General features: G+C 41.9%; 2 protein-coding genes across 2 annotated transcripts; both read left to right on the top strand.

The window, feature by feature from the left end:
- The first annotated feature begins 9,064 nt into the window (after positions 1-9,064).
- On the top strand, positions 9,065-21,169 carry FUNDC1 (FUN14 domain containing 1). The gene is made up of 5 exons (XM_041399944.1): positions 9,065-9,170; positions 10,815-10,971; positions 12,793-12,868; positions 18,921-19,049; positions 20,558-21,169. Exons 1-5 carry the CDS (start codon positions 9,140-9,142, stop codon positions 20,633-20,635), a joined length of 471 nt encoding a protein of 156 aa, XP_041255878.1. The 5' UTR covers positions 9,065-9,139; the 3' UTR covers positions 20,636-21,169.
- A 22,646-nt stretch (positions 21,170-43,815) lies between these two features.
- On the top strand, positions 43,816-99,895 carry EFHC2 (EF-hand domain containing 2). Its single transcript, XM_041399952.1, has 15 exons — positions 43,816-43,857; positions 51,875-52,060; positions 56,381-56,531; positions 62,943-63,166; positions 66,139-66,393; positions 67,955-68,065; positions 68,391-68,529; positions 76,876-77,041; positions 78,064-78,206; positions 82,294-82,490; positions 86,017-86,150; positions 90,349-90,546; positions 91,135-91,227; positions 98,068-98,173; positions 99,800-99,895. The coding sequence occupies exons 1-15, from the start codon at positions 43,816-43,818 to the stop codon at positions 99,893-99,895; spliced, it is 2,241 nt and encodes a 746-aa protein (XP_041255886.1).
- The last annotated feature ends 44,284 nt before the right edge of the window (positions 99,896-144,179 follow it).

Raw genomic sequence — 144,179 nt, 5'->3', positions numbered from 1 at the left:
CCAGCAGAAAATTCCCTCCAGTTTTGATCAGAGCCATGAAATGGACAGCCAAACCCCCCACTGGTTCTGCTGGGGCACAATAAATTTCACATCAAGACAGGGGCAGCCTTAAAGTTTTTGCGTACATTGAGATGTACATGAATAATTGGATACTTTTCCTTGCTCCGAGGGACTATGAACCATAAAGAACTTCAAGAAATATAAATTTCTTAGTATATTAAAAAGTTCAGACTGTGGAAAGAAGACATTTCTGAGAAACAGATTTTAGTCTTTGAAATAATTAGACTGAGCTGAGCAGATTTTTGGCATTATTTGTAAGCCAGTCATTGTTCAGCCTTTGTACTTAGAAGAGCAATTATGACTCCTTTGGAAACATCCTTAGTTGAACTCTTAAAATAATAAAAACACTCCCCCATAAGACCACATCAACATATGGTTTTCGTAATGACAGCACAAACAAATCACCCACTCATCAAACATTTAGGAAGAAGACAGGAACAAATAGAACAAACAAATTTTCTAAAGGTTACTTACTGGTCCTGATCAATCAGAAGGGAAAAAAAAAAAAGCTGAACTGAATGGAAAAATTGCCTATGGGATCTAGAATGCACATAAAATATGCAAAATATAAATAAGCAAAACCATAAAACAAACACTGCAAAACAAAGTTTATAGACAATGTGCTGTGAAGTTGTATTTCACAAATATTGAGCTGCTGATGCCCAGCTTTATCATTCCCTCACCAGTTTACTTTTTAACTTCAGTGATATGTCATGAGTAAGTAAGAAGAAATACGTCTACACTAGTGATCATTATCAGAACATCCTTCCTGGTTTCACCACCTTCCTGGTAACTCCAGGGTGAGGATCACAGAATTAGTGAGACTGGAAAAGATCTCTGAGATAATTGAGTCCAACCTTTGACCCATCACCACCTTGGCAGCCAGCCCAGAGCACTGAGTGCCACATCCAGTTGTTTCTTGAACACCTGCAGGGATGGTGACTCCACCACCTCCCTGGGCAGCCCGTTCCAACCCTTTCTGTGAAGAAATTCCTCCTGTTCCCCAATGTGCATCTCTGCTGCAGTTTCCTCTGAAGGGTGCTATGAATGGTGACCAATGAGTGCGAAGGATTTTGAGATTCATAGACCACTGTTCCTTTCTTGGAGCAGCTCTGTGGTCATGCTGATGAGTGAGCACCACCTTGGAGAGGCAGAGTCCCAAAGCACACCTGTTTTCACCTCTGGAGCTTAATGTTGACACAGAAAAGACCCTGGCAACAAAAGCATCCATGCTTTCTCATCATCAGGCAGCCCTAAAAGCATCCATGTCTTAAGAAATGGCAAAGCTGAGGTAAATGGACACAGAAAGGTTTTGAGCTGTGTCACTCCAGATCTTACCTCACACAACATATAGAAATGAACATGAACAAAAGGACTCCCCTTCTCCTTTGGATTGGGATGTCTGTCTCTCTGCTTCCTGCATCTTCTTATGCAGGTACTGGAGACTGTGTCTGAGAACTACTTTGGAGACTGTGTCTGAGAACTACTTCTCCACAACCTCCTCCCCTGCCAGGCAGCTGCAGGTCTGTCCTCCTTTACGTCCTGTGCAGCTCACATGTGGCTGAGCACTGGAAGCTGTCAGCAGTTGGCTGTCAGCAGCTGCCAGTGCAGCCTCCACACAACTCCCTGGAAACACCAGGCAAGCCCTGGTGTGCAATAAATAGGGAGCAAACAAGTTCCATGTTCAAAATGGGGCTTGCCATACAATCACAGAATGGTTTCGGTTTGGATCTTTAAGAGACCTTAAAGATCACCCAGTTGCAAAAAACTGACGTAAGCAAGGGCACCTTCCACTAGATCAAGTTGTTCCATCCTTCCTGGCTTGAACACCCCCAGGGATGGGGCATCCACAACTTCTCTGGGCCAGGGCATCACCAGCCTCAAAGTAAAGAATTTCTTCTGCACACGTAACCCAAATTTTGTCTCTTTCAATCTGAACCCATTACTCCTTGTCCTACCACTACAGTTTCTAATGTTCCATCTGACAAATACCCAGAAAGAGCCCTCAGTATGAAACAATTTAAAAAATGAACTTGAGGAGATTCCTCCAAGAAGTCACCCTGGCTGCACTTAGGTCTTTTGCTTTTGCTTGCCCTTTTCTGAGTGAATCTGTGGTTTGTGACTACAAGAACAGACTAGAGAACTCTATATGCTTGTTTAGATTCCAGCTGGACAGTGGACCAAGCAAATATCCTACACTTCTCCTCCTCCTCCTCTGAGGAATTCTGGATGAGACTTGGTGAGAACAGCATTCAAACACCAATGGCTAGACTGGAGCCACTGCTACCTCTCTGTCACTGCTGCTGCAGCCTGTGGGATTGGGCAGATGGTCAGTGCCAGGAGATGTACAGCACAAAAACTTCTGTGGATACAGCCTGTATGTCTTGCTCATTGAGTTAATGACAGGGAGACAAACTAGATTTCCTCCTCTAATCCCTTCCCATATCATTTTCAGGTTCAATCAGAGTCAGGATTGCTGCTTCTACCGACGTTTAACTCTGAACTGTGTCCCAAACAGCTTCAGTAGATGGCACAGCCTCTGTCTTGCTGTGTGCTGAAAGCTCTGCAGAGTAGGGCTTGGTCTTCTTTAGGAGGGCGCAGCTCTCACTCTGCAAAAATCATTATCAAGTCCTTGCAGAGACTGTAAGTCCTGAAGGTGGGCAGTGACAGTGAGTCATGGTGGGTACAATACTTCCACAGAAACAAATATTGGACAAAACCAGGAGGAAAAGATGAGTGTCTTTGAACAGTTCTATCGGGGGCAATGGCTGCTTTCAATTTTTGTCAAACTGCATTAGTATTTTATGAGAAATCCAGATTTGTGTATTTAAAATCTGGAAAAATTAGCAGTGCTACTGGAAACAATGCTATGATGCAGTTATTTCATTATTATTGAGTTTTGAAAGGTAACTGAATGAGAGTCTGATCCTTTGGGCAATCTTTCAAGACAAGCTTTGTTATAAAAAAATTATTTAAATTTTGTTTGGCATTGCCTCTGTAAAGTTAGGGAAAATCTTGGTGATGAATTACAGTTACTGCACACAAACACAATAAGGAATGCCTCTCTAGCTTGTCAGGCTGTCTCCCCAGTTGCCAGGGGCCTCAATCTTTGCAGGAGAATTACCCCTGGAAACAAATCCAGTTCCCCTGATCTCAGGGTCAGTAAAGCAAGCTGTTTCTTTGGCCAGAGAGATGTTATTTTGAGATCTCCATCTAGGAAGGGGATACAGCCGTGGGGAACGGGGCACTTGGAGGCAGCCCTGTACTCCGGGAGGCTCATGTTTGACTGTCTTGGCATGTTTTCAGTTGTCTGGGGAAATGTGTTTAGTTTTATTCCAGCCAAAACCAGGCAGCACGGAAGAAGAAGCTGTAGGAGGGCTCTTCATAAGCTTGAGGTGACCTGAGAGCAGCCAGGTGTTTCAGTGAAGGCTACCTGTGACTGGCACAGCAGCATCTGATCAAAGGTTTTCCTTGCCAGCAGTGATGACTCACAGTAATTATCCTTTCTCTTTGTGTACTGTCTAGTGTTTACTCACTACGGTTCTGTATTGCTTTTAGTTTCTTGCAAGAAAATGAAAAACATTATTACCATGTTTCCCTTCAGTTTAGGATTTTTAACCTTTTCTTGGTGCAGGGCCTCACAAACAGAAAAATCTGAAATTCATTGGGTTCTTCACCTCTTAGATGGTATTTCTGGAGAGTCTTCAACTATTTCAGTGTGGATTTTTACTAAATCTGCGCTGCCCAGTTATTACCGTTACCCTTAACTTTTTAAAAGCCGTGCAAAGAAGTTTCATTTTTCTTTTCATTGTTTATGTGCATTTATGCTACAGAAAATAGGAACATCTGTTAGCTATGGAAGTGGTGTGTATGACTGATTCATCATCACAGCTCCTCTAAAAAGTAATTCCTTACACTTGCTTGGCAAGACAGACTGCCAGACTATCAGTCTGTTCTCACTCTCTCCGTTGGTTTGTCCGAGTACTTGAGTGACAGTAGCAGGGAACTCCAGAATACCTACAGGATTTACCAAGGGAATTGGATATTTATCTCTAAAGGAGAACTTGAAATCAAAATATATCATTACATTCATGATCACAGCTAAAAGCTGTTCAAAGAGCTTCTCTAAAATAATGCAGTACTACAGTCAGTACACTTTTCTGAAATTTTATAATATGGACATACAGTAAACAAAAGGTTACCTCCAGATAATTAAAAATCTTTTATGTTTTACTTACAAGAAAATAGAAAATTAAGAACACAGACTTGGCAGAACGCTTTCATAAAAAAAAAAAAAAAAAGTCACTTTTCATGTGGAGGAAAGTTTTAAAAAATAATATAACAGCAGAGAGACATCTCTATCAGACTGAAGACAATCTTCCAGAGCCTTGCAAGACTTTCTAAGATTCCCCTCACTGCCCTTTATTTGCCTGGGCAATCAGACGAAGCCTCAAATTTAGCTGAACACTGCAGTTTTTATTAAGCATTTTGACTGTGCAAGATGACCCTTCCTGAGTCACTGCAGCCATCTCCTCCGGCATTCTGGTGCCACCGCTGAAGCCCTGGCTGCCTCCAGGGGAGATCCTAAAGGAATGATGAGCTCAGCTCCGCCCCAGGAGTGCTCTGCCCCAGGCTCTGCTCCCCGGCTCCCCTCCGGCCGTGATCCCAGGTTCTTCCACAGGCACGGCACACCGACCACCCCAAGGCGTGCATGGGATTCACACAATTGCAGCAGGTCACGGTCAGAGCTCCGTGCTGCAGCCCAAGCCTGGTAACTCATCACAGCTGAGATCGAAAGATTAATGGATAATCAGCTTGCATTATTAACAATACAGTAAACAAAATGAACAGGAAAGATCAATCCCCCCTTAACTTTTTATTTTTATTCCCTTACTTTTCCAGGCTAGGGTCATGGGAATGTGTCCTGCTGCAGCCTGACCTGACACTAACCATCAGTTTTGTTTAATAAGTAAAATGCAGGTGCTGTGGATCCAGTGCATGTTACCTGGGTGATGCATTTGGTTATTACCTGTTTAAACGCCTTCCACTGCCCACTGAACTTGGTTTTTCTTTTTGTATCAGTTGAATTCTTCATCAAGAGACAATTTAAACTCCTGTTAGTTAATGGAGACAACAGACGTATCTTTCTCTGCCCCTTTGTCCTCCACTCATACATAGATTGTGGTGGGAATTTATAACTTAAATTTCATTAGGATAAATTAATTAAGATTTATGGCTGGACTCAATCATGTTAAAGCTTTTTTCCAACTGAAACTATTCTGTGATTCTAAGATAAAGGAGGCTGTTATTGAGTTAGAGTACTACAAAACTGAAAAGCAGAATTTAATGATCTTCACAAACAAGAAAAAAAGTACTCATAATTAAATTTTTTAAGCCTCACAACAAACATTTTACAAAGAAAAGTGACAAAGGAAGATTGAAGCCAAGCAATACAAGCAAGTCATCCAAAATCTCACAGAGATGGCAGGAGACACAAGGGTGTGTATTTGTTAACATCATAATTACAGGGAGATTATCTTCATTTAACATCACAGAATCATGGAATATCCTGAGTTGGAAGGGACCCACAAGGATCATCAAAGTCCAGCTCCTGGCCCATCCGCAAGAATCCAACCATGTGCCTGAGAGCGTTGTTCAAACGCTTCTTGAGCTCTGTCAGGCTTGGAGCTGTGACCACAGCCCTGGGGAACCTATTCCAGTGCCCAGCCACCCTCTGGGGGAAAAATCTTTTCCTGACATCCAAACTAAAGCTCCCCTGACACAACTTCTTGGCATTCCCTTGGGTCCTGTCCCTGGTCACCACAGAGATCAGTGCCTGCCCCTGCACTGTTCTTTGTCAGGAAGTCATGGAACTTCCTACTGCATTGGCAGTTCAGGTTACTGCCCCACAACAGCCCTTGCCCAGGATCTTGATGGACTTAGAACCCAAATTCCTTCCCAGACATTTCTCTGCCATTTTCCAGCAAACTGAGCTTTGAATAACATCATGTCCACTCGGGTTTTTAAAAAGGAATCATCCATTCACTCCAATACCTTTATTGCCAGGTTATTCCAACTGCTTACTCAGTTAAACCTCTGGAGAACACAAGTTTCACTCACAAGTAAGGCCTAGTGGAGATGGCTGGGTGGAGATGGCTGGCAATGTGTGTTGCCTTTAGTTTTTATAATTAATCATGCAAGATGGTAAAAAATTAAAGGACGTGTGTCCCAGTTTGGAATTCTGATCAGCAGCACAAAGAAGCTGCTAGGATTAGAATCACACAGGCATTTGAAAACTGGGGGACTCTCTTCTGCTTTTTGGGGTTTTGGAGGTTTTTGGTTTCTTATTGTGGAGTTTTTTGTTATTTGTAAGGTATGTGTGTGCCATGTGTGTTCCCCTGCAAACTGTGACAGCAAATCTGCTTGTCACAGGTACAAGGACAGAGGGTGGCTGCACAGCCTGAACTTGTAGCCAGGGCTTATAGAGCAAAGAGAGCAATTTTCCTGTGCAGTCCTTCTGATGATACAGGAAAACATTTTGTTCCTGAAGAACCTTTAAGGGTGAAGCCAAAATGAGGCCCGAGTTTAAACTGTCTACCTTTCCTTGGAAAATCTGTCAGCCATGAATAGCTTGAAGGATGCATGCAGTGTGCATGAGATTTGAATGGGGTTGGGAATTTTATACATCACAATGGGACTGGTAAAAGCTCTCCCAGTTATTCTTGGTCTCTGGAGGAGCCACGCAGTTTGCTGTCTCTGCACAGGGTATGGATTTTGCTGGAAGCAAGAACAACCCTGATGGCATTTTCTAGGCAAGCATCGAGCCAACCCCCCAGGCAGTGCCTGCAGATCCGGGGCAGACACCAGGCTCATTCACAGCACCAGGAGCAGGCTGGGCTGAGCACCAGGGCTGGGAGTTCCTCTGCATCCTACACAACTGGAACCCACTGGGAAATGGCTTGCGTTGGGCAAGGGGTGCACCCTGACCCCAGAACAGAGATACCACAAGCCCAAAACCTGCCAAAAGGGCTTTCCCTGGGTCTTTCCTAAACCTGCCAAAAGGGCTTTCCCTGGGTCTTTCCTAAACTCCTTCCCTGCCACTTGCCACACCGTCCTGACCTGGCAAGAGGGGTGCAAAAGGAGACAAATAGGAGTCGCATGTAGAACACAATGCAGCTTCTAATGTTAATCTTTTAAAAGTGCTAATTATGTAAACCTCCCTGTTCCGAAAGGAAATTAATATAATTGTTTGTACAGACACGGGGAAAGTCATCTGAGAAGTGCTGCTATTTTTAACTGATCATAGTTAAAAATAGGGAAGCTAAATATTAAGAATTCGAGCTACAAAAGGTACAAAAATAGCCAGGCTCACACAACCTGAGCGAAACTTTCTGGTCACCTCTCTTACCTTACTGGCATCTGACTGGGAAAAGTCAATAAACACTTTGTTACTGATTGGGAAGTGAATACCAAACCCACCAATTTTATGCTTAAACAAGAAAACTCCCAAGATGCACAGTGTTTGTCAAAACAAATCATAAGAGACAAATCTGTGTTGTGATACAAGAACGTATCTGTTGAAAATCTTAGAGAAAGCAATATATTACTAGTTCTGTCTGGCATGATGTCACCTGCTTATCACAACGGGAAATGTTTGTAATAAAAATAATTTAATAAGCAAACAACCACTTCATACACTAATTTCAAGTTTTATATGCTAATTTCAGTTTCAGAGCAGACTAAAGCACCTTCTTGTGGAAGATACGTTTTCCCCTTTTTTGGTATGCCTGTAAAGGCTGGTGTAATTAAGGGGTTTAATTAAAATCCTAAATGCTTACTCCATAAAAATAGCCTTATGACATGGGGAAAAGTGGATTTTTTTCCATTATAATTGCCTGTCTTGTGTATTGGCAGTGTAAGAGTCCAATTGAGAAGCTGTAAACACTTTTAAATAATTTGTTTTCAATTTTATTATTTATAAATTATATTCATTGATGCTTTCTTCATTCACATTGTGATAATGCTCCTGAATGTGCACTTACTGTGTCAGCCACCTCTATGTTATGACTGCACACAACTAAAAATATAATAAAATACAATTATGTGGCTTTTAGCCCATCGAAACCCCACCAATGAATTGAAGGAAGGAGCACACTAGGGCTCAAATTTAATTTTTTCCAATGTTTCACAGCTCACATTGGCTTTAACCTTTGTACTTTGAGGGGCCTTGTGTTTGGTTTTTTCTGGTTATTAATTTTTATGGCGTTCATGGCACGCAGCTGCTGTCCAGCCATGCCTACTCTGTTCCTCATGCACAGCTGGAGATACTGGGAAGGTTTTGGGGATCCCATCACTGGGATCAACGAGCCCCTCACGGCACAGGCTTGAATATTGTGTCCGGTTTTGGACATCACAATACAAGAAACACATTGAACTATTGGAAAGAACCCAAAGGATGGCAACAAAGATGGTGAAGGGCCTTGAGGGGAAGCCGTGTGAGGAGAGGCTGAGGGCACTTGCTCTGTTCGGCCTGGAGGAGCCTGAGGGGAGACCTCACTGCAGTTACAGCTTCCTCGTGAGGGGAACAGGAGGGGCAGGCACTGATCTCTGCTCTGTGGGGACAGTGGCAGGACTTGGGGAAATGGCCTGGAGTTGTGTCAGGGGAGGTTTAGGTCGGGTATCAGGAAAAGGTTCCTCCCTCAGAGGGTGGCTGGGCACTGAACCGGCCCCCCAAGGCAGTGGTCACAGCACCAGCCTGGCAGAGCTCAAGAAGCGTTGGGATAACTCTCAGGCACATGGCTGGATTACTGCAGTGCCTGCGCACAGCAGACAGCGGGGTTCCATGACCCTTGCGGGTCCCTCCCAGCTCGGAATGCCCCACGCCCCCCAAAGGCGCCACACGCACCCCCCGCCCTCAGCTCCCCCATCAGGGACACCCCCGGGAAGGAGGTGGGGGGGAGGCGGGCGGCAGGCGCATGCGTGGAGCGGCCGCGAGGGGGCGGCACCGCGGCGGGGCGGGGCGCGAGCGGCCGCTGGGGGCGCCGCGGGGAGGCCGCTCGCCGCCTCTGCACCGGCCAACATGGCGGCGCGGCGGCCCCGCTCCGCCTCAGGTCAGTGCTGGCCCCTTCCTGACGGGAGCGGGGAGGAGGCGGCGCGGCGGGCGCCCTTCCTCCTCTCGGGGGCGGCGGGCAGCCCCCTCCCGCTGCCCGCGCTGCGTCCCGGGGGCGGGGAGGGATGGCCCGGGCTCTGCGCCTCCCCAGTCCGTTGCGTTTCCCTCCTCCACCGCGCGGCCCGGCGCATCGGCCCCGGCACCACCGGCATCACCCTGGCTGAATCTCCTTCCCGGGATTTAAGCACCGAAACCCCTTCTAGGCAGGCCCGCAGACAGAATGAGTGCTGGCCGAGCCCTCCCGGAGCGGAGGTGCCGGGGGGATGCGGGACGGGAGCCGGGAGCCTCCAGCCCCCATGGCCGCCGCATCTTCACCGTGCGGGGCTTTCCGGGCATCGCTGGGGCCTCGTCGTGCGGCGCCTTTCGGCACTGGCACAGTTCGATGTGCTTGGGGCATGTCCAGAACATCATTTGCCGCATGCAGGGTGTATTTTTCCATCAGTTGAAAACGCTCTGGCAGTGTTACTTGCCACAGAAAGTGTTATACTTGTGTACACGAGTTTTGGTTTAAATAATAATAATAATAATTGAGGGGCAGAATTAATGTAAGTGTTCATGACAGTGTTTTAATAATCTCCATCTAAAGAAGTTAAACATGTTGTCCTCAATACCTCAAAGAAAGAACATTCAATAACAACATTTTAAAATTATGGCTCTGACTGTTTATTATTTAGTACTCAAGAACATGTGGTAATAAAAAGAAATAATGCACACCTACATGTGTATTTCTTGCAGTCTTTGAAGTTTTTACCCATACTGGTAGTACAAATTAAAAAGCTGTCAAAATTCTAATAAAATTTTTATATCTACAGTCTTACTTTAATTCTAGGTCATAATTTAACTGCTCCTATTTTCTGGAATGTCCAACCAGTATTGCTGAATTTAGATTTGACCTTAAATATATTTAAACAAAGTGGACTTCAGTTCATGTGTGTATGTCCCAGAATGTGATCCACTTTTAAAATATGTTTCTTTAAAAATCTAGACCCATCTCTTTCCTTTGATGTCCAAGTATAGACGGTGTTGAGGATCTCTTAATTTGAAGTTGCAGGATGCCTGTTTTGAAAACATTGGCAGAATTGTCCTGTGAACATGGACCTTAATTGAAGTCCCAGCATCATCTGCTGTTGTGGAAAAGGAACAGAAGCCACAAATGCTGATGCCCAGTCCTCTGAGGAGAGCACTGGGCCATAAGTTCTTAATCTTTCCAAGTGTTGGTCTGTCCCTTTGGTATTTCTTTTTGTTGGGTTTGTTTGTTTGTGTTGAATGGGCTAACTGGTAGTTCCATCTGATGCTTCTTGGTTCCTGTACTTGAACAGGTGGAGGATTCTTGTTCACCTTTGTAGTGCCAGTCATGGATTTTATTCATTACACTGCTGCCTTCTACACCTCACCTTGGTGATGGCATAGAATCCCAAAATCCTTTGTTCTGGGAGCTGCTGGACCATAGGTAGCTTGCACACTACAGTTTACACCATTGCATTACCCAGTTAGTGCCCAGACTGGGTCTGGGCTTTTCACATAATCATTAGTGTACTCTACAACTGAGAAAATAACTTTTTTTTAATTGCTTTTTCTTTTCCAGACCACGACAGTGACGACGATTCCTACGAAGTGCTGGATTTAACAGAATATGCTCGGCGTCACCATTGGTGGAATCGTTTGTTTGGCAGGAATTCAGGACCAATTGTAGAAAAATACTCTGTAGCCACACAGATTGTGATGGGAGGTGTGACTGGCTGGTGAGGGAGCTTCCCTTTCCATCACTGACCTAGACCTTTTACTTGTTAGAAGATCCATTTCCAAGGGTATTTGAAGCAGATAAATACATGTTTAATGGGATTTCCTTTAGCATTAATCAAGATTATTCATGTGTGAACAATTTTAGCTTGTTGCTCTGACTCATCATTGTGAAGTGTTTTTTAATAGTGGTGAAACATCAGTTATCCAAGGGAACTCATGCTAGTTACTGTGGAAAGGATTTGGGAAAATGTCAGAGCTCTAAAGTGACAAGAAATAAATGGAAAATTACTGCATGTAGCTTTTATTTTGTATGGAAAAGTTGATTTCCTTACTAGTCTAGATTTAGAAACTTAGTTATATTATGGCTGAGACGTATTTTACAGGTAAAAGAAATGAAGGGAAGAAAAAAGGATGAAAAAATACACTTTTAATTAAGAGCCCCATTTCCTGGAGACTGTTTTTTCCTCTAAATTGAGCTGCAGCCATGTTGAGTGAATTCACAGTTTGCTCTGATGTTAACTGATACATAGCCTAGTTATGCTAGAATAATTCATGGTGAAAGCTAGACAGTAAAGATGAGAACTTAAACTGGAAAATGTGGTCACAGCCTGAGAAGCTGTGTCAAGATATTTATTTGTCAGAGGTATTTGAATGGTGTTTGTCTATTCCAGTACACAGAAAAACTGTAAATTCGTTGAAAAACACCATTATGTTAGCAAAGTGTGCTAACATAGAGAGGAATTATGCAAGAATTGGAAGATGAAATATACTAAAAATGAGATTGTTGTACCCAGGCTCAGTACAGCTTTGTGAAGTGGGTTTAGCTTTCAGTCAGAGTTTATAATTTGCTTCTGTAGCCTTAAAATTATTTTTAAAAGCTACATGTGTACACGTAAACTCAGAAGTTTCTAGGGAATAGTTCATCTGGCATCCATAAAAACTGGCTTATTGAATGATCTGGAAAATGCACATTTCAGTATCTGTAGATGCACATCTCTCTGGGTGCCTACTGATGTATATAAATAAGAATTCACTATTTATATGCAGGGGGAAAAATTCCCCTCTGTGTGTGGGCCAGTGTTTAGACACACTGGAATTGCCCAAGGAAGTTGTGGAGCCATCAGCCTTGGCAGCTCATGTGTGAGTCAGGGCTCTTGGCTTCGAGATTGGGTTGGGCTCTGCAGCAGCTTTGGGAAGGTGACTGGCCCAGGTGACCTCCAGAGGCCCCTTCCTGCCTTGTCATTGTTCTGTAGTGTCAATATCTGTGCTGTTCTCCGTTTGATGAGGGAGGGTTTGGAGACTGAGAACCAAGGTAATTTTCTGGTTGCCTTGGTCCATTAAAAATAGACTTAACAGCACGTCTCAGCAGAGTGGCCTCGCTGAGTTTAACTCTTGTGGTGGGGATGTGCTGCTTTTTACTGAGATCTTTCAGTTATGAGTTGTGTAGTTAGTGTAAATTATGGTATAATGTATTTACATTCCACTTGGGAACAGTTACAGTAGCACTGTTATGTAATTATGTTGTGCTTTATTAACATGCTACATTTAATAGCAGTAAGATCTAGAGATCTCAAGTTTACTTTAAAGGGGCCATCAGAAAGCCAGGAACAAGCAAACATTACATTATCTTGTTTTAGGCATTGTTAATTTAATATTGCTTGCATTAAATAGCCTTGATTTTAAAATTTTTAAATATGAAATTATTCATTTGCTTTTTAAATGAAATAATGGTAATAGTTGCAGTCAGGAATTGTGTAGTGTGGCATTGTTCAGCAGAAAACTTCATTAGACTGGGTTTTTTTCTGTTCTGTTCCCCTAAGGTGTGCGGGATTTTTGTTCCAGAAAGTCGGAAAGCTTGCAGCAACTGCAGTAGGTGGTGGCTTTCTTCTGCTTCAAGTATGTAGCATTTCATGCTTTATAAGTTGGCAAATGTTATTTACTAAACAATAGGAAAAACACAGCTGTTGGGTAACATTTAATTAGGAAGACTTCTTATCTACTTCATCTTTTTAGGTATATCAGTCAAAACCTTACATTTGAGCTGGATTATTGTGTACAAATGAACAAAAGAGACATTTCTAAGAATCAGTGGTAAATCAGAATCTACTCTGTCCTGTGAAATAGTTTGTTGTAAGACAAGAGAACTTGTGTGCAGAAGCTGAGGTACTGTGTGTGATTCAATGTTGCCAGATCAGAGGAACTGCCTGTAAACCTATGGTTAGGGAGAATTTAAAATGTGTTTGTTTTACATTGGTTTGAGAATTTTATCACAGCTTTAGGCTGCTCTGGCAGTTGCCTGGAAAGCTTGTTCTGGTCCCAGTATGAGCTGTGTTTTTCTGTTTTCTCCCCTTGCCATGTTTTATCTCTTGAATATCTAAAGCCTGGCTGAGTTTTGACAGCTTCATTGCATTCTTCTCTCTGCTGGCTTTTGGGTTCAGAAGTTTTTAATTATGTTATCAGGCATGATCATTTGCATTTTTCATCAGATACTGTGATTAGAGGAGGATATATTTCCAAAAAACCTTTAAATTAGATGAAACTTTAAGTGAAGGAGAATTTCACGTGTCCTTCTCTAAGATGCTAAGATTTTACTGACATTTTTCATGCCCTAGTACCTGTGAGCTTCTCATTTTTCCTCAGATTGTTCTAGGGGATATAGATTGGTGCCTACTTAGGCTCAATGATACACAATTTCTTGAGAGTAGAGGTTAAAGATAGATTTGTTCTTTCCATCATCACCCTGGAGGGTTTCTGAAAGGCATATCCTGCTTTTATTCTTTTGATTGTAGTGGCTGATCAGGAAGGGTGGGGTGGTAACTGCTGCTGTGTAATACATTGCAGTGTTGCTGTTGTGTGAAGTACACATATTTCCTTCATAATCATGGTCCCCACTGGTTTGGGGGCTAGTTTGGTTTTTTCCACTTCCCATGTTTTGTATGCCATTGGTCTTAATTCCATAAATGATAATTCTCTTATCAATATGACAGAAGAGCTGCCAGACAGAGGCACCCAGGGTGGAGGCAGCAGATTGCTGCAGGTACCTTCCTCAGTGCTCCTGACTGCAGGAAGCTGAAAAGTTAAAGCTGAGACCTGTAGACAAAGGAGAATGGAAATTGAATAAAACACATCACTTGTGCAGGATTTTTACTTGCTCAGCTTGAAGTTTGGGGAGCTTTCCTGTACGTGCAATAGATTTGCCATGTGGTTGAGTGTCTGATTTCTTGGTTGATGTCATTTACACTGAATCCAAAAAGGAATATTATCCAAGAGGAAATACGGGTTAAGTATTTTGATTGGATTGTCTGTATCTTAAGTGAGATCAGATTCTCTTGAAAGGAAATTAAGTAAATGCCTTGGTCTCTCTTTTAATTCAAAACATTTTGCATTTTAAGGCTGAGTCATAAATTCTATGGTGTAATTACATTTCTGTAGTCTTTAATTTTTTCATTTAAAGATCACACATCCTGATTCTATGAATATGTGTTCAGTGCTTCCCCTGAGTGGGCAGAAGAGTATTTCAGCACATTACTAGAAAGTTCCTTTTTATCTGTAAATTTCTCTGAAGTTGCAGATTTCATTTCAGCTGCTGATTGCAATATTGACATTATAATTACATGCTAGAACAAGAATAATAACTACAGAAGGCAAGATTCTTGGCTAAAGCCCATTCAGTGAAACATTTCAGTCTTAAAATTTAAAAAATACATTTTTTTCTTCAGTGGGTGATGACTTCATCTCAAGAAATACAGTAGGAAACTGAAAGCAATACATTCTTCAGTGTCAGTTTGTACAGGAAGCAAAAAAGATTTTTCATGATTTTGTAAGTGATTTAGAACTTCAGTCTTAATACAGATTATATGACAATCAGTTGGAGAAAAAGAATAAATATTATGTGATATTTGCATAGGTTTTCAAAATCATGATCTAGTATCACATCTTTGCAATGAATATTTCCACACCTTAATTTGATTCATTCTTATTTGATTATTAACTATGCTTTTTTTTTTGTGAAATAGATGTAGTTCTTCAAATATGCTGGTATAAGAGCAATATCCAGGCACTATATTAAGGAAAATACAGTGCATTTCTCATAACAAGTGGGGGATTTTCCTTGTGTAACTTCTCATTTATACAGCACAGTTTGGTAACATCCTGGAGTAGGGAGGTACGAACTCAAGTACTCTTGGTTCTACTGTAATGAATTGGTTAAACACAATTGTTCTTAATGAGCACCTAATAGCTCTTTATTTTTAAAATCCTATATCCTCAAGAGCATTTTCATTGTCTTTTGTTCTGCAGTGAGCATACAAATTACAGCTTTTTCTGTTCTGTGTTGTCTATTATTTAATAATGAAATTGGATTTTTATTCAGTTATTTGTGCTTTCACTAACACATTTTTCCTCAGCTCGTTAATATGCCATTGATGAATTAAACTGAATTCTTCATTAAATTATGTTCTAATTTAGGAAAGGTAAATATGTGAAAACAACACAAGAAACAGAATAAACTCTGAGATGTCCTTGGCTTTGTGTTGTACAGGGGTTTGTTGCTAGTGCACCACGATGATCAAGGAATCATAGCATGGGTTGGCTTGGAAGGGACCTTAAGGACCATGTAATTCCAACCCAGTGTGGCACCCCAGTGACATTCCCTGGGAGGCACCAACCTGCTTCTGGGGCTGGGGGCTTAGTGAGAAAGAGCTGGATTCAATTTTCTGTTGAATATCCCACTTGACAGTTGATGTGTGGACACTTAGAGGGAACATTCAATGGAACAGCCAAAGCAAATGGGAGCTGGGAATTGGCCTGATAAAGAAATGCCAAGTTTGTGGCAGGTTCTGCCATGGAGGGACAGAGCATCTGTGCCTCTGGAACCTGCTGTGCTGGCACGGGACAGGGGAGCTGTGCCTGCAGATGGTGGCTGAGGGTCCAACCCTGCAGTTCAGCTCTTACACATTGTGTCACTTCTCAGTCCCTCCTTGTCAGTGTGTGTTGAGCTTAGAGACTTGTCAGATCTGTTCTGGAAACTGGGGGTAGTTCCCTTCCAAAACAGCAGAAAACACCTCAAAGTACCTGTGGGTTCTGTACCCTGCAGCTGAGCTCACCTGTGCCTTGTGGCCTTGCTTGGGCTCTTTTGGTGTGAGACATTGTGCCTTGAGGAAATTAAAATTCTTTTGTCCCATCCTGTTGTACCGATTTTTTGCTCCAAAACATTTTTCTGCTCATTATTCCTGTTAGTGTTTCACAATAACAAAGTACCTGTGTGCCTCTCCAGTATCACCCCCAAAATGAGGTCTGCCCTTGAAGATCCTCAGGTTTCCTTCATTAATGTCAAGAAAGAGAACACATTTTTAGTGTTCCTGCACTGATGTATTTCTTCAATTGCCTTTTTGAAAAAATTCTGTTATTTTTTCAACACTTTTGGAAGGTCTTGAACAAATAATGAGCTATGAGATATACAGGTGATAAGTATATAATATATCTATTATTCCATTACCATTTATAGAGAGATTCCTGTATAACCCAAAATCCATCCCCATAAGTCTCTTTAATAATATGTGCAATTAATATGTATAAACCTATATGACTCCTTAAAATATCCAAGTATGGATATGATAATGGGATATTGTTATTTTACTTGGTTGTTGTACGGCCTGAGTTTAAAAAAATAGTAAATTTTGAGAATTTGTGTTTATGTAAATTTACTGTTATAAGCAAGTAGATTTTTATGATACATTGGAGTCTAAAGATTGAAGTCTGTTTTTTCAGCATTTGAGTTCAGGGGTATTATTTCTGCACTTATATATGAAATTATGTAATTAGTGGGGTTGCAGCCAAAGTAGATATGACACAGGTTCTGTCACTGCCAAAGTACAGGGGCTTTTTCTTCTCAGTTAAAAATTTTATATTCAAAACATTACCTTCTGTTGCTTATTTTATAAACACTCAATAAGTAGAATTTGGAATCTCTTATTTCAGGGCTGTAAAGTTCAGGGAGAAAAGATGTCTGGTTTTGATACAAGTGTAAGCTCTGCAGTAGTTACAAACAGATCTTAATTAAAAACTTCTGCCTCATCTTTGTGCTCTCTGGATAACTGAGCTAATTAAAGTTGTCTTAGTGAAATGTTTCTTCCAAGAGCCATTTGCATTTCACAAGCAAGCAGATACATTAGCATTTCTTACATTGTGTTGGACTGAGTGGATCAGTCACATTTAATTTACAGTTGTGTGAGTGAGAAGGCACCAATTCAGTGCTGGGGCCTTTTTGAAATTCTTGTGGTCATGTTAAATTCATAAAATAACAATTGCCACAATGTGCAGCTGTTTTTCTTTTCCTGGTATGGCATCCAGTGACTGGATGTGCAGCCAGTACAGTTCTCAAACAGGTTTCCTGCTTTCGTACTGTACAGCCCTTAATGAGCTGTCCCAGCCTGGCACGAGTGCCCATGTGAATAAATGGCTTTACAGTAGACAGGCAAAGTCAATTAATTTGTTATTAATTACATTTGGAGGCAAGAAGTAGAAGAGTTTAAAATATAGTAAGTTCATTTTGCATTTGTCCAGTGAATTGTTTTTTTTAATTATGCAAAGGTGGAAACTGAAGTTGACTTGCTTGCAGAGGTGATCTTCTAGAAGTTTTGTTCTGAATTCAGGCAAAATCTGTCTGACACTTGTTTAATTTTATTTTTTTTTCTGGATTATGAAATCCTCAGTTTGTGGTGAAATAGTGAATTCAGGCAAAATCTGTCTGACACTTGTTTAATTTTATTTTTTTTCTAGATTATGAAATCCTTAGTTTGTGGTGAAATACGTTGCTTAGTTACTGTAGCAGTTGTAGTATAAACTAGATGGTCTAATTTCAGTTATTTGGTAGAAAGATCCATGTGAAAGTCAAACTTCAGAGCCTGTAAGTGATGTGAAACTAAACATAATAAATTATGTATTTAGGCTAAACCTAATAAACTGTGTATTTAAATACCTGTTCCACAAAAGTTCATTATCTGTGACTTATGTTTACCAACTGGACAGTTTGCATAGAAGGCTGTTAGGTAGTTTGGGTGGATTTCCCACCCACATGTGACCTTGAGAAGTACCTGAGAAATCTCACACTTCAGAAAGTTTTTGGATAACAGTCATTTACATGTAAATTTAGTGATTTATATCCTAACAGTTAAAATAAGCAGTAATCCTTAATTTTGATTTTCTTCTCTTTTTTTTCCCCCAAATGATGAGTTGTTTAACTGTTTTCTAGAACATGCACCAATCAAATATTAGTAACAGAAATAAGGCAAAGGTTTGGGATGATCGTTAGGCAGGCTATGAAATTTGGAAGTTTGTGTGTAAATTGTATGAAGCAGTCTCCTCAAATGTATTCATTTTTCTGATTTTACAGAATTTGTGCTGTTCTCAGGCTGTGTTATTTTTCTACTTAATGATTTTGTTTTGTAAGAAGGGTGAGAATTCTCTTGTAATGAGTATTTTTTGTTGTTGTTGGACAGTTTAAATTATGTAGGATAAAATAAAGAGTTTTCAGTGTTTCTAATGATGATTTTGATTAGCCCTGGATACTCTGTCACAAATGAGAATTCTACAATTCTGAAAGAAACTGAGACAAAAGAGTTTCTTCATTGTTGTGATATGAATGTATTTTTCTTACAAATAAAGTTACAGTAAATGTTGCAGGAAAACCATTGCAAAGCTTTTATAACTAAAAAACAGAGAACTGGTAAAATTAACAAGAGTCTACTGAACTTTGCCATTGCTTGTTCTAATTTGAGCTGCTGTCACTGAGGAAAGGTTTGAAGCAGAGAACCTGCTGAAACTGGAAGAATGACTTTTCCTGTATCTGTAATAAGTAAAATAAAAACGATTTTATAGGCACCAAGACAATGTATTTTGACTCATGAAATGTGAATTGCAGCTGTACTAACTGCCTTTATTTCCCTAGATTGCTAGTCATAGTGGATATGTACAAGTTGACTGGAAGAGAGTTGAAAAAGATGTAAACAAAGCAAAAAAACAGTTAAAAAAGCGTGCAAATAAGGCAGCTCCTGAAATCAACACTCTCATTGAAGAGGTGAGTCTAAGGTGATAAACTCCTTTTTACCAGTCAGATTTTCTTACCTTGCACTGCAGGTGATAATGAGTTGAAAATGCTGATGCAAAACTGGAACACATCAAAAATAGTTTGCCTTTATAATTTATTTAAAGTTATCAGATTGTGCTGTCTTTTATTCGTTCAGCTTTCTGGCTTGGTCACTGTTAAAAATGACACACAAATTTGTTCTTGGCAGGTGATAAAGCCAGTAAGGTCATGACATGGTAAAAAGTTCAGGATGGTGTGGGTAAAACGTTAACTACAAAGACAAAACCCAAATCTTCTTAGACTGCTGATAATAAAATTACTTGTCTGGACAAGAATGACTTTTTTGGCAGAAAAGCTGTGGCTACTTGGTAACAGGAGTTGTGATTTTATCTTGCTTTTATACATTTTGGAGAATATCTGTCTGCACAATCTGCCAGTTGCCTACTATGTTGAGAAGAGGTAGCTGTGATACTGATCAGTGTCACGGGGGCTGTTTCACCCTGTCATTTGAAGACTTCCATTTAATCAATTTTGTGGTTGTTTGGGTTTTTTTAAAACCTGTTTTTACATATTTTTCACGTTCCATACCTGCAGTCTAAGTTTCATTCTGAATAACTGAGAATCCTGACTGTGAATTTGCTGCAGACAGCAGCCACACTGGTGTTCTGTAATGAAAGAGTTTTGACAACTCAGGTTTAGCCTGTATGGAGTTGCATATAGATTTGATAAAAAATTACTTTAAATTTTGATGTGAATATGAACTGTAAGTTCAAGATTGAGGGTTTTTTGCTGCTTCTGTACGTCAAATAGCTTAACCTCTCCTTCACCACTGCCCTGTAGAAATGGGTGGAATAGGATGGGGGTTTTGGTTTTCCTTTGGTTTCTTTTTTCCTCTCAGATTATATGACTTTCTTGTGTGTTAGTTGCCAATCTGAAGTGTTTGGACCAGAGGATTTATCAAATGGCACATTTGATAAAAGGTGTTACACTCTGTGCTGCTACTTCATCAAATACTCTACACCCATGTCATCATACATAAGTGGTTTTTTTTCTAGGATTAAGTTGTTAGGAAACTGGTTCATAATGGAGTGTATTTCATTTCCAATGATCTTCCAAAAAGCAGTATTTTTTCTTTTAAACAATTATCATGGGATTGCAATTGAAGTCATGGTGGTGCTTGTGCTTTTTTTGACAAGGTAGTTTGTAAAACATGTCTTATTTTAATCAAGAGTGGTATTGGCATGAAATTGAATTGCTGTAATAATTCCTCTGTATTTTGTCTTTTTCAAGTTTCACTGTATTTTAAAAATACTGTTAAAAACAGCTGGGAGTCAGTTTGCACTACATCGATGCCACCTATTTTTATATGGTTTTGCACAAATCGCTTCCCCCTGCATCCTTCTCCACAAGTTTGGTCTTCTTGTTTCCAGAAGCTGTGATAAGTATTAAATAATAACATCAGACACAATTAACTTCATGAGTATCATTTTTCTTCTCAGTCAACAGAATTTATCAAACAGAACATCGTGGTGTCCAGTGGCTTCGTTGGAGGCTTTTTGTTGGGGCTGGCGTCGTAAGGACCCGAATGTCTTTTCCAGATGGGATCCGTGTCGGCCAAGATCAGTTGTGATGCGCTATCTGCAAGCAGGGTGGGTCACTGGGCCTGCCAGAGCAAGACAAGAGGACAAGCTAGACAACTTGGGAGCTTTTACATTTCAGGCTTTTGCCTCTTGAAGCTTGGTAAAACTAGGATTTGCTGAAAAACTGTGCAGTGTGCTCATTATAGCGTTTCTGGGCAAAACTGGTTCATCCTCATCATGTCTCTTTTTATCTATGGCCTTTCAAGATCTAGCATTTTTTAAAATGTTGTTCTTGGAATATAGCTATGTAACCATACTATAAGAATGAAAGCTCCATTTCTATGTTTTCAGTTAAATACTATTTATTTAAAAAGTATTTTTCTTTATGCTGTAGTAGGTAGTATCAATGACTACATACTGTATATGATACTGTGTTTTCAGCCTCCTGGCTGTCCATCTTCTTTAGAAGTCACTGCAATAATCTGTAATACCTTTTTACAGAGTATTAAATAACAAAGAATCATGAGCTTATTAAAGGTGAAAATTAACTTTGGCCTTTGTGTACATAAAAAATGAAAGTCTCTCAATTTTAGCCTGCAGGGACCTGGTGCCAGTGTTTTCCCAGACGGGTTTTTAAGGTGGTTTTAGTGATTTGTTACCAAGTTATTTTAAAGGAGCTGATAATCCAAACAAACATTCAATGCATTTTGGTGCATTTCAAACTTAAACCTTTCAGAAATTCGTACCCAAGGAAGAGTTTGCTCTGCCCCAATTTCTCTGGTTTTACTGTAGCAGCAGATGAATGTGAACTGGAATCTCTCCCACCAGGTTGTTTTGGGTTGCTGTTGCCTTCTCAGAACAGCAGTAGTGGTTCAGTAGCGATGGATGGATGGATGGATGGATGGATGGATGGATGGATGGATGGATGGATGGATGGGTGTGAGCTTGGATGCACGGGACCTGGGATGTTGGACATACTATCCTTCTAAATATTTAGATTTGTGCATCCCTGGGCTCCAGAGGTTTGTATTACATGTTGACCTCGTGTTTGTGGTGTGCTTGTGGCCAAGGTGAGTAAGGTATGAAGCACGTCCTGCCTGCTTTAAGGGTTTCATCAAGCCTGGTTAAGACTGGAAAACAAATCTTAGCACACACACCCCCAAACCAAACCCAAGGTACATGAATGGCCATGGATCCTAAATATTTTGTTTTAAAGTGGCTATCTGGAGTTATATAAGCCCAGTTGCAGTTTATTGGAAACGGGAAGCTCAAGGAGGAGTGTGTCTGCTGGGTTGTCTGGGATTTACAGTAAAACAAAGAAAGATGAAAATGTTAAAATATGAAAGCCTTTGCTGTGGTGTTCAGCCCAAAGAATAAGGGGAAGGTCACCAACCAGTCAGCTTTTCTCTGCTGATGATGCTCATGGGTTTTTGGCACGTCCAAAGGATACTGAAGCCAACTGACATGAGTCATCCACCCTGACTGGAATGAACTGGGTGTACTGAAGGGCTTTGGGGATGTACTGACCACCTCAGTACCATGAGCCTGTAAATATGCATTTTTGGTGTACTTTGTGAAAGGATTTCAAAGGAGCATCCTTTAGTGAGCTTGTTAAAAAAGCTGCTCATGTGGCCAGGGAATTTGCTTCATTGTTAGAAGTAGAATTAAAACCCAAAAGTATTAGTGGGATGCATGACTGATTTCTACAGAGGAAAATTCTGCTGTTCTGTTGGCATCATCTGAGATTTTCAGTCAATGGATCAGGAATTGATTGAAATACATTTGAGGCTTCTATAATTTTATTTTTTGAGTTAGATTTCATTTTTTTAAGCCTTAAGAGATATATTGTTGTACATGTACAACTGTCTGAGGGACTAAAAAGGCAAGGAGAAATGGTGTTACTGAAAAGGTGAACACTGGTGATTTGTGCTGGGATTGGCTTCATGTCCTGGAAAGGAGAATGGAAAAGGAGAATGGCTGCTGGCACAGCAGGACTTGCTGATGCAGTTCCTTGGGCTGGTGAGGCAGAGGGGATGCTGCCAGCAGCTCCAGGTACAGCTGGCAGGGTGAAGTGGTGATGGAGTGGCAGCTGTGGTAAAGGACCAAGGTAAGTGCAGCCTTTCTTGCAAATACCTGAGATTTTTTAGTGTGCCAGCTCAGACCAGTCTCACCTATGTGAGGGAATGCTCTGTAAAGGTACAGTCAAAAAATGGATGTTGATGGGGTTGGGAATGGAATGTAACAGGAATATTGGGTTTCTGGGGGTAAAGCCTTCTCTGGGATGATTTCAGAGTTACTGTTGCCCTCTCTGACAAACAGCAATCCAGGCTAAGAAGATTCAGAGAAAGGCTGGTGAGGCTGTGGCATGGGTTGTCCAGAGAAGCTGTGTCTCCCCTGGATCCCTGGAAATGTCCAAGGCCAGGTTGGACAGGGCTTTGAGCAGCCTGGGAGAGTGGAAGTGTCCCTGCTTAAGGCAGGGGGGTTGGAACTGGATGATCTTTAAGGTCTCTTCCAGCCTAATTCATTCTATGGTTCCATGATTCTAAAGGAAAAACATGGAATAAAAATTTTTGAAGAGCGTTTTTTTGCGGGAGTGGAAATCAGTTTTAAAATGCTGATTAGAAATGCTTAAATTAATGAAAGGCTGACCCAGCATTTCTATGGGTTTTATTGTATAGCTGAAGAACTTAAAGGTGGAAAACAGATTTCCATAATGCCCAGTGGGTCTGTGGAATTAATTTCTGTTGTGTGCTACTGAGATCAAGGAAGAGCCCTTCATTCAGAGAAAGATGGGGCAACATTGCAAGAGTCTCAAAAAACATTTGAGAAAAAACATTTTCGGTTTTTCTGGCCATAGTTAAGATTGTTTGGTGCAGTTCATGATAAAATTCCAGCTGATCCTACCTTTTCCCTCTACAGGCCTGTGTAATTTTTTCCCCTCAAGAAGTTATTAGCAGCCACTTTTCAAAGTTGAATGTTAAGATAATGATTGAGGAAGGCGTGGCATATATCCCTCTAGTGAACAGCTTTTGAAAGCTTATTGAACAGTGTATTTGGGGAGAGATTGCTAATAAATCATCTATTTGTTTTCAGTTATCTTAATGGGATAATCTATTTCCTGAAATTATTTATTTTTAGTTAAAGAAGCATTGGGCAGTACATTTTAATTTAAGGTGAGATGCCAGCGTGATCTTATTACTGAATTTTAAGAGGCCAGAATTTGGCTAAAATTTTGAAGGCTGTTTCTGCTTCAGCAGCCAGACAGAAAATTAAAATGTTGTAGTTAAAAGATGGAGCTGTCTCCCAGATTCAAGTGCATTTGTCATGAGGGATTAAGAGGGGGAGAGGCAAACAGTAAAATGCAGGAGTCAGGACTCTAATTCAGTAATTCTGCCTGTGCAGACTCCATAAATTACAGTGAATTCAGTAATGTGAAAAAGCACCAGTAATACCTCCCCCTAACCTTTTAAAAATTGTTAGAAATCTCAAAGAATTACTTTAAAATCAAATTTTTATGGAATGCACCTCCCTGGGGTCTGTAGGTGATAGTGGAAAAAAATAATGTTCACCCAAACTAGAACAACACAACATTTTGGAAGGGAGATTGGGCACCTAAAAAAAAAACAACCAAGTTTTATTCACCCTAGGACTGAGCATGGGCTGGGTGGGTGGTGGAGGAGAACAAGAGTCAAATCTAGCAGGGGAAGGAGGTGCCATCCTCCCTTGTTGGATTGGAAGCAGGTTTGGTGCAGCATGGGGCAGCATACATCCCAGTACTGGGACATGTGGGAGAGCTGGTGTTATCTTGAGGCAGTTTGGGAAGTGAGTCAGCTGACATTCATCAGGACCTGTAAGACCAGAAGCCAATTTTAATGAAGATAATCATGGTGTGAGTGTGCACAAAACATCTGGTGCTGAACCCTTGGTTGCCTTTGGTCCCACATTGAAGCTGGGAGGCATCTAAATCTTGGAATGCTGCAGGACGTGGCACAGAGATGTAATATGGAATTTTGTGCTCACAGCCTGGGCTGGACACAGCACAGCAAACTCCAGCGCAACTGCTGCCAGGCTTGGACTAGGAAATCTTGCTGGACCTAGGCTGAGTCCAACTCATAGCTTGGGTAAACCAGTGCAGTGGTTCAAATTTGCATAGTTCGCGGGTTCTGCATTCAGAGGTTTTCTGCCTCACTCACCCTCTCCCCTTCTCACAGTTCCTTGAGCAGTCCGTGTTCCTGCCTCCCTGCTGTAGTTTTTCCTGCCTTCCGCTTTTTCCACAGCTCCCAGGAACAGAGCACCACATCATACACTGAGCTGTGAAAAAGAGGAAATGCAGTGCTTCAAAATGAGGAGAAGTTGGGAATAAATGCCACAAGTCAGCTCAGCTATGGGACTTCCCAACAGCTCAGCCTCTGGTTTAGCTCGGGGGAGCTGGTGGCCACATTCCATTACCTTTTCCTGGGAAACCTCTTCTTCCTAGATCAGTGCCCTTCCTTCCAAACCATGAGGTGTTTTGGCATGAGATAGCCTTGGTCTCTGCTGCTGACATTCCAGGGGTGTGGCTGTATCTCAGTGTTCATGGAGCACGGACAGGAACTTGGGTCTGGTCACCTCAAAGTTTCCTGAAGTCATTTGTGAACAGTTGAATGAGCTGCTTGAAGTGGGAATGCTCCAGTGGGAAGAAAGGAAAGCAGGTTACACCCAGGATATTTTGCTGCCCATTTGGTAGGATGCTTACCTGGGGACTGGAATATGTTGTTATACATTCAGTCCTTGATAAGGCCTTATTTATTTCACCATCAAACCACACAAATTCAAGTCCTCCTAATCTGTTAAAAAAACCATTTCTGCACATGTGGATTGTATATTAAAAAAAAACCAAACTTCATAGAGAATGTTAATTCACAAAGAGAATTGAGTATTGAACTATATGATTCCCATTTAATATAGATAATTTGAACTTTTGTCGCAACAAGAGGCACTCAAACACTTGCCATACATACTCATGGGACCTGGAGAATTAATGCCAATTTATCTATCATGATTTGTCATTGAACATCTTATTTTCTTGAAGTATTAATGATGAAGTAGAGGTTATTCTGTTTTCTTGTGTGCTTAACAGACATCAGACTCATACTGCAGCCAAATTTCAGATTTTTATTTACAGATATTTCAAATCCTCTCCAATGAGGCAATCAAATGGCTTGATAGACTACATGTTGCTGAGACAGAAGTCTAAGCCAAAATACATCTGAATTAATCTGTAAATGTAAGAAATCCCTACAGATGTGTGAAAAGAATGTTTGAAAAGCAAGAGTTGCCAAATATTATTTCAAAATCCACAAGGGCCAGTAAAGAGGAAGAAGGAAAATTAACAGCAATCAGGGAGTCTCTATCCTTAATGCTCTTATAATAATATATCATTGTTTAAAACATTGAGAAAATGCCTTTCTACAATATAATACTTTTTTTCTATTTATATGTAATATAAATATATCATATGACATATGAGATCTAGTTTTCAAACTTAAAAGCATAATTGCATGCTGGCTTCTTTAGGAGAGTTCTTTTGAGACTGCATGTGCAAGTACAGCCAGGCACGTGCTTCGGTGACTCACTGGTTTGTATGTGAAAGCCAAGGCAGAACAAACCAGGGAAGGGATGCACAGGTCTTTCCTCTTTTTATGTTTTTACAGGAATCTCTAGTTCAGCTTTGAGACCTTTGGGTAGTCTGCACAGAATCAGGAAACCAGGGAGTGCTCATGGTGGGAGAGTTAAGGGTAGGGCACAAGAAGAGGAATTTGTCTGTCAGAACGTGGGTGTCAAGCTGGGTGCCCTGCATCCTGCTCATGTCAATGTTCTGAGGCAAATCTGCCTTTCTGGAAATCACAGACTCACAGAATGGTTTGGAGTGGAGGGAATCTTAAAGATCATCTCATTCCATCCTCCTGCCCTGGGCAGGGACACCTTCCACCACACCAGGTTTCTCAGAGCTCCATCCAGCCTGGCCTTGGACACTTCTAGGGATGAGACATCCACAACTTTGGGCAACCTGTTCCAGGGCCTCACCACTTCCCTCACAGGGAAGAATCCTCCTAACCTCTGATCCAAACCTTCTCTTGGTCAGTTTGAAGCCATTCCCCCTTGTCCTGCCACTCCATGGCCTTCCCAACAGTCTCAGACTTTTCCATAGGCCTCCTTTAGGGGAAACCTCAATTAGATCACCCCAAAGCCTTCTCTTTTCCAAGCTGAGCAATCCCAACTTTTCCTTGGCCTTTTGAACTCCATAGGCAGAGGTTACAGGAGTAGCAGCTCTGCTGGGAAGGCCAGGGGGTTATGGTGGACCTGGAATTTGAAGGAACCCTGGAGTCACTGCATATGGCAGAAAATGCAGGCTGAGGTCCCTCAGGAGAGGCATGGTCAGTACTTATGGAAATTTGTTCCTGCCTGAGGCCCTGGGGGACCTCACCTGGAATACCATGACTGCTTTTGGACCCTCCAGTTCAAGGGAGGTGCTGAGAAAGAAGAAAGGATCCAGAGGAAAACACCTGGGCTGCTGAGGGGGTCTAAAGAATCAAGGTTACCCGGGAGCTGGGGAAGGGAAGGGAAGGGAAGGGAAGGGAAGGCTGGGGTTGAATCTGAGGCAGCTACAGCCACCTGAAGGGGAGGCACAAAGGTGATGGAGCCAAACCCTTCCCAACAAGGGGCAGCAGCCACAAGAGTTGTGGCTTGGGAAGATCACACTGGGCATTAGGAAAAGACCTTCCAGCAGGAGAGTGGTGCAGCAGTGGACAGCTCACCCAGGGAAGATGTGGGTGCTCCCTCCTCAGGAATTTACAGGATTTGGCTGAACAAAGCTGACCTGACACAGCCCTGGTTGCTGCCCAACCATGCTGCCATGAGCAGAGAACTCCAGTGCTTCCCTCCTGGGAACATCAGGTGTTTTTATCCCACTCGGCCCCTCCATCCTTCCCCTGGGTTTAGCCTTGTGCTCCTTCACATCTGAACATGCAGCAGAAATGCTTTCTGTGGCTGCTCTCTTCTTACTGTTCACACAGAGCAGGAAAAATAGATGCTGAGGGGGTGTGGCACTGCAATTAATTCCAGGTTTTCACTTAAAAAAAAAAAAAAAGAAAAAAGTAAATTTATTTATTTTCTCAGCATTGGAAAGGTTAGAGACCTGCCAGGTTATTTTTTGGTGGTATTAGTTTTGCTTTTAGAAAATTAAGATCCTGTGGTAGCTGACACACAGGAATTCATGTATGTGTGTGGTTTGCTTAGAGCTGTTGCAGCAAATTCTTAAATATGGAACAGCCAGAAAAAAAAGCATTTCTTTCTTTTATTTTTTTTTTTCAATAGGCACTCCTACACTAATTTAAAAATAGTAAACTGGGGCAAGGTAAGTATCACAGAGCCTGATGTGAAAAAAATACATTGATAGAAAATACAGAATAGAATATGTGATGAAGATTGACACTGTAAGTAAAAAAAAAAAAAAAAAAAAAAAAAAAAAAAAAAAAAAAAAAAAAAAAAAAAGGAGAGGGAAAACAACTGCGCAGAATAATGGAAGATGCAAAGTGATTAGGGAGCACCAAGAGACATGGGAATGGGAAGTTGGTGACAGATGAGGCTGATAAGGCAAAGGGCCTAAAGGAATTCCTCGCCCCAGTAATCACAAAGGGAGCAGAAGGCAATATCCCAGGAACTGGGATTTGTTTTCCTCAGGGAAGGAAGGAAAATGTCAAAAGGTTTTACTCTCGCACTGGAGTGGATAATAAGGCAATTAGTACTATTAAAAAGTTCTCAGAGCACCCAGACTGGAGTAATAAATCACATTCTGGGATTGTAAAGGGAGTGGGGGATGCTGGAAAGCTTTTGTGGTACACTTGTGATGACTTACTGGAATGGGAATTACTGAGGACTGGTGAGTGTTTAATGAAGTTTGGGCATTTACAGATCTCTAAGCTTGACTGCACTTGACTTCAGGAGAAACTAGACACTGGTGAGTCATGGCTGTGTAGATTTGTAAGTGGCAACATGAATATATTATTAAAAACACACCATTTTAACATATGTGCCATGGGAGAAGTATATAATACAAATTATTTGGAGTCTGCTGCACAAAAGATTTATGCAAATAATCTCTATTAATAGGATTTCTCAGTGCAAATCCTTTCTTGACAATAGGAGAAGAGCAATGGTATGCTTATGATTTACTTTTGCAAAGGGTTTCTGATGTTTCTACAATTTGAAATGGTGCTTTTCCCTACATTAGGGATATTAGAGAGGAAGTAACTGGTAACCTTTTGCAAAGCTCTGTAAATATGTGAACTATGCATTTTCTCATCCACAGGCTGAATAAGAAGGGAGAGGAATACAAATCCTTCATATGCTATACCTACCCACACCTTCTTTTGGTCTCCACACCTTTGGATTGCTTGATGCATTTTAGAAAGAAAACACAATTCCTTTATAATATGGTTTAACTGCTGCCAATAAAATTAAAATAAAATAAAATAAAAATAAAATAAAATAAAATAAAATAAAATAAAATAAAATAAAATAAAATAAAATAATGGGCAAACATCTCTGCTTGATGTTGTGGGCTGGTTGAGTCCTGTGTTGCCCAGAGGAGCAAGATCTTTTTAACCCATCCATCCCAGGGACTGGAGCTGTAGGGGCTGCCTGTGGTGGGGGTGGCAGGGCATGGTCTGAGAGCCCAGGCTCATCCTACTCCCAGCCTGGAGCAGCCTGAGGTGAAAAAGGGCTGAAGGAATGAGGGCAGGGAGGAGGAAGGTCAGAGGATGCAGAGGGTGTTTCATTTACCTTCTCCTACAGCTGCATTCAGTTCCTTCCTTGGGGAGCACTACAGAGATTCTGTTCAAGGGGAAAATAAGGAAATAAGGAAATGGGATGGAAAGATCTGAACCTTTTGAGTGGAGCAGCCTCTGCAGAATGCATTTGGATAAACCAGTCCCTCACCAGCTGGCAGGAGGAATCAGCTGCCAGAAGAAAGGGTGGAAAAGGTGCTTCCCAGAGTGCTTCCACAGTGCCCAGCACCAGCAGCACACCCCTGGCTGGGCTGGCCAGAGGAAACCAGAGAGGCAGGAGCTTTGGGAGCAACAGCCTGTGCAGAATAACCACCAGTGGGAAAATGAGAGCAGCGTTCAGGGGCACAAAGGCCACCCCATCTGCAGCAGCCCCCCTGCCCTGTGCCCTGACACTGCTCCTGCCTGAGGGGCTCCTCCTGCAGGGCTCGTGCAGGCCCAGCTCAGCAGGCGTCAGTGGGACACAACCATCCCTGCAGGGGGCTGACAGACCCTCACAGATCCTGCAATCCTCGTGTGGCTCCCCAGGCTGGGGGGCATGAGGTATACCCTACAGAGGTTTTGGAAATTGTCCAATAGTAAGGCTCAGGTGAAAGTGACCTATAGGCTTACAGAGAGATAAGCAGGGTCCGAAAGGCGGAAGAGAGGGGCTTCTAAGGCCCAGCCATCGTGACTCGGCATTTCCTAGCTCAGGCTCCTGACCGCCAAGGAGGCCTTGCAGGTCCTGGGTCTGCTACATGAGGGGACCAAAGTGCAGAGGCCACAGAGCTGCCAAGGGCAGGACACCTGGAGCTGGGACCCGGGGCAGATCCTGCCCTGCGGCCATCTGAGGAGGAGCTCAGCTCCCACCCAGCTCCCCATGGACGCCAGCTCATCCTCCAACACCCCCTCTGCTCTGCTCAGCACCTGCTGTGCCCGTTTGGTTGTTCAAGCTCATCTTTGGTTGCGTTTCAGCACTCAGGAAAATTAAAGGCATAGCTGAATCCAGCTGGAATTAACTTGCTGAGGGACGGAAAATCTGGTAGGGAGCCAGTGAGTGGCCATGTGTGTGTCCAAGCAGGCACCATCCGCTGGGGTTTGGGCTCAGTGACCCACCTGAGTCCTTGCTTCACCTCGAGGTGTCAAGGTTAATTCCTGCTTTTCCACACCATGGAACATGGGCAAGACACAGCCACACTCCCGGTGCTTTGCAGCAGCTTCTCTCCATGTGTGGGACAGAACCACCGAGGCTGGCAGGGACATCAGGAGCTCCAAGCAGATTTCCCTCAAGGGAAAACAGGCATCCCAAAAAAGCTGGTTATGCCTGTGCAGTGGGAGGTAACACCAAAAACATGACCTGATCATCCCTAATTTCTGACCAGTCCACGAACCGCCTCACCTTTTTTTCTGTTGTTGCATTTTAAAGGATTCAACATGTTTCCCTGCAGGTGTTTTCCCTCTTGAATTCTTGAGCTCTACCCCAAATTGTTCTCATCTTTCCCACCTCAGACTGTAACTGTACCTCTCTAATCTGTGCAGAGACTCTCTGGGGGCTTTTTCAGACCCTGACTCGAGGTTACACAGCTGTGCTGTGCCAAAGCTGGGCCTTGGGTGCTTGCCTTGAACACAGGCAGCTGAGCTCCCTGGGGAGGTTACAGAGACTGGAGTGCCTGTGTTATGGTGTGGGGATTTTGGGAATGACAACCAAGCCTGTGAAACCATTCTTTGCTCCTCAGGTCACACAGACGGGCACTGCCCTGATTCTTATTGACTGGGGGGTGACAAGGCAATGCCCACAAATGTTACCCATCATTTTTGCTGCTCCTCAGGAGCTACATGACATGCAAAACTGGTGTTTGCTGAGTGAAATTTGAGCACAGGTATTTCTTCAAATTGCCAAAAGTGGTACCATTCCTGTGCAACATGTATTATTCTCAGTTTTGGGGCTGGGTTTCTTGCAGCCTGCTCAGCACTGGGAGACACACACAGTCCTGTTTTCTCCTTGGTTCTTCCTTGATCCCCTTCAGGACAAAGAGCAGTGATGGACTTGATCTCCCCAGAGCCATTATCTAAACTGGAATGGTGGTGTGAGGCATCCACAGGTGTTGCATGGCTTTTCAAAGCCTGTCAGCCTTTCTCAGGGATGAGCAGCAGTGCAGACTGATTCTGGATGTCAGAGAGGGCTCCTCTTCCTTGAAAAACAGACTCCATTCTTCAGAGGAGGCAAAAGGTGTTTTGTGCAAGAAATTTCTTTCTGAAGAGAGGAGAAGACACACCCAGAGCCAGGCACACACAGCTGAAGTGGCAGCATCAGTCTCACCCCAATTAGAAAACCCTCCTGAGTATGTACCAGTTCCAAAATCAGTGTATTTTGGTTTTGTTGTTTATCTGCACTGCTTTTCCTAAATTCCAGCACCGTAAGAAGTAGGAAGTCTGTGGTGTTATTACTCAGATTACCTAGTGTAACTTTCCTTGGCTCAGCAATCAGTGATTTAGGCCACTGCAAGTTCAATAGGGGATCAGAGGCACCGTCAGTTAAAGCCTCCCAACATTTTTGTTGGAACAAAATTGCAAACCTTTGTATCACTAAAAGATTTTACAGATTGCACACAACACTGGTAAATAAGAGTATCAATTTCATGTCTGGCAGGTCACCTCCCAAATGACTAAACCTGTGCTGCAGAGGGATAGAGATGGTTTTCAAGTGGTCATTCCTGTCTCTTTCTTTTATGAAAACTGCCTATTTTGTGGCCAAGTGGCACAAAAGCAAAATAATTTGGAAGAGTTATTTTAAAGCTGAAATCGAGTTTTCAGAAAATCTGTCTCCCAGTCTTCCAGTAGGTACAAGGTTGTTATAAAGAGGATTATCATCACTTGCTCATCATGTCCATCAAAACAAGAACAAGAACAAATCAGATTTGAAGTAAAGAAGATTTAGGACAGCGAATACAGAAAACTTCCTAATGATGGGAATCATGCAGCACTGGAAGACATAACCCAGGAATGCCCTTATATACCCTTGACTAAAATCTGTATTGTTGCACAGAGGGATTTAAATCACTAAATCACAATGACATAAGAACCTTTATTTAATCCTGGCATCTGCTATATTTGTAACTGGAATGTTTTTTTCAGTCTTTTTTATTTTTATTTTTTTTAGATCCTGTATTGGTATGCCAATGAATTGTATAAAGCAATGAGTGGCATTCGCAGTATCTCACTGTGATCTAGAAAAGAGGTGGGGAAGCAACATTTCAAGGTGACACAAAGTTATGTAGGTTAGGCTGAGTCAACGGAGAGAAAAGAATTCCCAGAAGTTTTGTCCAGTGTGAGCATGAAGACAGTGGGACAAAGCTGTGTTGGTTCTCATCTATGGAAAATCATGTCCAGCAGATGGAGTGACCTGGAGCCCTCTGCACAGACAGCATAGTCAGGGAAAGGCTGGGAAATTCACCTGGAAGCTCAGTGTCAATCAGTGGTCAAATCACAAACAGGATGTTGGGGGATATTTGGAGTGGAACAGAAAACAGGTTCAATATTGTGACATTTCAGTGCCATGAAGGTTTAGTGAGTCCCCTGGAACAGTGGATCTGGTTCTGGTCAGCCTAATGCTCTGCAGAGACCTGCTCAGAAGGGCTGATTAACATAAGGAGCTTACTCAGATCTCTCTGCAGACAGGAACGGGCTCTGACTCTCTCCTAAGGGATATTTCAAGGATCTCAGGGTAGGTGACTGTTCTCCAGCACCCTTCAGAACAACCAGGGTTTCTCCCTTAAAACAGGGACAGCCCTTTCTCTCTGTCTCTGTCTCTGTCTCTGTCTCTGTCTCTGTCTCTGTCTCTGTCTCTACCAAGACACAGAAATGTAAGGAATATTCATGAAAATTGTGAGAGAAGTTGGGAAAAAAAACCCAGATGAAAAGTGAGGAAGCTGATTTACACAGGGAGCAATCAGAATTGTACAAGCTAAGAAAACCAAGACCTGGAACTTCTGAGTTTTTTAATAGTAAGACAGCAAAACCCCCCCAGTGACACAGAGGCAGGGGATGAGAAGAGAGGAAGGCTGCTCTGCACAATGAGGGGATGAAGTTTTACTGCCTTGACAGCCTTGCAGGATTAAAGAAAATATCATTCTCTCCTCAACTGCTGGGACAACCAGCAGCTGTGCTGGAAGGGCTGAAGCAGCCCCAGGGCTTGGGTTGCTGCACATCAGATCACGCCTTCACTTAATGTTGAAGCTGGACTCTCTCCTTTGCCCTTCTTTACCAACAAGCAGTTTAATCACTGGGTACCTCCTCACACAGATTCTGTTTTTCTTCCCACTGTGTCTGGCCCAGCTACCTCCAGAGACAAAATATCCCACCCTCTGGATATTCCTGTGATCTCCTCAGCCAGTGCTGAGTGAGAACACAGTTGCCAGCTGTACAGAAGGAAAAAGGGACACAGGGACAAGCCTGAATGTGCACCTTGGAGCAAATGACGAGCCAGATTGCCATGAGTGAAAGGCCATCCATCCCCTCACCTTTCCAGGCTCCTGCCAGGCCATAACTGCAGAGACACACCAAGATATCCTGGGTGAGAAACAATGCACACACTCATTTACAACATCCCACTGACCCTATTGTTTCTCATTCCGTGGCTTCACAATTCCCTGCCTCTTTTAACAGAAGCACTAGATTTGTCCCCTTCTAGTCTTCTTTTAAGAGGCACAAAGCTTTCTGAGCTTCTCAGCATCATCTGCTGATTTTAATTCTTCCCCTGTTTTCCCTTTTTGTTACTAAAAACTACCCTGAAAGTGCCTTATTGGTATAAGCAAAGAATAGGAAAAGTATTTTATTTTGTGCTTTAGACTTTCTGATTTTGTATCTGTATGCTCATGCTGAGCTTTTTTTTACATTCATTTTTAGATATTTGACCTAGTTTCTATGTTCTGTACTCTCCCTTCTTGCACTTGAGATCATAGAAGAGCTTGTGATTTCACAGATATCTCCTACTGCATTTCCTATCCTTTTTACACACTGGGATATTTTGTGATTCTGCTGCTACAGTATTTGCTTGTTTATTTATTTATTTACTTTTAATGAACCAGCAACTCATTCTGGAACTCCTTTCTTCTATGGATTTGATTCCCACAGGGATTTATCCTCTGTATTAAGTCTGCTGCCTTCAAGCCCTTTGCCTTGAGTTTGATGTTATCCTCCCCGCATTCCCTGAGGCTTACAAATCCTGTAACTCTCACTGGCATTGTCCTTCACTTTCACTTTCCCAGGTTATTCCTCTCCCGTGATAGGAACTCCAGGACTCCACCTGGGAAGCTGCTTTCTGTTCTGCTGCCTGGCAAAATGCTGGTGACATCCACCAAGGGCTGTGCCCTACTTTATCCTGTCCCTCAGAACTAGCAGGGTGGTTAAAGACCCCCTCAAAACAATTAGCTCTGTTTCTTTGTTGAGTTTTTGTTTTTTTTTTTAATGACTCTGTTATCTGCTCAAGAGTCTCCCCTCTCTGAATTCCTTAGTTAGGGGTAAGAGGCAGAATGCAATGGATGTGATTTTTACCGCATTATTTCCTGCTACCATTTCGAGATCAGGTTTATCATGCTCCACACTCTCTGTCTGAGAAGGGATGTGTGTGTCTGCTTTTTCCTCGCCAGTTCCTATTTCTCCAGTTCAGTTCACGGCTTTCTACTTCTCCCTGCTGCCCACAGCCTCATGCAGACCCTGCAGAGCATCGTGGTGGGAGGGGAGGGCAGAGCCCTGACCCTTCCCCTCTTTAGAGCTGCACAGAGCAGCGAGTGCCTCTTCACAAGCAAGACCTCTAAGGGAGATTACTTCATCCTTCCAAAAAGTCACATAAATTAGGCTGTAAAATTTTGCCCAAACCAGCAGCCATGACTTGACTATCAGGACCACTTTATTTCCTGTTTCTTTAATAGGCAGCTTTTCTTCTTGAACATAGACCGCTCAAAATTTGATGCTGAGATCACTCAGTTCAGTCTGATTCGATCTTGTCATCTTCACTATGAACTGTCCCTACAATTTGAAACAGAAACATCACAGCTACATTAAATACCAATAAAATTATGTGCAAATACAAAGATTAACTCATTCTAACTTGATTTTTCACAGCATGATCCAGTCCTCCTCATCCACATAAAAATTATTCAGCCGCAAAAGGCCCTTGAGCATAGCATGACATTTACAGCATCTCTGAGTGTTTCTTGTTTGTTTCTCATAAATTTCCTTTGGTAATAACTTAGTCACTGAGCAACATTCTACAGCACACACATACATTACATGATTATCTCATATTTTATACAACACACGTTAAAGTAATTAATTTTCCCTGGCAAATGTCATACCAGTTAGTTCATCGTTAGGAGCCAAATATTTGTGCAACCATTTGTTACAAATATATGCACAACCACAGAACACTTCAGCTCCCTGGTATTTATTAAGTGTAATTTAAAGGGACACTGTCGAGGCTGCTGCAGTCTTAACTTTCACTATAGTTTTAGCTCCAGTTGAAATTCTCTTAAATATTGAACCTCTACTCATTTATTTATTTGTGAGCTAACCTTGCTACAGCATTTTGCACACAAAAATAAATATGGTCTTGCTGTCGTGTGGAATGTGCTAGTGACCAGCAAATGTCTGGCATGGCAGAAGGGTTTCTTCTCTCTTCTTTATCCTTTCACTGACAGGATCTGGAGTTTGGCCCATCTGTCAGGTAGAAACATAGCAAAATAGGTACCTCGCTCATAAAAAGAACTGATATTAATCACAAGCTCAAAATGAACTCCAGGTGAAGACATTTCTTTCTGTGCTATCACAGGTTGCCTCCAAAGAGACAAAACCCCACCAGGACAGCAGCTCTGATTTCAGTGGACGGAAGCCAAGTTAGCCATGCAGCATCAAGATCAGTTGCCTTGAAAAATGTATTACAAGGGCATGAAACCACCTCTGATATATAGTGAAGTCTGCTTCTCCCATCCCTGAAATTAGGTCTTACCCATACTCCTCACACACTGATACAAAAGCAAGGCCCTTCAAAGTGCATTTAGAGAGAGGAAGAGAGCAGCAGTGGAGCTGTGCAGAGAGAAATTGTGCTCAGAGACTCGGCAGGCTGAGCCAGACGTCTCCATTCAAGCTAACAGCCCAATAAATCCTATTCCCTGCAGATCACTTATTCTTCAGCACGTTCAATCAACACGTTTGGAAAGGAGGACCTGACACTTTTCTCACTTATTTTGGCCTTCTATGAGAAAAGCAGCAGTGAAGAAAAGAAGCAGAACAAGTGGGAATGAGAAGGGCTAGGAGGAAGCACAAACCTAAGAAAGCAGGAAGGCAGGGCAAAGAAATATTGGAAAGAAATATTGAGAAGACATAGCAGAGGAAAGAAGAGATGAGAGTAACTGGAACAGTGCAGCACATTGGTGGGAGAGAGTTCTTTCAGGTTATTGTGCATTGCTGCTTTTTATTCAAGAAAGATGAACTCGGACTGTAGCAGGCAGAGAAAAAAGCAGAGCTGGGAGTTCAGGAGAAACATGAACTATCTCACAGGCAGCATGCCAAAAAGTCTGCTTCACTAAACTTGGCCAAAAGCTGAAGGGAGATGTGATTGCTATCTACCATTATGTAAGGAGAAGGCATTGGATGGCAAAAAAAAAAGATACGTTATTCAAAGGACAATGCCAAAACAAGGATCAAAAGGATCTGTTTCCCAAGAGTGCCCTTAGGGTGGAAGTTAGAATAAAGTCCTAATCAGCAAAGGAATTAGGTTTGGGGTAAACCTCAGTTCCTAACCCATTCATAATTGACTGATGTCAGGCACTCTTGGGAAGCTGGTATTGACCAAGGCTTTTGATCCACACAGATGACCCAGCTACCATTAAGACAGAGCTTGATTAAGAAATGATTTCTGGTGTAGTGCCTGCAATTGCCAATATCTTGATCTCTGTGACAGAGGGGATTACTGTCACTCCTGTTCTGCTATTATCCTGGCAGGCTTCACCAATTTTGAGACCATTTCTTGGAAACTCAAAATCCACTTGCTGCTTTGATAACTTACACTGCCTCAATTTTTTTTTTCTATGGACAATGAGGTATCATATCTGAAGGAGAATGGATGAATTCTCAAAGCAGCTTTGATCTGTCCTAGATCCTCAAAGCAGCCTGCAAGAATAGCTTGAAAGCTTTTTATTTAAAATAAGTGTCATTTCCTCCCCTCTCATTTTGATTGAAATAGATGATGAATGCAGGGCAAATTGTACTGTAAGCTTGATCGTGAAAGCAAGTATAATTCTAAACCAGCCTTGATCAATAGCAGTTTCTGTAAGTGACTGTAATCTATCTATCTATCTATCTATTTATTGCCATGGGAATTTTAAATATTGCTGGTGGGGGTTTTTTGTTGTTTTATCCATCAGCTGCCAAGATGAAGCTTGAAGATGGAGGATGGGAGAAGAGGGAGGAATTGATCAGTGATGCAGCCTCAGCTGATGGCGTATCCTCAAGGCAACTTGCAAGACTTGTGGAAATGCCGGCAGAATTTTCCTAGGCAGAAGGGAGCAGACTGGTAAGTCTGGCTGAACAGAGCCAGGGCTGGGGTTTCTTAGGGCTTGAAGTGCCTCCTTGGCTGGATGAGAGGTTTTCTTAATGGAGGGTCAGGCTACTGGCAAGTTACACCCCTGGTGGAAAGGAGGGAAGATGTATTAACACTTCTGCTGAGCCAAACCCCTCATTTTTGTCAGAAAAACAGCGTGAGAGGAAAGTCAGGAAATGTTTGACCTGCATAAGTTGAGTCACATTAACATCCCAAACAGGTCAGGAGTGAAGGAAGGAAAATAAATCCAGTCAGGAGGGTAATAGCTGCCTCCCTCCTTTATTGTCCCCATGAGAGCAGCTCCCCATTCGTTCTGCAGAGTGTGACAGGGGTCTGGGTGCTGCACTTGAGTGACAGCAGCACTTCCCTGACTTCCATGGGACTGTCTGGGCTGTGAGAGTCACTGTGCCTCCCTGCCTGGGGGCTTTGTGTTCCCAAGTGATTTGTCCTCACCCTAGAAGTGATGTTATCTGGAGGGAGGAAGGCTGCTTGGCTCTTGCAGAGGTGACACACAACTGGGAGGCCTCAGCTGCTCTTTGAAGTGTGGTTTCATTGCTGCCAAACTCCATGTTCATACTTCATTCCCATCACTGTTAGGTGTCTTACTTACAAGTTTTTCCAACTCTTCCCATTTAATACTGCATGCTGTATTAAATTACTGTATTAAATGCATGTCTATAGCTTAATTGAGAGAAGAAAAAAAAATCTGCATTCTGCTCTGAATTAAATTAGAGGCTTTTCTGTCAGGTTCATTTTACCAGTGTGCCTGCATCTCAAATCAGCCCACATAAGGAGGGTGAAGAGGAACTGAACAGCTACTCCCTGATGCAGATCTCACTGAATATATGCAGCGGGGGCAACTCAAAGGTATCTACCAGGCCCAGAATATTTCTCTTTTCCTGTACTTTCAGAAGTGTGGGGGACTTGGGGAAGCTGCCCCTCATAGTCTCCCTGACTTCCATGACACGGAAGTCAGGCTGATTGCAAATATCCCCTGAGAAGCTCACACCTTATGTAAAGGAGCTGGGTATCAGATGAGTAGGAACTTCAAAACACTTCAAACAGGAGCAGCAAAGTGGAACTTGCCCACTGAGCTTGTTCTGTGAGACAGAGCACTTCTTCCATCAAGTTTCCAGAGGCTGAGGAGTTTGTGGGATGGGGTGATGGGGTGGGGACACAAGGACAGGAAAACCAGCCTGTGCAGGGCTCCTCACACCCAGGCTGTGCCAGACAGCACCTGAGGGGGTACTGTGCCTGCATCCCTCATCCCTGCCCAATACCTCTGTCCCCAAAGGGCATGGCACACCTCACTGAGGGGCTCTTGTGCAAATGGAGCAGGCAGAACAGGCTGTATTGGAGCAATTGCCCATGGAAAGGTCACTCCAGCTAAGGAAACCTTCCAGTGAGACCCAAATGGCTGTAACTGTTTTCCTGGTCTTCTCTCCCCCATGGCATTACCAGGAAGAAAGGGTTCTAGGCCATGAGATGTGGAAATTCACCCTTTTCACTTTGCCTTCCTGGGGCAGGAGGCAGCAGCACCAAGTATCCCTGTGGTGCGTGGCCAGCACAGATCCATGGCCACAAAGGTGCTGGATTTTCCCTGTGTGGGTTGTCTGGAGCACTCCACAGCTGGGATATCAGCATTGTTTTCTGGCCATGGAAAACTATCTTCATGGGCTACATGTTCATTGACTGGTAAAAACAAAATGAATGAGGTAATAGGAGACACAGGAAAACAAAGAATGGGTATTTCTAGGGCTGTTCACTGAAGGTAGCAGCTGACCACAGTGCACCACAATGAACAGCCACACTGGGGCTTGCTCTGCTTCCCCCAGCACGAGCTGGCCACAGGCAGGGCTGTGTTTGATTCCCCCAGTCCAATCCCCTCCCCGACTTCTGCAATGCCTCTTACAGCATTCAATATTTTTCTAAGACAGGCCTAAGGAAAAGGGTATTAATATGCCGTAATTTTCCATTCTTAATTTCTGGCACCTAATTAAGTGTATGCCAAGGTTCAATTTTGGTTCAGGTTTTAGTGTGCTGTATGATGATCCAGGTAGGGTCATAATTCACTTTAAACTGGGAAGCCTGGGAACAATCTGATTTTGAGCAGCCCAGCCTGAACATGGCCTGTAAAACCAGTCCCAGGAAGAGGAGAAGTCACACATATGACAGAAGTAGAGACAGGTTTTCACAGACAAGCAACACTAAATTATGCTGATTTTAGTCTAACCTTCCTGGTTTCCTCTTATTTCTAAATTTTCTTGTTCTAAACTGACAGAACTTGGTCAGAACTGGCCTTCCACTCAGACAAATGGACTAAGTCTGGAGCCTGCAGCATTTGGTCAGAGTGAAAGCCAATATATATATATATATATTTTTTTTTTTTTAATCAAGCCTCTTTGGAAAGTTTTGAGTGCCTCACTTTACAATATGTACTCCCCTACTCATTTCAAGTTTGCCAGTAAAACTCAATCTCAACACAAAGAGACTATAATAGCTGTCTTTTTATCACAAAGACAGCATTTTCCATGTTTTCCCCAGCTTTAGCTTCCCTCCTGCTTTTTCTCTTCTTTGAACTGTACAACTAATGCAGTCCTGTGTACCACTATCATCTGCAGAGCAGTCAGAACACATGGTTAATTTACCACTGCCAACTGCTTACTGTTGTCATTAACAATCTTCATTTAATAAAAAGCTTTTATCAAAATTGGTTTTCCTGGAGTACTTTCATTTTTCCTAGAAAAGGCATTAAAATTAATTTGTTTTCACTCAGTTTGTACTACTGAGTGAATACAGCAAGGAACAAAAAAGATAAACATGTGAGAGAAACCCCAAAGAAAAGGTAATGTAGAAAGAAGCAATTGTGTTCTAAAGTAGATTATACTATTTTTTTTTTAATTTGAAAGAAAATAAAATTATTGAAGACTGGTAGAAAACATCAAATTGCAGTGGTGGTTTGGTGCACAAGGAAGATGCTCCCCTTCTCCACAGCCTCCTGTGGCTTCTTTACTGGGGGAGACAGTGCAGAAAGATTTGACCTGAGGGTTTAGGGACAATTGACAGGATTTTCTGCTGGAAATGCACCGGGCTCTACTGATACTCTGCATTTCACTGACCTTCCTCCAGCAGGGCTGCTGTTTCCTTTGCATGTTTTTTCACATGCAGCCTCTGCCCCTACTGCCTGAAACCTTGGAGCAACAGTTTATTATTGATATCAGACGGCATTTTAAGACATTTCAACCACCCTGTTATGCAATGAGCCACAAAAATTAACAGGAGATACCAGCTCCTTCCTTCCTTCCTTCCTTCCTTCCTTCCTTCCTTCCTCAACAAAAAAAAAAAACAAAAAACAAAACAAACCCCAAATAAAATATAATAATTTCCCCATAAATGACAGTTTTGGAAATCTGAACAGTTTTTTGATGAAATTCCAATTCAGACAGTGAATTGTGCACAAATGCTCCCTGGGGATTGGATGGGGAATCTCTCCCAGGCTTGCTCAGACTGAACACATCTCCCATGCTGTTCCATGAGCTTCTGCTTGGGGGAGGAGGGATGACACATTATGGGAATTTCATGGTCTGATGCATCATAGAGTATGAAATATGGCAGGGGAGATCCACTCCATCAATGAGAATAAGGACATTCAGCAGAAGAACAGCTCCTGTGAGACAGGGTGATGGCAGATCAGAACTGGAATATTTCAGTTTAAGCTATTTTATCCATAAACTAATTTTTCTGTAAAAAGCAGTCTAATTAAAAAAAAAACCGAACATATTAATGAGCAGCTTTATATAAAATGGGGGAACATAGCACAGTTGCTGTTCTCTGGAACTGGATTTGGAAGTGATCTGGAATGCATCTTCCCTTATTAACAAGGAAAATGTTATTTCCATTAAAGAAAAACAACCCTTCCCCCACCAGCCATCCGTGAGAAATTCTCACTGTATTTTCTGTTTGAAATTTAAATTTTTGCGTAATACCGCCCACTGTGTGAAATGAATGTGATTAAAATGATGGTTTCTCTAATTTTCAATTAAAATATATTTTAGGTGTTTACCTATCCACAGTAAATGAAAATGCAGATGTGTGGTGCAGCGCTGGGAAACCAGAAGGTGGAAACCCACTGACCCAGTTTCCCCATCCCAGTGGGCTAAAATGCAAAAAACCAAACAAAAAGCTGTAAAACATCCCACCTCCCCCTCCCCCTAGCCTGGCAGGGCCCCAGAGTAAAATGTGCTGTGTAAAAGTCTCAAAACGAAAACCATTAAAAATTAATTGGTGCAGAAAATGGCAAATGTGGTGGGATTTGTCCCATCTGTGACCCCAGTTCCAGAGGTATTTGGGGGGCTCCCTGTCCAGAGAAGTCACTGCTCCTCACCAGGTGAGGTAAATTTTCACAGAATCAATTAGGTTGGAAAATACCTCTGAGACTGAGTCTGACTTGTGACCGATCAGCACCGTGTCACCCAGCCCATGGTCCAGCCTTCCTTACACAGCTCCGGGAATGGTGACTCCACCACCTCCCTGGGCATCCCATTCCCATGTCTAATCACCCTTTCCATGAAAAAATTCCTTCTGTTATCCAGCCTAAACCTCCCCTGGCACTGCTTTAGGCCATGTCCTCTCTCCTCTCACTTGTCCCCTGGGAAAGGAGCCTGATTCCCACCTGGCCACAGCCTCCTGTCAGGGAGCTGTAGGGAGCCATAGGGTCACCCTTGAGCCTCCTTTTCTCTAAATTTCTCGTGATCAAAATGGCCATTAATCCTGAAAAATTGAAGAAATTGATTTAGTGTGTGCTAGTGTTGGATTTAACATGTATTTAGCATTCAGTAAATATTGATGTGTAATAAATATTATATACATATATGTTATATATATATATGTATATTATATATTATGATACATTTATATATGATGTACTTTTACATTATAATAAACCGGAAATAAATTATATATACACATAATATTTAGATCTATTTCTATAATTATACATATTAATTAATTATGTATATGAAAATAAGAATGGATTTATTTCTACTTTGCTACTGCTGACTCTGGGCGCACCCTGAGGCACCCCCACACTTGGTGGGGCCGGGGCTTCTGCGGAGGAAAGCCGGGACCAGCCTGCATCCCCTGGGCCATATCCCGGGATGGAGCAGGTCGGGATGAGGGATCAGGATGAGGGTTTGGGATGAGCGGGTTGGGATGAGCAGTTCGGGATGAGAAGATCGGGGATGGAGCCATTCGGGATGAGGGTTCAGGGTGAGGGTTTGGGATGAGCGGTTCGGGGTGAGAGGATCGGGATGGAGCAGTTGGGGATGAGCGGTTCGGGATGAGGGCTCAGGATGAGGGTTCAGGATGGAGCGGTTTGGGATGAGTGGGTAAGGATGAGGGTTTGGGATGAGTGGTTCGGGATGAGCGGGTTGGGATGGAGCAGTTTGGGATGAGAGGATTGGGATGGAGCAGTTCAGGATGGAGCCATTCGGGATGAGGGTTCGGGATGGATCAATTCGGGACGGATCCGCTCGGGATGAGGGTTCGGGACGGCTCCGTTCGGGACGGCTCCGTTCGGGATGGCTCCGTTCGGGACGGATCCGTTCGGCGTGGCTCCGTTCGGGATGAAGGTCCGGGATGGATCAATTCGGGATGAGCCCCCGCGGTCTCCCCGCGCCTGTCCCCGCCCCATGACGTCACGACTGCATGACGTCACGGCAGCGCGGTCTCCGCGCGGCGGCGGCGGCGGCAGCGGCAGCGGTTGAGGGGCGGCCATGGCGCTGCCGCTGCTGCCCGGCTTCTCCCGCCGCCGCAACGTGAGTGACCGCCCGGGCCGCCTCCTGCCCGCCCTCCTGCCCTGCCCCGGGGCCGCGGGGGCCGTGCCGGAGGCGGTCCCGGGCGTGGCGGGGCCGTTCCTGCCGGCCCCGCAGGTGGAGGCGAGGCGCCCCTGGGTGCGCTGAGCTCCCCCGGCCCCAGCGGCGGGTGAGGGTGCTGTGCGGCAGGACAGGGCGAGCTCAGGCCACAGCTGCGCCAGGGGAGGTGTAGGCTGGAGCCCAGGAGGAGTTTCTACACGGAAAGGCTGATTAGACATCGGGGTGGGCTGCCCAGAGAGGTGGGGCAGTCACCGTCCCTGGAGGTGTTCAGTGAAAGGCTGGATGTGGCACTCAGGGCCATGGTCCGGGTGACACGGTGGCGATCCTGGATGTGGCACTCAGGGCCATGGTCCGGGTGGCACGGTGGCGATCCTGGATGTGGCACTCAGGGCCATGGTCCGGGTGACACGGTGGTGATCCTGGATGTGGCACTCAGGGCCATGGGTGACACGGTGGCGATCCTGGATGTGGCACTCAGGGCCATGGTCCGGGTGACACGGTGGCGATCCTGGATGTGGCACTCAGGGCCATGGTCCGGGTGGCACGGTGGCGATCCTGGATGTGGCACTCAGGGCCATGGTCCGGGTGACACGGTGGTGATCCTGGATGTGGCACTCAGGGCCATGGGTGACACGGTGGCGATCCTGGATGTGGCACTCAGGGCCATGGTCCGGGTGACACGGTGGCGATCCTGGATGTGGCACTCAGGGCCATAGTCCTGGGGACGCAGTGGTGATCAGTCACAGGTTGGACTCAGTGATCTCAGAGATCTTTTCCAGCCTCACTGGTTCTGTAATCTGGCAACTGCTTTGGGGCATTTTGAGCTCTTGGCAGCTCTAACAGAACAAAGAGAGAGGCAGATACCCTCTGCATCAGTAACCAAAAAGGCTTTGCCAGAGAGGGCAGTGACAGAAATGCTGATGTGCTGTTTCAAGGTTTCCAATACTATTAGTGCAGGCTAAATAGACAAGATGGTAATTTTATCACGGCAAACATAAGAGGAGGCTGCCATCACTACTTCAAAAATCAAGAACAGCTAGGAATTCACTGAGCACACTCTAATGTGAAGCAGTGCAGGGGGTGGGGCAGAATTCGTGCACAGCACTCTCACTGGTGCCTTCAGGAGGCAAATGAAACAGTGTATTTTAACGTTGTTAATAGTGTTAAAACACCTGGAAGAGAATCTACCATTTTCACGCTATGAACATGTTGTGGCCAAGGTTTTCCATAGAACATGTCAATGCCCCGTTGCTGGAAGTGTTCAAGGCCAGGTCAGGTTCAGCTCTGAGCAATCTGGTCTAGAGGAAGGCGTCCCTACCCATGAAAAGAGGATTGGAACTGAATGATCTCTAAGGTCTCTTACAACACAGGTTTTTCTATGATTCCAGGATAGACACAAGACAGGTAGACACAAAGCTGCCCAGGTATGGGGGGCATGAAATTGTGTAGAAATATGTGGACTCCCAGAAATATTTGACTCACTCTGTGTGTCAGCCCTGCACAGGTGTGGGCAAACATGGGACCTCTTACAAGCCCAGCCTAGAGACAGGGAGGATCTTCCAGGCATCTTCTTCCCTGGAAACAGCTGGATACTGTTGTTTCAGAAGGGGTATAAAAAGAAGGTCTGGTGGTGAATACTCAGTCTCTTGCTGAATTGAGATTTGTTTTGTTAAGGATTGGTTTTGTGTGTGTAACTCTTCAGGTGGCTGCTGAGTGGGTGTGTCAGCAGCCAGGTGTGTGCCATTGGTACCTCCTGGCTGGAAGCAGAATAGCTCAGCTCAGGGATTTCTGTGGCTTTATTGTTCTCCAAACATCAATTTAACTTAATTAATTTAATAACTTCACATGCTTGGGAAGAGTTACTAACGGTGTGGAACACCCCATGCTGAAGTGCATACAGTGAGTATGTTATGAGAACTGAAGGTGTGAAAGCTGTCACCAAGTGCCACGAGACAACTTTATAAAACCATGGTCAGACCCTTGTTAGGGCTCCAGGCTGCTCTTTTTGTCAGTCCTTGAGACAGTGGAGTTAATAATGACAAGTCACCTCCACAAATGAGAGGCTGAAAATAACATATTTAAAGGAGAAAAAAGGTATCACTGCTATAGATAAATTGAAAAGAAAATGTTTCCACCTGTCAGGGCTGTGAGCATCACCATCAACACCTCTTACTGCACAGAAACAACAGTGGCAAAGCGTTCCCTGAAGAAGGATGCACAGGGGACAGGGGATTCTTGTTCCTATCAGCCCTTGGTTTATAATTATGGATATTAATTCCACTCATTGCTGTTCAAGCTCCTAGTGAAATTCTCTTGTCTCTGCTTCTAATGCTTCCACCTGCCTCATCTGTAGACCCACAAAAGGCATGGAAGGAGAGTATATGTGTTCTGTCTACCGTGGATGGGTTTAATAAGGTGGCTGGGCTGCCTCCAGAAAATCAGAGCCTTAAGGTAGTGTTCAAAATCAAAATTACAGTAGTTTGTGTACACAGAAGTCCATTCATAAAAAAAACCTAAAAAACCCTCCACCTCTTTTAAATCAGAAGTCCAAAGATCAGCTGCTCATCAGCAGTGCCTGTGTTTTTTGTTTGTGGGTGATGAGGAAATCTAACAACACAGGTATTTTGAGCACATGGTGGAAACACAGCATATAAAATGTTTGCTTTATTACTGCAAGAAAAAGTTTGTGCATTTGGAGCCTGGACTGTGTCAGGGATGGCACTGGTTGCAACACAAGTACTCCCTTTATTAGTGTTCCTCGTGTGCCTCCTGTTCTCAAAAGCACCTGCTCCTTCTGATACTGGATTGGTGTCCTTGCCTGTGTCAGCAGCTAAGGAGGAGGGTGACAAACACGTATTCATATGGATCAGATTTGCCAAGTGCCAGCTGATCAATGTATTTTCTTGCCTGATGTTTGAAATCCCTCTCAGAGAGAAAATCGGACAATAAGTTTGTAGATCTCAGGGGGAAACTACATCCTTGAAAAACTGCAGAAAATTCTATTGCAAGCTCTAGTGGCACAGCAGAAATTCCATATCTTTCTTGTTTATTGCAGCAGCTTAGAATTGCCCTCAACTGTGCTACTGTGGCTGCCTCTGTGTTTCCTGCCTGAAATATTTTCTGCTGCTCTGTAACCCACAAAACAGGACATTAGTTTTTCTTGACCAAGAACACTTCCCAACCTCTTTATAATTGTGTCTGCTCTCTTTTCTTCTTTCCCTGGCCATCTTTCCCTGAACCCATTCCACTACCTCCTGCCCCTCAGCCCTGCTCCCCCAGATCTGTCTGTTCATGACCCCCCAATCCTGAATCTTCCTGTAGCTGCCCCTTGTGGCTGCATTTTGGGCCCTTTCCTTTATCCATCTTTTGTCTTCTCCCAGGCGGTAAGAGCAGGCCAGAATCACAGAATGGTTTGGGTTGAAAGAGACTTTTAAAGGTTATCCAGGCTATGAGCAGAATGCCTTCTGCTAGATCAGGTTACTCAGGGCAACCTGACCTTGAATATTTCCAGGAATGGGGCATCCACCACCTCTGGGCAGCCTGTCCCAGTGTTTCACTACCCTCATTGTTAAAAATTTCCTCCTCATACCTAACCTGCATCAGCTCTCTTTTAATTTAAAACTACAACCCCTTGTCCTGTTGCAACAGGCTCTGCTAAAATGTCTGTCCCTATTATTCTTATACTCCCCCTTAAAGAAAGGCTGCAATAAGGTCTCCCTGGATGCTTCTCTTCTTTGGGCTGAATAACCCCACTCTCTCAACCTGTCCTTATAGGAGAGGTGCTCCAGCTCCTGCTAATTTTTCTGGTGCTCCTCTGGACCTCTTGCAATAGATCCATTTCCTGTACTGATCCACACTTACTGGTGTTGATGCAGCTTGTTTTGTGATGTTTTTAGAGTGGCACCAGAGTTGCTTGCAACATTGTCTTAGGGTGTTCCTCCTTTGCCAGTACACTCAACCCCTGAACATCCTGAGACCTGTGCAGCAAGCAGGGGTGATAAAAGAGTTGGAAATCAGTCACATGAATTTGACTGGCACAGTGTGTACCATTTGCATTTATTTCTGTCACTTAGCTGAAGCAGCCAGGAGACCTTATCAGCAGCCTAGAATAGTTCAGAAGTGCCACAGTTTATCCTGATACAGAGTTTGAGCAGGACATCCAGGGTGCAGCTGCTGTTCCCAAGGTGGGAACTACAGATGGGTACTGGGTACAGAGCTGTGCTGCCACTCCCGCATAGCTCCCTGTGGGATTGAGTTAAAAACTTGGCTTCTGAGAGCTCACTGAGGGCTCTGCCATCACTCCAGCTGCTGTGCTGGAAGATTTCCAGCTGTGTTTGGTTCAGCTGGAATGTGCAGCTCCCTGGGGAGTTTGCTGTGACTCTATTCCAGAGCAAGATGGAGCGAGCATGAGGCAGCGTTCCCCGAGGACTGCAGGGGCTGAGTTTGCAGAGCCAAGAGCTGCAGTCGGAGAACCCTGACCTTTGTATTAGTCACTCTTGAGTGCATCCTCAATATTTTTCAGGCTCACCACACAGAAAATGCCCAGCTTTGTTCAGCAGACCCATGGCCTGTTCAGTTGAGCTGCAATAGCACAGCAGACACATTCAAACTTTCCCTGCTCTCTGAAAGCTTTCTGTTAGAAGTCATTCAATGTGGAGGTGAATGATGAATGATGAATGATGTTCTGTCACTATTTTAGGCCGGATGTGGTCTGAGTTCATTAGCTGAAGTTTCCCAAATGTGATTTTTCCCTTTTGTGGTCCTCAATTATAACTAATCTTTTTTTAAAACTTTTGAATTTTGTTGTTGTTGTTGTTCTGTTTTTTTGGTTGTTATTTTTTTAAAAACATAACTGTACAGATTTTGAGAAGAGATTCTTTTTTCTATGGATCTAGGTGCTTTTTGGAAGAAGGGGATAAGTAATTATGTGATTAGGAATCTAAAATAGTCTTTTTGTCAAACCCTAAAAAGTTACAGGAATGACACAAAAGATTCTTAACAGAATTGAAGCTGTTTCATCATGTATTTTTCATATCAAATTTTAAGGATGTTGTGATTTTAGCCCTAAATTCTGGAAATTCCAGCAGGGTTATTCCTGGATTACTTTGATGAACGCTTTGCCATACTTTTGCTGCTAAACTCCAAGGACATATGAACAGCAAATGCTTCTAGAAGAAGTTTTGAGGACAGGAAAAGCTTTCCTTTGCTCAGGAAAACTGCCACCCTCACTGTGCTTTGCTAACTGTGCCTTTCTCCCTAACACATGCTTTGGTAATAGAGGGAAAATAATTAAATACTTGCTGTGCCAGAAAGTGGATCTGTTCTGTAACACCTTCAGTTTAAATCAGATGTTTCTGCCTAGAAAATCCCCTTTTAAAATTCAGCTTGACTGTAGTTATTGTGCATTTGACCTGATAAATGCAGAAAGCTCCCTTCCTTTCTGACTTCTCCCCAGCTCTTTCTCAGCTTACAGAGGAACAAAATTATTTTAAAAAGAAACAAAAGAACAAAGAGAAGTTCGGTAGCACCCAAAGGAGAGAGAAGAAACCATCCCAAGTGCAGATGTGTTACAAAGCAGGTGCCAGCCCCTGTCAGTGCCTGGCTGTTCCAGATTCCAGGAGAGCATCTGTCCTCACTTCTTGTGGGAGAGGTGGGATAACCACATGAAGCTCTGCTTCTGATGCCTTCACTGCTCACACTGAAGCATGGCATTTTATGTCACAGCTCACAAATATGTGCTGATATAAAATATTTAATTTTGGGCATCATTCCTGCAAATGTGACTGGTTAAATTCCTGGCTTGAGGAATGCTCTGTAGTAGGGGGACCCATGAGCATACAAGCTGCATACAAGCATTTCCTTTTATTGGTTTTCTCTTTTATTCAGTAACTCTTGTTCTTGAGTTATATCTTGAGGAGAAATTTTCTGTTTCCTTTGTATTATTCTTTAAATTATGATACTTTCTGCATGCTCTTTTATTCACCTTTGTTCAAAACACTGCTTACCTTTAAAGTATCTTCTTTGGGGATGTGCTCTCATAGCTCTGATTGTTTCTGACCCCAGTATGTGAACCTTGTTCCTGTGGAATAACTGTTTGAAAGGATACTGGCTAGCTCAGCTTTTTTTAACCTAAGCAAGGGTATAGCCATTGATTATCGTGGTATTAAAAAGAATTATTTGTAAAAATAGTAGGTATTCTTTTTCATACTGCTGTCCTTGCAAAAATGGTGCAAAAGGATTTTAAGCAAGGTTAAGCTAAAGTAGTGATTGGGCTGTTCATGTTCATGTCAGCAGCTCTCTGTCTTGAGCCATTGGATTTGGAGCACCTGAGGGCAGGGGAACAATTCAGACTGTGACCCCAATGTGCAGGAGTCCCTGCAGACTGGTGTTGATAATTCTGTGCCATGAGGCTGGTTCCCTGCCTTTCAATTCCTGACTCTTTCATGCTGGCAGAATGAAATAACTGCTTGAGTACTTTCAGGTTTTGCTGCTTCACTGCTTGCACTTGCTCCCAGAACTGCTCTGCTGGGTGTATGTTATGTTATCTTGGAACACTTGAATGTTGCCATCATGAAAAAGGATTATTTGTACCATTTTATGATTTATGATATTAACTTAGAACTCTCTACACCTTTTGGGGGAGTAGTGGTTTATACATATGCTTGTGATAATCAGTGATGCCCAATCTTCCAAGTGGAGTGGGGAGGCAATTTTGTTCCTCTGCTACTTTATTGACTTGCTGCTCTGGTGCTGCTGTGAAAATTTTTGGTGTGCAGCCTTTTCCTCTACCTTTGCTTTTCTCACCCCTAACATCAGTTCCCACTTCTGCCTCATCTTCCCTCATGTTCCCCCAGCCTCAGGCCATGGGAGGGCACAGCTCCGATGGCCTCTCCCTTAATGGGCATGCCAGGGTGCAGTGGCCCCTCCTGCTTTCCCAGATGAAGTATTTTGAGGATTTGAGAGGGCAAGAAAGAGAAGAATAGCAGAGTGAGAGGAGCTAACAAGTCAGGATTGTTGCTCATGGAAAGAAGTGGAGTTTTCCATTGGAATTTTCTATTTCCCTGTGCTCTTCTACGGGACTGACGTGTGGGGTCATTCGGAGATTGCTGCCCAAGCCCAGCTCACACCAGCTGCCTCTGGCCAGCAAAGCAGGCAGCTTATTAGGAGGGACATTCCCAGAGACAGGAGTGATATTTATGTGAGCTCAGAAGCTTTCCTGTGCCACTTGAAGACTGGCTCCAGCCCCAGCCAAGAAATTCAAGTGGGAAAGATGGTTTTCTTTGCTGTTGGTTGTTCCTATATTTTTAAGCGCTCCATCTTTAATTGCCTGAAAAATTAGTAATAATACAGAGGAATCACTACAGAGACCTTCTTTTGAAATACTCCCAGATGAAATGAATGTCTGCCTTTATATTCAGGTCCAGCTTCCTAAAATTCAAGTGTATTCACTAGTACAGAGGAATTTATTTGCACTCAGGGATGCAAGTGTAAATAAGATCTTTGACATGAGTAAGGAGAGCAGGCTGTTCTCTGAGTCCTGCTGAACTGTTTCCATTTGTCCTCTGGAGAGCCGTAGGAAAGGCCTTTCCCCTTTACCTTTTACAACAGTTCTTGGAGGTGATTTGATTCTTTCCCTACCACATACCTCAGTCCTTATTGCAGGGAAGGAGTGTTGGGGGTAAAGATCTGGTTCCATCCAGTCTCTCATCCTAGGTAAATGATTGGAATATTATTCCATTTTTGTCTATAAGACTGGTAAATTAGCCACTGGAAAATGTCACTTCACTTGCAGCATTCCAGTTGTTATAGGTTTTTAGAGTATTTTTTTTAAATCTTTATATTAAAAGTAAAAATAAAGAAACTTTTGCATGATTAATTCTCCTTGCCTGGATGGTCAGCTATCATGGACTTCAAAACAAAAACAGAATTTTTTTCTCTTTTTCTTCTGCACTTTTGACAGACTGGGGGAGAAAATTTCCACAGATCACAGATCTGCGGGTACAGCAATAATGTTCGGAGGCTGTTTGAAGATAAACCTGGAATAGGAGGAGAACTGTTACCTGGTCAGACCCTGAAAATTACCAACAGTGTGTTTCCTGAAGCAATAGGAAGTGGTCCTCCTGCTTGGATAGCATTTGACAAGCAGGTATGTAGAAAACCCTTTTTTTTTTTTTATGAATGGCTACAATATGACAGAGTATAAAAATGAAATTTCATTAGTCAGACATTTCAGAAGATTATTTTGTGCATGCAATAAAAGCTCCTTGATAGACAAAAAGAATGGTAGTGAGTATTTATTTTTCATTATATTGATGTATTGGACAATTAATATAAATGTATTTCATGCCATACAACAATATATAGAAGTGTTTCTGTGCTGGGATACATCTCCTACAGGATTTAACAAAAATAAGGGGGTGAGAAGCATATTTCTTTTTAGTGAAAATGATGACAGTAAGGGAGTTATCTGGCAAGCTGGTAAGAATGAATGTAAGGTAATCCTCAGTCCAGGAGAAAGTGTGTCTGGGCACTTGGGAATCATTAAACTCAGTGGAGTGCTATGGGGTTCACTCATGCCATCATACTTGTATGCTCAAAGTCCTGCTGACTTCTGGACTTCTGTGTAATTTGTTATTATGTAATTGTGTATGTCTGATACAGACACAGAAATTTAAAATTAGAGTTTGTTTGTTTGTTTGTTTTTGTTTGTTTGTTTGTGGTTTTTTTGTTTTTTTGGTTTGGTTTGGTTTTTTATTGCAAGAATTTAGTTACACCTTTTAAGTTAAAGAGTTATCAAATAACTGTAACCTGTGATGACAGGAATTTTGTAGCACATTGTTGTTGCTTGCTATGTTTAAATTCACATTAAATTCTACTTAGAGATGTTTTATTTCTAAAGCAAAAAGCCTACAATCAGGGAAGGAAAATGATCCAGAGAAAGGAATCATTCAGCAGATCTCAGAAATGTTGCATGACTAAATGATTATGGTATTTAAATATTGGGAAGAAAGGCAAATCTCATAATTTTTGCTTTAAAAGAGAAGCCATGCAGGTAATTGGAGTACAATTACACAGTAATTTTTGGAAGAGCAGAACTACAACAAGAAAATGTAAGGTTTGAAGAGCTCACGTGCCTTTGGTTGGCTTTGCCTCTGAGATCCCTGGAATTGCTCACAGAGCAACATGCTTGGGTATGACCTGGTCCAGTGTGCCCAGGTGGTAAAGCTTCAGCCAGACCTGGACTTGCTTTTCCTACTCCCTTCTTGGAACAAGGAGGCTGTATTGCCTCCTCAGGCCTTGGATCCAAGCCTATGGAGTCAAAGGGGTTCAGTAGGAGGCAGAGGGACCTTCCAGTGAGCATCAAGTCCTGGCCTTGGCTGGTGAGAGGAGCTTGCTGGCCTTTGGCCATTCCTGATCTAATCCATGTGTGAATCCACAGGGCAGTCCAGCACAGGAGTTTGCAGGTTCAGAATTGGCCTCTGGAGGGCTCATGTGCTTGTATTAATGGCAGTTTGTTACAGGGTACTCACGATGCAAGTAATTTAGCTTCCCCAGTTAAGAGCCTGGAATGCAGCTCTGTCCTCCAGTGCTGCAGTTTGGGACTCAGCAGAATGCACTTAATGAAAAAAGGTTTGAGTAGGTGTTTATCGTTTGAAATGTAAGCTGCTTTCTTACCACTTTGGCTGTTAACTTTCAATAGTACCATAACAACTGGAAGAAGGACAGGCATAAAACTTCATTATTAAGTAAGCTGAGAAGTAGTCTTTGTGGTTTCACTTGCCTAATAGGAAGCAGGTGTAAATTTAATTTCTTCTATGATTAAGTACACACACAAGGCATCCTGGGCTTTGGAATGATATTTATAATTTGACTACCACAGGCGTCAGGGAAACTTTGTGGCACTTTGCAAAGTGCTACAGAGTTTATTCAATATTTGTTATTTTGGATTTTCATAGGTAACATTTAATTTTTTAAGGATGGGAACTTTGTAGTTCTGTACTGCAGATGAGTCTCCAGTTAGGAAGGGTTACATTTTGAGTATTTCTAAGACTAACTTTGCTCCAAAATGAAAAATAAGTCATATTCATTTCTGTTCCTTCCCCTCCTCACACTTCCTCAATCATCTGCTTTGATCTGCAAAATTTCAGCTGGTTGCTGCATATATTTCAGTCACACACTAGCATGTTGATAAGAGTATAAAGAGAATAAAATGTGAGTGCAAAAGAACCTGCACAAACTCCTCAAATGGGATAAACCAGGGCATAGGTGTGCTCAGAGAAAGAAATAAATCCAGTGTATTAAGGATGTGGTTGGGCTTGGAGTTCTGTGCAAACAGATTGCTTTGCCTACTGGTGTCTCATGAGGCAACAGTTCTCAGACGAGATCATTGACAAAATTAAGAACAATTAGTGATGAAGCAGAGCTCTTGAAGAGTATTCTAGTGGGACTGGCAGAATAGGGACAAGAGGGTGCAAAAGTTTCCATGTTTTGAGTGATTTCATAGGTTATCAGCAGCTTGGCGAGGAATGAAATTCTGATCCTTGCCAGCTGAAGCCCAGGAAGTTCAGACTGGGATACAGTGGTTCTGTCATAGCACCCTTTATGTCTGTTATGTTCAAGAGATTTATACAGGCCTCCTGGTCATTCCAGAACAGCAGCTGGAGGCCAGGAAGGATCATTTGGTCACCAAAAATGGCAACTCTGCACAGTGTTTAGACAAATGGAAAGAGGAAGAGGTGTTGCAGGTTGATGGTTTGTGTTGCCTCTGTTGTATGTCAGACGTTTTGTCCAGTGTTTTTGTGTTTGATACATGAAACAGTGAAATCCACAGTTTAAAATGTGAACAAGTAATAATTTTTAAATTTATTTTTAAGTCTGTATGTTGTTCAGAAACTTGCATGTTGTATTAATTAAACAAACTATAAACGAGTTTTCTAGGTTCCTTTGTGTGAAGATCTAATGGCATCTGTTTTAACAGGTAATAGTTATGTAATTTAAATTTTATTCTCTAGTGTTGTGGGGTCACAGTGCAGGAGAGTTGATGCCAAAATGTGTCTGTCATACTGTTCAATGTTTGCTGAAAATCAGTGGGATCTGAGCCTTTGGAATAACTTCTGGAAACAGAGTTATTCTCATCTTGCACTTAACCTGCCTAAGAGAAGGGAATGTGGCTGAGAAGTCTGAGCAGGACACAGGGTGGCTGTTGTTGTGTGTCCTTGGACAGGCTGCTACTTCTCTCTTCCCAGATGTAGAAAAGGAGGATGTTCTTGTCCACGAGGTGTTATAAAATCTCTGGATGACAGAGTACTCATGAGTACTCCATGAGTACTCATGGAAGTACTTTGAGATTCCCAAAGGCACATGCAAAAGGAGTGCAGACTATTAACCAGTGTGTTCTGTCATGCAGGGAGCTCAGCCAGCTTATTAGATTTCAAACATTTCCAACTCATGAACTTCTAGATGTGTGTTGAAACATAGGGAATGGCTAAACTGTCTTTTTTTCAATGCTTCAGGTTGTCTGATGAATCAAGAGTAAAAGTAATTGCATTTATTAAATATAACCAGTGTGGAAAATAAATTATAAATTAACAGTCATTTGACCCAAATGTGTTGGGGGGACAGGATGGAAACCTGTTTTAATTAATGCCTTCCTGCACATACTTACATTAAAGCAAGCATCCTGCTAGATAATGCCCTAGGAAGTAGATACATGTCTCATGTTCCCTTAACGTTGGTGTTGGTGGTTAAAAACTGATACCAAAAAGTGCAAAATTTGTGTAATGGTGTCTGAGTTTGAGCTGGGATCTCCAGGTATGAGGGCCAGTGGGCACCTACCCTGTGAAGGTGGGTTTTTTTTGCATTCTTGCTGTTACAAGAGACCATGGAGAGAAGTTGCTGCACTCTGTGAGATTTTCCCACTCACTGAATTGCAGAACCAGGGAAATTTTGAAATGCCCACATTGCTGTAAATGCCTCCTGAAAAATATAATTTCTATTTGATAGTCTTCAGTACTATTCATTGGAACACTTGCAGGATTTGCTTAAAAAGAACTCTTTCCACTTTCCTTGATGGTAAAGCCATTGCTGTCATCATGCACTGTATTTTCCAGTAATTCATAGAATTGCAGTCTAAAATTTGCTTTAGTACCTAGGCAGCTCATTGAGTTACCAGAAATGCTTTGTTTGGAATATTTTCCAAGCAACCTGCTGATAGTTTTGTATTTGATTTATTTCTTTACTTTAGAGTTCCATCTCTGCTTACATGTTGTGACAATAAAAACGCCAAGCTAAGAATTTTATATTTATGTGCTTTAATGTGAATTTCTGTTCTTACATTTCTGAGAAACAAATCTACCTCCTGAAATCCATACATTTAGTTACTTATGACCTTTACAAGTTTATTTGACATATTTTGCAAAAGCATTGGAGATTTTGCTGCTTTATATTTATTTATTGTTTTTAATAGGTGTTGTGTTTTTATGCCTATTTTGAAGAAGAAGTGCCTGAAAAAAATCAAGAGCTGTATAGAATCAGACACTGTAAAATATATTTCTACCCTGAAGATGATACAATCCAAGTGATTGAGCCTGTAGTGAAAGACAGTGGCATAAATCAAGGTATCTGTTTTTACTGGCACCTTTTTTCTTCCCCTTTATATCTCTCTTCTCTACAGTCTTGGTCCATTCCAAAGGATATGAAATGGGAGTTCTTATAGCTAAAATGGGGTGTAAATGCACAGGTATAATTGTCTTTTCTTGTTTTTATTGTCTTAGTTTCTGAAGATGTGGGTTTTCTAAGGCTCAATCTCCTCCCCTACTCAAACATACAATTTTTTCTCTAATATAGTAGTTTGAAATCATGGTGGTAAGGTCTTTGTCAGTGTTGTGTCTGTCCTGCAAAAACAATTTGTGTTCTAGATCTCCATGCCTGAGCCTGGGTCCTCCCCTCTTGGCACTGACAGGGAGTTCTGTGGCAGCAGCTCTGTAATTGTTCATGAGCTACTTCAGTGTCTCTGCCATTATTGAATAAGAGTCTTCTGTGCCTCTGGCTTTTGGTTCTGTTATGATTGAAGTGCTCTTGGCACAGTAATTCTTCCTTGATGCCTTTTAAGTTGAGGTGCTGCCTTGCCTCAGTGTCACAGCCCTGCTCTGGGACCAGCCTGAGGACTTCAGCAGGAGGGTTTGCTGTGCTGATTTACTGGGGTATTACTGGACTTGGTTTATATTAAGAAAATGTGATCTAGCGGTCAACATCCTGTTGCAGAGGGGGAACACAGCTGCTGCTTCTTGGTGTTTATGGGTCACTGCCAGAATTAAAAGTTTTCAAGGGATATAATCCAGAGAAGCAGGATGTCTTGGGATGACTGCACCTCCCAGTCCCCAAAGATGTTTTGTACATTTTATACATTCTTAGCACAGCAATTTTCAAAAATAAGTTAACCATTTAACTACCCTATTCTTTTCCCAGACCAGCAGATGCTATCAATTTCTCTGTCTCCAGAATAAGATCACATTTAAAGGTGTTATGTGCATCATTACTGTTAGGACTGGGATAAAATTGCTTGTGAATCCCTTAAAATGGTATTTCAGGCACTGCTGTTCCTGTGTTGAGTAGTTGCTGCCAGAAGTTTTGTAGGCTCATCAACAGGGACTGATTTTGAATGCAACAAAACCTCACCTACTCCTACCTGGGCACGTGCTTTTGCATGTGAAGAAAATCATGTTGGAGCTCTTTTCCTTACCCCCAGCCTGCACCCATATGCAAGATGTGGGAGACATCATAATTTCCTTGACTTGTGTGTCCCAAGAGTGGGAGCAGCTGCTTCTGGGGTTTGTGGCTTAGAGGAAATGTCCACTGACAAAGGAAGTACAGAGAGTCAGAGGTGATGCCTTTGAGAGAGAAGGTGGAAGCCAGATTCTTTAGAGCAGGATAAAGCAAATTCAAAGCTGATTCCTTTGAAGGAGTTATTTTCATTGTTTTTGTACTATGGGTTGTGCAGGCTGCCTCTTCAGCCCTGATGTTCCTGGCAGTCTAGTCCTGTTCTTTTGGTGACAGGAAGGCTACAATTTCCTCCTGTTTCCTTGGTTGTATCTTGTGTTAGTGATTGTTGGAGTCACCTTTGATACTGGACCTAAAATTAATTGAATAGTATTAGAGAGAAACAAGAATTTTCTCAGTCTTCCATGCAAGGATGTTTTGAAAGTCTCTATGAGATTTTCTGAGTACTTTATGTGAGATAAATATATATATGCAACATATTTACCTGAGGGATTAAAAATAAATGTTCCAGGATCTCCAAAGTGCACTTAATTTATTTGTCACTGGTACCTGGCCTGGTAAGGAAGCTCTGTGTACTGGTTGTGTTTAGGAAGGAAGAAAAACTGTAGATTGAAAGGCCCAAGGACTATTTGGAATGTGTTTGGGCTTCACAGTTGATGCACAGATACGGGGCCTATACTTTGTCATAAACATTTTCATAAATATTCCTGTTGTCCTAGAAATTAGTACGATGTAGAGTGAAAGAGGTGATGGAGACACCCATCAGAGGATTCCCTACTCATATGCACTTGGAGTTTGACCTCATGCTCCATAACTGAAGACCAATGACAAAGTTATTAAGTTAAAGGCTCTAAATATTTCATGTTGAATACATGCAAAAGCAGTATTTCTTTAAAATATATACTAAATCATGAACTGCTAATCTCACAATTTTCAATAAAGAATTGTCCCATTCCCTCTTTTAATATAATTCTATCTATCTATCTATCTTACATTGTTTAAATTTTTTTATTCTAACTGGGAATTTTTAAGCCCAAGAACAACAGGAGTGGAACTGTCTGCATTGTGAAGCTGGTAAACTGAAGCACAAAGGAATGAAAATCTTACCCATAATCTTACAGAAAAGGTCATAACAGGGTGAGGAACTGAACTGAGCTGAAGTTCAGGATCTTGACCATTATGCTGCTCTCCGCACATCTGCTGAAATACAACTTTTCAGTTAATTAAAATTCCAGGGATTTGTAGAGGAGAGTTCAGCTGTAGGAAAGCTTGGGTTGCTAAAAGGCAAACTGCACTGAACAAAAGAGCACAGGTGCATGAAGAAAAATGTGTGAGGACATCAGGAGCAGGATGGGCTCGGTCTGTGTGAAGAATTGGAGAGTTGCAGTGCCAGGAAAGGGGTTGTGTAAAGGAACAGCAAAAACCAGTGATGGGTAAAGTAGAATTGAACTGTTGAAGGCAGAAGGTGCTGGTCACTCTAACTTGGATGTTTGCCCTGTCAAAAAGGATGTAAGCCAGACGGCTGGCATGGCTGTTTTAGGGAGGATTCTTGGAGAGAAGGTAGAGCTGTGACAGGGTAGATCAAGGGTACCTTGGCTGGTTAATGCCTTGAGGCCATGGGATTACCAAAGCTCGTGCCATAACCCACAAATGAGATTTTGATGGTCTGAATGGGTGTCTGGGAATAGTGAGATTGGAGAAATGCAGTAGTTTCCCCCTGTACTCTTGTAGTGCTTGTGATTTTGTGGGGAGAAATTTGGACAGGCTTACAGACTGCAGGAAGATCTGGTGAAGGAACAGTGGTCAAAGAAGTTAGAAGAATTTCTAAATTGAATTATGATTTTACAAGACTAAAACAAATTGGCTTCAGAGAACAAAGCAAGAAAATGTGTTTTTACCATTGATCAAAATCTCAAAGTAATGAAGTAAATGATCTGTGGGAAATGTTTCAGTGACTTTAAAAACTGCTTTATGAAATTGGCTGCTGTACTTGGACATTAATTTGGACTTACAAGGTTGCTACTAAATAGCTGAAATTTAAACTTATTTAATTTTGGATACTGCCTTGCTATTTGGCAAATATTAGAAGCATTAGAAGAAATCTGTACTGAGGAGGGAATGCAGAAACCTTGAACCTGAGAAACTGGAATCAAAGCAAGAAACAGCAGGACAATCACAGTGCACAAGGCCCAAGTCAAGATAAGGAGAGAAGGACAGTAAACTTGACCACATAACAAACTCCAACTGCTTCTTCCACAGCCAGAATGACAATTACTCTTTCAGTATTAAAAAAAAAAAAAATCCCATAGAGAGCCAGGCTACGTATGGCAGTTGCAAGTGTTTTGTACATATAATTCCCAGTTAACAGGACTGTGGCTGGCTGATACTGTCTTATCAAAAGGTCATTTCTGTTCCTGTGGGGATGACTGTAGCTTCCAGTGCAATCCAGACCCTGCAAGCCAGAGCAGAGTGGAGCAGCTGGCTGGTTTCCCCAAGGTCAGCCAGCTGAAAAAGAGAGTGGAGCTGCCTCCTGGCTGGGTTCCCAAGGCTGGCTGGCTGAAGAGGAAAGTACAAGTGGGAAAGTAAAGTTGCATCAGCTCCTCCAATATAACAGATTATCTAAGAGTTTAAGCCTCCCCCAAGGCCTTTAAATAATTGTGATTTTGCCATATTTGATGGTGGCCAAATCATGACCTTGCTATGTTCTGGAAGGGTGAGTAAGTGAATGTAAGAAGCCTCCTTGTTTATTGGGATTAATTCTTTGTGTTGCAAGAATAATAGTGGTGGCTTCTCCTCCTTTCTGTGAAGAAAAGCGTGTACAAACTTCAGGTGTTACTCATTCCTCTCCTCTCTCTAATGCACTCTTGAGCTGTGCACAGTCAGAGAGCTGTGCTGAGGAAATTCTGCATACCATTTAATATCTTCTGCAGAGAAGAGAAGCAGCAGACAACAAATCATTTTCTGCCCAGCTTCATTGTCAAAAGACCTTCACTGCTAGTGAGATCTCCTCTAGCAGCTGCTGGGGTTGCCAAATAACCCAAAACCCCAAGAGCAAAGAAGATATGCTACAAATGATGGTGTGGGAGCTCAGTGCCACCACCACTGTCAGAGAAAAGCAGTATCTCAACTCCCTTTCCAAGAGCACAGTAGAGCAGAGCTTTAGTCTGACCAGATGCAAATGTTTAAATCAACACTCGGTGGTGCAGTAGAGTGTCCTGTTCAATAAACTGACAGCCAAAGAACCATCAGGATTCTGAATGTCCTGCTCAATAAACTGGCAACTGAAGAACCATCAGGATTCAATCCATCCTGAGCAACCTGAAAACTGCACAATCAGATGCTCCTTTAATATCTTGCAACAAATTTCTAGACGAAATGTATTATTTTCCAGAAGGAAGAACAATTTTAAAATGATGAGACCTAACCCCCGCTGATCAGGTTTTATTAAATTTCAAATTCAACATTATGAAATGTACCCTCTACATGTGTACATCAGGCACAGTGATACCTAATAAAAGCAAAAAATTGCTACAGATAATATCTTTACAAGACATTTTCCATTAGGAAAGAAATTCTTCTCCCTCAGAACAAAATGGGTATGTGTCTTTCACCCTTAAAAGTGATATGAAAAACAAGCTGAGGCTGATTCACCAGACCTGAAGTGAATATAATCTCTGGAAACACCTCATATTAGAAAATCATCAACCATTACCTTTTAGTTAGAGTGATGATTCAACAGGATTTGCATGCTCTGACTTACCCCATTATCTGTTGATTGACCTAAGAATTAGCCAAGATCAAGTAAAATATTTTAAAGTATATGTTTTTTTTAAACCTAATACAATGCAGTTTTACATCCCACATTTTCTAACACCTTTCATGAGGATACATCCTAAATAGATGTATAATATGCTTAAGCAGATAGAGGTTCAAGTTTATTTTACAGTCAAAGGTCAGTAACCAGAATGTTGGATTCAGTACATGTGAAACATCAGGATGGTGAATGGGTCTTAAATAATTATTTTAATGGGAACATAAAGTAAATCTGCTTTATTGCTTTATTCCCCTGAAAAATTAAGGATATATTTTCATTGTAGGAATTAGAACTTAACAAACAACTCTGATAATGTAGCAAAGAAAGGTATTTCATACAAATTAGTCTATAGGGAAATAAAGTGAACCATAAAGAATTTCCGTGGACTAAACTAGGAACAAAGCCCTTTGAACACCAAAGCACACAGTGGTATCTTTCTCCCTTCTGCTCTGTCTCTATCCCCTCTCTTCCCTGGACCCCTTAAGTTGGTTCTAAAATTCCAGTAAGTTATTTCTAAAATATTTGTGGTATCCCTAAATCACTGAGGTTGGAAGGGATACCTTAAGATTTTCTAGTCCATACCCCTGCTCCAAGCAGAATCAGCTGGAGACAGCTGCCCAGGGCCATGTCCTTGTGGGTTTCTTTGAGAATGGAGACTTTGCAACCCTTTTGGAGAGCCTGTTCCAGTATTTGATCACTCTCACAGTAAAAAAGTGGGTTTGTGTGCTCAGCTGGAATTTTGTATCTTTTCATTTGCTGTCATCCTGTCAATGGGCACCATGGAGAAGAGCCTGGCTCCATCTTCTTCATTCCCTCCCATCAGGTATCTGTAAACTTTGATACGTTTTCCCCACCTCGAGTCATCTCTGTTCCAGACTGAACAGTCCCAGCTCTCTCAACCTTTCCTCATTTGAAAGATGTTCCAGTCTCTTGCTCACAAGCAGTGAGTACTTTTGAAACATCACCCAATTCATCAGTGTATTTGAGAGTTTTCAGCTTAGAGGCCAATAGCAATTTCTTTTAATCCTCAAAAGGTAATAAAAATTCAGTGCTGTCAGGATAACAGTCCTTTCATTTAAAGACTATGAATAAGAAAATTTGAGTATTTGATTACTTTGTCAAAGTTAAAATATCTCTCTTTTTTCTCCTCTCTCCTCTCCTTTCTTTCTCTTTTGGATAATGTTCCTTTTAGACTGTGGGTTGTGATATTGTGTCACTGTATTTTTGGGATGGATTCTTTGCTTAGACCAGCAATCAGCCCAACTCACCTCTCTTGTCTCTACTTTCCACGTGCTCCTTAAGGAAGCTCAGTTCAATGTCCCTTGATAAGTCATACTTTTTTCCCTGCTAAGGCAGGTTTTTCTTCTCTAAATCTAGTTCTGTCAGGATGCTTAGAGCAAATGTTGTTTACTAATGAATTTACTCTGTTTTCCAGGAACTATTGTTCGACGGCACCAGATTCCACTTCCACCTCCTCATGAGGATCAGTTCTATACTATGTATCATTTCAATATCAACACAGAAATAACCCTTTATGGCCGAAAATATAAGATTATAGATTGTGACCTGTACACAAAAAATTTCCTGAGGAAGATAGGAATCAGACTAAATCCTCCTGCAAGCCGTCCAGACGACCCATACACCACAGAGCGGCAAAAGGTCAGGAGGGGCAGCAGTGCTGAAAACCTGATTGGAAGAAAACTTGATTTGAATGCATATTACTTATATGCATTACATACATTATTTCTTTAATATCAAATGGAAAATAGCTATTTCAACATAGTAAATCTCAAGAGAAGACTTAGGTTTGAAAATTTTGGTATGTGCCTCATTGTACTATATACATAATTTTCTCTGGATGTGTTTGCATACCTTTTAAAACAGAATACAATTAATTAGGAAAAATAATATAAGTCTTTCAGTATTAAACTGAAAAGAAAAGAAAGATGTACCTATTACACATTCTACTGTCATTTGCATGTTCTATTAGGATTTTGCTTGAGCTAATCTAATGATAATAAACACTTTTAAAGTGTTTAAAGGAAGATCTAATTGGAAGTGTGGTTCCAGCCCACCCATGGCTTCCTGCAGACTCCTTTCTTCTATTCATATGCATCTTTCATCTCTACTCCAACATGTTTTTAACAGCTCTTTACATGTGTAAAGCAAATTCGTCTGCCATACAGAACCCAGTGTTCTGCAGTTTTAAGACTTGAGAGGTTTTATTTGCCTCCCTCTTTTGTAAGTATATGGGATCACATATACACAAACACACACCTCCAGAAGTCTCACTGACAACTCCTAGATACTATGTAGATTCCCCTTTGCAGGATTGGTTGTTTGGTTTTTTTTATTTTTTTTTTTCCCTCTGGGAATAGTAATGGAAGTGATATTTTCTGTTGGGAATAATGACAAGTTTCTTTCAGTTCTGTTTTTCTTGATTAATATGAGTGCAAATGGCACTTGACCTGACTCTTAGCGCTGTTGGCCCACCATATGCAGCCTGTTGTGACAGATCCAGCCTGGTCCTCTGAAAGCAGCAAATACTCCCTGTGTCTGTGGCATCCTCAGTGCTCCTGGTGAGAAAACTGCTGTGGGCCTCAGCAGCAGTAATGGAAGGTGGCTGTGACTGAGATATGTCTCTGAGGCACTCTCAGGCCGACAAGTTGGTTTCTCTTCATTCATGCTGCTGGGCTTGTGCACTCCCCCAGTGAAAAGCAGCATTTGTAACACATCTGGTTCTGTGTTGTGGTGACTCAGCCTGCCATGGGTTTCTTTTCCCTTACTCAGCCCCTGTAGGTAACAGCTGTGTATATAAACACATGCTGAGTTGTCTTGATACAGTCAGACTGTGTCAACATTTTGTATGATACTGCATAACCCACTTAGGCTTTAATATTTTTTTTAACAAAAAGCAAAACGTACAAGAATTGGGCATATCAATCCCTAAAGAGAATGGAGAGGGAAAAAAGGTTTGAGAAATAAGAGCTTCAGAAGACAAAAAATTACAAAAAACTATGTCTTCATGTTCTCAGTTGTTGAGAGATTCCAGAAAAGTTATTTAGCAGATTCTGGCTGCCTTATGCTTTCACTTTTCTGTGAAAAAATTACCACCTAATTTGTGGAAGGTAATTTTTTTTTGATTGCTCTGGGCTACTTTGAGCAAAATTAAATTGGTTTTCACTGGACTCCTAGTACATGACCAGAAAATGAAGGTATGAAGGAAGGTAAGGAATGGGATAAGATAGAAAATGAGGGCAGTGGAAAGTGCAGTAAACCATTCAGACTCATATTTCACAGAATTACAGAACCATTTAGGTTAGAAAAGACCTCTGAGATCATCAAGTCCAACCTGTGACCAATCCCCACCTTGTCATCCAGACCAGATCGCTGAGTGTCTCATCCATGTGTTCCTTGAACACCTCCAGGAATGGGGCCCCCACCACTTCCCTGGGCATCCCTTTCCAATGCTTAAGAACCCTTTCCATGAAGAAATTCCTCCTGTATTGCTGGAAGTGGTATTCCATGGATGACAGTGGTGTTACCTGGTTCTGTGGCTGTGTTTTGTTGCCTATTGCATCTTCAAGGGTCAAGATGGAGGAAAGAGAGCACTGGGAAGGTAAATAACTTGGTTCTGCTCTCTTTATTTTAATATTTGATGCTCTGAAAGAATGGGCCTTTTGCCTCTCAGATTTTTAAGGCCAGAAGGTGTGTTAGTGTGTAAAGAGAAATTTAGACAGCAATATAAGCTGTCCACAGTCAACATTGTTTTCTGTTCAGACAGTTCAGTTCACACTGTCTCATCAATGTCTGTCACAATTCTTCTTTGGAAGCAACTTCGTAGATGAGAAGGATTATCTTGTCCCTTTTAATGCACTTTGGTAATGTGGATTTGGATTTATGAAAAACACTCTGTTCAGGTCACCATTTATAGATGTGAACTAACAGTATAGAAATGCAGTCCTTGGACTGGATCATCATCCTGGGACCCAGTTTAACCCAGTGCTACTGGTTTTGCAGCAACCATGACTGCAGGAAGCACCTTGTCACATCAGCTGGAATATATCTTTAGTTGAACATTGCTGTTCCTTATTAGACCCATGGGTGTGTTTTGAGAGGAGAACAAAGATACCCAGTACCTGCCAACTGTGTAGCATGAATCAAAAGTTAAAAATCTATGTTTTAAAGTTGAACAACAGAAAATACCAAAGGGAAAAGAATAAATTGATTCTTTACACCACATTATCTGTAAGAAATAATTTTTAAGGAAGTAAATCAGGAAGAGTGATGCTATTTGGCATTCTAGTCATCTGATTACCACAGGCAGTTTCTTGAAGATATGAGCTATACTGTAAATAATTTAACAATTCTCTGATCTAGAGGACCTTGTTGCAAGAAAAACAAGGATTAAAACCAATCCAAAATTGTTTTCATGTGTTTTATGAGGGCACAGCAACATTGTAAATACTTCTCTGATAATGGCATACATCATATTTCATGTATTACAATGGTGTGGTGTCATTTGAAAATCCTAAAGCCATTTTCTAAGGTTAGACAGCACCATGCAGTTGTGATCCTGTTTTTAGAGTAAATAATTAAAAATACATTTCTCTTAATTTCTCCTTTACCAGAGACTTCTGGAGAGCACAAATCCTTTTCACCCTTATGAGCGCTTTGACACTTTGAAACAATTTCTGGAGTTTGATGGACAAGTTTTGGGGTTTTTTTGCATATGGAACGACCCAGAATCACAGCTCTCTGACCCACGGGAACTTGTTCTTCGTTATTATTTGTCTGATGATACTATTGATATAAGAGAAATTTTACCATCAAATTCAGGCCGGGATGTAGTTCCATTTTTCCTCAAAAGAGATAAGCTTCCAAAGGTGAGCAATGAAAATTTCAAATTCTTACGATAATTAAGAAATGCTGAATGCCTTGATTTGAACATCCTGCATTAGGATTGTAATGATATTTAGAAGGTGTTTTCAGAGTATTAATCATAATTGCATGATTTAGATTTTGCACACATACTCGTGTAGTAAATTAATAAGTGATGGAAAAATATCTTTAGGCATGTCATGCTTAAACTAAAAGGAGCATTTAGTCACAGCCATGTCTTATGATTTTCTTTCTCCTATGTTAATGTATTAAGGTAACTGTACAAATAAAACTGCAATAATGGAAGACAGGAAAATTAATAATGATAAACTTATGTAAAACTGTGGTGAATTCAGATTTGATCTATGACTTACATTTGCAGCCTTTGGAAAAGCCAGTTTTAGTATTCTATAACATGACTTCTTCACAGCAGATCTGGTGTGATTTCTTAAAATTGAATTTCTGGGTTTGGGATATTAAGCAAAGCCAATTAAAATCAATACAAACCCATCAATAAGCTTTCTTGGGCATTAATCATGAGAAAGGCTCAATTCAGAGAAATCTTCAAAGGCTTTGTATCCTCTGTAACATGTTATGATTATAAAATTACTGATCTGGATACACTTCTGTATCACTCCTGACAGATCCTGATGACAGAATAACATCAGCCAACAGATGGAATAAAATACTTGGGAGTAATTTCCTCCTTTGCTTCTAACAGTGATAATCTATTTGTGATACCATAGATGTACCTGAGATTTTATAATAAAAACCTACCAGCAAAATATTACACTTTTCTCACCTTGTAAGTCCTGTGTTCTGAGATGCTGATTTAGCAGTGGTTCTATGATATCAGACCCCTTTGACCACAGAGGTGCATGTTGCAATTTTAAGGACTGGATTTTTCCTCTGAGAAAGGAAACATTTTCCATTTTGAGAATGGCAGCAGAGGAATCAAAAGTTGAGGGGTCAGGAGAGGTGGTAAGACAAAGTAACTAATTTTGATTACCCCGCATCAGCAGTTTATTCATAATTATAAAAAATGTGACATAAATATATATTAAGTTTGATATTATTGGGATAAATTACTTCTGTAATTTTAAAACTAACAATAGAAACAAAAACACATCTTTGCCAACAAAATCATGCTGACTTGAATCTCCTGTGTTTGTGTAGTGGATAGGACCAATCCTGGATGGTTCTTTGCATGTTTTTATAATTATTACCAATCAAAATAATATCCTTCAGAGCAGATGTTGACAATGATGTGGTACTTTGGGTATGCTGACCTTTGCTTTCTGTTTGCTTCCAAGAGAAAGGAGACTTTACCCTTGGAGAGAGAATAAGATTCTGAATGCTGCTTCTGGCATATATAGATTCTGGCTTTTGGAATATACACTTTTGGCTTTTAGGTTTGGTAGTAGAATCTTAGCATTTACTGAAAATTCTCCCAGAAAATACTACAATAACATCCAGTGTGTAACAAACCTGCTGGTTCTAAGGTAGCAGAGTTCTCTTTCTTCACTGTCAGCCATATTTCTGAAGAGTTGGTCTCTTTCCTTGCAGAATGCTCCTGCTGCTCCATATCATCCAGGCACCATCACCAATTACACTCTGCTCAATGTGTTGGGAAAGTCAGAAAGAAACAAAGGCTATTACATTCGGGACGTTCTGCAGGTCAGAAATTATTGAGTGCCTCCAGCAGTTGAATATGTTTATCACAGTTTTTGTAATTCCTATGGTTGTTATCCTCTGCAACAAAGAGAGTTATTTATGAAATTGTGTTGCCACTGGAGAGTAGCTCAAACGAGAGCTACTGAGATTCACTGTATGTAAATTCCACATTTGTAAAAGTGAAGGAGCTTAACTTGGGGTGAAATACACTTACCAATGGACTCCAAAGGTTGTTAAATCACACACACTAAATGACCTGGGTTTTAAAAAAGGTTGTGTGATTCTGAGATTTATGGAACTGCTGTATAAATGTTCCTTCTTTTATTAGACAGGAGCAGTGCGTCCGGAATTTTACAAAGACAGTGACTTGAAAATAGGGGCCGTAATTAATGTTTGGGGAAGGCAAATATTACTCTGTGATTGTGATGAATTCACTAAGGAACATTACAGGAAAAAGTATGGAATTGGTAAGTAGTGATCATTATCCTTTCCTTATGAGCATTTTTATACTTCCGAATTTAGCAGAGCTGTCTTCAAATTTTATTACTGACAAAACATGTTCATTAAAACCTTTAGCAATAACAATCTGTTGTAGGCTGTTAGCAGCAAAGCAGTAATTTTGCAGGTAACCCAGAAGGGCTTTCTTATACATTGCTCCCTTGAAAACTAGCATATAATGTATGTGTTCTGCTCCTAATGCCTCTATTTGAAAACTACAATGACAAAATAGTCAAATGGATAGACTGGCATTTCTTCTTCTCTCCTTTCCCCTCCACTTTCAATTGCTGTGTTTGCAGTCAGAAAATAATAAAGAGGATGTAGTAGAATGAGCTCAATTATTCCCCCTTATATTTCATTTTATATGGATGTCAGAATCCTCACATAATAAGATTTTGTGACATGACAGTTTTAGTCTATCACATCATTGGTTTTTACAATGCAGGTTTGTGTATTCTGGACCATTAGAGTGCGTATCTTGTGAAGTTTCAGTACTAAATTCCAGAAATATTTAGCAACTATGTCCATTATGGAAAAGCATTTTGGAAATGAATAACAATAGAGGCTTTCATTTATCTGTCTTTGAATGTCTCCAGTCAGACTTGCTAATGGTTCCACCATGGACATCTTCCTGCAAAAATGACTTAGTTATTTTCTGTCAGTTTATTCATTCAATAAATATAGCTGAGCATCTGACTATTCAGAGATGGTTGGAAGAATCCTACTATGGCCTTTCTCTGCCACTGTGAAATAAAACACCTGAGCAGACTATTTCTGTTACCTTGTGGTCAGATAGAAGTGTGTGTATCAGCTTGTCTGCTGCATTGGGGGAATGAAATGCTGTAGCATTGCCATTCAAACACTAGATTTATTATTTGGCAAAATATTTCTCATTAGGACTTTTTCAAAAATACCTTGGCATGTCTGTACCAAAGTAAACCTGATCTTGCTAGTGTGTGAGGAAGCCATATTCAATAACCATGGTGTTACCTGTAATAATAGCAAATTTAACTCTAGAGATGCAAAATAGGGGGTTCTGCTCTGAGAATTTCTTCAGCCAAGACCACTGCTGCTTTTTGGCAGCACTATCCTCTGTCTGAGCAAATTACCCTGAACAGAGAATGGGGATTTCTTACTCAGGGCAGGCAATAAATGAAATGCAGCTGACCATCCTGGATCAAACAAGCAGTGCAACCAAGTGATACACAAATGCAAAGGCCCTCCCCCTCCTCTAATGCTGGCTCAGTAATTACTGCTTATGTCTCTGGATGTTAAAAGTTAGGTGGTTTGCAAGTTAGGGGAATTCAGAAGTTGCTGATGTGCAGAATTCTGGAAAACTGTAGGTGGTCTAGTCTGTTCCTGTTCTGCAGTAAACGAGATTTCTTTGCCTCCTGAGGTATTTTGTCCTAACCTCATAGTTAAAAATGCTGCTTAAAAGCTACTCTGAGGCTGGTTTGTGTAAACTGAGAGAGTAAATTTTTTCTCTTATCTCTGTTGGACTTGGGGAACAACTGCTCAATACTCTCTTTTAATAACCTTGTACATATCTGAACATTATTCCAATACAAAACCTTACTCCCCTGCCCCCATCCCAGGCCATTTGATGCTAAGGGAAAACATTTCAGTCTTTCTTCATAGTCCATTCCTTTCTATCTCTAATAATTTTTCTCAGTGCTCTCTCTAGTTTCTCTGCCTCGTTGACACCAAACACACAAAGATGTGCTCTAGCTGAGACCTTTGGGAAACTGGGAAGTGTTTTACACATACCTTTAAGGATATATGATGGCAGAGACTCTGGCTGACATGGAAAACCATCCATCTTGATGCAACCTGTCTTGTTCACAGACAATACTTTCTTAGAGCTAAGGGATTCACACATTTGGCTGTAAAATTCTTTCCTGCTTTCCCCACAAGGATTAAAAAAATGTAGGTATAACTTTTTAACTGGAAGGGACCAGGAGTAAAATCAGGAGACCAGGGTATGTTTTGGCTTAAAAGCAGGTTTTTAGAGAGAATTAGTGAGTGTTCACCTTTTACTCTTAGTGATTTACACATTTTGTGTGTGTCTGTGGATGTACAAGTACTCTCAGTGGACTCAGTCCCACAAAGTGCTCAGAATTCCACTCCCATCCAATTAAAACTGGAATGGACTTAATTGCGGTTCCAGTCCAGGGAGACCATTTACTTGAGTAAGAGTAAGCAAGTAGATAAATTAGTTCTTACATCAAGGCACAGTACTCAGCACCTCATGGCACCAATCCAACTGTTTTGTTATTGTGTTTTTATATTGCTCCCCTTCAATTTATACTCTTCTGCCAAAGCCATTAAAGAAGCTGACATTTATTTTTGAGTCTGCAGTTTCAGCACAAGTTGCTTGCTCACAGAATTTGCCTTTTAGGAGAATGAAGAGTAGTTTAGATTTCTCTTGAAAAACGTGATATATTTCTAATGTGGGGTTTGCCTATTTTAATATGTTTGTGAAAAGCAGAGTTTTTCCATAGATGAATGTAGCTAATGCTCTTTAGTAGGAAGCTGATGGCATTACTGTCACCTAAAAGTACTATGAATGCAAGAGAAAATGCATTAATGTGTAAAGTTACCTGTCCAGACTTGCTAGTGCAGCCTCAGAGGAGGTGAAAAAGACTCTGTAGCCATGTAGGTGTTGTGGTCACCCTGCTGAAATGGGAAACAGGGTGATGTGCAGCAAGGGGGAAACTGGTACTTGGTACACTTAATACAATATCTTAGCACAGAGTATAAAGTATTCTTTCTTAAATAACAGATTACTCAAGATGGAACAAAACCAGGAAAATCTGGTTTCCTACAGCTTTTTCTTCCCTGTCCCAGCACCTCCCAAGCCTGGCTGTTGAGGCTTTTCAGAGCACCCTGCAATCCCTCTCCTGTGCCGGCTCTCCACCCCTCCCACCCCCTCATTTCTCAGGCTCCGGCCCTGACCCGCTGCCGGGGCAGGGCCGAGTGCTGCTGGCCAGGCAGCTGCTCCTGGATAACGGGGATAACAGCTGACTCCTTGCTTTCCCCTCAGCGGGGCACTAAAGCCTGCTGCCAATTTTCACTAGGCTCGGCAGAGGTCAGTGTCTCTGGTGTTTAACCTCTCCACTACACGTGGTGGAGACTGAGCAGCGACTTCTAAATATACTTGTGAATATATATATTCATCTTTTTTGCCCAGGTAACTGTAATAATCATTAAGAAGTAAGACTCTAAATGGAGATTTTCTTTGAATCAGGATAAACAGTGTTTCAAACTGCATGGACAGTTCTGTGAGCACTAGATTTTCTTTATTTCTGCATGTAGAAGTTCTTATTTTCTTCTTATTTTACTTCTTACCTGAGTTGTGAAGCAGACTGTCACTAGAAGGTCTCAGCTGTTTGTCATACATCTTCTCTGATATATAGAGAACACTGTGCTAACTGCCATCTCCCAGGTTATCACCACCTCTTTATATTGTCCAAGTCTAGTGGGATTTCTGTTTCCTGGCTTTAATGTTCAGAGGTGCCTGTCCTCTTCCTCTGAAGGCAGAATTTCTTTCCTGTTCTAAATCCTGATATTCAGTATAGTTATCATCCTAATCCAAAATATGTAGCACTTGGCTCTTCCTTGAAATATGGTCTTATCTAACACATGAGAGTTTTCCTGCAGTTCTTCAATGAGGGCAGAAGGTAATCTCACACTCTATACCAAAATCTCAAAATGTATATTGAAATTGAAATCTGACACGCTCATTCAAACTGGTTTAATGCTGCCTCTCTGGCAACAAATGCTTTGTGAGGAATTTAGTTTTTCTTACTAAGAAGGCTTTACTGTCTTCAAATTGTTTATATGCTAAGAATGTGGCTGGAGCTGTTTTGTTTCTTGCTGTTTCCAGTGCTTTTTCCAGTCCCACTCAGGTTTTAAAGTTGTGAGAAATCTACAAGTATGTGGTCCATGTTTGATAAACGAAGTGAAATAACCCCCCAAGTTACTGCAGTAACAAGGGATGAAAATCTACATGGCAAAAATACCTGTGCTATTCTTTCTGGAAGTAAAATTTGTAATCCCAGACTTTCACTTTACTCTTTACCCACTGTAAATTTACACTGAAAATGTGACAGCCTGGAGGAAGTGAGAATTGATTCCTTTTCTAGACTGGACAGAGGTAATTTTCTTAAACACCCGTGATCACCTTGAGAAGAGTGCATTTTGTATGTAAGTGCCAGCTGTCTGTCTGATTCTGCCCTAAAGCTGTGTGGCAGAGCAAAGATGAAATGAGTTTTGAGCTCGGGTAGCTGGCTCTTCACAAGTTTCAGAAATGAGTTTTTGACTAGTTTTGTAACCTGTATTTTTCCATGGCAATTTCTTTCTGAATTTCCTCATTCACAGAAGAGAATATGAATATATAATCCTTTAAAATCCTGGAAAATATAGGTGACACAAGGCTGGATGTTTGTGTTTTTCTACTTAGTGAACCTAGACAGGTGAGGCTTGGTCTCTTAGTTAGCAAGTGACAGGACAATATGAAACAGCCTCAGAGGAGGTTTATATTGGATATTAGGAACCATTTCCTGACTGAAAGGGTTGTCAAGCTAGAGCAGACTGCCAGGAAAGTAGTGGGGTGTAGTCACCATCTCTGGAAGTGTTCAAAAAATGTGTATATGTGGCACTGAGGGACGTGGTTTAGTGGTAGACCTGACAGTGCTGAATGATCTCAGAGGTCTTTTCTAAAATTAGTAATACTATGAATGACACAAGTTCATTTTACTTCAGGGATGAGCTGGGAAGCAAAGGGCTGAACTTCCCTTTGGATTTTACTTATTCCAAGCTTCACTTGAGAGGTATTCAACACATCCCCCAGGGATAAAACATTATTCCTCTTAATTTACAATTTCCTTCTAGTTTATAAAGCTAATTTTCATCCACATGCGCTGAAGTTTACAAAAGGGGAAATGCTTTAGCGTGTCTTAATTAATGCCTTATGCACGGGTGTGAATGTGCACACTGTGACCAGCGTGTAAACGCTGTCTTGTCCTCGGCTGCCAGGGTCCATGCAAGTGCCCTGGTACCCCGAGGAGGGGTACCTGCTTCTGGCAGGACCTGTGACACCTGAGCAAAAAGGCGGGGTTCGTGTCTGCCAAAATCCGCTGTTCCGTAATGTCTGATTAAAAAAGAGAGCTCGGGCTGATGAGCAGCGTCCGCCCCCGCCGCCTCCGCCGCGCCGCCACCGGGTGGCGCTGTGGGAGCGCGGAGCCGCCGCTCCCGGCGCGGGACCCGCGAATTCACTGGGAATCCAGCGGGAATCTCGCCGGGAATCCAGCGGGAATCTCGCCGGGAGTCCAGCGGGAATCTCGCCGGGAGTCCAGCAGGAATCTCGCAGGCGGATCCCGTGCACTACCTGCGGTGCTCAGCACCTGTAGGCATCGGGGTTTACTCTTCTGCTCTGTCTATGCAGATTTACAGGCTTCCTGTTTATGCTATCAGGAATTGCCTGTATCAAGCACACGCTGTGAAAATGTGGTGTTTTGGTAAAAAACAGTGCTTAGAAAATAGGGGATCTCATAAAGTTTAACGGGAATCACATGAGGTTTAATAAGAACAAGTTCAAGGCACTGCACCTGGGCTGGGGCAATCCCCAGTATCAGTGCAGGCTGTGGGATGGGCAGATCCAGAGTATCCAGGCAGAGAAGGATTTGGGGGTGCTGGACATGCCCTGGCCATGTGCCCTCTCAGCCCAGAGGTCAAGGGTGTGCTGGGCTGTATCCAAAGCACTGTGAGCAGCAGGGGAGGGAAGGATTCTGCCTCTCTGATCCACTCTTCTGAGACTCCACCTGCAGTGCTGCATCCAGCCCCGGGGTCCCAGGATATGGACCTCTTGGGGAGTCTAGAAGAGGCACCAAGCTGATCAGAGGGAAGGAGCACCTCTCCTGTAGTCAATGGCTTGGAGAACTGGGCAGTTCAGAAGGCTTTGGGATGACCTAAATGGGGCCTTCCAGTACCTGAGGAGAACAGACAGGAAAAATTGAGAGAGACTGGAGTGACAGGACAAGGGTCAATGGCTTCACACTGAAAGAGAGTGTGCTGAGGTCAGATATTAAGAGGAAGTTCTGTGCTGTGAGGATGGTGAGGCATTGGAACAAGTTGTCCCAAGAAATATCAGATGCTCCATCCAGAGCAGGTCCAGAGAAGGGCAACAGAGCTGGGGAAGGGTCTGGAGTACAAGTCCTGTGAGGAGTGACTGAGGGAGCTGGGGGTATTCATCCTGGAGAAAAGGAGGCTCTGGGGTGATCTTATCACTCCCCACAACTCCCTGAAAGGAGGTTGGAGCCAGGCAGGGCTGGGCTCTTCTCCCAGGCAAGCAGTGACTGTTGAGAGGACACAGTCTAAAGCTGCTCCAGGGGAGGTTTGGGTTGGACATTAGGAAGACATTCTTCACAGAAAGGATGATTACACATGGGAATATGCTCCCCAGGGAGGCAGTGGAGTCACCACCACCAGGTTTTTAAGGAAAGACAGAACATGGCATTCGGTGCCGTGGTCTGGTTGGCAAGGTGGTGTTTGGTCATAGGTTGGACTTGCTGATCTCAGATGATCTAATTAATTGTGTGATTTCTGGAGTTATTCAAGGCCAGGCTGGATGGAGCTCTGAGCAACCTCTAGTGGAAGTTGTCCCTGCCCATGGCAGGGGGTTTGGAATGAGGTGACCTTTAAGGTCCCTTCCAGCCCAAAGCATTCTATGATCCTATGAGTCTGTGATTTTGGTGCATATTTACACGCACATACTCTTTCATGGTGAAACTTACTTTGAAGATCTCTGAATGGTCTTTCTTTGGGCTTGGCCATTTTGCTTCTGAGTCCCAGAAGGGGCACATGTAGTTTTTATGGAGAAGAATGCTGGTGTGGTTTTGCAAAGCCCTTTTTGACTGATTCAGGTGAAAGTATCAGCCTTTTTAGTCAGACCATGTTCTTCTGAGAGGTAAAGGCTAAAGGAGAACTAATTCTTTACAGGCTAAAGGAAAATTCTGACATCTGAATGCTTGCTTTATTTTTCAACTCACACTGCTGTTAGGCAAGTCAGATTTTAGGAATGTTGTCCTTTGATCTTCTGATATAGCCATGTTTAAAACATTTTAATCACAAACCAGTTCAGTGTTCAAAGTGACAGCAGTTTTGTCACCCTCGTCTATTTGCACTGAAGCCCATACTATTAAGTTTAGGTTATCCATCTCCCTTCAATTCTGGGTAGAAAAGTTAAGTTTTAAAGGAAAAAAATCCCTTTATTTCATTTTATCCACTTTTATGCACTGTTCTCATATCTCTTATATTCCTCTGACCTGAGGCAGATCCTGTGCTGAGCAGACCTCCTGAGGTCCTGTCCGGCCTGAGTTATCCTGTGTTCCTGTGGCTCTTTTCTTCCTTTGTCTCAGATCTGCCCATTTGCTTTCTCCCATAAGTTCCTTATTTTCTTCTCACCTTCCCATTTTCCATGAACCTCATTTCAGCAGCAGACTGAGCTCCTCTCTGAAGTTTTATGTGAACATACTGGAAGCTGTTCTGCAGCAGAAGGGCAGTATAGGGGTGCAACAAGGGGCCAAATGGGACAAGATTTTCACCAAGAGAGGAGTAGTGAGAATCAGGGAAGCAGCACTTTTGGGAGGTACCTCTGTGGGAATTGAGTGCAGGTCCCTGGCCAGATGTGCCTCTGCTGAGTCAGGACAGTTCCTGCTGTGTACCTGGGATAGTCAGGACCACTGAACACTGCAAGGCAAGACTTGAGTCTGGGCAAAATGAGGAAAAAACAAAGCTTCCCAAAACTCTGGATATAGTGAGTTGTGGGCTGAAGTTATTGGCTTTAGTGTACCAAAGACTTTTAATATATGTATGCTTTAAGTAATGAATAACATTTTATTTATTTATGTATTTTTTTTCCTCTAGCCAAAAGCACAGGGCAGGAATCTCATAGGACAGTTATTTACTTAATGATGTTGTCTCAAAGGATGAAACTGAAAAATTTAGAGTTTTTAATTTACTATTTTATCCCATTTTGAAACTGTATTTGTCTTTCCTTTTGCCTGTGTATCTTAATGATATTTTTCAAACATTTTAAGATTATAGATGAAATCCTGAAACCCTTGAAGAAATAATTTTGCTGTTGGCTCTATGGAGTCTTTTATTACCCTGTAACAGTAGGAGGGATCCTGGTTTGACTTTGATCTGTGGTCTGTTACAGAAGTAGGCTAATAACTATTCATATTGAAAGTTTAAATCCTTGGTAAAATGCCTTCATCACCAGTAACAAATAAGTCTTGCTCTCTTTGCTGCAGTGGATTTCACCCCAATTCAGTATAAGACTCCACCACCTCCAAAACCAGAAAAAATTGTTCCTCCTTATAATGGATTTGGTTCTGAAGAAGATTCTTTGAGCTCCTGTAAGGGTGTGGTTATCCAGGCTGTCCATAAGGATTACAGGCAATTCCTGGTGAAAGACAGGTATTTTGTGTGAAAAACTATTTCAGTTTTTTAAATGATGTATTTTTGTGAAGGAGATAAATGTTATGTGGGATGTCATTTTTTTCCAGAAAAATATACAGCTCATCAGACTTTCAAGGGACAGGTGCATGAGGCCTGGGTCAGTGACATGGTACTCCAATTTTCTACAAACTCTGCAAAATCTCTTTGGAGAAGGCAAATATTATGACCCTTCCATCCTCTACTTCCTTCCCTCTGCTGTCTTCAGTGGCAGTTTGACAGAAATCTTAGTCCAGGCATTAGTCAGAAATTTTGGATGATCCAGCAGACCAACAGAGATTTGTTTTTGTTTGACTTTCTGATACTTACTTTTTTTTTTTTTTTAATCTGCTGAATTTAATGCAGTTTACTGTAGCACTACGAAAGCTTTAACACTTTACTTTCCATTACAAAATGGTTTATTAGGCTGCCACTGTTGAAGCCAAAGCAAAAAAGCAAAGTCTCCTGTTACAGATTCACCTGGAGAGCCTTTGTAAAAGAGGAAAGCAGTTAGAAAAGGCATGTATTGATAGTATGTGTACAGACACTGCAAATTATTTAAAACACAATCACTTAATAAATATCTAGCTAGTAAGGTCATCTGGTGAACCTGAATTTGTGGGTGATAATCCTTGTATGAATTGCTATTCAGAATTTGCTTTGAAAATATACATACCTGAATATTCTTCCTTTAAAAATTTTCTGGAAAGTAACTTCAGGCTTGATTTGCAACTCAACTTGAATAAAAATTAATTCCAGACCTGTGGCAGAGAAGTAATTTTCCCCTGAAAATTACTCCTTTCTGTCTGACCGACTCTATCTGGTTCTGTTAATTTAAGCTGAAAAGGTTTTTTGACAAAGTAGTGAATCTTATCCATTTTCCTTCTTGGTGCAGTAATAACACAATTAATGTATGTTACAAAACTCAGGAGAAGGCATCTCTTAGGGGTGAAAACTTTTCTCACACTGTTTTTGATTTCTTACCCGTTCCTTTGCTTTTTTAGATATGGCATGGACAGCAAGATACTGCGCTATGCGGCGAAACTCATCACGGACATCGCCGTGGACAAGGATCGTAAATTCATTATTTCCTTCTTCCTGAGTGATGACACCATTTCCATTTTCGAATATACAGAGAGAAACTCAGGTGAGAGGTGGCAATGTCTCTGATCAGCCCCAGTGTCCCTGCTCATTTGGTTGGACTTTGCAGTCAACATTGTGGCCAGATTCAGCAGTAGCAGAAGCAGGGATATGGATTTTTAAAGGCAGTGGGAATTACATCAGCAGGCCTGCTGCATTATCTTGCATAGCTGGATGTCATAGTAATTCATGATCTTCCTCACTCAGGATTACATTGTTCATTGCATGACAGTACTTTAAAATATCCTTTGGGAACTGCAAGTGTAATGCCTTAGAACTTTTATTGCATTTTAATTTGAAAATCTGACCTTTAAACATTTGCTTTTGTTGTGAATAACATACAGGAGTAGTATTGTAACTGATGATAAATAGGGACGGGAAATACAAGACATCAAGAATGAAAGACTAAATCCTTTGTTTTGCAAAAGTGTGTTATGAAACCTATACAGCATCCATTGTATAGAAGCAGCTCATGAAAGCCAAACAGCTGTGACACTTTCTAACATACTATTAATTATGGAGTGCTGAGCATTTAAAGAGGGAAGATTGTCCTGTGCTAGAGTCTGGATGTGTGTTTGTGTACAATACTGAACTGTATTCCAGAAGCCAAGCTGACAGTACTGAAGTGACAAATAAATGCTTTGTTACTTCTCTGTTCCTTGGCTACATTTATCCTATTGCTGGAGCATGGTGGCCAAATGTTGACATGTTTAAGTTCTTTTGGCCTCTGTTTACTGTTTTAGGCTGCCTCCAGCTGAGGATATGAAGGGTTTTGTGATTTTCAAGCATCTTTTTATTTTCCAGAAGGGTCTTGTGGCCAGATGGAAGGACACAGCAGTGGGAAGGATGTCAGGAATTCATTCTGTAGTTCAAAGAGATGGGGGAGCTTTGGCTAAGCATGACCCTGGTGGAGAGATTATTGTCTTTCTGTGAAGCCCACTAAACATCTTTAGCAACAGTTTCAGAGCCGTTAACATCCTGAAGTGTCTTTTCAATCCAGAGAACCTCTGATGGCATCTCTGCTTGTATCCAGCCATATTATGAGTAATAATAAATAGGACCCTCAACCCCAACTAAAATACAAGCAATTCTCTGAGAAGTGTTTTGATAAGGAGTAGAGTACCTGCTTAGGACTACGATGAGCATTCCCAGTTAATCCTGCTCCACTACAGCATCAAGATTTAGCACTTTTATGGCAGCAGTGTCTTGTTTTCAATACTTTATCTACTTCCTGGGATCCAGTGGCCTGAAACTTATGCAACTTCTTTTGTTGCAGGTAAATACACACACACACACACACTTATGTATATATTTAATATGTAATGCTGCTGTGAGGCTCAAGAGCAGCTCAGTTCTCCACCACTGAACGACAAGTCTGATTGGCATTTTTTATGTCCAGAGACATAAAGAATGCTAAAGGTACAGCTACACTGTTAAATTGAAGAAGTCCAGGGAACAGTTTGAATCTTGGGCCTCAAGCATGTCTACTGCCTGTTCAGTCATTTCTACTTCTTTTTTTGCACCATTTCAACTAAACAAGGCCCCAGAGAGCCTTGAACATACAGTAATAATAGCTGTGACTCCAGATTTATCCTGCAGCACCCAGAGAAGAGTCAAGCCACGCACTGCAGAGCAGACGTGGTCAGCTGGTCAAGTCATCAGCAGCATGAGTGCCAGACCAGAGATTGCTGCCTGTCTTCCTTTTATTTTGGAGCGAGAATATGTGCTGGGATTTCATCTGGGAGTCCACTGAGCACTGCTGGTCAAATAAAATGTGAAACAATAAATGGGCAAATTTGCCCTCTAATAGTAACAAATGCTTCAAGGCACATATGAAAGGCATGTGTCTGTAAGTGGACTTTTGCTTTCCCTGGGTTGTTAAAATGGATTGGGTAGCTGACTTTTAGAGGTGGTAGAAAGGTGAAATGAAAGGATGTGGCTGAGAACTGGCCACTGGAGAGTTTAGTGAGAACAGCATTGAAAAGGCAAGGAATTTGGTGGAGGAGGTAGAGCAGCAGTTGGAAAGGGGCCTGGGTCTGCTCAAGTTTGTTTGTTCCCACCTTCCTTTTCTTTCTATTTCTTTTCTCTCACTATCCCTCCCTCATTTTAGTCATGTCTGAAGGAAAAGTGAACGAGTTTCTTCAATGTTAAGAATGAGAAGGCTTTGTAGAGGTCAGGTAATAGTGGCTAAGGAAAAGGAGTAAGACATCCAAAATTACAACCTGGCTATGTCTCTTGTGCACAGGTTCAGAGGGCTGAAATGTTACCTTTTTATTTACATGAACTGGTACAAATTGGCAAGTAATGCTTCAAATCCCAGTGCTTCAAATCCCAATGCTAAAAGGGAAGTAGTAAGTTGCTCTTAGTTTTCTTGCTTCAGCAGCCTGAAGGTTTCAGAGAAGTACTTCACTCTAATATTAGTAACACTGAAACTCTATGAAATTCACAGGGCTGGACATCTTGAAGCACTTCTTGAGATGGGGATCAAAGCCTGAGAACTTTGGCTCCCCATGAAGAAGATCACAACCCCTTTTTTACTCAGTGTAAGACCCAGCCAACAGCTGTACAAACACCTGCAAACTCTGATCTGATCTTAATGGAAGAGGGTCTTTCGTAGTGGTGTTTATTTTGTGCTTTGAGCCTGGCTTTTGTAGATTTCCATCAAAACTCCTTATCAGGTTTCAGTGTAAAATCTCTAACTTAATGAGATATTTTCAGTCATTTTTCTTTATACCACTTGTAATGTATTAACCTGTAACATTTAAAAAACTATTATGGGACAGAAGTAGGTTTCCAATATAAATGCACAATTGCAGGGGAATAAAGAGGCAAGAGTGAATTTCCAGTCTTACAGAGACCTATTAAATATTAAAAAAAGTTGCCAGGATTACATAACCTAAAAATGTCATATTTGTTTTTATAGCTGGGTGAAAAGGAATGTGTTAACATTAGAGTCACATTAATGATTTGAATTGTTTTTTTGATTCAAGCAAGATCTGATGATTACCATAGTGGAGAGGTTTTTTTGTCTTTTATGGTGCTAATAAAGCAATTAAGACAGACATCTGCTCCAAACTCTGGCTTAATAAGTAGTTTGGGTTTCACACTCATTTATAATTTTGTCTATAAAAGGCATTTGATTACAGTGTTCATCAGCCTTTTTTTACTGGACTTGCATCAGTACCTGGTATTAAGGCGTCATTAAATGTTACTAAAGGAAGATTTTGGCTTTTGGCTTGGAAGCTGAAGTATCAACAGGAAGCAAACCCCAGAGTTGTTGTAGGGCACAAATCCCAGTGAAACTAAACACATGACAGAAGGTTTTCCAGAGAGCTTAGTACATGCAATGCAGTCCTGTGGTACACCAGAAGTTAATAGAGGAAAGTGAAATGTTCCTTTCAGCGTCTTACCCACCCTTGAGTACCTCGTGCAGTTTCTAGTGACACAAATAAAATCATTATACTGTGAAAAGGAACCATGTGACATATCCACCTCACAAAGCAAAGAGCAGATCACAGTTAAATTGCATTGGCAGAACAATGTGTGGAGGACAGTATCATGTCACTCCTACATCTTTATAAAATTTCAAAAGCCCTTTAAAGGAAGTTAGAATTAAAGTACATCAGAACAGCACTCTCTTAAGTGCTGATTTTTATTTTCCTTTTTCTTCTTTTAACAGTTCAGTGATAATTGCCTGCATCTTAGTGTTTGGATCTTAGGTTTCTCAAGGGCCAGTTCCAAGGCTGGTGACAGGGTTATGGGAACGATTTGAAGAGGCACATTTCTGCCCCATTTTAAAGAAAAGCAAAGCAGGGAAGGTGTTTGGCAGGCATTCAAACGAGACATGTCACAGAATGCACACAATGTCGCTGTTGCTGTGGACACTGGCAGAGACAGTCCTTTTAGCAGTGGGAGGGAGGGGAAGAGACTGTTCTGAGACAGGAAACTGGAGCACAAAATGTGGTATTTAAATACAAATAATCTAGTTTGGGGTGTCTTTTTGCTGATGGCTTGGTTTTTTGTGTGCATGTGTGTTTTTTTTTTTTTTTTCCAAGTAAAGCTATAATTAATTATTTTTAATTCTATTCCCATAGGGATAGCTGGTGGGAAATTCCTGGAAAGAGGTCGTATTAAGAAGCCTGGGCAGGAACTCTTTAAGAGTGAGCCATCTGAATACTACAAGGTTCAGGATCTGTTTGTTGGAGCCAGAGTTTGTTTCCATGGTCACAACTTCATTTTGGTGGATGCTGATGAATACACATTCAACTACATGGAGAAGAATGCAAATGAGGTGAAGCAGGCTCTTGTTAATTTCTGTTATCTCTCAGGACTGTGGTTTATCCATATATTTCTCAGAATTATTTATACTTCTTCCTCAGCCAAGTCTCACAGCCCAGTGCTCTCTGTCTAGCAATGGATTTAGGGAATGGCAGCTGGGAGTGCAGGCAAATCTGTCCCCTCTTTACTGTCCATTCCCTTTTCCTTTCTCAGAATCCACTCAGTCTTCATTAGGGGCTGTGACAAGGGATGTCCTTGCCAATTCCTTCTTGAGGCTGTTCATGAACCTCTTGTGCCTGAGCTGATCTAACCCTTGCTGAAGCTACAGATACTGTCAGCTTCCACAACTTTCTGTTGCAGTAGGATGAAAAGTTCACTGCCTGCTATGAAAATCAAATATCTGATTAAAGAAGTATCTTTTATCTGTTTTAAACTACCCTCCCACTAGTTTCAAGCCCAGTTCTGCTGTTCTGAGGTTTGGGGAAGATCCTATTCACTTTATGCACCACCTTTATAGTTTTGTAAACCTAAGACATTCCTTCCCCTCAGCCTAATCCTGTGCAGTAACAGTCTCACCCTTTTTAGTCTGTCCTTGCAAAGTCACTGTGAGATGTGGAGACTGGAACAGTGTTCAGTACTCAAGATGTGGACACATCCAATTTAGTCTTACTGATGAGGGTATTTTATGTCCTAATTTGATTTTTTGGGTTCATACACATTCTTCTACCAAAACGTTTCCTTTGTAATCTTAGAAATTCATATCCCAGTTAGGAATTCAAGCTTACAGTGTTAATTGAGTTTTACTGTCTTTTCTTGTTTCCTAAGAGGGGAGAGCAATAAATTGTGATCTGGGGTGCTTCTGCTGCTTTATACTTTAGCAGCATGGTGCAATTTTTTGTAAATGTGGATTAGCACCATCTGCCTTCCCTGGAGCAACAAGGAAAATTTGCAAAATGCTTGTGGATGTAAAATGCTAAGGCTGCTAAAAGCTTAAAGCAGTAACATACAAAGTTGAAGCCTCAAAACTGCAATCCACTGTGTTTCCTTCTTGCTGAATGGTTTCTCCTCCTGGTAGAATCAAAACCAAAACTTTTCTCCAAAATCCAGAGATCATCTTTAGATTGATTCTTTGGAATGTTTTTTTGCATTGATTTTCCTGGATCAAATGGATGAGACTTTAGTTCTCCAGACTGAATGACTGTATAGTATCAAAATAAAATCTACAAAATGGAAAGAGGCAACACTGAAAATGTGTCCTTAAAGTGAATTTTAAAATGTTCTTTGCACAATTACGGCTTTAATGCAGCTGGTAGGACAAAGAGGTTGATTCTCCCAGAGGTAGGTGCTTCACTCACATCCTTTGACTGGAGAAGTTTGCCTCAGTTCATCAGGGGATCATATACTCAAATCACAACAACTTCAGCAATTACTAGAGAAGATCAGAGCTGGAAGATTGTTTAGAAAAGGGGGAAACAATATAAATATGGATATTTGTTAGTTGTTTCTAAAATTAAAAAACAAATAATTTTCCTTCTGAATAGACAAGAGATTTCCTTCCAGCAGAACACATCAGTATGTTTTCTAAAACGGGCAAAAGAAATCCGTATGGAATGTTTCTTCATGGAAATTGCCATTTTGACCACAGTTCTATAGGCATATGGTGATTTAGATGAAATTTTGATTGGTACTTGTAGTGCAGGTGAATATTGAAAATTCATTTGAAACCATCTAAGATAGTTGGAAAGCTTTAGTTTTCTGTTTCAAAATTATACTTATTGTATTGTTTTTATGTAAAAGGGAGAGAAAAATCACAGAGTCTTGTAAGTTTGATTGCCACCTTGACTAAAAGTAACTTCAAGGACCTAGTTTAAAACTTTGCAGCACTTCTGGTTTATTTTTCAATTTGAGTGAAAAAATATTTATTTAGAAAGTGTAGATTTGCTTGCAAAACAGAAGAGGTGTGTTGTGCACAGTCCTACTGGCATTATCCAGGTTTGGGGAGGACTGTTTCAAACAAGGCATCACTGGAAGGGAATTCAGCATCTCTTAACTGTATCTATTGCTCTAACTTTGTGTGCTCTAGCACAAACATAGAAAAGGATTTTACTTCCACTGAATTCAGCATAATAATCTGAGTTAAGCAAGGCAATCAAACCAAGCTAGACTGTGACTAGAAACATGTCAGAAGTTACTTGAGAAGGGAGAAAGCTGGTGAAGTTATTGCCATGCTGCTCAGACGCCTATGTGGGTGTTTGGAATATGTAGTTTAGGAAAAAAGATGTAAAAATAGCTGTTTTGATAATGTAGAGAAGACAGGCTCTTACATATTCAGAACACTTTGTCTATCCTGAAACACTCTGCTCTCTGAACCCTTCTGCTCAGTCTTTTCTCCCTGTTCCTCACTTGAGCAGCAGAAGGCTGTGTGCTTATGCCCCAAACCGTGACATCTTGGAGAGAGGCCTGGAAAAGCTGCTGCCTCTAAAACTGATTGCAGGTCCAGCTGCTCTGAGTACTGCCTTGCAGGGCATTGCCTGCCAGGGCTGCACCTGGGCTTTTGGCAGAGGCAGAAATTGTCTTCTCCAATTTGGAGAAAAACCTGCAAGAGCTGATGTATTGATTAAACTTGGATCAGTTTGTACTGCTCTGGCAGTGCCATAGGGACTTTAAATACCCTTTTCTAGATCACTTTGAACAAACAAAGCTGTAGACACACTTCAGCACAGTTGGGGCTGAGGCCTGATTTTTATGTCCTGCTCCTTAATACTAGTCATACCAAGTTTCAAATAATTGCTATTGGAAGAAATGGAAGAAAAGTATTTTCAGGCAGTTCATTGTGCTTTTTAAGCTAGATAGAGCATGACAGATATGAGGACATAGCCGATAATCATACTTGAAGTCACCCCCAATTTAATGACTTAATACTTCTATGTTTTATATTAAAAATGAGTATAGCAAATAAATCTTTGGTCGAGCACTAACACAATCTGAATATAGATTGAAAGCCTTAGTGCTTCAGTTCTTTTTAATCTGAGTTCAAATTTATTTTAATGGTCTATTTAGGAAGAAATAAACATTTAAGCATTTTTATACACAACAGGTAAAATTGGTTCCTAAAAAATTTCCAATGTGCTGTTTCTGAGTATGCAAGACAATGCAGTCCAAAATGAATGAGACTATTTGTTGGAACCTTTCTGGAGCCAATGGTGAAAAATTAGCTTTAACATTGTGAAATGTATGACTTGAGAATTCAGTGAGGTGCACCAACATAAAATGATGACTAAGTTATTAGAACTGTACTTTATGTGTTTCTACTTCTGCTTTAAAAATGTAATGTTTCAAGCAAAAGTGGATGTTATTTTATGTAGCTGCACTAAACTTTCTGAAAATGCATCATCTGATGATTTTTGTTTAATTGTTTATATTCTTGATAGTCTTACTGAGATTCCCATGGGCCCTTTTCTCCAGCCTGGACAGGTCCCTCTGGATGTCATCCTATCCTTCAGGTCTTTATAATCCATGTCTTACTTTCCTCTTCTAAGTTCCCCATGGCTGATTTTTGTGTCGTCCTCAACAAACTGAAGAGCATGACAGAATCTCATGCCAAAGAAATCAGAAAGACATTTGCTGCTACTGACCCTGAGCGTACCAATGTGATTGGGTATGACACTTTCAGGTAAGACAGTGGGTTTGGGGTTTTAATATTTAATAAAGGCACATTCCCCCAAAAAGTATAAACCAAGACTGGGTTTTGATGCTTTCTGTAGCTGACAAGTGGCATAGATTTGTTTTGCATTTACTTGGAGATTATGTGTGAAAAAGAAAGTAAATCCATGTTCCAGGGAGAAAAACAAAGATAGTTTCAAGTAAGCTGAAAAGCACAAGAGAAATCTCTCTACTTTTTATGGAACTGAAACAGAGTGTTGTGAAGAAGGACACAAGTCAGCAGTAATATATATGCTGAAAGATAAAGAAAAGTTCATCCTGGGAGTCAAACAGTAGTTTTGAAATTCAAGTAGGAATGTTCAAGTTGCTACCTGAAAATGGTGTGTTTTGAACCATTGGTAAAGAAGACAGTCTTTGCAGAACTAAGGTGTATTGAAATTATAGAAGGCAGCGCTAAGCATGTTTAAAAAAGGTTGGAAAGCAGTAGTGAGAACCATAATTAATACTTGTGTATCAATTTAAGCCTAGATAAAGGGAGGAGAAATCTGGATTCTGGCAATGATCCAGATATGGCAATGGGCAGATGTAGAGATACTTATAAGAGGAAATAATGTTCAAATACAAACTGATTTCAGTTTATCCCACAGCCAGAATACTTGAGAGTATGAACTGTGTTGGGCACAGTACTGGTAAGGTTAATGATGTGAAGCAGAGGAGAAAACTTTGCTTAGAAGCATTTGGTTTTCACAGAAGAAATACAATGTCTATTTAGGAACTGTTATAATAACTAAGGCATGTAAGTAGATGAATATTGCATGGAATGTCATCTCCATAGGAATGCTAACCAAGGCAGGAATTGCTTCTGAAATATCTCAGAAGAGAAATAGATCAGCAGAAGATTCTTTCAGCAATTCAAAGTGAAAGTAGTGAGAAATTAAAACAAGCTAGTCTTCAGAAATGAAAAATAAGTGATTTAATGGTAGGATTTAAACTAAAAGAGGCCACAGTTTTTGGCATTTTTTGGTCAAAATATTTCTGAACTCAGATATTTTACTCAGCAGAAGCGAGATTTTGAATTACTAATTGCATTAAGAGGGAAGATGTTATTACTTGAATAAGAAGAGAGAAAATTGAAAGTTCATGTTTAATGGGAGAAAGTTCCTGGTACCTAGAAAAGGTTTAAATTTATGTACAAGGTAACTATTAAAAAATTTAAAAATACTGTTTTGGTTCAAATTTTGAAATAATCACTCGCAAAACTTTGTGTGTGCACTAAGAGCAACTCAAAGGTTTGGAACATTTGTGTGATAGAATCAGGGAAGCAAACTTTTAGAAGAGATGATTGTGCTTTTAAATGGCAGGGAAAGTTTTTTATTTTATCCAGAAGAGGCTCAGTTGGGTGTAAATTTAATCATGGACATAATCTGTGCAGCTGTGAACAGCTCAACGGTTTAATTTAGGGTGGTGCTACTCTGTGACATGGAGAGAGGTATGTCTGATCACGTGGAATGGAGGGACTTGGTTTCAGCCACAAAAAATGCAGGAGCCCTCTCCATGAGCAGGAAATCTGAGGAACACAAATTATCAGGGTTTCCTGGGGCTCAGTGCTCATCTGGGCCAGTCTCAACACCCTCTAGTCCCCATCCCTGCCAGGGGGGAAGGCCTGGGGTCTAACAGGGGATGTTCACACTGCCAGAGGAAGGATTTGCCTCTGAGGAACCTTGAACGTTTGTGCTCTACAGTGATAGTAGGTTTTGTTTCTGTTAGTTTGTATTACATCCAGTAATCTAAAGGTTCTTCTTATTTTCTGGAATCTTATTTTAGAATGAAAGAAGCATTTTTATTGACAAAAACAAGAGCACTTCTTTACATCTATGAAAATTACAAGATACTTCTATCTGAATAGAATATTTTTTCTTTCAGTTTCTTGTTGTGTACATCTCTGTTTATTTTTAATCTGCCATGATTTGATTACTATAACTAACAACAAATGATTATTTTTAGTGCAGGCAATTATCTGTATGACAGCTTCAATGATAATCCTGTTTCCTTATCTTACATAAAGCTGAGGTTTTACTCAGCTCTGAATTTGGCTGTTCAGATTTCTTCCTTTCTACCTATGTAATTTTATATAATCTGCATGTAAAACTACATCTATAAGTATGATGTAGTGAAGAGAATTGTGATTATACAATTTACTTTAACTGCTTTCAGAACCCAAATCTTCAGTACTTCATCCAGGAAATAAATGTGTGATGTACACTGAAGCTGTCCCCTAAGCTATCATTACAACTATTGAAATCTTTGTTAAAAAGAGAATTAAAAAATCCTTAAAACTTAGATGCCTGTGCATCACACAGCCCTATCTGGGCTGGTTTTTTCTCATAAGCTACTGGCAAGACTGTTTGCTCTTAGAGACAAAGAACCATGTGGGTCTAACAAAGATGCCTATCTTCAATTCAGCTTGAGAAGCAGCTCTCTTGAGCAATTAATTATGATTTCTTCTTTCTGTAATAAATTCAGATTGCAATCTGTCTTATTCTTCTAGAACAAAAAAAAAAAAAAAGAAAAACAAGAGATAGCTAAGCTGTAGGAACAATTATTGGAGCTTGGTTTTTTTTGGTCAGGGAGAGTATTTTGATGTCGTTCTGTTTGTGAACCTTGGGTCTTATTCATTAGTCCCTCACAATCCCTAAAATATCCCTTAATTCCCAAGTGAAATAATTTTATCTGCTGGTTTTGGTGATTTGATTGTCACTGACTGGACTGAGAAAATAAAAGACTTTTTAAATCCTGACAGTGGAAAAATCTGTGCCATGTATGGAAATCCAGTCTGTGGAAATGGCTGATGTTATCTGCAGCCCAAGCACGGGAGTGCCAGGCTTATCAGGCAGCATTGTCCTCTCTGTGTGTGCAGTGGTGTTTATTGCAGGCTGCTGGAAGGAGGCTCCAGCTTTCACTGGATCTCTGAATGCTGCTGCAATATAAATAATAATATCCAGTAAGTGGAAAAATAATACTGACAAGATAATGACAATATTAGTAGATGGATCAGTTCTTGGTCATTAAATTTGTATAATCTCAAATAAGATTTGCTACTGTCAACAACTTGTCACTTCCTTGTATTTGTTTCCTGCCACTGCAAATAAAAGGTTATTCTGATTCATTTAATATGAAAAAAGAAGCAGTTGAATCTAAGTAGACACTCTACAGTATTTAATCTTTCTTTAATAATTGTGTAAGTGCAATCATATTACATGAAGTGATGCTTTCCTTTGAACAGGACCACACAAGCCTCTGAGAGGAAGCAAGTGAAGAACTACGTTTCTTGTTAAAAGTTTGCAAATTTGGAAGGGTCCTAAACTTCTATGCTTTCAGTTCACATGTGGATGTTAAAGAGGTCCCTCATCAGATTAATTCAACAACTCAAGTATTCTCCAGGCAGCCATTTAGCTCTTGTGTCAGAACTTTGTGCATCACTACTAATTTCTTCCATTTGTTTTCAAGGATTGGAGTTTAATCACAGTGATTCAGTGTCCTCATGGGTATCACAGGGTACAGCACTAATTGCACCAGCAATTATGGTGAAGTTTATTCTTAGTGCAGTTTATCCAAAAGTATTATATATAATTAATTTAATTTTGACGAAACACATAGGCCTATGCTGATGCTTGCTTGTTAAAAAGCCTGGTTGAACATGAATGCACCAGTGGCAGATGTTTGGGATCATAGAGCCAATGTAGTCACAGTAATCCAGATTTGACAAGAGGCCTTGTAACAGCTGAGGGTGCTGACACTGTCCCATCAGATGGATCTCAGGAAAATTTCTCCTTCCATGGGCTGGGCTGATTTGTCTGAGCAGCACACACAGACGTGAGAGAGCACATCCCAGGCTCATCCTTGCATGGGATCTGATTTTCCACTTACAACATCTAAGTGTAAGCTGCTTTTGCTGCTGCCTGCTCTCTTACATTCTTGCCAGGGGAACTTTGGTTGATTTGGAACTTTGGTGATTTGGAACTTTGGTGATTTGGTGTAATTCTCTGTATGGCATCTCTGGTAAAACGCTTCAGTCATGGTTAGGATGTATTTTTGCATGTATAGACAGCTACTGAGGAAATTTGGATATCCTCCCCCAAAATTAGTGATTATTACTGACTTTAACTTATTTACTTAAAACTAATGTAAGCTGTTCTTTTTGTGCACAGAAATTGGATAGTCAGTGTCGCTGGTGGAGGATTTTCAGAACATGAAATTATGACTCTTGGGCGTCATTATGGCATCAGAGATGACAGTGAAACAGACCTGCTCCACCTCCTTTCAGTGGCTCAAGATAAACTAAAGAAAAATGCCTTTGAATATTTTGAACAACTGATTACAGTGTTTTCATACAACGACCGAGAAAAGTAAGTTTCCTCTCTTTATCCCAAACTGATATTTAAGAAGCTCTTCTTGTAAATCCACCTACTTTCTGGTTTTTGCGGAGAAAATGGTATATTGTGGCCAAAGAATATTATGTGTAATGTTAAGCCTCTCTCAGCACTTGACAAAAGACAAGAAGAGGACAGCCTTTTTGTCTATTTTGTATTTTGTACATGGGCTTTTTATTGTAGCTGCTGTACTGAACATGCTGTGACATCAGATACCAGTTCATGGGCAAAACACAGGATTTAAAATCAAAGAGGAGAAAAAGTGATTTAAGGGGGAAAATAAAGGAAAGAATTTGGATTCTTTATGTGACTCATTTGCCCTTTTTGTTCTCTGATGTCATAGATAAAGAATCACAGAGAATCACTGAGATCTCACTATGAGAAAGGCTACAATGTGGCCTTCAAGTTTCTCAGCTTTGTAATAGCAAAATTTCATAAAACTTTGTTGTCTTTTTCTCTATCCTGATATTCCTCACACATTTTCCTATGCACAGAAACATTCACTTGAAGTAAACCTGGAAAATACCTAATGTATGTTCCTACCCCTCTCTTTCTTATGTGCAGGTGTGGATTCTTGCCCTATGAGACCTGCAGGACTATTTTTAAATCCTTTAAGTTGCCACTTCCTGATGATCTTCTAGAAACTTTACTGGCCAGGTAACTTAAGGGCAGATAGGGTGACCTGCATGCATGGGTGCAAATCAATGCTAAATATCTACTGCAGACTCAAATCTTCAGAATTTGTCATTTATCTAGTATGAATAATCTCATTATCCAGATTTTGTCCCAACACACACAGACTTTCCTATTTATAGAATATTTATAATCAACAGAGATGCATCCATCTTCGTAACTTCTCTTCATTTTGCCTGGCATAGTAAATCATCTGGGGTTTGGCAGAATTCTATGGAATTCATCTTTCCAGAGTCAGTTACTGATACTTATCATTTTCAATAACAGTCACTTTTTTCGCTTTAGTTGTTCCTGTGTATAAATGTGAGGTAAAAACAATAATCTTATGAAAACACATTGTGTGAGTTCCAAGGAACACACTAACATGAATACAATTAAGTGTCTTCATCAAGTTGACAGCATCAATAGTAAACAAAATTGGTTTGCTACTCCTGTTAATCTCACCTGAATAATATTTTATTGTCATTTTTAAAAAGGAAAAGGAGTGTTGGCATGGCTTTGGTACTTTTCCATGTCACATTTAGCTTTTTTGAGAAATTGCTTTGCTAGCTGTATTAATGGGAGTAGAAGTGAAAAGAGCTACTATTTAGTGCACTTGTATTAAAGATCAGAGTTCAGAGTAAACTGTGGTGCTCTGAACACTCATGTCTTGTTGAGTTTGGTTTTCCTGGTCAGATTTTCTGGTAATAGGCTTAAATGCATACTTGCTGGTTTCGTCTTTTCCTTGAGGGAAATCCTTAAATCACTTGTTTTGTCTGTGCTTTCAGAGTGTGTTAAAATCAGGAACAGGTCTTGTCTTCTGTCATGTGTAGATGCTTTCAGGTAAATATACTTCTTGATTTCAGGAGGAGTTGCAAATTAAGCATCTGGGTTTAGTAAATAATGAAAAGACCCTTGTCAGGCAGAAATGTGGAATCCATTTTGATAAAGCTTCTTTGTACTGCTGTTCATCACTTCTGACACTGAGTTATAAGCATTAGTCCTCAGAAATGTCTGAATTTTAACAGTAATCTACAACTGATATTTCAGAACTCCCACCAAGCTGCCCAACACAATTGTTGAAGGACAATTGACGTCCCGTGTTAGACAAGAGGTTCATACAGATTCCATTTCTTAAGGGCTGAGCTTGAATAGATGCACAGCAAGGCACTGGAAGTTATCCTTTATGTACTCACTCAGTTTTGATAAGAAGCAGACAAGCCTGACACATCCTGGGCTCTAGGGACATGTTTATTGTTTGTGAATTTATACCAGGAAAGCTTCTGTGCCCTGAACCTCTACTTTCCTAAGGAGTGAGTGTAGGCAGTTAAAAAGAAAAAGCCCAGTACACTATAATAAAAATTAGAGATAAGCTCAGAACACAGGGAGGAGATCAAGGGCTGGATTTCACCCAAATTTAGCAAGGTACCCATGACAGCCGGATGAGGTTTAAGCTGCTGTAGGTTCTTTCTGTAGGTAATGGTGGAGACAGTTATCTCCTCAGCCTGCATCAGAGCTGCATTTCCAAATTCCCATCCATTTTCCTTTTCTAAAGGTGCTGAGGCCAGCCTGTGTTACATATTTCTGTATGAGAATGGTAAATGAGAATGGTGTGAAGCTGGGCCTCAGAAATCAGTGTGGGAAGTGCTTCACTTGACAGAGAGCCTTGTGTAAGGCACTTCTAAGTTACAGCATGTGCTGCTTCAAAGGTGGCAGTTTAGGTGGTGTCACAGCACTGCAGGTAATGAGGAGTTGTCACATTCTTCATCATGTGTGCACTTGGCACTGCTTGGGAAGTTTGTTGTTTTATTATATTTTTCTGAACTCTATTTAATAGGACTTATTATCCAGTAGTGTGCAAATCAAAGAGCTGAGTCATCTTAATGAGATTTAAACTCTTCCTTTATTTCTGCTTTCTGTAGTTTTTTCAACACTGAAGAATCATGAAACAGGCAGATTTATTGTTCGTGAAGAACAGTCTCTTTCCTGGGGAGTTTGCAATTCAGTGTGGGCCAAGTTTGTCAACAATATTCCAATATTTTTTCCTTGTTTCTTTTTTTTTTTTTTAATGAGGAAACCATGTAGTTTTGTGTCCACTGATATTTCTAAAACAACTGATGGTTGTGGTCTTACTCTGTGGATCTTTATTTATGAAGGGAGAAAGTGGTACAATAAAAGTTGCTGGACTGATTCCCACAAAATCAGTATATATAGCTAATGCACTAGCTGGACCCCATTCAGCTATAAAATGATGCTGGACAATGTGATCAGATAATAGTTGAAGGCTGAAGCTCTGTGTTTATTCAGCTTTGCTATCTGAGATTAGGTGGCAAAGACTTTCTCCAGGACTTAATGACTCTATTTTTTCCATTTTGAAAGGTAGTACTCTTAAAGTATTTATTATTTACATTTGTAAATTATACTGCAATGATCTGTCACTTATTACAAGCATGGGATGGGACTAGAAATTACTGTCTAATTTTGTGGTCACCTCCAAATGACCCAGGACTTTGTTTACTGTACCCAAAGACCACTCAGTTGCCATGGAGTGAAGGGAAACTTAGCACAAAAATTGGGGTTTCATAAGACCTTTTCATATTGTCCATCTAGTGTAAATTTATATTTTTAATTGTGGGGTGTTGAAATAGGAGGATTTAGGTACCCGAAAATGGGAACATTTTTCCAATTTATCTGAGCTGCCATGTTAAAAAGTATTTGCTTTTCCATCAGAATTTTCTCACTTACTTTTTTAATCACCGAACAATACAGAATTTAATCACATTGTATTGAGCAATGCAGGCAGTACACAGTTGTTTCTGCCAGAAAACTACAGTGGTCATTGTAAACATGTCTTTAAATTTATGCAGGCATAATGAACAATTACAGTTTGTTTAATAAATAAATTTTGCAAAGTGCTTAAGTAATGAGTTTAGGGAGTTTTTCTGTTATTTTTTATTTTCTGCAATGCTGAATTGATGCTAACAAGGACTTAAAAAGAAGCAGTCTTTCCCTGGAGGATTTATAAACAGGTGGTAACTAAGGAAGGAAAAACTGAGAGGAGAAAGAATGGATGACACGTTTACAAGCATTACATGTTGATTATTCTGCATTAATTCAGTTGTTAATTGTAGGCCCCTAGTTTTTTTAATTATGTTTTTTAATTTCTGTTAAAAGTAGCTGAGTAGTTTTTCACCTCTCTACACTGCTGGGGGCATTCTGTTTGAAAGGTGCTTGTTGTTTTGAAAAGGAGACTCTCCAGTCCCTCAGGTAGCAGTGCCTGATGACAGAGGGCCTCCTACATGTTTATCCCAGTTCTCAAATCACTTCCAGGTCAGGCCAGACCACTTCTGCCTGCTCAGTTTTCCTGAGGATTGCGGCTGAGTAGTAGTTTTTTACGTGGTTTCCTACCTGTAGTGGTTTTTTTTAGGGCTGACCTTTTTCTTTCAGGAAGAAACCCTCTTTTCCTGCTACAGCAAATGTCCAGTAGCAGGAGCAGCAGTGGAAATGATCACGAGATATTTCTCCTGCTGTCTTCTTATTGCCTTTGGTGCCTGAGGCACCATTGTGATGCCATTTGTGATTAAAAGGAGCTCTAGAATTCATATTTTAATCTCTTAAGACAGATTATTGCTATTACTCAGTTTGCTGTGGAGCTGATTGTTCAATTCATGGTTGTTCAAGGTGTGAGTAAATGTAGTATAAATATAAATTTAAAAAAGGAGATGGTAGCCATTATTATTTAATAGTGACATGTTGTGCATGCTGGTTTAAATCCTTTAATTATGAGCAGTTTATGACAATTTAGGTGTACACCTGTGGCAATTTGGTCCCTGTAGAACTGTGCTGCACAGAGAGTGTCAAACAGGCTGAAGAATCCCAACATTTTCTTTAAGGTTAAAGCAGCAGATGCTTCTGCTCTGTTATTATCAGATTAACTTGTTAATAACTGTTGTTTGAAACAAAGAAATAAAAAACCCCCTCTGAATGCACATTAAAATTTCACATAAATCTTTGGTGTATAGATTTCTTGATGGGAAAGAAAAACTTACTAGTTAAGTAACCTTTACTCAGCAAAGCATCCTCAGGAATGATCTTAATGTGATTTGACCAGATTTTTCACCTACCTGGAGTATTTAATTATGAATGTATTTTTATAAGCAGAAATGTGTGATTATTTCTGTAATGATAAAGAAAATAAAAAGCTCTGCAAACTGTGATAGGGGTGGAGGAGTGACTTTCATAGTCTAAAATCCCATGCATTGGTGAAGTAACAGGGAAAAACTGAAGAGAAGGGTGGTTTAAAGCTATCTTTGGTGCATCTTCTTGATAAGACAAATCTAATTTCCTTTTCTGAAGAGCACTGTCTCAGCATTATTAACTCCAGCCACTGAAATGTATGACATCTCTGTCCTAATAATGCACAAATTGATAACATCTCCTCTGTCCATCTGGATGCTTTGTGCCAAATCTCTAGTGTCTGCTTTTAGTAGATTGATACAATAAGTCACAGCAGTAAAAAGATCTAAGGAGTAGATTTTTCTTTCTTTCTGAGTTATTCTAAAGTAGTATTTTAAGATGCTTTCTGTAGCTATTTAATGATGAGATTTAGGAATCCCATTTCCTCTGCCCATGTTAAAATTCTTGGCTATAGATAATTTCAAACCCATATTGTCATCTCAGCTCACTAGTGCTGTCACATCAAATTACTTTTCTCCTTGTTAATGTTTGTCAAAAGCAGAAGCAATGCTTTCCTCAACTTTGATGCCTCAACAAAAAGTTTAAGTAGTTACACACTTTTAGTTGTTCTTTGCTTAAAAATCCTGCTTATACAGCTCAGCATCTTGGTGTAGAATTAATCTTTTGACTTTTCACAATGAGCAAAAGGTAACTACATAATAGTAGAAGGAAAAATCATTTGTCCTGATTTTCAAAAATCATTTGTTCTGAAATTCCAATCTGTCTGCCATTATTTTCCCAAGAGATATAAGCTTTTTGATTATCTTACTATATCTCATGCAAAACTTGTCTTCCCTATTGCCACCTGCAAAAAAAAAAAAAAAAAAAAAAAAAACAACCAAAAACCCTGAAACTAAGAATCCACTGGAAGTAAGAATGGAAATTTTCTTGTGTATTGGATATATTCCCCAAAAGTAAGGCTTTGTGGAAATGCTAACTTGCGTGTGAACTGTGGTGAAGAAGCAGGCTGTCATGGGAGGGTTTCTCATGGCAGTGGTTCAGGCTCCATTTAATTCTGGTAGCAGTAGCATTCTTTTCTGACTTTGCTTTCATCTTCAGCATAACTCACTGTACTTAACATTCCAGTTTATCACTGCTATCTCTGTTTATGGCTCTCAATATATTTTATTGTTATCTTTCCTGCTGATTGTTAAATGAAAGGTGAGGGGGAAGGAGAAGTAAAGCATGGTTTGCAGTTTCTTGTAGTTTATTTTTGTCACCAGATCTATTTCTCCTCTGGTATTGTTTTCCAAGTTTGTGCTGTAAATTCTCCCTTAAAGTGCCTTCATGCTTAATTTTTGTTGGAACCCTCTGTAGTGATTGAAGGGTTTTGAGGCCTGTGTTTGGTGCACTACTATTTCATCTAGGACAAGGCAAAATTATTTTCTGCAATACTTATTTCCTGTGCAGTAGTTTTTGTCTCACCAGATGGAAGGGCAGAATTGTTTAACCTGGTGTCTCCCACCAGGTAAGAGATTTTGAGTCTTGCTGGGTGTCTGTGTTTCTCCATGGACCCCAGTGAAGCTCAGACATTTCCAGGCTATGTTTTTGTGCCCAAACTGGGTCCCTTTTGCAGGTGGGAGGTGTTGGGTGAGACAGGTGTCCTTCAGGAGCTGCCAGTGCTGTATTTATGGCAGAGCATTCCAGCTGTTCTTTTCAAGCTTCAGCCCAAAGGTGACACTGAAAGAACAGTGGTTCCCAAGAATCACCTCAGTGTTCTGCTGAACTGAGGACTTTTATTTCTGAAGCTGCTTCATCCAAATCAATGGCAGAAGGATGAAGTGATTACAAATGTATTCCTATGTGGCTTATTAGTTCAGGGTAAAGATTTTAGAAATCTGAGGGAGGGAAATAGCATTTTCCACGTGTACCTATAGAGCTGTAGACCTTAGCTGGCAGCATATATGTTTTCTGGCATATATATTTGCTGGCAGCATCTATATGCATTTAGGGGACAGCCACAACTGATACAAATATATCTATTTATCCATAGAAATAAAGAACAATGCCATAAACCTGTTACCAAATGATTTTAAAATCTGGCTATTATTTGATATGTTAACAAGCTGTCTTTCAATTACCAATTGATCCCAAGGTGTGTGCAAACAGCGTTTTTGAAAGATTACTTGTTTTCAGGATGGGATTGTAGAAGTCATAATAGAGCAGGTCAGTTGTGTTACAGCACAGGTTTCCTGGGTCTTCTGTTTCCTGTGTTTTCTGTTTCTTTTCTGCACAAAGGAATCCTACACTGATCATCCCAATTCTATGTTTGTCAAAAGCTGTGAGATCAGTGTTGGAAAAGGTTGGGCAGTGCTTCAAAACTAAAATGAAAATAGTTGAAGTAAAGCTTGAAGGAATTGAATTCTACTATAAGAGACAATAATAAGGTGTAAGAATATGGAAAAGAATATATAATATAGATGTTCCTGACATTTTGTACTTTTTTTTTCACTCCTGCCAGTGTTTGGGAATAAAGTAGTATAAAAATTAATATCCCAAAGGCAATGATTAGTATTCTGTATATAACATGATATAACTTTGTTAAAAATTCCCTTTAACCTTGAGTCATCTTATGGATATTCTGCTCAGGTTTGAAGATAACCAAAAGCAAGTGGACTATAGAAAGTTTGTTCATGCACTGAACTGGAGAGAGAATCAAATCCGTGCTTTTGTGGAGGAAAAGGAGCAGCCCAAGGTAAAACCAGTGTCTCAATATGATTTTCCCAAATTTAACATGACTGTCTTAGCCAACACACACTACAATATTTTTTCCTATTTGTGTATTTGTACCTGTTTTCTTTAAGTAATTATTTTTTAATAGATTTAATAGGGAGGTTTAGGGTGAAGCAGAGAAGACAAACAGGGATGAGGAGATGTCTAGTAGGTATCACATCTCTGGGACATTTTATAGAAGAAAAAAGAGAAGGGGATGCAGGTGTACTTATCCATGGACAATGGACATGAGTACTCCTTCCCCCACAAATATCTTTGTCACATGTCAAATGATCTGTTCACTTGCTGAGGTAGACAGAAAATACTTTAAGCTCCACTGACACATATGCAGAAAATAGCTCTGCATTTTGTATAACTCCTCAGAAACCTGTACATAGCACCCCACATCTCTGGTGGGTGTGCACAGAGAGAAGAATTGATGGATCAACTTTGCATATCTTCAGGCTGCTACTTAGGGAAAAAAAAATTGCAATATCAACAAACTGCAGAGACTAATCTGATCTTGCCATCTTGTGCTGAGTGGAACTTCTAAAAATAGAAGGTCCATAAGGCAATTAGGCTGAATTTTAAATACTTTGTAACAAATAAATCAAAAGACTTCTGCCAACACATCATTTTACTGTTCTAGCCTGGCCAATGTGTTGTACAGAATGTGTTTGAATGTGTTCAGACCATTTAGAAACACAACATTCCTTTAAATTCAAGTTCACTCATGGCATAGTTTAAACCAGTATTCCTCAGGCACTCCTGACTCCTCACTCCTGCCTGCCTTACCAAGACTTTCTTCTGTAGCATCTCAGACTGTTGGTGGTGTCTAATGAGGGCCCAGGGCTGTTGCTTTGCTCTGCTTTCCATGGTTGATTATTTTTGCTTTGTGTTTGTGAAGGATTTTTCTGTCTTGTACAGATAAAATCAAACCCCTTCCATATGTTTTATACAGCAGTCCTGAGGATCATGCTGTGGGTTAGGCTTTGTTGAGGGGGTATTGTTTGTTTTTACAGATGAATTCTGTGCTTAAGCAATAATTAAATATTTAATATTTTAAGAGCGGTAACTACAAAATGGGAAAAAAAATCAGGGACAGGAAAAGTTTTAAATCTTGTTCAGCTTTAGAATTCAATTGTCATTCTGTGCATGGCTTACCATGAATGAATAGCAGTATTTTGAGGCTACAGTACCTGTATTTGACAGATAGATTTCAGCAGCAGAGTTGTGCTTGTTTAGCTGGCTTTCTTTTTTATTCCTTCTCTTTATCTCATTATTTTGTATGATTTTTGGTGTTGAGACATAGATGACTTTCAAGAATTTGAAGTATAAGCATTTTAATGAAGAAAATGTAGCATTATTTAATTTAAAAATGTCTGCAAAAGGGCTAGTGCTAGAAAATATTTTTAATAAAATATTTTGCAACATTCATAAGAACGTGCATGTTGTAATCTTTTAAGAAAATGTCCTGTATGAAGACTCAATTTTTCACAGATTTGTCTGTGGAACTGAAGCAGCTCATTCAATGTTATGTTGACCAGCTTGTAATGATTCCTGTTTTCATTATTTTACACTAAGATATTCTCTGGGTTACTAATTTCAGAGGGAAGATATCTGGAACCAGCTACCACGATCCCCTCCCGTGACTGGGATCAGATACCCTCCTCTTCTGGATGATCTCTTTGGAAAGGAAGAATAATCTCATCTCTGCAAGGCACTGATTTAAGATTGGTGCTTCAGCTCTAAAGATTACTTAGAAAGATACCAAAAACATTTCTTGTATAATAAGAAAAAAAGCAGGTACAGGTTTTATTGCATTTAATTTCTTGTTCCAACAGTGATGTATACTTGTGTGTTTTTGGAACTCTTTCTAAATCAACAGCACTCTGTCACACTCATAGAAACATAATTAAAGCTAGATCCTCTAATCTCTGCCTGGTTGCTTGGAGAATTTGTGAGTATTGAGAAATCTTTGAGTCAAACACTGCAAAATCTGACTGACCCTGCATTGTTCTGAGAACAAACCTTGTTGGATGACCTCTTAGAACTGGGTTTGACTGCGTTAGCACAATAATGCCATTCCATTCACGATTCCTCCCCTGCTCTGCAGCTCTTATCTGTGGTTTTGCTCTATCCCCGTGGTGATGCTCAAGTGCTGTTCATGTCGAAGTTGGTTATTTTGTGGAGGAAATGCCAGCAAGGTTTTTGCACACTATAAAGCTGTTCTGGTATCAGAGATAATTATAGCCTTCCAAAGTGGAAGCAAATGTTTTGCAGGCACGGCACAGAAGATGTAAGTTCTTGCTTTTTGTTTTAGATGTGACTCAGGTTAGTCCCACCCAGCTTTACTTGGGTGGGTCATGTCTGAAGAGAAGGGATTTCAGTGCAATTTCAGTGTGCAGAATTCTTGCAGCAGCAATGTACTTGCCCTTTGAAAATTCATTGATGCCCTTCTCTTTCTCCATGGTTTAATGGAGTTCCTGTTAGCATTTTGTATCTTTTTAAGCTTATGCCAGCTCAAAGCCATGATTAGATCTGGATTTACTTTGTGCTTTTGTGAGAGCAGTAATTACCCCACTCTGAAGAATGGAAGAGCTGAGGTGAAGGTGGAGCTGATTCATCCACAAGATTCCACTGGGGAAGGGGAAGAGGTGTGAGCCAGTGCACCTCTTCTGGGGCTTGGGAAGACTTAGAACCCTGTTTTATTTCTTTCATTTGAAATTACAGTTTTGGGGAGGAATTGTTTGATGTAGAAAGATGAGGATTCAATGTATCTAAATCCCCAAATTGAGGGAGAGACAATAGTAATTTTCTGGAAACTTGGAGATCCCCCTTACAATTATGATTCTATATAGAAGTACCTTCCTACACCTTTGCATGATAATGTGAATGAAATTCTTCTTCTTTTTGTACCATATGGCAAAATATAAAGCTTTTGAATGCTCTTTGCCTTTTTTGCAGCAAAAAAGGTCTTGAGACAAGGCATAATTATATTGCTGCTGCTGAGGAGGGGTAGCAATAAAATGGGCAAAGAGTGTCTGTATCCAGAGGCTCAAAGTGAAAAAAAACAAAAAACCTAAAGTGCTCCAAGTTGTAGAAAAAGACTATGGAATGCTTTTTGATCCAAAAGAGGAAAATGGTTCCTTATATGACAAGAAATATCTGACCACTGGGACAGTGTCAGGATGCAAAACAACAATTTGTGTTTGAAGCCAATTTGGTGAAAGCTGGATATATTTATAAAATGCCACCAAGACTGAGATTGATACTAAATGAATGCAGTTTTCCTTGTAAATTTTTAATGTTCCTAAGACTTCAGAAGGATTTTGTTTCAGTTGTGGAAATCTTGCATAGCTGAGAGTTTCTAAGAAAAGGGGACTCTGAACATTGAGAACCTCTCAAGTAGCTTCTAGAGAAGATAAATTCACTTCAGTTTGTTTCTCTATATGTGCATGAGACAAAAGCAGCATTTTTTAAAGAAAAAAATAGTTCAAGAAATGTAATATTTTATAATTTAATGTGGAACCATGTTCATAGGTCTGTTCAGTCATGGTTTGGTCTTGTCTGGTCATGATCAAGAAAGGGGACTTTATCTGGAATCAGTGCAGAGAAGAGCTGGAGAGGTGACCAAGAGAATGGAGATAAGAAGGGTGACTGAAGGAGCATAATTTATTTAGTGTAATAAAATGAAGGCTCAGATTGAATGAATATCCTTTCTCTCTGTAAATACTTTGTTGCCAGGTGAAGAAAATTACCTGGTTCAGGTAAGAACATTGGTAGTCTTAAGGAAAAGATGGGTGTAATTTGCCATTAATAAATTAAACCTGGACAACAGAAGGTGGTTTCTCACTTCTAAAACAATGAAGGTCTCCAACTGCCTTCCAAGACTGATGTACTCAGTTTTAAGGTTGAGATGGGTTCATCTGATGGTAATTTTAGGAGGTTTATGATACCATTCTGAATTATTAGCCTCAGTTCTGGTTTTTCCTTTTTCCCATGCATCTTGCATAACCCTGAGAAACACAAAACAATCTCCTAGGAGAGGGCAGACAGGGCCTGAAAAATATTTTCATTGCTTGTCACTGTGCTCAGTGTGTCATACACTGTGGTCCAACATGCTATAAACACTTTTCACCAGGTTTTCTCTCTTACAAGCAGCAGTGCTTCCAGAATGGAAAGCCCTGGCCAATGAGCAACCCAGTAATCCTCTTTGTATAATGTGACTTACAGCATATGCTGCCCAGAATATTTCAACCTCTCCTCTAATCCTGCCACCAGCTTCTTCTCTCTTTTCACATTGCTGATGAGGGGCCTGAATGAAGACAATACCACAGGGTTATGTTTCCAGATGGCAGGAGGCCACGGCTTTAAAGCACGCCTGGCACAGAGGGAAGGCAGCCCCCACAGGTGCCATTAATCTCAGCCCTGGATCTCTGCAGGGCAGCCAAGGGTATCTCCTTTCCTCAAATATCTGCACTGGCCCGGCAGGAGCACAGGGATTCACATTACAGCCCCCTCACTGCCCTGTGTGCTCAGTGTTAATGTTTGCTTCCTCAGCCTGGCATTTGGGAAGAAGAGGCTCCAAGTTCTCTGGGATAGCTGCTGCTGCTGGCAAGGAAATGGCTGCAAACAGGTTGGCTCAGAGTGCCTGGGCTGTCACTTGCAGTTGGTTCCCCTTGGACGTGGGGCATCTGCTGTGGGCAAAACACGGGTGTTCCTCACCAGGCAAATATTTTCTTCGTCATACAGCCAGCTACTGTATTTTTCCAGGCAGAGCCACTTGCACCAACATCAGGCAGATGTCCGTCTGCATAAATGAAAGGATGAAAATTGCATTTGTTCCTCATGTGCTGGTGTGAGTTCATCCTACTTCATGGAAGAAGCTTGGGCTCAGTTGGCTCCTGTGTCTGGTCTCTCTGTTTTGTCTTTTTAGCCCAGGAGACATCGCTGCCTCCCAAAGGAAAACTTGCTGTGGGAAAACTGCAGGAATCCTAATTCCACAATAACCAAAATACTGGATGTTTTCAGTCACTTGACTGCATCCAGAGAACGGCAATCCTTGTATCACTAGCAGTAATTCACCAGGTGTGTGCTTGCTGCACCCTTCTAAGTGTTTCTGTGGTTTGAGACGTAGAACTAATAGAAGAATTTTCCACTTTTTAACATTTTGTAGTTCAGTGTCATGCAGGGAAACACCAGTTCTTTAAGCCATAATGTCCTGTACCCTCAGTAACTGAACTATTGTATGATTACTTGCAGAATTTCTTTGTTTTCAAGGCCACTTAACCATCAAGCTGCACTACAGTGAGAAAGACAGAATAGTGGCTTGTTTGTGGAGAATTTACAATATCAGGAGGAAAAAAGTGTCACAATTTGAGCTCAGTCCGATTTTTAAAATTATTTTTAGGTTTTAGAGGGCAGTATAGATAACATTTAAGAGAAAACTATCTGGAAAAAAGACTTTTTAAAAGTTACTCTTTGCTCTAAATCAGTTTCTTCTTGTAGTTTGTTTGGGGGAGTGACTCAGACCCAGTCAAAAGCAGCACTCCTGCTTTGGGCAATGGTCAAAGAAGCCAGAGAGAGGTGTGGGGGAAGGTCCATGTCCCTAAATGCGAAGTTTAAAGCTAGGAGGTATAACCAAGATTAGGAAGTTAATACAGCTATAATATATTAAGGTTATGAATTGATTAAATGGACTCTTCCTCTTCACATTTCTCTGGTCATTTCTGAATCATCTGGAAGTTTCTTCTGGTATGTATTACACACAAATGAACGAGCTATCCTCATCTGCCCTTCACCCCAGCCATCTGTCCTCTCTGCTCTCCTCTTTCATCAGGATAGTTTCATATTTAGAACCATGAACAAAGAGAAGTAAAGGAGCTGATTCACAAACCTGCCTGAAATCTGATGCACATCCCTGGCAAGCAGCATGGTGGGATGATCTGTAACAGCACAAAATTCACTGTATCACCTGACAGCACTTGAGAAACTCCCACTTTCAAAGCAAATCTGTCAGGATGGCATTGCCTTGGAGGACAAGAGGAAGACCTTTTGCAGAGCTGCCATGCTGCAGGAGGGAGAAGGCCACCTCCAAATTAGAATATCTCTGGGTCACACTCATGTCCCCTGCTCTCAGAGGTCAGCAGTGCAGGTGTCTGCACCTGCCCTTGCTCTCTGGATCCCTCACTGCTGATGGAAGGGAATCAGCACCTCTGGGCAGTGACCAGCCCACAGGAATATTCAGAGGATGCCTGATCTCCCTGCCCATCCCTCTGCACCAACTGAAGGGATTGGAACAACCAGCTAAATGTAGATGTCTGCACTACTGCTGGAGGCGAGTGCCACCCTTGGGGTCCACTGGCATTGTGACAGGAGCTCTGAGGCCCAGCAGGGTGACCTTGGCTGCTCCCTGCCCATGGACAGGTTGTGGAGGATGTGTAGGATGGGCCAGCTGTGAACAGTCTGAGCTGAGCAGGGTGGAATGGGCAGAGTCCATGAGACCAGGGGTCCACACTCGACGTGCACAGGATGCCTCTCCTGGGATAGTCTGGAGCTCAGGATGAGCAGATTCAGTGCTGTGTTTATCAGGTGGATCTGACTGTGCTTGGACTTGACTCTGCCTGGTGGGTCTTGCTCAAACTTCACCCCAGCTGGGTAAACAGGAGTATCTGGGTTGATTTAAATGGAACTACAATTTCTTTTGTTAGAGCTCTCTGAGAATCTAATTTAGCCAAGTATTTAAGCATGTGCATAAGGCTGTCCTGTTTGTTCAAAGCCACCCGAGTGTGTGCGGGCAGCTCACTAAAATCTGTCACACAAAGCACTGCTGGAAATGCTTTCCTAACAAAGAGAAATCCCTAATTTGAGGCATTTAGGAATTAAATCATTGTAATAACCCCACTCCCCCCCAGCCATATCAGAAGGTAGCAGTGAAAGGAGCTGATATAGAACTGTCTGGACATGTTTATAGGCTATGTATTGTGTTCTTCTACAATATAAGCCAGCAATTAGCAATTAAATTCCCATTATGGGATCATGTTGGTAATTGAGATAAACTGTAAGCGTGTAACTGTTTTAAGCCTTTCTTTTAACTAACCCAAATACTATAGTACTTTTATAATTTAGAGATAATATTCCCATTAGTAGAGTTTATGACTCAATAAACAGCTCCCACAAGTTCATAAAAGCCAAAACTGTAAACACCAGGACTATTAATGCAATAGAAATTCTGTGCCTCCCTCTTCTCTTGGTGGTCTGGATAGAGCAAAGGGAAATGCTATCGCAGAAAAAAACCCCAACATTTATTTTGGCTATATAAATATAAATGAATTGTCTTAAAACCCATCTGGAAATTTCTTCTCCTCCCCATGTCCCAGGTGGTCTGGCAAGAGTGATGCATTCTGCTTTTGTCTGCAGGCAAGGGCAGGAGCTCCCGTTGGAAATCATTTACATGAAGGGATTGCATTTGAAAGCCTGGTGGTGTTCTCACCCTGCCTCTCCCTCCGGAGAAATAGGAACAAAATCTTCTCTAGAGTTGGGTTTCAGTGTACTTTTCTATTATTATTGTTATTACATTTATTATTGTTTTAAAGGAAAATCCTCACTGGAGTGCCTAGAGTCCACAATTTTTGAACATCTCTCCTGCTGGCATTTTTTTTTTTTCTGTTTTTTGACAGCTAAATGAATTTTAGGAAATTCGCCTGGACATTTATACAATCAGAGCTTTTGTAGCTCAAGCCTCTTTCCATTTAGGGCTGGGGGCAGTGACTAATTTAACTATTTTCAATAAAATTGAGCACTTTTCTTTGTCCAAGAGAATGTAATTTTGCAGCATATAAGGCTCTGTTCTGCTTAGCAAATCGTTGTGCAAGGAACCACCTCTATCTGGTGTCTTGCTTTGCTGCTGAAGGACATTTCTTCCTGTGTTGTTAAAATCACATTGCTCAAGCTCATCAAAATGCAGGAAGTTTTTATTTTTCTCACTCACCATCTGGGTTGAAGTGGTTGTGAAAAGCTGGAGGAACACACAGAGCCACTGCTCCTGCACTCCCTCTCCCAGTAGGTAACTCACCCTGGGATGGAACACACGGTTTTCATCTCTTTTGCCATTGCATCAGGTCTCCTGTTCCAGCCACTTTTGTTGTGAGAATTTGTTTCCAGAGTAAGCATCTCAAGTGACTGCTGGGATTCGTGTCTCTCACCTCGCTGCTGCTGGATTCCTGACCTTTACACTTACGAGGGAGTTTGGCTTTCAGAGCCACGGGAAAGCTCAAAAAGGCAGAAACTCAGACATTTTGTTCTGCAAGGCCTGGTAAGGAGTGAGCAAATGGTCTCTCTTAGGCTTCCTGGCATTTCCATTTCACTGGCCTTCCTGAAGTTTCAAGTTTCCATAACAATGGTATCAAACAGAGAGGGCACTCCATCGGGAATGTGCCTGCCTTCCTCTCACCCCACACATAACACTTGTAGTATCCCATGAACTCTCTTCCCCCAGCCAGTTCTCGAGAATCCATTTAAATGCTCCCCAGCAAAGTTTCACAGCATCGCAGCAGGCTCAGAGATGCCCCTTTGACTCCCTGTTGGCCCCTTTGGACTCCCTGTTGTCAGGCACAGAATGAAGACAACACAAGACCCGAAGCAAATCAAGTATGTGAATTAGAAAGACTCAGCATCCTAATGAAGCAAAATTCCTTTTTGAAGACAAACAATCATGAAGGACCTGAGCTGTCACTCCAGAGGCCCCAGCAGTTTCACCATTGATTTCTGTGAAACAGAGGAGCAGATTTCCTGTGGGAACAGGGCTTGGCTTTACTTTCAGGGAAAGGGTGATTGCTTTTCTGCATTCCTACCCTTGCACACAAAATCCCTGACTTGTTTTGGGATAGCCCACATGCTTCAGCTGCACCAGTCAGGTCCAAAGGACTGGGTCAGATCCTGGCAGGTCACACTTCAAAATTCAGTATTGCAGATTTTTAGGCTGGGGGTTTGTTATAGACTCACTTATCCCCTTAACCAAACTAGTGGTTGGCTCCAGAGGAGGTAAAGGCCTAAGCCACAACTGGGCCCAGAGGAGTGGAGAAGTCTCCAGTTCTAACCTGTCCTCTGAAAACCCCCCAAGGAGCAGGGTGAGAAGATTGTCCTTTGCAGTCTGCAGGTGGCTGTGGTTCTTGTGGCTCTCAGGGCTCTCTGTGCAGCTCAGGAGCTGATGTGGGACTGTTTTCCCAAAGCAAGCCCAACAACTGTAGGATTGCCTCCACACCAAGGAGAGGCCTCAGCTTTTGGATCATTCTTTTCCCTCCTGGGCTGTTCCTCTCAGTGGCACAAACCTCCCCATCCCCTGGGTAAGAGGCAGCACTGCCTTTCTTGGGGGTAAGTGTGGTAATCACGTATCATCTGAACAGAGAGAGACATGGCTCTCTCCCAGGATTTTCCTGGGAAGCTGTGAGAAAGCTCAGAGAAAATGAGAAACAATTCTTATGTCCATTTGCTGCGCCTGTTGTTGTGCACATGTGGAATGTGTTATGGAGATTGCTTACCAAAGGGTGGTTTCTTAATTGGAAAGATGGTGTTTGGATGGATTGACCAATTGGATCCACGTGTCTGGCAAGGGTGATGAGTTTTTCTTAATATTTATTAATATAATATAGTAGAATAGTAATAAAGCAATTGATCAGCCTTCTGCAATCATGGAGTCAATGCATATTATTCCCCATTCCAGGGACTGTTGCTACAAGAGGTGAGGGTGAGTGCATGGTCTTCCTCCTGCTCCCTCAGCTGAGGCTTTCAGATACTTTGAGCTCTGCCCTGCAGAGCCCCAGGCCGAGCTTTTCCTGGCACATGGCACTGGTGGCACATGGAGAGCTATGGAAAGCACGAGTGGCATGAGCATTAACACCAGGCAAGCAGGGGGAGGACCTGCACCACTGATGTGTGGATGCTGATGAACACTTCCCTCCCCTCATAATCTTTTTATAAGATTGTACCACTGGTGGCATTTGAGGCATCTCTAGCTCAGTGTGCCAAAGGCCTCTCCTCTTGCAGGAGGTAAGCTATAAATCATAGAGCAAGAGACATTCTTTTGGAATTAATATTACTAACTTAATACACGTTAGTGATGCTAACTGTGCATCAACTAAAGAAAGCAATAAGCTTTCCACCTCTGGGGAATATTTTCAGAATGTTTAAGGTCCAAAAGCTGGATCCCATGTTTGTGGAACAGGAGGTTTTCAGCACAGGTGAGCAAAAATAATTTTCAGGATGATACAGTATAAAGCTGCATTTATGTCAGGAGTTGAACTAATAAATAATGTACCATGCCAATAGATTTAAAGTACGATGTCATCTGTGTGCCTAAATATTCAAACCATCCTTGAGTGAAATGATCACTGTCTTTCTGAAGGGTAATAATGCAGGAGTCAGCATAAAAGGTTTGCCTTGTTCTGGACTGCATCAGTTAAAATGATGGTGGTAAGCAGATGAGAGGTGGGTTTATTAGGACAGTAATGGGATTGTTGCCTCTTCCCTCCTCCTGCTTGCTATGGGTGATGCAGGGAAAATGGGGACCCCCGAGTATGCCAGGAAAGCAAGGGTGGGTTGCAGCAGGATGTGTTGTTTCCAAGAGTTGGTTTTAGGAATGATGAGCAAGAAGGACTGGGAAGGACTGGCTGCACAGAGATGATTACAGTTGGATGAGTAAGCCTTGGCTCACCCTCTGGGAACTCACAGCCACTGCTTCAAGAAAATCAGATGGCCAAAGGTGACTCATTAGACAGCATGTGCTGGAATTGCACTGATGTAGTCGTGAGAAGGATCAGGAATGGAAAGTGAAAGGGACAATCAACAGTTATTTTAACAAAACTGAAATTAAGGTTTTTTTAAATTATTATTTTAATGAGGTTGCTATGCTCTCAGAACCTCTGTTCACAGCTGTTGCTGTTCCTTACCCAGAGTAGTTTTCAACACAAGGTGAATGCCACATTGTGAGTTGGGCACTGGCTGGTGTGACCAAGGAGGGCTTGGTCTCTGCCAGGCTGCACTTGCCATTCAAGTGGTAAAGATTTCAGTCTGGGGTTTTTTTCAGTTTGTGAGAGTGATGCCGTAATGTTGGCCTGGTGGAAACACTGCTGCACACAGTTGCTAGGGAAACATCTTCAAGTTCATTTTTCTTTGAGTTTTGTCATTCAACTCACAGCATTGCTGTAATTATTCTTTTAAAAGTGGGATGTGGGAGCCATGAAGGGGTGCCAGTCACTGATGTAAGAGCTGGCATTGACCAAACACTGGCTTGAATCTCACCAAGGGTCTCAGGGTCAGCAGAGAAGTTTCTGCAGGTGCTGGAGGGGTGTGGGAAGCAAAACAGCTTCAACATTAATTTGAATAATGTGTGGAGAAACCCCTCCAATTATGCCTGCAGTAATGAGTCAAGTTCAAGCTTATATGAGTGAGATGTCTGACTAGACTTTGTATTTACATTTCAGTAGCCTTTTCTTCTGACAGTGATGCCCCTTGTCTTGCTAATGAGTCTGCTAAAAGCGTATTGGTGGGCTCTGTAATGAAAGAAAATGTGACAGGATTTATTGACACAATGCCCAAACCTATCCGAAAATTTTCCTCTAAAGAGGAAAGGAAATGACAAGACTTTTTTAATTATTCTACTTTGAGCGTTATTAAAATCACTCCGATCAGATGTCACAGAGGTGGTGATGGTTGTCCTAAACACAAACCTTTGTGGAAGAAGAGGATTCTCAAAATAGGTGCATCTTCCAAACATTTGTACGTCTAGACTGTACCTCAAAGGGATAATCACTCATCCCTCTTTGAGGATTGAGTTGGGGACTAATTTTCGGTTGGACAGTTCTAGGAATTGCTTTGTGAGCAGAGGCAAAGCAGAGATTTTGGAAAATCAGCTACACTTTTGGTACGACCCCTCTGTAATGCCTGCTTGTCAGCAAAGCTGCTCCTGGAGCCTGTTGTCTCTGCACAGACACAGCAGGAGCTTGGTTGTGATCCACAGGTCCTGCCCTGGAGGTACATCCAACAAAGTCAGGAAGGGTTCCCCAGCTGTGAGCTGAAGTGGCACATCTGAGATCAGCACAGCAACCCAAGGTGAAATCCTGACCCTCTGAAGCCCTGAACAGCTCCTTCTCCAGTGTCTTCATCTTTACCTCTTTCTTTTGGCTCTACAGTCAGGTAATGTCTTCAGAGGCCCCAGGACCTGCCAGCTGAACCAGCTGGGCTCCTCTCTGTGTTTTGTCTTCCCTGGGGGCCCAGTGTCCTGCACTGGGTGATGATGTGCAGAGAGGGGACACAAGGAAGGCCATGCAGGTTGGGTGACAAAGCCAGGGCCATGCAGAAGGGTGACAAACTCTGGGCCATGAGCTGCTCCTGGCAGGCTTGACCATTTCTCCTGCTCCTGTCCTTGGTATCCTGCACAGCTACAGGCTGCCAAGCCCAGGGAGGTTTTTTGGAGTGAGGTGGGATCCTGGGCTTCGGGAGAGAAAGGAGAATGATGCCATACCAGCTCTCTCATCCCCCACCCCCGCTTTGATGGAAAGTTGGGTCAGTGTTGTTTTTGTTTCTGCTTCTTTCTCCCTTGCCAAAGAAATCATTGTGACTAACTCCTCATCATACGTGTTCAACAGTGTTTCTGGGATCAGGTCCTCCTCATGAAAACAAAAATAATCCCTCTTGTTTCTCCTCCCAGCTATCCTGTAACATACGTAAGTGTTCAAGGAAGCCAGGAATGTATTTTAATTCAGATCATTATTAATAAGTTCAGGAGCTATGAGTTTTCCTCTCTTCATTCAAAATGAATTATGGCTTGGAGGAAAATATATCCATCTTACAAAGTTTTAATCCAAAGGGACACCTCCTAATTAAATTAACCAGCAAAAAGGAAATACTAGTAATAAGGGTGCAAGATAAATATTTGTAACATGCACATTCTAATTTATCACAGCCTTAAAAGAGTCCATAGGGTTTGTTTTTCTTCACTGCAGTGTGATGCACTCAGATCTCATTCTCATTTATGAATTAGTGTGTGTCACATGGGACACCCCCCCATGGGCTGGGGTATTGGCCTGCCAGTGAAATATTGCAGCTGGAAGAGCTGAGCAGTGAAGACGAGTAGTCCTCAAATTCAGGCCCTAAATTTAACATTACGCAGAGACAGAGCCCTGAACTGACTCAGGGCTAGAGGCAAAGCTGCACAGCCCTGATGTGTTATCTTGTGGGATTGCACACTGCAGTGGTGCTGCCAATTTTGAGGGAGCGAGGGGAAAGCACCTACACTTCCTCCATTAATCTGCTTTTATTTGCCTGGGTGGTACCATGGTGATACTCGCTGAAGCCCTGGGTGGGCAAAATGTTTAAGTGGGAGCCTATTTTTAAGGCAGCTGATAGGCTGCATCAATTTCACAGGCAGTGCTCTCATGTTTGTAGCTGTGTTCATGATTAAATGATGCCTTCACTGCTATAGGTAACTTCTACATATTTGGGTTTTATTTAGTAGTTTTCAGGGAAAAAAAATACCCAAATCACAACTCCTGTACATATGCATTTGTTTGTACATTTCTTCTCTCCAATGTCTGCATGAATGCTCATGGAGTATTTTGCATACTCACACATGTGCTGGGGTGCACAGGACACACAGACATATCCAATATAGACTTTCATATTTTTACCCAATGTTATACATCTGACTACATTTTAAAAGTATGCAAATTTCTGGTTTGCAAAACAGGGAATAATCAGGCTGAAGGAAAATATGCTAAAGTATCAATAAACATGTGCAATTATTCCAGGAACTGACTGTGCACAGGTCTGATTTAGACTAGGCTGGAATAATTTCAGTTGGAAGGGACCTACAAAGTACAAAGTCCAATTGCCTGTCCACCTCAGGGCTGACCAAAGGTTAAATCATGTTGTTAAGGGCATTGTTTGAATGTCCCTTGGACACTGACAGGCCTGGGGCATCAACCGCTGCACCAATATTTCTGAAATTTTAGAGGCAAGACAACGCTAGTGCATTTCCCAGTGTAGGAGGGCTCTCATTATGAACTCAGATCACAGCATTAATTGCAGATGCCAAACAATGTGACAATGTCTGGATGTTCAGTTGGTGTCTTGTGTTGTGTTTGACCCACGAGAGATTATAGGAGTGAAAATTGTCAATGGAAAATTGGAGTTGGCAGGGGAAAATTTTCCATGCGTTTTGCAGAAATCGATGCTTTATTCAAGGAAGAGTGAAAACTTTCCAAGTATTTTAATTGTGGATATACTTTGGCCCAGTTTGTGGAAGAAGCTGCAATTTTAACAGGAAAATTAGCACAGATAATTGAATATCCCCTTGTCTGCAGGGAATATTTTAATTATTAATAAAACCTCACACCTGAACATTTTATTCCATATATAAGAACTATAACTAGAAATAATTCAAGAATGAACCTAAGAACTACAAACTAATGTCCTGACCTTCTATACCAGTCAGGGAATTGAAAATTCTATCGCACATTAGAACTGGTAGGTATGGATGGATCCTGTGTGCATGAGAGAGATGGTGGCAAGAAAGAAATTTATTGCTTTTACTGGGGAGATCCAGGCTGTTCAAATCTGTTGGCAGGCTTTGCAGAGGTCAGTGAGGATGTGCCTCAGCAAGGCATCACTGATAAAGCACATCCAGCTTTCCAAAAATGGCACTTTGCCCCAGGCACACTGGGGAGCCAAACTGTGGATGAAAAAGGGCTGAAGTTCTCTCATGGAGCTGCTCCAGTCCAGAAAACAGTGTAGATGTGTGTGGTGTACTCAAATGGGTTAATTAAATGTCTGTAAGATGGGAAAAGCAGTGAATAAATGACATTTATGGAAGATGCAGGACTTCAGAATTGCCAGCAGCCAAGAATTGCAGGAGGATCTCACTCGCTCCCAGCTGAGTGACTGGGAGATCAAATACCAGCAGAAAACCAGTGCTGGGAAAAGCAAAGTAATGAAACAGAGGAGAAGTGACAAAATGGCCACAGCTCAGCCAGCAGCTGGCAGTCAGCACCCTGCTGCCTTTTAGAAAAGAATTTGGAATATTGATGGCAAATTCTCTGAAAGCAGAGTTCTGATACTCAGCAATGGAAGGAAAAAATAGTCAAATTAAGCACTGGATACTACCAGGGGAGGAAATTGTCATATGAATCATAAAACCAAGCCATGCCATGCTTCAACCACCCTAAAATGGATATGGGGAGCCAGAGGTAGAGAGAAAATTAAAACAAGAACTAGGAGGCTGTGACCAAGCTTGCAAGAGAGGGGTGATGGAACAGTTTATGAAAAAGGCCTGTTCAGGAAAAAAAGCCTATTCAGTGTTTCTCAAAGTAAGAACAAAGACCCTCCCAAGGACATGACCAGGTTTAAAAAGAGGGTGAGGATTTGCTGATTTCACAGTGTAGCTGCCTCGTGCCTGTGCCCCCACCACAAGATTCTGCGAAGGCCAAGAGGGCAGAGGGGCTCCAAATTAGACTGGTTCAGAGAGAACCAGGCTGTTGGTGACTGTCAAACACGGCATTGCAGCTCCAGCTCAGGAATCCTGGTGATCATGGAGTGCTGAGAGCACAGCAGGGACACCAGGAAAGGCCCCATGGCACTGGTGCTGTTTCCTCTTTGCTGTGCTCTGAGCATCTGCTACCAGCCATGGTCAGAAACAGGATCCAGGGTTGGACCAACCCTTGTTCTGACCTCAGAGAGCAGCTCTTGTGTCCCTCTGTCTCACCAAGAACTACAGATGTGCTGTGCTGGTTTCTGAATAAAATAAAATAAAACAGTCTAACTCTAAATAAACGGAATGTTCTCCTTGAACTTAAAAAACAAAACAACAAAAAGCCCCAAAATAAAACCAAGACAATGTTTATACTGGGAAATGTGCATTTTTGTCTTCCTGGATAACTCAAAAACAGCTGTAGGGGTTTTATTCAGACTCCCCCTCTCCAAAGTTCACTTTTAGGTTGAGACAAATGTTTTCAGTGCCAAAGAAGATATTTGAAGAAGACAGTAAATGAGAGAAAACAGAGTTAAGATGCAAATGGAGTTTTGCTGCAACTTTAACCAGAAATCTCATGATTTACAGTCATTTCTCTAACATTTGCTTATCTTCAAGGAGAGGAGGGCTCTGGTTTAGCGGAAGCTGTGTTTTACCAGGAGGATAAACAATGGTCTTACTGACTAACCAGCATTTCCCAATGTTGTCTTGTGAAGATTTCAGGAAAAATCTCCTCAGAATAATGCTCTTGATTCTAGGGAGGAGAGATTTGAAAGAAAACATTAGACCTGACAGCACTTAAGCAGGGCTGGGACAGACCCTGTGCATGTCACAAGAACCTAAGGAAATCTGGAACTAATCTTGGTGGCAGGCCCAGCGGGGGATTTTGCCTTAAGTAAAGACAGGATTGCCCAACATTTCCCATTATAATCTCTTGCTTATGCTTTCTCATAACATTGGCAAGCTTTAGCTCTTTAGACTAGTATTATGTACACTGGATATCTTTGCCTAGCTTAGAAGTTTGGGAAAATGTCAGTGCAAATGGAAACTTCTGAGGAGCAGGAGAGAAAAGAAGCAGAAATGGGGGTTTACAACTCACCTGCCAGCATGTTCCTGTAAAAGTTATGAAGTCCCTGTGGAGGTGTGGCAGTGACTTGAAACCTGGGAAGAGTTTTCCTGGTGTCACCACAAAAGCTAGTTGTCATTTTGAAAGATGATCCTCTAAAATCCCATTTTTACATGCACAGAGATGAGCAGAGAGGCTGCCAATGCATCAGCAGAACTGGCAATGCTCCTATCCCATTATACCATTCCTGGGTGGTGGGCACTGTGCTAGAGAAGAGGAATTATCCTGAACAGTGTTTTGGGGGGTAGGATGAACCTCAGTTCTTGGTTTGGCTCCTCCAGGTAACTGGAAGGTGATTTTGTAAGAGCAACAGTGGGGTGATTTCAGGCCCTGCTGCATGAGGGAGTGCTGGAACAGAACATGCAACCTTGGCAAGGCTGGATTTCAAGGACAAACTCCCAGAACTTCAAGAATTCCCAGCACTCTTCCGTCTTCCAGGTGGAGTCAGCGTGGTTCTCCAGTGTCAGAGGCAAGATTGTGTGCTAGCAGGCAGGTCCTCCCTCTCTGAAGGGGAGATGAGAAATGACCAAAGGTGATAAGTACCAAAAAGCTGTTGACATGCGTTCAGGTCTCTGGGAGAGAATGTAGGAAATTTGCGTTTCCTGCTCTGCCAGAGACACATTTGATGAAGCAGCCATAATATATATGTGCAGAAGGTTTGAATGAAGGGTCATTATATGTTAAATTAACTGTATTGCAAGAACATTAAAGAAAACAAGAACAGGAGAAACTCTTCAATCCATGAGAGGATTTGTGTGATGCCTCAGAAAACCAGATCTCCGTGTTAGCAGGAGGCCTATCATTCTTGCGGGGTCATTGGAAGAGACCCAGGGCCTTTTGCACTCTGCATGTGCAGCATAAAATAGCTTTGCATTTGCTTGATCTTTTCCATTATATTATACAACCTTGAAGAAAGAAAAGCAAGCATCGAATTTGTGATTTATGGCTTGATATTTACTTGCTGTATCCGGGTGCGAGACCTAGTCCAAGAAACAAAAAAGAGACCGTGAGCCCAGAACGAAAAATACACGCTTAAGGACTAAATGTATTTTTCTTGGAGCGCAGTCCCAGCGAGCTCTGCTTGGAAAGCCGACCGCCTGCTCACCCTGCCAGGGTTTCCAAGTTCAGCTTCCACGCTGAAGTCTCCCTCTCTCAACACTCCTTGCACTTGGCTCAGCAGACCTTAACCCCCGTCCTCGCTGCGCCTTGTGGAGGAGATCCCTGCACCCCTCGGCTGGGCTGAGAAAACCCCTTTTTAATAAATTAACACAGTGTGATGGGATGAAGGAGCATCTGGTGCTCCCAGTCCTGATTTATTTCTGCAGGAGCACACAAAGCATCGAGTGATAAATTATTGAGAGTCAATGGGCCCTTGGAGAACAGGGCTGTGATGAATAGCGAGCAGTTGGCATCCCACATAACCGTGGGTCCCAGAGGGCTACCTAGGGAGAGGGTAAGGGGAAAGAAAAGGCCAAAGCCTTTGAAGGATACAGCTGTTGGGAAAGTCTTCCTTTCAGTGAGACATTACTTTTATTTTTAACGCCTTTTTCAGCAGTGGGAAATGGGGTTAGGAATCCTCCGGGGATAAACAGCAACCACTAAACCCATACCTGCAGCCTGGTCTGATACAGGACAACAGTGAAGCTGAGTATTGACCTACCTCAGTGAATTTTTCATTAAGGAGAGCAGGGGCTCATTTAAAAGATGTTGCAGTTACCAGAGCTGTCTTTTGCCACTTCCAAGGTAGAGGAATCCACAGCCTGTGTCTCACCAGCAAAGAGGCCACAATGGTGCTTGTTTGGTATGGAAAACAGAATTATTTTAGAGTCAGTGTTTAAAGACACAAGAACAAAGGCCAGATAATGTAAACACTACCTGATTGCCCTGCTTGTATGACACTTTCACAAGGAGCAGTGGAAAAACCACTGAGAAATGCCTTTCCTTAATGACCCTGGATATTGTGGTCATAGGGAAAAATTCCCCAGGTGTGGGGAGGTGGTGACTGGGATCACTGCAGGGGACTGCTGGGTGGCACTGGGGCAGGAAATCACTCCCTGTGCCTCTATCCCATCACCTGGGAGCTGGGTGCAGAAAAAACATCACTGATCATGCAAGGCCAGTTGGCAGAAGGTTTGTTGTACATCAAGGTTGTGAGAGCAGCCTTTCCCAAGCCTGTACATATCATGAGCTTCACTACACCCTCTGAAACAAAATACACCCATATCTGGCATGCAGGGGTGTGAGAGCTGAAATGAGCCTTGTGCCCAGAAGTGAGAGGATTGATCCAGAATGAGAGCTAAAAAGGGCAGTGCACTGGACACTGACCTCCCCTGTCTGACTCCAACTTTTCACACTGGATTTCCCTTCAGGAGGGCATGGAGGAACCTGTTCTTGGACATCTGGAGCACCCTTGTGCAAGCACTTTGAAAATCTTAAGCTGCTTCAGCCTGTCAAACTTTCTGAGTTATCTGTATTATAGCTATGGCAGACAGGTTATATCCCACACTCACCTGGCCATTAGTGAATACCTCACTTTGGCTTGAAAATTTTCATTTTAGTTGTCACAGAAGCCATCAAGTGCTACATCTTCCTGGCTGCTTTCTGCTTTCACATACTTGAATTTGGGGGAGTTTTTCACATGCACAGCCACCACAGTGAGGAAAAAAAAAGAGTAAAACATTTTGGTGTTTGTTTTCTCTTGTTTGCATCTGCAGCTGGTCACATGTGACAGCATGTTGGCTGATGAAATTTAGCTCTGAGTGTCCTAACCTAAGAGTGACTGGGTCTGTTGTGGGGTCTGGAGTAGAAAAACCTGTACAGCTCCTCTGGAGGGCTTCACAGCCCAGGCTGGGCTCTGGGCTGGCAGGGGTCAGTTCAGGCTGCCTCTGGTGTTTCAGGCTTTATCCATTTCTACTTACACCCTTAGCACTATTCTTTTTCAGCTATCACAAGGGAGTGGCTTCTGAGCTGCCCCTAGAAAGGTGTCTATAACACACCAGTATCAGGACATTTTGGTGCCCATTTAAAACCTCCCTCATTGCCTCTCACTCTCCCTAACTTTCACAATTCCCAGGGTCTGAAATGACATTAAAGTCTGAATAACTTCTGGCAGTCTGTTTTCTTTGCCAGCCCTCTGAATGCCCTGACTCTCCTCCTGGGCTGGGAGACACCATCAGGGGGTCCACCAGGAGGTATCTACTCTGCTCATTCATCATTTTTATCAGAGTTAAAATCAGTGGTTTTCATTAGTGCACTGCATGAAAGAAAAACAGCACAGATATGTCATTTAATGTATTAATTAGAATGAATTCACCTCTAATGTTACCAATAGTGTCCTTCTTAGGGCATGAAAATAAAACATTTGTTCTTTTTAATGGAGCATTTTTTCCCCTCTGCTTCCCAAGTGAACAGGGGTTTATTATCATTGTTCCCACTCCTGTATTCCATATGTGACTCCACATCAGACCCTGAGGTATTTCATCTCTTACCTGGCAGGGTCAGTTTAACGTACCAAAATCAGCCTGGCTTACATCTGCTTTGCAGATCATCACTGGCATACTTTAAAAATTGTTATAAGTCTATAACAATGCTCTTCTCCCCTCCCCCAGTGCTCCAGTAATGTCAAGATTTATTGAATCTGAAGGTCCAGTTGTGACCTTGGCTCCCACTCACTAAGTCTGAACCTCTGGGGTCCATAAATCTTTGTGTGCTGTTCAATTTATAGAAGTGAACATCTGCTTATCATACAATATTTAAGTTGCAGGTGTATTCCACCAGTAAAATAAACACATGGGCTCAGCTGCCTGGGCTATAGGACATTAGGCAGATGTTGATGGGACGGGGATGGTTTTGCCTGTTGGGAGAGCCCTCACCATTGGCAGAGCTGCTTTGTGGTGAGGACACAGGACTCAGGACTCTGCGTCCCTGGGAAGTGAGGATGGCACAGCTTTAACCCCAAAACTCAGCCTAATCCTGCTTGTCAGCGATGCCTGAGATGTACACAAATCACACAAGGGAAAAACTCCTGTCTTCCTCCTCTCCTACGTCTGGTGGGAAAGGCCTCAGCCCGTGTCAGGATGGTTCTGCACTACCTGGGGAATGAGGCAGAGCAGTGGCTCTGTTTCTTCATTCACGTGATGAAAAATACAGTGCTCAAGAGAGCCCTGTCTGAGAGCATGCACAGAGAGGGAGAGGCCTAAAAACACCTGAATGTGATGAGAGAGGCTGAAAACTCCTGCTCCACAGTGTAAGCAAAGCATTGCTGACCCCAAATCTTTGGAAAGACAGACCAAAGAACAAGAGGAGCAGAAAATGTCCACTGTGAGTGAAAAGGAGAAAAGACAAAGTGACAAAATATAATATAATTATAATTAGCAAATTAATTATAATAAGCAAATATAATTAGAGGGTCAGTGGTGGCTGAGCTGGGAAACAGAAAGGCAGCAGAAAACCAAGGTGCCTTTGTATGACCCATAGGAGATGACAGGACACAGGATTTTTGACAACAGCTGAAGAAGCCAGAGGAGACAGCAGTTCCACAACAAAAGAGGGAGATGTGACAGTGACATCACCCGACTCCTCTGCTCTTCCCATGAGTTGTACACTCACACTGTACACACAGAAATGCCACTCCAAGCAGTGCCAGGTGAGGAGCTGAGCTCAGAGTGTTGTGGGCATACACAGAAGCTGGAGCAACATTTCTGGTTGCCTTTCATCCCAACAGCTGGCAGGGAGAGAGCTTTTCTCCTGTTTTGCCCAAGAGACTCCTTTCTAAGTCTTTGGCCCAGTGCAGGGTAAAGTGTCAATTGCAAGCAGGTAGTAAAAGTGCCTTTGGGCATGAAGCATTTTAAAAAGCAGGTTTGCATTTTAAAAAGTGCTCGCTCTCCCTTTGTGAGAGGAAGAGCCCCTCTGGCAGAAGCCCAGCTCCCACATGGGGCTCTCTCCTCCCTGTGAGCAGCTGCCTGGGGAGGGAGCTGGCTGGGATGGAAGCAGCCACACAACATGGCATGGGCTGGGTGAGGAACTGGGCAGGGGGTGCCACGGGCCATGGGGCTGTGCCAGCAGTGAGCTGGCACCCAGCTCAGGGGCCCTGCTCTGCAGGGGGACAAAGGAGGAGCAGCACTGCAATATTTCCAAGGCAGACCCTCTTCTGTCCAGGCATGTGGTTGGATGCTGTCCTTTTCCCTGCTCACTCCTCCCTTGATGCTCCAGGGTGTCCGCGTGGCCCTGGAGCAGCCTGTGGCACTTGTGGAGAGTCTCTGCACAGCCTTGCACAGAAAATGGGAATTCACTAACTGGGCATGAGTTGCAGTGGTGAAAGATGTATTTTTCATGGGTTATGTCCCAGTCCCTGCTGCCAGAGCTGTGCTCATGAGCCCATTGTGCACATGTTGGAGGGTGAGCAGCTCAGATCGTTGTTGCCCACAAAGGGCAAGAGGACATCTAGTTAACAATAACAAAGCACCTGAAAAAAAATATTATGAAATATTGTAGCTCTACTTCAATAAAAACATCTATTAATACATTTCAAGACCTTCCACAGTTGTTTCCTCCTCCCTCCAGGGTAGCCTAACCCCAGCCATAATTTAGCGTGAGGCATGAATATCTTCACTTATTGTACCCATAAAAGAAGAAAATTGGGAATTTGCTCAGACTGCCAGGAATCTGGAATTTGTTGATGAATGACCATTTGGCTGAACATAGTGAATTCCCAGCTAATTGAAAGCAGATAATGAAATAATGCATTTACCTTGAAAAACATAATTTTCTTAATAAATAATTGAAATGGCATTTTTCTGACAGATGAAATAAGAAAAAAATAATAAATAAATTCAGGATTAATTCCTGTCCTATATATTATAGCGTACTTTAGTCATACCTGATGAGGAGATTAAAAACCATAAATCTTGTTTTTTCAGCACAGTGCCAGAGAGTGCTTTGGTCTAGAAAATGCAAGGGCCATCCTGTTCAGGGGAGTGTAGTTTCAGTCATCATCAGCCTATGCTTCTGTCTCCAAATATCATACCTAGGGAGAAGAATGCAGGGTCCAGGGGGAAAAAAAAACCTTGGAAAAATGTATTGGGCATCCAACATGATCACAAATACTTGAATTAGCATATCAGTTGGTGTTCAGCCTTCTCATCTCCTTCTCATCCTTGGGGTGGGCCAGCAAACCTGTTTCACGTCGCACTGGTGGGATTCTGCGGCCAGGAATTACCCTTCAGTCAAGAAGCAATGATTTTCAGCTAAAGGGAGGCTAATGGCTGAAAACATGTCAGCTTGAAACACTTGCAGATGATCTGATCACACCCTCCATTTTAAGGAAAAGATTAGCAAAGGATCCAAATAAGAGCATATGGGTCCAAATACCCCAATCTGGGTAGGGCTATGACTTGGAAACCCTTCTGAATCTGGAAGTAGGATCCTCCCGTATTTATGCAACAGGATAAAATTAAACTGCAGAACTGAATTCCAAAGTGCGGAGCTTACAAAATGCAAAGGTGGATATTTTTTTAATAGCTTTAGTTTGACAGTAATAAGTTCTTGTCAGATTGTGGTTTGAGTGGAACACAATGTTCCCAAAGAGACATGAAACCTGACAAATTTTAATCTGCTAAACTGCAAAACTTGGCTATCCTAATTGGATGCGTTATTAATCTGGGTTAAGTTTGGAATTATTTTTCAATGAATTTGCAGCAGGTTGTGGTTTTGGGCAAAAGCCATGGAAAACTTGGTAGTTACACAGATTTTTAATGGGAATAAGGGGAAAACCACAGTGATTTTGCTTGAGTTGTGATTTAGAACTTTAGACTTGGTCAAATTAATGGGCTGCGAGGCCATGTGAAATAAAAGAACAAGTCTTGTAAATGGAAACTTCCCCAAGTGCAGCAGATCTACTCACAGAAGTGCTTCCTCTCAGATCAGTTCATGAGTTTTAAGCACAAAAACATGTCCAGCTTCTTCCTAAAATCAGTGGGCAAGATGTCCTGCAAGGCCACAAAAGGAGTATGAAGGAAGGGGATGAATGGTTTTGAACCTCTACCTTCCTTACCACTAAGTGTTCACTGATTTGCAAGACCTGTTAAATCCTCTGCCTTGAGGAAATTTCTGTGTGGTCAAGACAAAATTAAAAGAACAACTGCTGAAAACCTTGACATTGAGTAAACATGGTGTTGCACTAGCTAAGACATCTTATTTTGTTAGTCTGTAAGAGAATCTCTGGTGAAAGCAAAGAGAAGCTTTGGGAATGTTTGAGTACCCTGAGGTGTAGAACAGGGTCTTCCCAGTTCTCTCAGTGGTGAGACAGTCTGATGGTTGTAAGACCCACTGAAGGAATATGCCACTATTGTCACTCTGCCACACTATTTTCTCAGATTTTTGGGGGGTTAGTATAGATCTTAGGGCCTTCTTGAATGATCTTCATTGTAGGAACCTACATCAGTTTCTCCAAAGTCAGCTTTAAATTCTCCTTATCAATGTCTTAGAGTACTTCTTTATTTTTTCTTTATTTTTCTTTTATTTTTAATTTTTTTTTTTTAATTTAGGAAATACTCCAGGCTTTATTAGAAACTGATTAATAACAAGCTAACAAGTACTGGTAAGTACTTCTTGCAGTTAATTATTTTCCCCTCTGAAGAACAATGTCTTATTTCCATCAGAATGAATCTATCCATCATAAGACCATGAGACTTGTTAAACCTTTGTCCAAGAAGTGAAGGACTTTGTCTTTGGGCAAGTTCTGCTGTCTGTGCAGCCGTAACTCATTAGCATCATGTCATCCCTGAGCCTTCCTTTGGACATGTCGCATAAATTTAGCTCTTGAATCTCTCAGAATAAGGCATGTTTTCCTATCCCTAACCAAGTTAGTGTGTAGTGTGTTTTTTGTCTAAATCCCCTCCTTTTTTTTTTTTTTCCCTGAACATCAAAACAACTGTGGGAGCCATTGCACCACTGTGAAACACAGCAGATACCTGCTCCATGGTGGACCCTGCTTTGCAGAGCCGAAAGCTGTCTTGGCCCCTTCAGACCCTGAGCTGAAGTTTGCTCTGACTTCCTACCAGGATCTGGAGATCTCTGCAAAATCACCAATCCACTCACTTGGCAAGCCTGGCCTGCTTTGCTCTCCCTGATTGTGCTCTGCCACAGTCAAGGGGCAAACGGGCTCTGCCATTCACCAGTCCCTGTCTCTCTCTTACTTGCCATCAGCAGGGAACAGTTAAACAGTGATGAGCCAAGAACCCCACTCATGAAACTGGACAATTCCCCAAAGACAGTTTTATCTGAGCTAAAATAGTCCAGTTGGTAAAATAGTCCAACAGTATCAGATCTATCACCTTTACTGATTAAACTTGTTCATGTTCCAGCATTATAAAGTTATTTTGATAGGGTCTGTTTTTGATAAGCTCATGATAATTTCAATGTAATTCTATTTTCTCCCTGTAATTCTTAAGAGAGTTCCCAAATAACCATTCTATTATTTTGTTCAGATTGGTGTCAGGCTGACAAGTCTATATTTATTCACATCATCCTAGTTACTGTGTTTAAATGCTGGCACAACTTTATCTTTGCTTCACATCTGTAACTTCTCTAGTGTTCCAAGACTTATTCAAAATCAGCAGCAGGGGTTCAGTGAATATCTTTCCCTTTTGGATGCAAATTATTCAGGAACTGCCAATTAAAAATTTCCAAGTTTAGAAAGCATTGTTATAAAATAAAGGCTTGTTTTTCTTACATAAGATGCCGTGCATTATCTGGCTTTTTCCCAAACAGAAGTGGGAAATATTTGCTCATAATTTTTACTGCTTTGGGTTTATTATTGATGGTTTTAGCCAATAGACTTTGTCCATTTAGAAGCAATCTGATACCCTTTTAGTGATCCCATTTGTTGCTAACATACTTTTAAAACTCTGCTTACCATAGATGTCTACATTTGTCCTTTTCTGACCATGATGCTACAATTTACATCCTGTAATTCATAGTCATTACCACCAATTTACTCAATATTTTTGATTAGTGACTTCTCTGGACTTAGGTCTTTAGTACAGGTTCTCAGCTGACTATACATCAGAGAACACACTCCAGAATGTTTGTTCCCAATTTGCTAGAAATCTGGAAACAGGCCAAAACCCTTCTCACCAACAGTGCAAGTTCTCCTCAGATGGTGCTCAGCTGATCCTCCTGAAATACCCAATAAAGATTGATTGAAACATTCCAGCCATGGGAATCTTCTTGCCAGATTTCAGTCATGGTGCCCAGGTCAAACTTGTGTTTCTAAAGGAGTAAAAATCACTCCCAATTCACTCTATGAGCAATTACAGATTTTTTTGTATTTATTTGCCAGACTTCCTGATTTGATGCTAAATGAATGGTTGGATCTTGTCTTTCTTGTCAGTCCTCTGCTCCAGTGAGTCAGAGAGGTCAGTCCCTTCCTGAGACAAGCTCCCCATCCCACCACAGCCCCTGCACCAGAGAACAGAACCAGCCAAACCACAATGTCATGACAGCTGCTCTTGGTATTTTAAAATGGCAGTGGTGGTTTTGCTTATGAAATAAAATTTCTAGCTGTTTCTCACGTAACGCAGGAGACACCCTGTCTCAGTGCAGATTGAATTATTATAATGAAGCAATCATCCTTTTACTGCAAGTCTACCCAAGTGATAAACAGAAACAATACACAGCTAAAATATTGGCTGACTCCCTCCAAAAAGTCCCCTCAGGTCTTTACAAAGATGTGGAAAAATAGTCTAGGTTAGGCCAATATTCTGCAATAATTAGGGTAAAGAAGGGAAACATGAAGTCATCCTTCTTTGAGTGGATTCTCATTCATCCTCTTTGTTAGGATTATCTGGCTGGTTTTCATGTTGATTTAATGGGAATGTATCATTTATCAAAATCTTGACTTTAATTTCTTGTTGATATTCACTGCTGGGTGAAAAACACAGAAAGAATAATACAACTTGAAACAAACTGGTCATCTATTAGCAAATGCTTATTCTGCATTTTGTACATACAAAAGTTGGAGGGTAGTGGTGAGGCTGAGCCTGTTTGTCTTAAGAATAGTTTTCTAGAATAAATCCAGTTGGGGTTCATGGCTTGCAAGTGGGCACTCAAGGCTCAAATAAACCCAGGGGAGGATTTGCCTCACCTGGTTTTAGGAAACTGGAAGGAAACTTTTATGTCATCAGTGAAGAATGGCAGGTTTGTCAGGGGTCTCACTTTTCCTTTCCTGTAACAGATGCCCACACAGGTGTCCACAGAGCCTTTGGTTTTAATTAACCATTATTGTTTATTCTCAACAGCACCAAACTCTGTTGGTCCCCTCAACAGGACTGTCCCAGGAGCAGAATCTTGCCCAAGCTGGGTGACGGGGGCAGAGAGCAGATCTGAGCCAGCTCATCATTGTGTGCTGAAAATGTGATTTGATTCTCTTACATTTCAGAGCTTGAGAGACAACAATGGAATTCCCACAGCTCTTCCCCTCCCTTCCCTTCCAAATGTCCTGCCAGACTTGGAATGCTCTTCAGCAATTTGGGAAGGTATTAGACTTGCAAATCAATTTATTACTTTGACTTTGGCATTCTCATTAGGGCCCTGGCTGTACATCTGAACTGTTACCCCAGCTCAGTTTACCTTCTTGTAAACTTCACTGATATGTGAAGTGTTGGATGGGTCCTTTCTGAAACATATTGTCCTATTAAAACACATTTAAAGAGTCTTGTAAACCCTGGAGATTAACCCCAATGTTTATAGAGAGTTATAGATGCTAATTCTTGCATATTTGTCATTCCAAAGCATGGCCTGGTGGCAAACATTCTTCCTACACCACAGCATTTGCATCAGTGGGATCTGTCCATGCTCTGATTCCTTAGGACAGAGAAAAGAAATGGTGGGAAAGTGAGGAATATGGTCATTTGCCATCCTAGACTATATTAGCTGATCATAAAATCTTAGCTAGCTCATAGCAGGAGACTGGGAAATAGAAGGATCATCCCCAGAGGATAGTTTTAATTAAAAACCTAGTGATAAGAGATGGTCTCATCCTGGAGAAGAAGTGGAATTTTTTCTTTCAGGTTTTGTTAAAGTTCCTGTTTTGGAGCACCTTTGTGTATGATCTCTCCCCCTTGCCTTGCAAACACACTGAGTTGGCAGCAGCAACTCCACAAACCTTCAGCTTCCTCACCAGCTGTGGGTGTCTTAGTCTGCCCAGAACTCACCAGTTTCCTCTCTTCTAAAGACGGAAGATTTTTAACATCAGCAAGCTTCTGTCTGGTGGCAAAACAGTAGATAAAACAGTGACAGACTCAACTGTTTGGGGTATATTGGTATAACTGTAGGGAAATATGTCCTGTGTGGTCATAGAAATATGTATGTGTACTGATTTTTTGTGTATATATACATATACATATATATATGTACAAAAATACACATGTGCACACACATGAAGAATTTGGCACATATCTGTATGGCCAACACAAATCGGAGCAAATTCAATTTGTCTGAGTTAAACCTTTAGGATATCTCCATAAAGCTAACCCTGGCAACTTTTTTTGAGGAACAGGAAGCACATCTTGGGTGATACAACTTCTTTAGGAGACAGCAGGTGTATCAATTGTGACACTCAGAGGAGTCACAGCTAGCTCAAGAATTTAAACCTTATGGATAGGTGGGCTTTATGGGGAGAACTGATGTTGGAAAGAGAGACCACTATGGAAGGAGACATGATGGTGATGATGATGATGATGATGATGATGATGATGGTGATGATGGAGGAAAGGTAACACAGCTCTGTCCAAGCACTTTGTGAACAGCTGCTTTCCAGAAACATTGTGAGGGGTACCAGCAAAGAGCTCCATTCCTGATCTTGATTATCCTACCTTGAGGAGAACAGGTCTTTATAATTTTGGTGGTCTTTTTCTTCATGCCTAATTTTTTAGATAAATAGATGCCTTCAATAAGTCAACTGGATTTATTATCTATTTAATTTGACAGTCTTCTGGATCCCAAATTTTGGCTGACCACTGTGACTAAGATGAGTGAAGTAGATAGAAATTAATCATCATGAGGCTAGCCATCTCAAATCCAATTTTTTTCTTTTTGATGGAAGATTCTTTCAAGCTCAAATGAAGAGAAAAATTCTCTATACAACTGGGAAGCCAAGAGGCAATTACAAGACAATTAAAGGAAAGGTGCTCATACAGTCTCTTGCTGCTACTTGAAAAAGCTGTGTTAACAATTTGTCAACAAAAATTAATCTGATATATCTCATATATATATATATATATATATATATATATATATATATATATTCTTTTTAATGCATGTCCAGAAGAGCTCAGTATTTTGAAAACCTACATTAATCAACAATATTTTCTGAATAACTTTTCAAAAATATTTCTTACTGTCTTGGCCTAGAGCAGGCCACATTGAATAGTAGATGCCTTGGTTGTGTGTTTTATTATGTTTCATATGTTTGCTCTCTGCCTAAGGAAGTTCAGCTAAAGAAATCAGGTTTCTAGTGACCTTATCTCTTACCCAGCTATATCTGTAAGGTAACACAGTGAAAGGTGCACTCATCTGTCTAAGAAAACTTATGTGTGACATAGATGGTAAAAAAATACATGCTCCTTTTGGATTTTGGACCATGCTGGGGCTCTGGGTTTCTAGTAACAGTTAAATCTTTGGAAGCTCCTTCCCTTAATCCCTGTGCTGTGTCCAGCCTCAATAAACAGATATGACTAAGAGAGAGCAGCCTGTGAGCGACAATTCAAACCCCAGCACGCTTTTCTATCTGTTTGTTTGGTTGTTCTTTACAGCAATTAAGTTCTCCTGTTAACAGTTGTGTGGGCACTGCATGGAAATTTTACTGATAATGCTTGAATTTCACCTCTTGCCCTTCCTCAACATCTCATTCAGGAAACTTGCCTCGTGTGGGAGCAGTTCTGTGTCTTGCTAATCCAAGAGCACAGGTCAGAGTGAAAATGAAGCCGTAACATAAAGACAGTTTGGCCTTAGGATGACCAAGGAATTTGAGTTTGTTATCTCAAATAGCTAAAACTCAAGAAGCCAAAATTACTTCATCTTGGAGCAGTGTAGAGTTGGATGAAGACAGCTCCTCCACAGGCAGAGAAGAGGGAAGGCTCTCCTTATAAAATTCATTAATTTCACGCCTGACACGGGATGGGTGATAGCTTCAAATAACAAATCCAGTGCCTGCATTTCCTTATGGGAGCAGACTGCAGCAGCTGATCCTGCAGCAGGGTGTGGACCAGGGAGCTGCCTGCCTTTCCCAGGGCTGTGCAGGATCCCTGCAGGCACCCCAGCTTGGGCCCTGGGGCTGCCAAAACAGAGCCAAGGGTGCGCTGAGTGTGTGACCCTGACTAGGCACAGTCTCCCCACCCAAAGAGAGGAAAGCTATTTAACTGGCAAAGGGGTCAGTAACAAAAGCCTGGCCAGTTTTGCTCACATTTTGGGGGTCATAGTGGCCTCCTTAGCGTCTGTGTCTCCACTGTTTCTCTCAGTAGGGTAAATTTAGACCTTATTTTGAAACACATATTATGTGCAGGCTCCTTATGCTCTGCCTGAGCTGGAATTCCTTCCACGGTCACAGCGGTGGGCAAGGGTGGCCATGGAAGTGATTTCAGTCTCACCCCTTGAGCATGTCCAGAGGGAGGGGAAAAGTTTCCAGGTTGCTTTGTGGCCTCCCTCTGCAAAGGCCTTGGGACAAAGTGCTGGGCAGCAGGAATCAGGCTTTCAGCATTACAGGGAGAAAACAAAACTTCAGGATTTCCCAGCTGCTAACAAATACACTCTGACTCTATCTGGTTTCTTTCTTCCTTAGTGGAGAAAGGAGAAAATGTTGATTGGGTCTACAGTGAAGATTAATAGGAAAGACACTTGAATAATGAGTGTGTAGCAAGCTAAAGCATCTTGCAGTTATTGAGTTTGGTCTGGGTGAATGAGCCCTTGATTGTGCAGCTACGTCAAAACATGGTGTGAGTGCCAGTGCAACCAGTTTGTCATGAAGCCTTGGGAGACACTTGGGAGACACACTCCCAATAACCAGAGGCTCCCTCTCCTCTGCTCTTAGGGAGGGGGCCTCTGGAAGGACATTCAGTTCCACGGCAGAGGGTGGAGAGCAATGGCAGACCCTGAGAATTCTGCCTGTCCTTGAGACCACCAGGAGCCAGAAAAGCCAGATGAGATTCCTGTTGGGATCACAGGCTCTTTGTGGAATCCAAGACTGCAGCACCACCAAGGGAATAAAAAGTGGCAGCCTCAAGTGAAACTAGGCCTCTCTGCCTTTCTGCTTATGAGGGCATTGAGGCGACAACACCACCACAGAGACAACTACCAGCTCATTGTTTGCTAATTACTTGCTGTCCCAAGCAATTGCTTTTTGCAATTAAACTGTGGCTCTTTCTCCCTTGCTGGAGCTTGTGGTGCAGGGCTTTAGCTGGTTGGGCTGCCATAGGATGACTTGACTTTAGCATTTGTACCACCTTCAGCCTCCCAGGGTGGAATGGCTTAGCCTGGGCTGCCCACAGCTGCTCCTCTGCTTCACATGGGAACTCCTCTGGATGGGCAGGGCTGGAGGGATGAGTAAGTCAGCCTGTCTGGGGTGACCCCTGGATGGTGTTTCCCTGCTTGGATGAGCACAGGGGGAGAAAGAAGGTGAAGATCGTGGGAAAGTGGTGAGAACCACCCTCGATGAGCCAGTTGTACTCAAACTTTCCCCCTTGGATTGTGTCAGGTGCCTCTTTCAAAAACCTTAACTCACACTGTTAGGAGTTTAATTTTAGGTTCTTGCCTCCCACATATGGCTTTTATACTGTGGGAAGCCTTCAGACATATCACACTTAATCACTGTTTATCCTTACTCATTTTCTTGCCATGCTGGATATTTGTTTTTAATCAAGAACAACTTTTCTGTGTCATGCCTTCATCCAGCTAAATGATAATGTGCAGTTCTGCTCCAAGAAGCCACTATGTCTTGCTGCATCATTTCAAAGCAGGGCTTGCTGAGTTGGGTAACAATAAGCCTTTTTCTTCTGCAGCCCTGGGGCAGCTGGCACAATTCAGAGGCAGTAAAAGAAATTATTTCTTATTTTTCGCCTTGTCCAAAGAAATAGAACATAAATTTCCTATCTCTGGCCAGCTGTGTGGCATTTTGGGGATGTAGGACTTTTCCTAGGAGAGGAGAAAGAACAGAAAGAAACCTGTTTGAGTGGCACTGTCTGTCTATTAATTAGAAAAACCACAGTGAATGAAAGCTTGGCCCTCCAGAAGACAGCAAGGGCTTTGCTGCAGATTTTCATAAAACCAGGATTAAACTCACCCTCTTTTAACACTAATATAGCAAATTTTGCATCCAACACATCTGACATGTTTGTCTTTGAATTTACCAGTAGCCCAAGTGGGATATTTGGTCTGAGAGATAGTAAACTCAGAGCCACAACCAAATTCCACTGGGGAGCCAGTGCTCTGATACCATAGCTGATGTTGCCAAGGCAGAAGGATGAGGAATACAAATGCAGTTTTAGCTCTGTAAACCTTGGATTCAAATTGGAGGAAGAACTGGATTAAAGGAAAATACATTCTTGCGTCCCATACAGTCATTGAAACCGTGATGGAAATAAAGGAAAATGCTTGTCCACAAGATGTGTTAATACAAACATGAGTTTGCAGGGTGTGAGGGGAAATAAGTTCTATGAAAACAGCTTTGTAAAAAGATAACAAAAAGATTTTTTTTCTTTTTTTTTGGTTCAGCCATCACATTTTAATCTGCTTCTCTACTTCCACTGGCTATTTCCAGGAATGTGAGTTGTTTGGGAATACCTGACACACACATCACGTATTTTTCATGTCAGAATCACCAGTAGGAGATATCATTATGTTGTTGAGCATTCATTTTTATCTGTTAGTGAAAGAGATGAGTGGATGAATCTGTGTTCCCAGCAGAGCTGCCTGGGTGGGATGGACACACCAGCATTTTAAAACTTCTTATCTTTCACCTTCTTATTTTGGCCTAAAAAATACCTTGCAAAAAATACATATTCTGGAGAGATCAAGGGTTGGGTGAGACACAACCATATCTAATTACTCTTGAACCCTTCCCCTCTCACAGACGCCACCCTCCAAGCCTCAGCTTTTAACATCAGCCTTGTTCTGGTTTATAAAGAATTTATTTTTACTATGTGGCGAAGTTTTACAGCACCTGCACTGATGCTGAGCAATTCCTTCTCTGCTCCTGGGAGCATCATCTTGGACAAGAGTGGCCAAGAGGGCAAAGCTGGAGGGACAGTGCTGTGGGCAGAGGAGGACAGGGCACACAGTGACTGCTGCTTCACTCAGCCATAGACACAAGGACAAGATTTAGCTGATCTCTGTGTAACCCTTGGGAGTGCAAAGCCCTGGCCTGAGCCTTTTTATCTTCTTGGGGCCCAAAGCCCTGGCACTGCCTCAGTTCTCATGTGGTTTCTGGAGCTGCCAAATCAAAAAATCACTTTCATCTTGCATTCCTGGAAGGTGCTGCCTTCGTGGGACAGCTGGAAAAGTGGTGGCATTACGAAAGCCAGAGTGACCACAGGGCAGCTCTAAGGGAGGAGATGCTCAGGCAGATGGTTTGCTCTTCCCTGGGCCAGAAATGCTCCCCTGCTGAAGAGATATCCCAGTGTCACTTCAATCTGTCTCCTGTTCTGGTGACAGAGAGTTTTGATTTTGGTTTCTGTCAGTGCTCACATAAGTCAATGACTATTTCTTTACGGAAATAGCCATCAAGGACTCAAACCATCTGACACTTCACAGATGTGTAAATGACAAATAAAAATATCCATAATATCATGAGAACTTCTAGAACAAAGATGAAGTCTGATTTTTTTTTTTTCCAGACAGAGATGGAAAGCACATCTTTAGACTTTGATCTTCTTGTACATCATTATCTGATGCAACTATAATCCTAGGTTAAAATAAAATATCCTTCTCAAGTCCTCTTTAAGTTAATCTTACTTTTCAGTCAGGTACAGAAGAAGCAAAACAAAACAAAGCAGCTCATAAATCCAAAAGCTTTTCCAATCATACTAAAGTTTTGTCAGAATTTGTTTTTGCCAGAATTTATTTTATAGATAAATGTACATACATACTCTGACTGAAACACCCATAATTGCTAGAAAACAGAGAGGCTTTGAAGGATTAAAACAGAGCATGAGACCTGCAAATAAAGATTGGATAATTAGGAATTTTTTCAATTCATTGACAGCATTGAAAGAATTAAACCACTGTTTCTTTCAGGTTGCCCCAAAGATGAGAATATTCAAAGTGTTTTAGATGAATCAAAGAGCGGAGGAAAAAAAAAAGTGACTGGAAAAAGATTCCTTTTTCTTCCTGAAATTAAACATTAAACTGAAACTGGAACTGTGTTTTCAGACATGAAAGCATAGCATTTCATGTCTGAAAATATGAATATTTAAGTATTTTGTTCACTTTGTCTGGCTTTTTTAGAGTCTTATTTATCTGACCAGTCCAAGGCAACATTGGGCATAAATTAGAACTTATTCTTGTCAATCTGTGCCAGCATTTTCCAAGAAATAAACTATAGTTGTAAACAACATTCCTCTGTCCAGCCAGAAACCATGATGTTACCTGCTTCTAATTTGTATGACAAGGGTGATTCACCAATAACATGCAACTCTTTGGAAATGATCATAAATTCTCAGCCTTTCAGCAGACCCCTAGTTTTTCATCCTCCTACAGTAATATTGTACTGAAGAGAAGATAGACACTGGTTTCTGCCACCTCCTTGGGAGATGCTTTTTCCCTGAACTCCATCCCCCATGCAGTTATGTGAATCATGGAATTTGCTAGCACTGCCTGGCATGATTTAGTTTATAGACCTCAAGTGAACAAGTTCTCGAATGTTGTAATCAACCAGCATTTTTTAATGCTGGGAAATCTTCCATCTCACAATGGGTTCTTATTTCAAATTCTATATGTGACAGATTTACCATCCAGTCCTGAGGTTACACAGAAAGCTTTTGAAAATGCATGTTATTTTACATACTTATGTTTTATGTGCAGCACATATTCCAAGTCATTTTCTGTACAGACTTGTGGTAACACTGCATTGACTTCAGGAGCACTTCCTTAGACCAATGTCCATGGACGTTGAAGAGCCAGAGCTTCCCTATCTGTGACAGCTGCCTTGCATTTGAGAGCCAGTATGGGAACAGAAGGCTCATATAATGGAGAATGGAGATATCTACCAACTTCATAACTCTTTATGACATATTAATGCACATCGGGGTGAGGGGGGCAGAGCCTCCATTTCTGAATATTGGGCCCTGATATTGAGCAATTTTTTGGTTTGTGTTTCTTCTGTACAGCGTACTGTGAAGTTCAAAATGTAATACAACAAAGCAAACCCACTGAGCCTGGAGCAACTGCAGAGTTTCATAACCCAGAACATGAACACAGTGGGATGTTGCCAGGCCTGTCAGAGCAGCTGTCCAGACTCCCAGTTCCTGGTGAGTTAAAGGCTGTACCTCCATCAGTGGAAATGAGGACTTTGTGAGAGTCAGCATTTGCATTAATCAGAATAACTGAGACATTTCTCTGGTTATTTCATTTGATCTCTACCTTCCGTGGACACATCTGCTCAAGCTGAAGAGTATTCCTCAGACTAGGAAGCCCACAATGCAGTTTCTGTTTCTTGGTATTGTCTCACAGGACTATCTCCCTGGACAAAGTGGAGGAGGATTTTCAAAGGGTTGCTCAAAAATCTTTTCTTTGCTGGAGACTGTGTACAACCCCAGGAAACAAACTCAGGGGAGGGCTGGGGAAAAGAGCAGACATTAAAAGCACTATCACATGCTTCTCTTCTGTTCTCAGAAAGCCTGGTTGTATGCACTGCTTGAGGAAGAAGTCATGGGGGTGTGGGCAGGGGGGCATCTTTCAGTTCCCTGAGGAAACAACTTCCCCCTGCCCTTCTCCAAGTTGGAATTGGACCCCTCCAAGAGAATCCAAAGGGATGCACAGTCCCAGAAGATGTGCTAGCAGTAAAATACAAGGCTTTGCACAACTTAGCAGACGTGCATTAAATCATGTCCTTTGATGGGAAAGACATTTCTACCCTGGGTAAGATCCCAGTGCTGCAGATTTACTGCTCGGTTGGGGCGGGTTCGTGGAACGTCCTGAGTATTCTGGTATGAGCTGTGCTGTGGAGGTGGGGAAGGTTTACACCTGCTTAGGGCTGGACCACTGTCAGAGGGTAGTGGAACTCTCTAATGTGATCCAATCCTGGACTACAGAGGACAACTACTCAGAAAATTAGTCTGAAAACAAAAAGTTGATGAAAAATCCAGAAATCGATAAAAAAAAGTCCTCTTCAGTTCCAGAACTGGTCTTGAATCATTTATCACAAAGCTTCTTTCACCAGGAGAGGTGTATGGGTGAGGGAAGATTGAAGGGCAGTGTAAAAGCAGCCAAGGTGCAGATTGTGAGTAAGAAAATCCCTGGACACGTTGGTCTGTACAGTGCAGCACCAGCCAAATAATGACACCATGCTCTTGTTGTCATGGCCTGCAAAGCAAACAGAGTTCATGGTCACCTTGTGATTTTTCAAAAAAGACCCTTTCATGTGAAGCACAGGAAAGGTGAGTGATATTTTGGTTTTCCAAGGGCAAGCAAGCCTAATTTTGGTAACTGCCAGAGACAGATGTGATCTGCCCCTCAGCTTCCCACCCCAAAAAGAATGGTACTGGGCAGAGATAACCCCAGACTGTATTGCTGGGAGGGAGATACCCTGCCCTCACCCTCCAGATTGATTGCTGTTCATAGGAAGACAGTCCTGGACAAGGGCAACAACCTGCAGCTCAACCCCTCTCAGCTGACTGGTTCACTCTTTTCATGGAGCTAACCCACCTGTAGATGCCTTTTGCTTTACATTTAGCAATTATTTGCCATTGTCTTTGTTGGTTTTTTGGTGGTGGTGGTTTGGCTTGATTCAGCTTTTTGTGGGTTTGGGGAGTTTTGGGGATTTTTTTGGGGGGTGTTTTGTTTGGTTGATTGGTTTTTGTTGTTGTTGGTTTTGGTTTGGTTTTGATTTTGTTTTTTTTTTTGTTTGTTGATTTGTTGGTTTGTTTTGGTTTTTTGTTCGGATTCGTTTTGGTTTTTCGTAGGAGAGTGTTCTTGCTGCACTCCTGCCCAGCCACCCCAGGGTGCCATGTGGCAGAAGACAGACTGAAAACAGCATCCTGTCCTTCCCACCCTGCATGCCCAAAGCCCATCATAGCATCCTCAGGGGCTCAGCATTTCAAGGAAGCCATACATTAAATGTGCACCGTGGGACTCAGTCCTCTTTGCTCCTTCCACCAGAGGTATCAGCTCAGACCAGGCTTCCACAGAAGGTGGTAGCTCCGGTGGGTTTGGATCTTGGGCAGGAAGAGGGTGGGACTATGGAGCAGTGGCCTGGGAGGTCAGCAAGCCCCCGTGTATCTGCCTTGTCCTTGGCAAGTTTGTTCCCAAGCATTTTGGACCAGTTCCCCACTTCTGTGCCTAATGTCTCTCACAGATCACCAGCGTAGTTGCCCCATGCCAGCAATCCCATGAATTTCCTCATTTAATATTGTTCTGTGTATTATTTATGGCAGAATCCTTTTCCCAGCCTAAACAAATTACTCCTTCATCCTTTCCCCACAAATAATGCATTTCAGTCCCTTGCAGCTCCTCTTGCTCCTCTTCCCTATATGTTCCCATCTGCCTAAATTCTCTGCAGAGCCTGTTGCCAAGGTCTGGGCCCAGGGCTGCTCCTCAGGGTCCTTCAAAGCAGAGCAGAGTGGAGTAATTGTTTACAGCACTTGCTGGCATGTCCCAGAATGACATTTGCCTTTTCCCCAACAATATCACATTGTCAATTCATGGTCGACCCCCGCTTTTCCCTGGTGCCCAGACTGGTTTGTGCAGCAGCCCAGTCCATCTGCCCAGCTTGGCCTTCTTCTGGGCACCTGAGTTTTCCTTCCTGAATGCTGCCCTCCCATTGAGTTTTACCCTGCTGATTTTAGATGCATTTTATTTTATCAGGGCTGTTTTGAATTCCAGTTTTATCTGTGAAAGTGCTGCTGAGACCTCTCCAGCCTCATGCTGCTGGAAATCTTTCTGAAGCCAAGATATACCACCTCCACAGCATACCCTTACCCACCAGCCCTGTGACCCTGCCAGAGAAGGAAATCCACTTGGTTTGACACAATTTGCTCTTCACAAATCCACGCCAGCTGTTTTCCTTGCCTTTATGCTCTGAGTCACTGACTGATTGTCAATAATTCAGCTGAGTATTTTTCATGGTGTTGAGCTTCCACTGACTGTTTTACCATTGTCCATGTGGACTTTCTCTTCTTTCCTAAAGCCAGTGCTTTTCCCCTTGGTTAGTGAATCCCACATCTCAAAACTCATTCACACCTGACTTTTTGGAAGCACTCTTCCTGGGATTGCCAGGAGTGCTGGCAATACTCATGGGGTACGTGGCCTGTCCTGTAGGTAGATCAACATACCCTCACTAACCAGCTTTGAATGAGCTGTGTGTTCCTAAAAAGCAGTTTGCTGCTTTCCAAAACAATGCAAAAATTATGTCATAGGAAGAAATGCTACTGCAAATTAGTCAAGTCAAGAACTTCTGTGTAATTCTGTGAACTGAATTTGTCCCACAAGAGGTGGGCTCTGTGTGCAGGTCTGGGAGTGATCTCTGAGCTGCCCAACAGAATCACTGTCTGCCTTGCTGTATTTTTTGAAAGTCTCATAGGAAGACAGCTCAAAAAGACTCCCCCAAGTTCATAAAACCCCCAAAAAACAACAACAAAAACCCACTAACCAAAAAAGTGCAATATCCGCTCATTCACCTCTGTCTTAAAGAATTTTCTATTGGAGTTCTCCCCATTCCTCTGAGATTCACTCCCGAGTTTTCTGAATTTGGGAATGACGTAACTTCCTTAATCTTAGCTTGGTCCCCCAGCCATCTAATCCTGTGCTACTTGCACCTACCCACATGACTTAAATCCCTGTGCAATACCTTTCACAGGCACCTTCTTTAAAGATAAACATATGTTACAATAACAGTAAAATAACACATTACTCTCACAGCCCTTCACACTTGTTAACACTCATCTGGATCTATGCAACCTCAGTTTTACGTTTACAATTTTATTTCCATAAATTTTAAATCCATACCTGGGCTGTGGGATTTAATCACAGGTAACTAATGGCTTTCTTTATGAATCTTATTGTTGGTGCACTTTAGTGTTGTGCAGAGTACAAAGTGTAAGAGAAAATTTCTTTCCTGGGGACCATATGGTAAAAGAATAAAGCTCTGACTTAATGCCCTTGCTTTGCAGAGTAGCACAGTCAACAAACCCCTATTAGATCATGGGATAAATATTGACAAGTTCCAGAGTATTGTTTCAGACCGTTGCTATAGTAATTTGAAATTTTGTTCTATGAGCCGTATAAAAAAGGGGATGAAACAACACATTAGTATTTAATTATTCCCAAATTTGCTGCACTGGTACCACTCAAACCAGAATCACCTGCATTTAAAAGAAAAGCGGGATGTGGGCATTTCTAGGCCAAATCTTCTGTGTAGGCTTTCATCCTGGAAATTATTTATTCATATTAATGGAAAAGAGCAGGCTTTTCCCTGGTCTTTAAGCCAATGATTTAAGGTTCACAACTCCAGACCAGATGACATTGCCTATTTTTGGAACAACATGAGTTTATAATTTCATGTGAAGGATAAGTGCTTTATTGGGAAGTCACAGAAGGGCAAGGGGTCATGTTGTGAGTTTCTATGAGCAGCGAGTGCCGAGGCACTCAGGCACAGTGCAGGAAGGCATGTATCATCCATAATGCATGGACTGCCCCTCTGCAGGCTTCCTGTGGTGTGAAAAGATGCTGTGAGGGCATCAGGGAACAGCAGAGACAAAGGTCAGGAACCCGGGCAAGCCTGAAGGGACCAGATCAATTGTAGGATGTGACATGAGATCAAGCAACTCTTATCCAAGTTGCTTCTTCATAGCTGTAGCAACTGTGTGATGCTCATGTCCCTTGGCAGGACCTGACAAACTGACCAGTACCATTTTTAACTTATGCATTTCCTTCCAAACCCATAGTAAATCACAGTGGAATCTTCTGAGACTGCTTCAGACCCCTCCTGCTCATACAAGTTACTACAAAGTGTGTGCAATTTGAGAAGAACCTTCTTTTGCATTTTCTCTGAAGTAGGCAATATTCTTTAGCCCTTCTATATTTTAACTGCTACCTTTATAACAGGTTGGAGATGTCCTGCTAGATTATTTCTAAGGATTTTACAGTTGCTCTTTCTTAACATAAAGCTGTAGTTTAGCCCAGCATTTTGTAATCCCAAGGCTCTGGAAGGGAAAGGAAAGTGCTTTTCAGTCTATGGAACACAACACGTTGTGCTGGTCTGTGAGGCAACAGATGGGTAGTCTGTGAATGGATAAAAAAGGTAAGAAAATCAAAGCATGCCCTTACACATCTGACAAACAAATAAACTGAAGGTGGTGCAGGAGAAACAGCACTGAAGATCAGCTGCATTTGGCTGCAGAGGAAAAGCAAACTGGCAGCGCTACACAAGCTGTCCTTGGCTTCTTTTTTGCAAGAGGATGCATAGTTTTTTGAATGAGGAATGCTGAGCAGCCCTGTTGAGCTGTATGGGGCACACAGCTGCATGGAGTTATGGAGACTGCAACACCACCATGTGAAATATGGGAAGTGTTTAAATGTCTGGGGATAGTACAATTGCTGTCGTGCCTTTGAATTGGCACCGTGCTGCAAATTATGAAATAGATGTCTGTCTGCTCTGGAGGTGCTGCTAAGGGCTTTTGATGCCCAACACTTGTAAAAGTTATCCTTATCAGATTGTGCTAGACAGGATTTGTCACTGGTGAGTTTTGGTACCCTGGGCGCACCAGCTGCCCCTGCAAAACCAACCAACCCTGGAAGAGTTAAATCTTTCCAGTGCCTGGGTCCAGCCTTTCTCCAAGGAGCAGCCTTTCCCCCTTCAGAAAGAGGCAGCTGGCCCCCTGCCCACAGCTTGCTTGTCAGAAAAGGGGTTCCTTTCTTTGCTGAGGGCATGGCCCAGGAGCAGTGAGGGAGCCCAGCCTGGCACTGCCCTGCCTGGCAGCGAGGTTCTCACGGCTCTGCAGCCTGCTGCTGTGGTGACACCTTCAGAGATCCGCTGGATGACATTTTTCTTTTTTCCTTTTCTTTATTTTTTTCCTCCTTGCAGTCCTCCTGGCAGGTACAAATCTATTCATGTCTTGTTAAGCCCGATTTTTCACAAAGAAGGGTTTTGTCCCCTCCTGGTCTTACAGGGATCACTCAGAAATGAGGGAGTGGAAGGAAAGGGGAGCAAACACTCTGCTCTCACCCTGAGGGATCATCACAAAGACCCTTGAGGTGCTCTCCACAAAGCTGAATTTCATGCAAAACGAGTAAAGAGAACTCAAATGGTGTTATTTGCATCTGCACCTCATTTGTGAAGTGCCACGTTTCAGGTGCAACTGCAAGGTTCGGGATCAGTTTTTTAAATGATCTGCCCTGAAGCACTGCTTGGGCTGCTGGCAAAATCCCTGGCTCAGTGACGGGGCCAACAAGTGCTCTTGTACACTCATTATTCACAAATGCAGGGCAGCACACACAGCACTCATCTGGATCCTGGCACAAAGTTTCTAAATGCTCAGAAGTTAAAAATTCTAGGGTTTTTTCTTTTGCATAAGTAAGTTGTCTGGCAGTAGCAGGTGCTACTCCAGCCTAGAACTGAGGTAATTTGTGTCTCTGTCTCATTTTTCCACAGGAAGCAATAGCCAACAATTCCATTCAGCATCACCTACAACCTTCAGCCCCATGTGCTCTTGACTGCCTTGTCTGCAAAACCCATCTGGGGAGTTTTCCAGATGCAAATCTGCAAATTTATCCACTTGACTACACCACAGAGCCACCCTGAGGCTCTGCACAGTTGCAGAGGAGCTGTCTCTGAACCCTCCACAGAAATGCCCAAGGTACACCATCTATCTATAGCCTTTTTTAAGAGCTTCCTGTGATTTTTGTGACAATGTGAACTTTATGGACCAAACTCTCTGTTGGTGTAAAACAAGAGAGTGTTGAGGTCCTGGTAAACCAAAACTAGTTGTGCACATCAAAGGACTTAGATCACTGAGGACAGTTGTTTTTCTGTCACTCAGCATAAATTGGACAGAATTCAGTTCTGCTTTGCTCTGCTGGATGCTGTTGTTCCCTTGAAGCTTAAAGCTTCAAGTGTCATCACTCTTGGCTGTAAGGAGGAAGCTGGTGGGGGTGACACCACCTGCTCAGTGGTTTTTGCTGACAAACTAAACTGTAAACTCCATCATTTTGGAGCCACAATCTCTGTGCTTCCCTTGCAGCTTGCTAAAGTGGGCTGGCAAAGACAGACATTGCAGGTCCTTATCTCTCCAAGCGTGAGAATTCTTTTCCCTTAAGTCCAACAGGAATTTTCTCATCTCCAGGAAACCAGAAGTTGTCATAGCTGCAAATTTTGGGTGCAGGAAAAAGAAGAACATTGTCCCCTAAAAATCAGCACTGTTGGGCAGGTAGAGCCACTCTGGGGCAGCACTTTGCAGATGCCACTGGCAGCATCAGTGAGAATTAGTGGAAAATCTGGATCACTTTGTGAAGCAGTGTCTTGAATATGGAGCAAGAAAAACGATATTTAAGGAAGCTGTGCTTTACAAACAAAAGGAAAATATGCTCAAAAAAAAAAAGTGCTCCAAAAAAAGTACGAATTAAGTAACTAAGACGAAAATTCACCTAAGTCCCACACGAAAAAAATATTTGGACACCCTTACCTCACTAGCACACCCAAAGAAATCTTGCATTTTTTTTGTTTGTCAAAAGGAAAATATGCTCAATTTTTTTTGGGGGGGGGGTTTTTGGGTTTTTTTTGGTTTTTTTTTTTTGTTTTTTTTTTTTTTTTTTTTTTGTTTGTTTGTTTGTTTTTAGCATGAATTCTTTGTAATTCAAGGATAGTCTCTGCAGTGCCCCTGTAGGGAACTGTAATTCTATATATGATATTTGTTGGTTTAGGGAGGGAACAGAAGCAGGTAAGTGTTCTCTAGAGAAAAGGCTCTTGTGAGAAGTGACCCTGTAAAACTGAGATGCTCTCTAGTAACCAGGAGCTGTTGGAAGGTCTAAGCATTGGACAGGGCTGGAGGCAGGTATGCATAAGCAAACATGAAAACAGATATGGAACCAGATAATATTTATTTTGCTTAATCCATGGTAGGGGTACATTCCTGAGAGTAACTGGAGCACCAGGTCTCAGGTGCATTTCAGGGAAGGTGTTTCTGCAGCACAGACTGTGCCAAAGAGGCACACAGCCTCAGGACTGCAGCTGGCCTGTCACTGCATGGGAAACATGGACATGGGAATGGGCATGGTGGGAAGAGCAACCACTGCCATGGGTGCCACAAGGCACAGCCAGTGCAGCCACACTCCTGGAGGAGGGATGAGGTTCCCTATGGTACAAGGGGTGGGAGCAGGGAGTTTGTCCCAGCTCTCAGAGTCACACTTTGCTTTCCATCCTGAATTTTTTTGTTAAGATGCCTGTCAACTTCTACCCAATTTGAGTCTATCTTTCATTTCTCATTCAGCACAGGTTGGTGGGCACAAGAAGCACCTGAACTCTGCTCCTTGTGGCTTAAGGAAGAAGATGTGTGGCACTCATGTGATATGTTTTTTCCCACCAGTATCCCTGGACACCTCATCATGGGGTGAAGGGCTCAAGAGCATTGTGAAATCTTTCATTAGACCAGCTGAAATACAAAAAGAAAACCAAAAACCGAACCCCAAAAACCTGACAGTTATATTGGTGGACACACAGCTCTCACCTCATGACTCAGAAACCAGTAGCAGCGTCTTCCAAACAGGAAGCCAAAACACAGGTGAGAGACAAAAACTCTTTGTTCAACACAGTTGTGCCAGATGACCAGCCAGCTTTAGAGAAAAAGGGGTGCTTACAGTCTGTGACCAGATGTGGGGCAAGAGGAAGTTGATAACAGGTTCATTTCTTCAGAAAAAGCAGGGGGAAATGTGTTGGCAGGCAGCCCACATGGAATGAGCTTCATTCAGCCAGACAGGAGGAAGATCAAAGTAGGCCTTAAGTAAATGGACTTTGCTGAGTCCGTAATTTCTTTTTTCTACTCTAGTAGATTTGAGCATTTTGCTTTCCAGTGTTGCCTTTTGGGGTTGTATCAGAAGTCACTTTTCAGGATGGTCCTTTGAGACATCAGTGAGAACAGCTGGTAAAAAATATCCTCTAAATGGTGACTGGGTGCTCTGGTCCTTTATTGATTGTCCAGTTTATTGATTGACACCAGCAGAGTTCACTCCAGCACGTTGTCCAGCTGCATGGTTTCCATCAGTCCTGTGGTGTACAGGTGTGGTGTGTGCCAGGTTTCATGGGGAGCATGGGGAGGCTCCCTGAATTGCAGTGGGGCTGCTCGGAGGGCAGTGTGACAGTGGCTGCAGAAATGGGTTTACAGTCTATTTATTTTCTGCTTGTTTCTGTTTGGTTTTTTGAGGGCAGGTTCATTTTGTTTTACTTCTGGTTATGAGTTTGTTGAGGGTGGCAGTTGTTTAAAAGTTAGAAAGCTAGATGCTGGGGGAAATTTCTTTCAAAACACATGGCATTCTGTTGCTGGTTTTAGTTACTTGATGATTTTCCATTTGGATCCCATTAGGGCTTAGTATGTGAAACCTGAGGGATAGAGGCAGTGGGTTGGCTTGGATTTCTGCACTGAACCAAGCTTCTGGTCCCACGTAGAATAAGCTGAGTTGGAAGAGACCCATCAGAATCATGAGTCCAGCTCCTGGCCCAGCACAGGGCACCCGGGAGCCCATCAGAATCATGAGTCCAGCTCCTGGCCCAGCACAGGGCACCCAGAAATCACACCATGTACCTGAGAGCATTGTCCAAACACTTCCTGAGCTCTGCCAGGCTGGTGCTGTGACCACTGCCCTGGGGAGCCTGTTCCAGTGCTCAACCACCCTCAGGGTGAAAAACTTTTTCCTGATATCCAACCTTAACCTCCCCTGACTCAGATCCATGCCAATTCCTCAAGCCCTGTCACTGGAGAGAAGAGATCAGTGTCTGCCCATCATGAAGATGCTGGAGACACAATGAATCCCTGTGAGATAAGGGCAGTTCTTCTGATAAGGCAAAGCCCAGTCTTACACCGGCAAAGCAAGTGCCATCGTTGCTCTCCTCCAAGTGGCCAGTGGCCCCTGAGAGCCTCCTTTAAGGCACAGCAGTGTGATACCTTTTGAAGCTCAGTGGCAGTATCTGTGTTGATCTGCAGGCGTGCTTGTACCTGGAAGATTTAGGGTCTCACTTCACCAATGATAGTGTCCCTGAAGTTAACAGAGGTGTAAGAATATCTCAGAGATAGCTTGATGGCATTGTTGACTGAATTTGTGATGGGAACTGAAAATAAAATACAGGCTTCCAATCCAGCTGGTGAGCATGTGATTTCTGAATGTTGGTTAAAATATAGGTTTGGTGACATGGTTATTTAAAAAGAAAAATCTTCTGTGAAGTTGGTTTATAAAGAAGTTGGAATCTTTTGGGGCAAACTGGGTTCCTGCATCTTAAATTTACTGAAAGAAAAAATTGGCGGAGTCAGAGATGCAGTGGGTGAGTTTGGTGGTGTGTTTGAGTTGGGAATCTGTGGGTATATTTTATTTTGTAGGTTCTTAAGGGAGGCTGCAACACTCTTACTGGGGATGTAGTTGCACAGGCAGTTCTTGGCTGTGGCAGCATGAATGGTGCTAATTTGGGGTACTGCATTTTACGCAGATCATGGGGAAAATCCAAAAATCCTCAGCTTTCTGAGTGAGGAAGGGCTGAGGATGATTTCTCTTCCTTGCAATAATTCATCAGGAAATCTGGCAGCAGATGATCTGCCAGAGCTGGGGGAGGGGATGGATTTTTTTCTTTGGCTCAGGAGAGCAAAAGTACTGAATTTAGGATTGTTGTCTCAGTGCAACCTTTGTGTGCTTCAGGGCTTCCCAAACTCTGCAGCCAGGCAGCCTCTGCCAGCAGCCAGGCTCCAGAGCTACGTGTGCATGCATTCAAAGAGCTCCTGCTCTGCCCACTGCCTGAACCCCCACATCTCCCCCTCTTTTCCATTCAAATCCTCCCACCCAGGAAGAAGTTGTTGCACAGCTGAGGAGTAGCCCTGGCAGGGAGCTCGGGGGATGTACTGGGATTTTCGGTCATGTTATTCTGACTTGGGGAGC

Source organism: Onychostruthus taczanowskii, unplaced genomic scaffold (assembly GCF_017590055.1).
Source record: "Onychostruthus taczanowskii isolate IOZ18803 unplaced genomic scaffold, ASM1759005v1 scaffold17, whole genome shotgun sequence".
Classification (NCBI taxonomy): Eukaryota; Metazoa; Chordata; class Aves; order Passeriformes; family Passeridae; genus Onychostruthus; species Onychostruthus taczanowskii.
This window is presented reverse-complemented; position numbering and strand designations above follow the sequence as displayed.

Bases quoted from the DNA above. Each gene is read 5' to 3' on its own strand.
- FUNDC1 (XM_041399944.1), top strand. From the start codon at position 9,140: ATGGCGGCGCGGCGGCCCCGCTCCGCCTCAG. The intron at 9,171-10,814 runs GTCAGTGCTGGC...TTTCTTTTCCAG, and splicing joins GCGGCCCCGCTCCGCCTCAG to ACCACGACAGTGACGACGAT. The intron at 12,869-18,920 runs GTATGTAGCATT...TTATTTCCCTAG, and splicing joins GTGGCTTTCTTCTGCTTCAA to ATTGCTAGTCATAGTGGATA.
- EFHC2 (XM_041399952.1), top strand. From the start codon at position 43,816: ATGGCGCTGCCGCTGCTGCCCGGCTTCTCCCGCCGCCGCAAC. The intron at 63,167-66,138 runs GTCAGGAGGGGC...CTCCTTTACCAG, and splicing joins ACACCACAGAGCGGCAAAAG to AGACTTCTGGAGAGCACAAA. The intron at 66,394-67,954 runs GTGAGCAATGAA...CTTTCCTTGCAG, and splicing joins AAAGAGATAAGCTTCCAAAG to AATGCTCCTGCTGCTCCATA.